The sequence below is a fragment of the Lagenorhynchus albirostris genome, chromosome 5, assembly GCF_949774975.1.
Source record: "Lagenorhynchus albirostris chromosome 5, mLagAlb1.1, whole genome shotgun sequence".
In the NCBI taxonomy this organism is placed as follows: domain Eukaryota; kingdom Metazoa; phylum Chordata; class Mammalia; order Artiodactyla; family Delphinidae; genus Lagenorhynchus; species Lagenorhynchus albirostris.
Genome location: NC_083099.1, coordinates 9,054,032 through 9,198,210, shown reverse-complemented (window position 1 = coordinate 9,198,210; position 144,179 = coordinate 9,054,032). Strand labels below are relative to the sequence as shown.

Here is a 144,179-nt window from a genome sequence, read left to right as displayed (position 1 = left end):
TAGATATCAATTACAGGAAAAAAATCTGTAAAAAATACAAACACGTGGAGGTTAAACTATACACTGCTAAATAACTAAAAGATCACTGAAGAAATAAAAGAAGAAATCAGAAAAATTCCTAGAAACAAATGACAATGAAACCATGACGACCCAAAACCTATGGGACACAGCAAACGTAGTTCTAAGAAGGAAGTTTATAGCAATACAATCCTACCTCAAGAAACAAGGAACATCCCAAATGAACAACCTAACCTTACACCTAAAGTAATTAGAGAAAGAAGAACAAAAATAACCCCAAAGTTAGCAGAAGGAAAGAAATTATAAGGATCAGAGCAGAAATAAAAGAAAAAGAAATGAAGGAAACAACAGCAAAGATCAATAAAACTAAAAGCTGGTTCTTTGAGAAGATAAACAAAATTGATAAATCATTAGCGAGACTCATCAAGACTCATCAAGAAAAATGGAAGACTCATATCAATAGAATTAGAAATGAAAAAGGAGAAGTAAAAACTGACAGTGCAGAAATACAAAGGATCCTGAGAGATTGCTACAGCAACTATATGCCAATAAAATGGACAACCTGCAAGAAATGGACAAATTCTTAGAAAAATACAACATTCTGAGACTGAACCAGGAAGAAATAGAAAATATAAACAGACCAATCACAAGCACTGAAATTGAAACTGTGACTAAAATCCTTCCAACAGGGCTTCCCTGGTGGCACAGTGGTTGAGAGTCCGCCTGCTGATGCAGGGGACATGGGTTCGTGCCCCGGTCCAGGAAGATCCCACATGCTGCGGAGCGGCTGGGCCTGTGAGCCATGGCTGCTGAGCCTGCGCGTCCGGAGCCTGTGCTCCACAGCAGAAGAGGCCACAACAGTGAGAGGTCTGCGTACCATAAGAAACAAAAACAAAAACAACAACAAAAAAATCCTTCCAACAAACAAAAGTCCAGGACCAGATGGCTTCACAGGTGAATTGTATCAAACATTTAGAGAAGAGCTAACTCCTATCCTTCTCAATCTCTTCCAAAATATAGCAGAGGGAGGAACACTCCCAAACTCATTCTACGAGGCCACCATCACCCTGATACCAAAAGCAGACAAAGATGTCACAAAAGGAAAACTACAGGCCAATATCACTGATGAACATAATACAAAAATCCTCAACAAAATAATAGCAAACAGAATCCAACAGCACATTAAAGGGATCATACACCATGATCAAGTGGGGTTTATCCCAGGAATGAAAGGATTCTTCAGTATATGCAAATCAATCAATGTGATAAGCCATATTAACAAATTGAAGGAGAAAACTCATATGATTATCTCAATAGATGCAGAAAAAGCTTTCAACAAAATTCAATACCCATTTATGATAATAACCCTCCAGAAAGTAGGCATAGAGGGAATTTACCTCAACATAATAAAGGCCATATATGACAAACCCACAGCCAGTATCATTCTCAATGGTGAAAAACTGAAACCATTTCCATTAAGATCAGGAACATGACAAGATTGCCCACTCTCTCACCACTATTAGTCAACATAGTTTTGGAAGTTTTAGCCACAGCAATCAGAGAAGAAAAAGAAATAAAAGGAATCCAAATCGGAAAAGAAGAAATTAAACTGTCACTGTTTGCAAATGACATGATACTATACATAGAGAATCCTAAAGATGCTACCAGAAAACTACTAGAGCTAATCAATGAATTTGGTACAGTAGCAGGATACAAAATTAATGCACAGAAATCTCTTGCCTTCCTATACACTAATGATGAAAAATCTGAAAGAGAAGTTAAGGAAACACTACCATTTACCATTGCAACAAAAAGAATAAAATACCTAGGAATAAACCTACCTAAAGAGAAACTGAATTCTTAAACTCAATCAATGTAAATTTACATGTCAATAGCCACATGTGGCTGGTGGTTACCTACCATAATGAACAGAATAGCTTTCAAATGTATGTTCCATGAAGGCAGGGATCTTTGTTTGACTTGTTCATTGCTGTATCCCCAAAGCTTACGTAAATCCCATAAAGACAGATATTGCTCAGTAATATTCTGTTGATTATAAACGAATGAATAAGTGATTCCTGGTTGGGATGAAATTCTGGAAGAAAAAAGGATTATTCCTAATTGTGACAATGCTTTGTAAGTAATACAACTCTCCTTCCAGAAATATGTTTGGACTATATATGGCTTTCCTGAGATCTTTAATTAGGATTCTAAGAAAGGAACCTAATATTGTAAATTAAATTTTGGACCATGTTGAAAACATGCTTGATTCTTTTGCTGTGTTTTGTTAACCAGTGATACAATTATGCTATCTATGGAGTTATCATGTGTAATTAATGAATTAATCAATTTACTTAATTCACAGGCAGAAAGATACTCTGTTTTCTAGTGTTGTCTACTAATTATACAGTAAATCAAGGCTTTGAAGAGGTTCAACAACCATTCATTTTTTATGAATTAATCTTTCTTTGGCTTTTTACTCCAGGGGTGAACAAATAATGCAAACATAGACCAAGGATACATGAAGTCTGAATGCTAAGAGCATGCTGAAGATGTAGCTGAATATAAAAAATATATGCAATTAATTTTCAAGTGGTATACTAATGTCACCAGGCACAGACAGGGTCAGTCTGTGTCAAGAGCAGGCAAGACCCTGTGGCACAAGGACAGATAAGTATTAAGGTCCTGATTTCTTAGAAAAAGATGCTAAATTAAACATATAATCAGTTTTTTAAAAAGATGAATAAGAATATACAATCAACAAATATAATTAAAAACCAGAATGCATGGCTAAAGTACAACTTTGTAAATTTTGATGTTAATACCTATCTAGGAATGACTACCACTCTTACTGCTACTACTACCACTGCTGCTATGCTACCATTTTTTGAGAGCCTACTATGTGCCAGGAACTATACTAAAGACTTCACATAGATGATTCTACTTAATAATCAGATCAACTCAATATGATGTATATTAATTTTTCTAATTTATAGATGATAAAACCAGTTCAGTTTAGACTCATTTTTGGCAAGGGGTGGAGATGCCAACTGGCCCCAAATGCATCTGACTCCAAAGCTTGAGCTCTTAGAGAGAAAAAAAGTTCAAAATCTGATATTTTCTATAGCATTCAAGTATAGACACATGGTGTTTCTAGGTGTGTGGAACATGGTCCAATTTTATAAAGCTGTTTCTACTTTTCTGACCCAAATGTCAGTTAATAGTCATGGTCTAGAGCAAAGGGAAAGCAGGTCATGTGAATTAATAAAGCAAGTCAGGTATGAGATGAGGAGTGGTAGCACCTGTAGCAAAATCAAAAGCACATGCCTATCCACAGGCATTACAGTTCATTTGAAGATACTCTTATGGGTTGAATTGTATCTCCCCGCAAAATGTATTTTGAAGCTCTAACTCCTAGTACCTCAAACTGTGACTTTACTTGGAAACAGGGTCATTGTACATAGCATTAGTAAAGTTAAGATGAGGTCATAAGGGAAGAGTGGTTGTGAGGGGAGGGGAGTATGGGGGGGCCCTAATAGAATATGGCGGGTGTACTTATAAGAGAAGAGACACAGGGATACAAGGAGGAGGCCACGTGAAGACGGAGGATTGGAGTGATGCACCTACACACCAAGAAACTTCAAATATTGCTTGCAAACCACCAGAAGCTAGGAAGAGGAAAGAAAAGATTCCCTACAAGTTGCAGAGGGAGTATGGCCCGACTGACACCTTGATTTTGGACTTCTAGCCTCCAGAAATATGGGAAAATAAACTTCTGTCATTTCATGCCATCCAGTCGGTGGTGCTTTGTTAAAGCAGCCCTAAGAAACTAATGCAGATGCGCTGAAAGGACCATCCGTTGTCTAGATGAGCATATCAAATATAGTTGATTTGAACCAACTTAAACCCTTGACACAATAATCTACAGGACAAATGTAGCCATCGGTCGTGAATAAATAAAAACAAACTGGGACATAGTTCCCAATTTCTCTGATTTTATATAACAACTTACAGAGCATTTAGTATGTGCTACATACTGTACTAAGTGCTTTGCAAATATTAACTCATTCATTCCTCATAATAATCCTATACATCAGGAATTATTACTACCATCTCCATTTTATACAGGGGGAAATTTAGACACATGGAAGTTAAGGGATACCCACGGTCACACAGCTCATATGTGGCAGAGCTGGGATCAAACCCAGGCAGTCTGGTTAGTGCTGGAGTCCATGCTCCTGACCACTGTGCCATGTCAGGCTCCCTGGAGATGGACATACTTCACCATCAATGCTCTAAGCCCACCCTTAGTTTTAGTGACCGGTACATGAATGTTACACTTCCCCTATATCCATCAAGTCTGTTACATCAAAGTATGGCTCTGATTGCCAGGCTCCCTTCAGGGATGCTCAATGCCTTTTGATTTGTTCTTTGACATGGCAGGGGAGCAGCATCAGTTCAATGGGTACCTTTCTGTAATAGCCCTGACCTACTCAAAGATCTAAAGAAGGAATTCTGATGGCTGCCAACAACATCTATTCCAACTGTGTATTAAAAATCTGGGGAATTAACTCTTGGATATATTCGAGATCCTACTGAATCTACTGTCAGGCAGAATTCAGTCAAAATTCCCCCAAATATTTCCTTTTCCCAGGGCACAGTTACCTTGATACATGTGTGCAGGACCCTTCCTTGAAAGGCTACATGGAAAATATGCAATAAGCATCAATAGTGAACAGCAGGCTTTCTCTTCCAGGGGTTCCATCTTTCTTTCATCGTTGGGACTCTGGGTTCATAACTGACTCAGGTCTGAGATCTAGCAAGGGGCTATGGGTCCCTAAGGTGATGGCTCAAGTTGGACTTCTAGTCACCAGACCTGGAGTGTTTTTAATTGTGTATTAAATAAATCAAGAAAGACTAAAGGATGGTTCCTTATTAATTTGAAGGCTTGCAAGCCATGTTTAATTAAGAACATGCAGAGGGATCTGTGGATATTTTTGATGATGTCATCAGCCTTGATGCCTCTATAAGTTGACATCTTGTCTCTCTGCTGCCATGAGATGGTGCCCAGTGAAGTTAAGGGGAGTCTCTAGTATACGCCTTTCCTTAAGTCTTCCCATCCTAGAGAGAGGAGCCAAGAGAGTTCTTTCCACGATTTTGTGCTCAAGGCCTTCCTGAATGAGAGAATCTTGTGGTCCCTCTAGAAGGGCATAGGTGGGGAGTGCATGGGCAGAAAGTACATGAGAGAAACAAACCAGCATTTCAGCCTGCCTGTTTTTAAATTTATTCCCCTACATTTGAACATGCATCAGAATCTCCTGGAGGGCTTGTTGGAGCACAGTTTGTTGTGTCCTGTCCCTCGAGTTTCTGATTCTGCAGATCTGGGCTGGGGCCCGAGAGTCTGCCTTTCTAACAATTTCCCAAATGATAATGATACTGCTGGTCTGGGATCACACACTGAGAACCATCGTTCTCCATTACGTCATAGGATTTCTGGCCTTTTCTTCTCTTCCTGGGGAAAGTGTTAGATCTATGTTTGCGTTAACCAAACTTGAGAGCTTTTAGAGCCACAGCCGGGTGTCTGAGCACACACACTGAGGACAAACCTTCTACAAGCACCTTCACATTGTAGACTTCAGACCCCTCTGTGCTTTTGGATCGAGTACTTTTGAAATCCACCCCCACAAATAAACCACAGATTTTGCTGATATATGTTAGCAAGCCATGCAACCCTTTTTTGTCTCGGATTCCATATTTTCCCCACCCTGTCCATGCTGAAATCAGATGGGGGGTGGGGGCAGAGAGGAGGTAGCTAGGGTCAGGCTCCTCTCAGCTTCCTCAGGCAGTAGAGGAAGTAGGGGGTATTTCATGGGAGTTTTTCAGAGGGTGTTTGTGAAGTCAGTGTTTTGCAGGCAGTCTGAATTCTCTCTGGATATCACCATTCCTATTGTTGGGAGTCAGGCCACTACCTAAGCTTCACGTAACAGGCTTTGTGTGGCTGTGAATTCAACTGTCATTATTGTCCAGCAACTTTGTGAACATTACTCTGGGCTTTGTATTTTGGTGGTCTTAGCCTTTATTTATATGAGGCAAGAGATCCTTTCAGCACAGTCAGGACAGTCTCTAAAATTCATTTAGGGCCTTGAGGCCAAAGAATTTATATCTTTCAATTTGCCATTCCCTTACCTTAAAGATATTCAATGCTAACTCCACTCCAGTGCCAGAATTTCTCATGCCTTTTAAGTTGTTATGTGGAGTTGAAACATATACCCTAGATTTTTGTTTTCAGTGGGCATATGATGCCACATACCCAGAGGCAGCAACTTAGTGCCTCAGTGTATTTCGCTTAATTTCTAATTCCATATATTATACATTTTCCTGACAGTGAGAGCTATCTCCCACTCCATGCTGCAGTTTTTGTATCAGGGTTCTTTGGTTGCTGATGAAAGATCCTAAGAAAAAAGAATGCATGGTCTTACTAAATGGATATCACTTAGCCCCTAGGATTGGAGGAAAAGCTCAAACTCAAGCTTTGGAAAGTATTAGAACCTGCATAGGTTAACTTAACAAGAAGCCTTTTTAGGGGTGCATGGTCAAAATGAATGACCTGCAACTATCTTTGGTCTTTGAGGAATTGTGCTCACTAGTCACATTTTAGGAGGAAGGAGACCAACATCTCCTTAACCGTGTGCCCATCCATTTGCCAAGAGATGTCATGTAACCTTGATTAACAGACTCACCAATATTGTATTTAGTTAGGGAGGAGCCGTTTCTCAAAATAAAATTAGGAAGTTATTCCCAGAAGAAAGAGAAAAGATGCTGGACAAGTAAAAGCATGCAATGTCCACCCAATCACTGGTTACATTAAATACCTCTCTGGTATATGTGAACAGGTTTTGTAAGTTGTAACAATTTTACATATATTTGGGGTCTTTATTTTACCAAAATATTTGGCTTTGGGAGAGCCTAGTTTCTGAATTGTCTTTGTTCTCATTTTGGCTACTCTGAGCACAAAATTCTATGTACCTTCTTTATAAATCACAACATCTTTTAAGGACAGAGAAATGAAGGACGCAAGTAGGTTTTAATATCCAAGAGAGTAATAGTGTAAATCTCCCTTTCAACTTAAACCATATGGGTTTACAAAGCAGTCGAAAATAATTCTGAAAGGCATTCATGGGCTTGACTAAATAGAAACAGACATCCAGCTAAGCACACAAACAGCCAGAAACCCAATGGGAAGTTAGAGCTGCACCATGAATACAATCAAAAAGACTCAATCGCGGGCAGGATGCAGCACATCAAAGGTAAAACCTTTGCCTATTATTAATTGCTACAGTAATTTCTATCTCATAACGTTTCACATAGCAACTGTAGCCAAGAACATCTGCATTTTAAACTGAAGGTGCCTCCTATGCTAAAGGGAAGCAGGATAAAATCCCATCTCCTAGGAGCTAAGGAAAAGGGTTGTGCCACATCCAGGTTTTCATGCAAACCACCACATGCGTTATCTGTTGGTGGAAGAGTAACCTCTTCTGTATTACACAGTGGTACGCAATTCTACACAGAGTTTGGAGAAGAAGGGAGGGTAATGTAAGAGTCCTAAGTTTCTTTAGTTACCGAGTCTATGTCTTGTATTGCAACAACTGTCTTTGAAAAATAATACATTCTCTCCATAAGTGCCATTCAACCAAAGTATAAACAATCACAAATATCTTTCATCTAGAAATAGGTGGACAAAAACAGTCACGAAAGGCCAAGCATTCTTTGATAAGCAGGATTTTACGTACAATCACATCTCCTGATTCCTCTCATGTCGGTTCAATCCAGGGTGTGCTTCCCAGGATTCCCTTGTGTCTATTCACATGAATCTACAGAATCCTTGCACCTGCTTTCCCCGCCCTCAGCCCAATGACTAGGCTTGTGGTCTCCATATTCACTGGTGAAGGCCTTGTTCTTGACTTTTTAAAGTGAATATTGGGGTTAGTTGTATGAGAGTTCCTAGTGGTTGAGCTTATTTTCCCTGACAAACCATTAGTTGGTGCTCAGTTGTGGTATCCGGGTTATACCCAGCTTCATATAACAACTATTAATAAAATCCAGGCTTTTGGGGTGTATTATGGGCTGAACATCTATTAAATGTTTTATGTGCATCACCTCACATTCCCTACTCCAGTTACATCTGGCAGTACTGACAGTGGACACCTGTTATGTTTTCTTTTTTAATTGAGGTATAGTTGATTTACAATGTCATGTTAGTTTCAAGTGTAAAGCGCAGTGACTCAGTTATACATACATATATATATATATTCTTTTTCAGATTCTTTTCCCTTATAGGTTATTACAAAATATTGAGTGTAGTTCCCTGTGCTATACAGTAGATCCTTGTTGGTTATCTGTTTTATATGTAGTAGTGTGTATCTGTTAATCCTGACCTCTTAAATTATCCCTCCCTCACCTTTCTCCTTTGGTAACCATAAATTTGTTTTCTACATCTGTAGTGGACACCTGTTGTTTTGATAATTCCCTGTATGAGTCCCACCTTCCCAAGATGCACACAAACATTTGCCTACCTCAGACTCCTTTGCAGCTAGGGTGGAGATGTATCGTCACCTCTACCTGATGGAATTTCCCCCACAAGACTTCATTCAGAATTGAGGGACTTGAGGTCAGAGGCTCTGCATGGCAGAGAGGGACGTTCATTTTCTTGGCACGGTGAAAGCAGAAATGGGTGACAGTGGTGAATCCAGGAGAGTTCCTGTCCACGTGGGTCCAGGAGGCAGCAGCTGCTGTGGGAGCTTCCTCATTCATCCGATTCTTCCTCATGGTTTAGGGTGTTGCCCATTGTTCTGAAACTTTACGATTGAGCCTGTGACTACATTGCTGATTTTATGAGTTGCCTAATATCTTTAAATTTTTCAATTTCACCTTAAAACAGCCAAAGTGGATTCTGTTATTTGCAGCTAAGAAACCCTAGCAATATGGTACTATTAATATTATCCTCCTTTTAAGTGTAGAATAAATGGACCTCAAGTCATTTGTCTAATAGCACACAAAGATTGATGTGTTGGAGCTAGAATGAAAATCAGTGGCTTTTTAATACTCCATACCTTTAACTATCTCCCCAAAATAGGCAGCATTCTGGATGGTTAACAATCCCATATTCCTCAGGACATATTTGTGCCTGATGTGTTTTTAATGACAAGCTTTTAGACCATGAGAACATGGCATGCCATCAGAGGAGGAAAGAAGTCACAAAAGAGAAAGCTCTTCGTGGTCTCAAGAGTTACAGTCTGCAGAAGCCAGAGAAAGAAGGGGAGAGCTGTAGTAGCTTGCAGAGGGCTAGAAGGAGCAGAATAAATGTGCAGAGCAAAGTTTTACAGGTTAAACTCTTTTTCACAGAAACTTCCATTTGAGGCAGATGCATTCTGGTCATGTCTTTTGGTCTTCTGCAAAGCAGTCTGAAAATTAGAGCATACCTGAGTAGGTGACATCAAAACTCCTCAAGCTACTGTCTCTTCACCAAAGAGAGGCAGGTCTATGTCTTATGGTATTCACTTCAGGTAAATTAAACTTTTAAAATTATGGGTTGGCTAATTTGTTTCCAATTTTCTAACAATACTGTCTCTCCTCTCCACCACTGGCGTTTGTGTCCCCTCTTGGAACGCACAGCCCTATATTTTGGTATCACAAGGGACTCGGCTTGCATTATTAGCGAAGCCTTCGAATCCCTTCTTGCTTATCTTCCCTGCATATTGTGTGGAGATACATAATTCTCTAGCAATGTTTTGTTCAGCGTCCTTTGGCTTTGAATTTAGCTTGTTCTCAAGGATCAGTAGAATGAGTTTCGAGCTGTCCACATCCTGTGAATAGGCAAACATCCTTGGTTTCTAAGAAAGCTGTTTTTGTTTGTGCTCTGGGTGAGTCGCTTTGTGTTGAGAACCTTCTATTGCCCTTCCTTGTTCTTTTATTAATTAGCTACTTAAATGGGTCTTTTAAAAACTGAAGTTCCCATTATTACATTTAAACCATGCTTTCATTATTATTATGCATGAATGTTCCATCCTTCTTAAACTTCAATTACTTTTTTCCAATGGAGATTAAGCGCGGCATAGAGTGCCTGAAAAGAATATGGTCCATGTTGATGGAGATGGTTTTTTTTCTTTCTTAAAGCCTCTCCAAAGACCACAGGTTCAGAAATTTAAACACAAAGGTCCCAAACTGATGACTCCCAGGCTATTGTAACCGTCAGGATATACTCTGAATGAGAGAACTCTCACCAAATCTTTCAAAAGACGGAAGTTTATATCAGGAAGTAATAAGAAAGATACTGTAAAGAACAAAAGGGGAGAGAAGAAATGGTGAGACAGCCCAGATAATGACAGCAGGAAGCTGCCCTTCTCTCGGGCTGGAAGGATAGAAGGAAGAAGTGGTCTAACCAGAGCCAGGTGCCAGGGCTTATCTCCAGAGGCCAGGCAACCACTGCTGGAGGGCACAGTCCAAAGCAGCGAAGCAGGAGAGAGACTCTGGGTTTTTCCCTCCTTCCAATCCAATTTCCTTCCAGAACCTTCCATTGCCGGAGTTCCAGCTGGCAAGGGAAACTGGGATGCATACATTTCAGTCCTTTGTGACACATAGCAGAGCTGGGACAGTCCCCTGACTACCACAGCCACCTAAGGAAATGTTTGGGACTACAGCAGGATTATGGCTGAAACTGTTTCCACCTGCTCTTCTGCCTATAAGGTTTTTAATGGGGCTTTCGAGAGTCGAGTGTTCTTTGGAGGGCCGTCCTCCTGCGAAAAGCTGTCCTGATAATACACGCGAAATGCTCTTGCTCTCCAATGTCATCAGATTATGGTTATTTTTAAAATATTAGTTTATTTGCTTTGCCTGATGGTGAGCTATTGCTTTTTCTTTCTTCTATATAGAACCCAAGATAAGATCGCTGCTAACAAAGTCTTTCAACAATCCTTATTAGCACACTTTTATTCCATAAACTGGCAAGATTACTTGCAAGTTTCCGGCATGCTTTCAACGGCATTCCCATTTTTCTAACCATGGAATGTCTAGCAATAGCATCACATTAAAATTTCAAAGAACTTTTCTCTGTTCCCTGACAAAATAAAATCTTTGCTTGTTTACAGATGACAATCCCTATTGTGAGTCATAAAATGGGGCGTGCATAGAAGGAATTTTCTGGTTGATTGTGTGAAGGTAGCAAAAACTAAATGATGTTTCATGGAAGTGCTCAGTGATGGTCAGTGACCAAGGTGGGCCAAAGGCAAAGGGGGAGGAAGTGGTGAGGACCTAGTGGGAAGGGGCAGCAGGTGGCAGGTGGTGAAGAGGGTGGAAAAGGGCACTGAAGTCATTCCACAAATATTTAACAAACACCGTGTGCCAGGCACTGTTCCAGATGCTGGCGATAGAGGCAAAAGCAAGAGAGACACACTCTGTGCTTCCACAGAGCTTATATTCTAGTGGGAAAGGAAAACAAAACTAGTTTAAAATCCATAAGCATTTCAGTCAGTGGGCTTATAAGGAAGAGGCAATATTTGCTGAAGGGGTAACCCGGAGGGGGGTTGCTAGGAAATTCCTTTCTGAGATGGTGACTTTGGTAATGACACCTGAATGAGGACTTCAGGAAAAAGCATTCCAGACAGGACATGCTTCCAGAAGCCACAACAGACTTGGCCTTTTTGAGGACTCGAAAGCAGCCTTATGGCTAGAACACAGTGAAGGAGGGAGAGAGAAAGAGATGAAATGGGTTGGCTGCTGTAGCAGCTGCATTTTATTAAACCCACAAATTAGGGTGGAACCATTATTCCAGGATGACTGTGAAACAAATAACGCTGGGATTGTAAAGAAGGGATTCTGTTCTGCATGGCATGGTGTTAGGTGCTTAAAGGACATAAAGATGAATAAAGCACAGTTTCTGCCTCTCAGATGCCCAGCTAGAGAGAAAGAGGCCAGCATCAGAAATGTACATGTATAAAGTGCAACAGTTGTGCAGAAGAAAAACATTCCAATCAGGCAACAAACCATTAAAGAAGACATTATTTTCATGAAGAAATTTAAGATGGATTGCGAGGCTTCCAATGTGAAACAGAAGAGTTCAACTTCAGGCCGATGTGACAAGGGATCATTTCATGTACAAGAGTATCAGCAAAACCAGAATTTAGGTCATGGGGTTTTGGAGCCAGAAGGGACATTAGTTATCACTGAGTTCAAACCCTTCATTTTTCTAAAGAGGAAATAAGAGTGGTTAAATGACTAGCTCAAGGTCACTAAACTGACACCTGCCCAGGAATCTTTCTAGAATATATCTTGCTTCCTTTTTGTATATAATAATAACATGGTCATAGGCATCAGCTTTAACCAATGCTCCACACATTCTGAAACACAACTTAAAAGTATGGTTCAACTGATTTCATTCGTTTATTCATTCGAAAAATATTGATTGAAAATATGCCTATCATATGTCATGGAACATCTATCTTATGCTATAGAACATTTTGTGCTAGTCACTGCACTCCTGCACAGTGAATCAAAAAACCAAGTTAAAAACAAACAGCTGTGGGACTTCCCTGGTGGTGCAGTGGTTAAGAATCAGCTTGCCAATGCAGGGAACACGGGTTTGAGTCCTGGTCCAGGAAGATCTCCCATGCTGCAGAGCAACTAAGCCCGTGTGCCACAACTACTGAGCCTGCATGCCACAACTACTGAAGCTCGTGAGCCTAGAGCCCGTGCTCTGCAACAAGAGAAGCCACCACGATGAGAAGCCCGTGCACCTCAGTGAAGAGTAGTCCCCGCTCGCTGCAACTAGAGAAAGCCCGCGCGCAGGAACTGAAGACCCAACACAGCCAAAAATAAATAAATAAATAATAAATTTATTTTTAAAAAAAAGAAACAGTTGTTATTTCCCTTTAGCTGAAGGTAATGGAAAGTTAGAAGTCATTATAAGTAGAACCGTAATTTTCCCAACGCATGACAGTAATTCTGGGCTTCCTGTCTATAAATAGGTTGGTCCACTCTAAGTGTACCCCACTGCACTTCTTTAAATCAAAATTACTAAGTAACCGTCCACAGACAGCTGAAGTTGGAATTGCATGATCAAGATGAGCAAACTTCATACTAGGGTATCTAAAGATATGTCTGTGGGATGACGAATAGCCTCTATGGAGCGTAAATGCTCAGCTGCTCAGAATTCTTAGCAGGTCCCTGAGTTCTGTCTAAAAATATTGGCAGTAACATCTGCCCCTATTGTCGACGCATACTGAGAAGCCTTTAATATTCACCCAGAACAGGTAGGCTCTTGGCTTTCAGGGGGTTGAATAAAGAGCCTCTCCCCAGCAATCTGTGTAGACTGCAGTTAAAATTCCTTAGAGATACTGAAAACTGCTAGAAATTTAAATTCTAGTATCAGGAAGATTGATATTTGTTAAAGAAATCATTCATTGGGAGCCAAGAGATAGGTTCTAACACATTCTGTGCTATGAACAAGTCCATGACTTTGAATGTCCTCCTCTCCACCCAGTGTGCTCTTCCCTATGCTCTAGGGGCCACGTATGGTCCATAGATGGATGGTCTTCTGATCCCTCCTGTATTTTCTAACCCCAGTGCCTTTGCTCATGCTGTTTCCTCTGTCTGGAATCTCATTCCCTTATTTCTGTGCCTAAAACAAAACTAACTGAAGAAAACCCTGCTCTTCTTTTAAGGCCTAGCTCGAAATTTACTTCCAACTTTCAACAGGAGGAAAGGATCCCATCTTCCCCAGTAGTCTTTAATTTTATTATGTACAAGGTCTTACTATGTGCTGCTTTATACTCATTTTTCCAACTTAATTCTCACAACTACTTTCCTCCATTTGTAAAGGAGGGAAATGAGAGCCATGGCAGTCAAGTCACTAGCAGGTCGCAGAGCTGAGATTCAAGCCTTGAACATTTGACTTAACTACTTTATTTTCTAGGTATCTGGCCTCTACCAGCCAAACATTTGGGAACTAGTTTTGTAGATCTCTACTTACACTATGGAATGTGAATCTCTGAATGGAAGACCAAGATCAAGAGGACCAAGGACTTGAGGAAAAAGATCAGCTCATCCATAAACCTAACTTGATGTTCTGCCATGTTGGTGGTAAGCCTGAGATCTGTTAGAATAAAATAGTGATTCATTGGGCAGGTTTGAATCTGGAAAGCACTATTTGTTATGGACCCAGAAATTTTGATACTTCTGTTCCTTAGTTTTTCTATCTCCTATCCATTTAAGACACATGTATGAGGTATCATTTTGCAACAGGTCTGTGAATGATTCTCTCCCATTTTTCTAGAATTATTCATTTATTCATTTATCCAGTTATATTTAGTGAGCATCTATTGTTTTTAAGGTACTATACAGGATCCATAGAGGTATAAGGTAAAATCCACGCTTGCAAAACCATACATAAGTGAGATGAGACACGTATGCATATAACTAAAATGGAATTTTGTATAACTATTCCATTTTAAGGGAAATACTATTGACATTTCATTAGACATTTGGTAAGTCAGTCTTCAGTGGTTACTTCTGCACCAATGGTTAAAAAGCGCTAGCTAAAAACTACACCTTTGTGTTTTTGAAGAAGGGATTTAGAGGTAAAGAATTGTCATTTCATGACAATTCACACTTTTAAGCTATCATCAGTTTGCAATATATTTTCACTCCCATGGCTAAGAGAAAACAAGTTGAAACTGGAGGGAAGGTAAGAGTACAGACAAAGCATAGAAGGGAAGCTAACATATATGAAACCAAAAGCAAACATAAAACACCAGGATAGTTCTGAATAATATCTCAAAAACTCATTTTCACTTTTGTTTTAAATGACATATTTTAAGTCAGAATAGTTATAGTCAGTATACCATCCAAAACACTGCCCCAAAGAGTCACGCTATAAGTACATAATGTTTGCTCCTACCATATCCATGCAGAATTTCAACTTACCTAGCATTGCAGTCATCAGTGTCTCGCCCATCTGGGAGATTTTTCTGTTCCTATAGCTCTCACTCTCCTTCCTCTAGGCAAATTAGCAGAGTACCATCAAAATGCATTCTTAATTCATAAGCAGTAATACTTGGAGCTGGCAAGTCGCATAGCTGTGTACAATGCTGGCATCCATTCCTTGCCCAACACACCAGCAATGCTCCAGAGCCAGATCCCCTGTTAAGTCCTTCACCACACTGTTTATGTCTCCTGTGAGGCCTCCAGAAGAAATCATATTTTACTCACTATTAAACTCCTTGCACCTCACACAAAGCTTCCAGAATGGGTGGTCGGTGCACTGGTGCTGAATCCAACTGAATAAAAAATTGTAGTTCCTTTTGTTTATGATGTGGATGGAAAACTGCTGATAACGTTATGCAAGTTTAGGGGAACATTCTTGGATTTTAAGGAACCTAGGTAATGAGACAAACTCATGGAAAGGTTGGAAACTGTGGAAAGGTTGGGAGAGTTTTGCCTTGAGTTTCCAAATCCATGGGAAATCTTTAATCAAGCTACTCTGCTTTGCATTTGTGCTGTGGATTCTACCCAACACAAACATTTACCACATCAAGTTGACACTTGGATAAAAAGAAAATCAAGAGTGACTATATATATATATACACACACATACAGTGGAAACTGGAGCATTTGACCTTTGAACACACTCCTTCCATTGTCTTATGATTTAAACGCTGCTCCAAGCTAACCTGTCTTGTCAAGCACCTGATAACTGCGGGAAGATATGGCAGTTGCATAGAGTGGAGAAGGGGTGATGCCGTGCTGTTCCTTTTTGTACTCGCTTCATCAGTGGGAGGAGCAAGCTTTCCCCTGTGGCTTCCTTCAGCTTGGTCATCATTTTTCAGCAGCGAAATCTCCATCACCTGACAGCATGCTCTCCCATGGAAGAAAGAGGACCTGCCACTTTAAATTTTCAGCAGCCCACTGGCATTTTATTATTTACGTATTTCATGTCATTATGTTGGATAATATAACAAATGATGCAATCAGATCCACGGGAAATTTAAAGTGGTGTACACCTGTTCTCACCTGGGAGAGGAGCAGTAGCTCATACACAACTTCCCCAGCTGAAAGCCAGCAGCACACAAAGCCTTTGCACAGAACCCTGCTCCCAGACTGACAAACAGACCAAGCTGGAGGACACGAAGTAAATTCCTTTAACCTTCTTGGATGAGCTTCAGACTTGGCTTTTTTAGAAAATGGCCTTTCCTCTTATTGAAAAAAAAATTTGGTAACAAAATTGGTCTCCTAAACTGCTGTTGAGACAGGAATGTGAAAATCAAGTAGGAATCACAACAGTTTTTCTGAGCTCCTGGTTGAATGCGGCTGCTGATCCTGGAGACGGACCCATTGATCAGTAATGCTGTTACTTCTGTTTGGAAATCGTACTCAGAGGAAATGAGATGGTGTTTTCTGCTGTGAGTGAACCAGGAAAATATATTTCTCAAAATAAATTAATCATGGGTCATGACAAAGGACCATGCTCCCCCCACACTGCCCCCGCCACCCCTTTTTAACATCCTTGAGAAATTGGAAATTATTCAAGGAAATAAAAGTGACTTAAATATATAGCCAGTCAGGTATATAGCCACTCTTCGTGAGTTGTATTAAGATGGTGTCAGGATGGGGTACAGGAACACTGGGGTACAGGAACGCTGACACCCAAATTCACAGCAGCTTCTTGAAGGAGGGTAACATTCAGGCAAAAGCTTTGTTTTCCTCGTAGGGCTTTTGTCCCAAATCCTAATGGAGTCTCCTATCTAGCCAAGTTTACCTAGGAGGGTTGCCAGACAAAATATAGGACACCCAGTTACATTTGAATTTTAGATACACAGATCATCTTTTACAGTAAGCATGTCCCAAATATTGCATGCTAGAGATATACAGTATAATCCATAACCCCCAAAAGGTCCACGGAGTGAGAAAAGACATGTAGACATACAATATAATGAAATATTAACTGTACTATAATAACATACTAAATATTATACATATTAAATATTTTATACCAAAATAATGCATACAATATACTATACAGTAAGTCTCAAATATTGCATAGAATATATTTATACTAAAAATTATTTGTTGTTTATCCAACATTCAAATTTAACTGGACACCGGGTGTTTTTGTTGTTTTTGTTTGGTTTTTGCTAAATCTGGCAACCCTACTAAGAAGAAAAGGACTGGTCTACCTGTCAGTCTAAGGCAAGTGCCCTGCCTGGTCCCATTCACCTGGACCCACACCCGTACCATATCCCCATCACATATGTCATTACAAGCCCACTTGCCAGCAAAGGACACCACAAGTAAGGAAGTGGAAGAAAGCTCTTTCCTAAAAGTCTACAGCAGATGTGTCAAATCCTCTCAGTCCGGCTTCCTCAGAAAGGTGACCCAGGCCCCTCCATCATGTCAACCATGTATGGAAAGAAAGACTAGGAAGGGCCAGCCTGACTCCAGGTCTCTGAGCTCTAGGACCTTCAGTCTTTACTCCCAAATTGTCACCACTATGCACTGTGGTCCAACAGATGACCTTAGACATGGCTCATCAACATCAGCACCTGACATCAGCATCCCCGGGGTGGAGAGTTGGCAAATCATTTCCACTGAACCACAGTGTAGCCTATTTCTGGACCTCTGCCAATTCTCACATAATAATGGTGCACAAGTTAAACTGATGTGTTCACGAGAAGTTTGTAGTATACATGATATTTTTATTTGTTATTTTCCACAATAAATAGATGTGGAACACCAGAGCCACAGAAGAAATAGGATCAAGTTCTCACTTTCCTATTTTTCAGTCAGACTCTTGTGATAGATCATGTCTTCTGAACAGTTATCCAGCTGAGTATCAGAGATGCTTCTGCCTCTCAGAGTGCAGGGTTCTTCATGACCATACCTATAAAAGGCTTCTGTCTGTTTGATAATGCTCACTTCAAAGGACATTAATTAACATCCATAGCTGTGACGTTCAAATGTGTATATATCAGAATCATCTGGAGGGTTTCTCAAAACACAGGTTTGAATTGCTGATTCAGTGGGTCTAGTCCTGAGGGGAAGCTTGAGGATTTGCATTTGTAATATGAACCCAAGTGATGCTGAGGCTGATGGTCCAGGGACGACACTTTGAGAACCACTGGGCCACAGATTAATCTTCCTTATTGTCCTCTCATGGATGAAAGGTACCAGTATCCTATTAAAGTGGCCATCAGATACCTTCAATCAATTTTAGAAGACACACACATGTGTCTGTATGTGTGTGTGTTATACACATGTATGTTGTAATATTTATATATCAATTACTCTGAAGGACAATAAATCCATACCTAATGAGTGCTACATTAAACATAGAACACTGTGGTTCTCACGTATCTGCTATTAAGAGAAATTTTTTTCTATACCTGAGAATACATTTCCCTTCCCACCCCAAAACCACCAAGTATATAATATTAATCCTTAAAGATAACACCTTTGTCAATAAATTAACTTGTAGTTATAAACTGCTAATTGAAAAACTGTTCTCCTTAGTTTAATAAGTAATACATATTTTAACAGAAAATTTTAAAATAAAGAAAACACCTTCAAAATAAAGTATAGAAGTTACCCAGAATTCTACTGTCTGGAGAACCTCTGTGAATGTTATATTATAAATCTTTCTTGTCTTTTGTTTTCCCTTTTTTGCTGTTATATGAAATTGGAATCACATTGTATATACTGCTTTGTAATTCCTTTTTGCTAATATAAATAGTACCAAGAGAAATTTCCAGGTTAAAATGCCATCCTGGATGGTCACCACAATAAAACTTCATCTAATTTTCAATGAAAATAATGGTAAAGACCAGAAAACAACAAAAATGCACAGCAATTCTAAAAACTTGGATTTATGAGCAATTTAATGCAAGAATCTGAAAGGACTCAATGCTAACTATAAGACAAAAAGACTGAGGAAAAACAAAACTATTTAAGTTTCATGTCATGAAATGCCTAACCGTCACCCCTGTGAAACAGAACCACTTGGGGAAAAAAAAGATACTGTATGTTCTCCCACTGTCTGTCTCCTCAGAATCCAAGATCTTCCCCAAACAGAAAATTAGAAGCTGTTTGTTGCACTAGAGATGTTGCCTCTGAAGGATGCTCAGTCTTTTTCTTCAATACCACATATTTTACACCACTACAGAGACAGCTATACCCAGAACGAAAACAGATAAAACAAACGGGGTACTGATGGTAATGCCTCTAATCCTAGGAAAGAATGTAGCCCCCAAAACAAACTCTCTAAGTCAGGAACACAGAGATAAGCAGAATGCCTGGAAACATGTATCAATGAGTATATATGTATATCTCAGGATTTCTGCCTGTTGACAGCATCATAAAGCCAGAGAGTAGCAATAGTAGATGCATCTCAATAAGGCAGAGCTGCAACAGATGGGTGCCTTCTAGAAGGTAGGTATTGAACTTGGAGTAAACTCATCAACTTACCCTCTAGTTGTCATAAGTAAAAAATGTCACCATTATGCAAGTGGACAGAACCAAGGGAAGCCACACATCTTGTTTGTTGACATATGCCAAGGTTATAACAAAAGTGAAAAGCAATGACCATTAAGCCTATGAAGAAATAACGCCAATATGGAAAGTTTAGAGGAGGAGTCTAATTATGAAAATTATCAACGGCTAGTTCAGAAGAAAATTTCATGAAACTCTTTGGCATCTTCAATTGATACAAGGAAAAATTACTTCAATGAGGAGGAGCTGAAATGTGTATGGTGAGTATAACCGAGGAAGAAAGCCAACAAGTTGTCATGAAAAGGCAACATTAAGAGCTAAAAATAGATGTGGATGGACTGAAGATAAATTAAGAAAATAATAGTGAGACAGGCTGGGACCTGGGACCTGGGACCCTTTGCTGCAGGGCTTGCACCTGGGCAAACGTCTCCTCAAGTAACAAAATACAAAGAAACTATAAGGGACTAAAATTAACTGCGTGCATATCCAGCTGGGGCAAATTATGGACAACAAGATACAAAAAGACTAAAACCCAACTGCAACTTCTGAAGAGCAGGGAGCAAAAACAGGGTGTTGGGAGCAAAAGCAGGATACTGCACATGCCCTCTGCACTCAGCACCACCAAAGGGGTGGGCAAACCACCTAAGCCACGCCTCCTGCCCGACCCCCTGGGCACACCCGTCCCCTCACCCCATATGAGGAACCAGCTCTCTCCTCCTCAGGGAGCGAGCAAGATGGGAACCTGTTCTTTGTTCTTTTTTTTTTTTTTTAACATCTTTATTGGAGTATAATTGCTTTACAATGGTGTGTTAGTTTCTGCTGTATAACGAAGTGAATCAGCTAATCAGCTATATGTATACATATATCCCCATATCCCCTCCCTCTTGGGTTTCCCTCCCACCCTCCCTATCCCACCCCTCTAGGTGGTCACACAGCAACAAGCTGATCTCCCTGTGCTATGCGGCTGCTTCCCACTAGCTATCTATTTGACATTTGGTAGTGTATACGCCACTCTTTCACTTTGTTCCAGCTTACCCTTCCCCCTCCCCACGTCCTCAAGTCCATTCTCTACGTCTGTGTCTTTATTCCTGTCCTGCCCCTAGGTTCTTCATAACCACTCTTTTTTTTTTTTTTTTTTTTTAGATTCCATATATATGTGTTAGTGTACGGTATTTGTTTTTCTCTTTCTGACTTACTTCACTTTGTATTACAGACTCTAGGTCCATCCACCTCCTTATGAATAACTCAATTTCATTTCTTTTTATGGCTGAGTAATATTCCATTGTATATATGTGCCACATCTTCTTTATCCATTCATCTGTCGATGGACGCTTAGGTTGCTTCCATGTCCTGGCTATTGTAAATAGAGCTGCAATGAACATTGTGGTACATGACTCTTTTTGAATTATGGTTTTCTCAGGGTATATGCCCAGTAGTGGGATTGCTGGGTCGCATGGTTCTAGTTTTAGTTTTTTAAGGAACCTCCATACTGTTCTCCATAGTGGCTGTATCAATTTACATTCCCACCAACAGTGCAAGAGGGTTCCCTTTTCTCCACACCTTCCTGCTTCAGCAGGGATTCCAATAAAGCCTTGCCTGAATTTCTTGTCTGGTCTCTGATAAATTTCTATTGATTAAGGAGGCCAAGAACCCTGGTTGGTAACAAGAGCATGATTTAACATGCTATTGGAGGTCAAAAGGAGCAGAATTTATGTCAAGTACAAACTTGGGATCCTTTACCAGAGTGCAAAGGAAAAAAACACAGATGTGAAAGTTACAAAAGAGGTATAACTATACAGAATAGAAAGCTGAAAGAAATACTGTAGAGTAATTAGAATTCATGAAGAAAAGCTAAAGAAATACAATGGAAGAAAATGCCAAAGATATTAGTAAAAAAGAAAATTACAAACTAAATAAAACTCAGAAATCATAGGCTAATAATTTGCAGGGGGAAAAAAATCACTGAAACCGTACCCACAAATGTCTTATTCTGTGTGGTAATTAAAAAAAAAAATGTCTCCAAGTTCTCTTATAATCCTCCCTTCAAGAGGTGGATCTTACTTCCCTTTACCTTCAGTGTAGACCAGATTTAGTGGCATGCTTCTAAAAAATAAATAAAATAAGGTGGAAATGGCAGTGTGTGACTTAAGAGACTAGGATATAAAAGGCACCAGTTTCTTGTTTTCTCTTTCTCTCCCAACCTGCCCCCACCCCCCATCACTTGTTTTGTGGGAAGTCAGATGCCCTGCATGGAGGTTCCCATGGTAAGGAACTGAGGCATCCTAATGACACCCAGAAAGGAACTACAGCTTCCAGTCAACACCCAGCAGCCATGAGTGAGCTATCTTAGAAGCAAATTCTCCTGCCTCAGGCAAGCCTTCAGCTGCCTACAACCCTAGATGACAACTAGGCTGCAACCTCACCAGTGACACTGAGTCAAAATTACCCAGCTAAGCCTCTACTGGATTCTGGCCCACAGAACTGATAACAAATGTTTGTTGTTTTAAGCTTCTAAATTTGGGGGTAATTTTTTACACAGAAATAGATAGCTAACACACACTGGTGCCATTTTTGAATTATGAATTTATTACATGCTAACACAAAAATCATCATATATCATATATATATATATATATAATACATGAAAAACAGTTATGTGCTGATAATAAACAGGTACTCTACCTAAAAATTACTTGAGAACAAAAATAAAAACAGCCTTAGACTTCTCTTCTACAACACTATATGGAAGATATTAGTAAAGGAATATCTACTGAATTTGGAGAAAACATTCTGACTTGATGATTTTATCCAGAGCCAAGACAGTCTTAGAGATCCAAGAGTTCTTAAAATATACCAACCACATGTCCTTCTTGGAAAAAAATAATGATATTTTCCAAATCACTTAGTGAAGAAACAAAAAGCTCAAGGAAAGAGGGAAATGGATACAAGATATAGTCAGCACTGCCAATGACTGTATCAATAAATATAAAGCATTATGATATTATTAAAAACTAGCTATTAAATAATTATAATTGTCAAGAATTGTTTTCAAAATTGAAGATATATAGTAACTGAAAAAAAAGTAACTATAGTAATGGGCATCTAAAACCCCAGATTATATTAAGAAAAATTGAGAAGTGAGGTCTAGGGCAGGAGGTGTACTGAACTCTTTTACTTATGAAGGGGTGGGGAGAAACTCAAAATTTGCTGTTTCACTAAGATTTTTGAAGATTAGAGAAAAATAGATTAAATATTAATTTTGAAACTATTAAATATAACCAATGATATAATTAAAATCAGAACCTATCTTTACATACCTGGGAAATGATGAAATATGAAAACATAGCTTATATAACAAAAGTAAGAAAAGAGTGGAAAAATGAGAAAGCATAAAATAGATTGTACAAAATAAGGTGATAGATTTAAAAGTCAATAAGTAGTGACAAAGATTATAAATAAATTAAATCTCCACATGAAAAGCCAAGATTTTTTACTGGGTCAAAAACAAAATCCAGCTATATACCCACAATGATGCACATCAAAAACTGACACAAAGTGTGCCATTAAGCATGAAAGTACAGGTAAAAATATATTTAATGAATGCTAGTCAAAGGAAACAATGTTGAGGGGCCAATATTAGACAAAGTAGAATTCTGTGCTAGAGATAAAGGAGTTGCTTGTCTTGAAAGGTCATTTTATATTAAAAAAAGTTATATTTGACAGAGAAAATATAAAAATCATAAACTTTCCTCTACCAAATAAAATTACAGCTACACATATGAAGTGGACATTCTTATAAATAAAATGGAATTACAGATGTATTAAGTGCAAGTTTTAAACTTTTTCCCTAAAGTTGATAAAAAAAGAAAAAGGGACAAAAAGTAAGGGAAATATAGTATAATTTGGGACACCAAAATCATAAATAATAAAAGAAAGAATTAGAAGTTTTGACTTTTTAAAGTTTAAGTTTTATATGACAAAATAACACAATAAACAAATCATCAACTTGGAGAGAAGCTTGGAACATATTTCACAAAAGGATAATACTCCTACAAATTTAAATTTAAAAAAGAACATATAAAATAATGAAAACAGAAAAAAAGGAAAAATCATATACTGGTAACGATAGGAAGCAGACGTTGAAATTATCAAGCAGATCATAAAAACATCTTTGTTGAAGAAAATAAAAAACTAAGAGTTCAGAGATTGAGTGCAGAGTGGAGAAATTTTACTGCCAAAGGTGAAATCCAGTTACAGAGTCTAGGCTCTGGGGAACAGGAGCCACGCTAGAGAAATTGGGGAAGGTCTTCTGAAGACAGGACATTGCACATACCTGTTCTCATATTAAGAAAGCAGCATCTCTGAGTGTTGTCGATTAGCTGGTGATGAACTAGACTTGGTTAAATAAGCACTGGCTGGCTGCAAGCATGGGGCCCATCTTTGGATTATGGCATCCACCTGCCTCTGCTCCATATGTGAGGTGTCCAGATGGAAATTTCTACTTCGCAGCAGGTGAGGTGACCAGGTCAGGGCTTGTCAATTTCATACTGTTAATTTTTCTTTTTTTTTTTCGGTATGCGGGCCTCTCACTGTTGTGGCCTCTCCCATTGTGGAGCACAGGCTCCGGACGCGCAGGCTCAGCGGCCATGGCTCATGGGCCCAGCCGCTCCGTGGCATGTGGGATCCTCCCGGACCGGGGCACGAACCCATGTCCCCCGCATCGGCAGGCGGACTCTCAACCACTGCACCACCAGGGAAGCCCCTGTTAATTGTTTTTTTAAATGAGCAGCTATATTTTTATAATCAGAAAAGATAATAAATATGCAGTTGAGTCTTGAACAACATGGGGGTTAGGGGTGCCGGCTCTCTGAGCAATGGAAAAAACAAGTATAACTTACAGTGGGCCCTTCATATCCTGGGTTTTGCATCTGTGAATTCAACCAACAAGATCTTGTAGTACTGTAGTGTGCATCTACTGAAAAATATCCGCGTAAACGTAGATCTCTGCAAACTCCTCTTGTTTTAATTGGTCAAATGTATTTCTATTTTGAAAACAAAAGGTATATTTTGAATCAAATTGAAACATGAAACCATGAAGCAACTCAGAACGACCTTAAAGAAAAAAATGTAATGTGAAGGAAATACCTTTTTTTCATTCTAAAACCATCACTCATATTTCCTAATTTTGAGAGATAGGTTTAGGACTAAGTTAAGGAAAATACTGCAGTGCCTCAATGGGAGCCCCTTTTTCATTGCAGGTAGACTATTCCAAGGCTGTTGAGGCAAAAGGCAAGAAGAGCATCATATCTTGATACATTTCAGTGTCCTCTGACTTGATGGACCGGTGCAGAAGTGGGGAATAAATTCCTAGGAGCTCCTGACTCAATGGAGATCTAATAACACCAAGTCAGCGTAACTATGTGGGTGTACTGGAGGGTAAGTTGATTAACCCAAAGAGCTTCTTTCTAAGGCAAGTTGTAAGCTCACTAAAAAGCCAAAAACTTAGAACCTGAAACACATGTTCTAAAGGGAATCGAAGTATGGCCCCAAGCCAGTGGAACTGGTTTTCCATGGAAGGTTTCAACACCTGTAAATCATATGTGGTACATTGTATTTTTGTACAAAATATGTTCTGCTCCCTCCACCCCAACCTCAGGAAGATTACACTCATATCGTCGTGTTTCTATAGCCAAGAAGCAGGTCAAGAGAGCTTCTCAGCCCGCAAGGAGAACCAGTTCCCCAAAGTATGTATATGTAGTCAATGGGGAAGATGGAAAGGAAAGGACCTCCCAGAGATAGAACCAAGAGCCATGGAGCATATTGGACTGGGCATCTACTGCAGGGGCAGAACCAGGACTTGCTCAAGGAATATTATCTAGTGCCATGGGTCAGGGTCCTGGCTAGAATGTCTAGTGGGCTTTCACCATTGTTATGGATGAATCAGTGGCTGCCGTGGACTTCCCACTCACTCCTTTTCCAAAAGGCTCTGCTTATTATGGTTATCCTGTCACTGATTCCTTTTTCGTTCATAATTTCCAGATCAGAAGAAGCCACATGCAGAACGGGGATAGAGACTAGCACAAGAATTCTGGGGTTTTGAGTCTGATCCTTTGATTGGAGGAGACATCCATGTTGTCTCCTTTAGGGAGTGACTGAGTGTATTTTGCATGCACAAGAGAAGGAAGAAAATATTTGTGACCAAGATAGAAGACGATGGTAAGATTGTATTATTGTTCAAAATATTTGCTGTCCTTTCCCGTGGTTGAATTACACATTCATGCTCTATTGAAGTCAGTTTCTGTCATGATACATGAGCAGAAGATCCATGCGCCACCACTGAACAGAACTTTTAAGAACCACTGCATGGCTTCGGCCATGCTCTCTTTTTCCTGTGCCATGATCCATCTCCTTAAGGTCTGCTTCACCATCTTGGAAATGGGAGTCAGGGCACAGACCTGCAGCCAACCCATGATGAGCATATACAATAATTTCAAAGTAAATTTCATTGGAAACCAATATGATTTTCTAGTCATAAAATGACAGATACAGGATACACATTATCTGATTAAAGTGAATGTTATCTGATTAAAGATATTTAGGGTCTCAGCGAACTTCCCTCGCCCTTGCATTAAACAGCTGTTTGTCTTTCTAAATTCCTTTTTATTTAAAAATGAAAATATATGAATTTTCCTCTGAGTATACCTTTGACCACAGTGTACAGTTACAAATACACAGTGTTGTCACCACTATTTTCTAAGTATTTTTGAAATTGTACTTTTTTTTTCCTCTTTAGCACAAAAGTTGTTTTTAAATTTTTTGAGTAGGTGGGGCTTTAAATTTTTAACTTCAATGAATTTCTATTTTCTCTGCATTGAATTTCAGAGCCTGTATAAGTTTGGCTTTTTAGAAGTAGTAAAGATCCTCTGATTCATATATTTTATATGTGTTCTATAGTTGCCTAAAGTAATTGTATTTTCTGAAAGGTCTAAAGATTAATGCATATATAACATTAACTCTATTCAATTATAGAAATTATATTGCATGGATCCCATACATCATTATTTACTTTTTACTTGCACTGTCCGTTTAAGGCTGAATGGGTTAAGTTGTTTGGTAAAATAATGTTTTGTATATTATTCCTTGAATTTCCAAAAACTTATCTCTATTTATGTTGCACAGTTTTTCAATAATAATACTTCACACTAGTGATACCTAATATTTATTGGACACTGACAAAGTACTAAGGATCTTACATTTTTGTTTCCTGTTATTTATAATTTCTTTTTTATTCCTTTGTTTTCTGCATTTTTCTATATGAATTGGATTCTCTCTCTGTCGCTCCTCTTTTAAGAAGATATTCAACCTGATTTTAATTCAAGTAGAAATTCCCTTTACATTTTTAATTGAGATGTTTCTAATTTGAAATGCAATATTCATATTGAAAAACATGAAATCACCAGGGTCAAGAAAATCCAAGAAGAGGAAACATGGGAGAGGGGACTCACAGCAATTAAGCTTTATTATAATGAAATTATCATTTAGAAATAGCGATAATAATAACAAAAAGCACAATTCACGGAGCACTTTTAACATGCTCAGCATTTTACGTAATTATATTCCCTAATCATCATATCAACCCTCTAGTACCAATATGATTACCTGCAATTTCAGGTGAGGAAACTGAGGCTCAGAAAATTTAGGTAACTTTTTTCAAATCATACACTAGCAAGTGGTTGAGTCAGGATTTGTACCTAAGTCTGATTCATAGACGTGTGATTTTAATGTACTGAGCATCTATATTGAATACACTGTTACTGGGGGAAAAATTAAGCAGCTTTGTTTTCCAAGTAGTACATGATTGATTTATCTATCTAAGATGCCTCTAGAAGAAAATGTACAGCATTATAATTCATCTTTATATAAAATGCATGTTTCATAAGAATTATAGACTTTTGTGAATTAGAATGAATACGTTTATAGTGCTCTCCATCATTTGCTAAATATAAACCTTAAACATTCTTTCCTGAATTCTTTATCCAGCATTTTACCACCTGGTGGAACCGTCAGCTCCTGAGTGAATATTCCAAGTTTTCACACGTGTAAGAATACGTTAAAATATTTGTGCAGTATTCTTGTTGCTCATCCCCCGCCCCACCTGCACACACTTATTTTCCAGAAATACATCTGAATAAAAAAGATGGTTATTTTTTTTCCTTAATTTATTTGGTAAGCTGTGTTTGTACAAAGGTCCCACTTAAAACACATTGCCCCAAATCAATGTCCTCCAAACTTCCCCCTAACCACTGAACTGCAGCCTTATATGCATGTGTGTCTCCATCAACTTGACCTTGTTAACAGGATAAACTAAGAGTCATTCTTCTTGGATTTTGGGTCCAAGGATAATAAATGTGAATCTCTGCCTACTCAACATTTCAGTAGGAAAGAAGGCAAATCCCTCGTATTTTTTCATGTCGTGTTTGAGAAGAGGAAGGCAAATACAAGTCAGTCTGGCTGTATAAAGTACAATTGGTTCAGCTTCTCTAAGAGAAACACCTCCTGCCCCCAAAAATGTAGCTTAAATACTCTTGGAATTTTTTTTTATGTATAATAATTGGAGCTCTTGTAGCAGCTCTGCTTCATGAAGTTGGCCATGGTGTTCTTCATATTTGTTCAACCTTCATCCCTAGGTATTGGCTTCATGAGAATGGCTTACGGTCCACATTAATTTCAAGTGGAAAAGAGGGGGAAAAAAAGACATGTTCTTTCCTCTCAAGACTACAACCGGTGTTCTTCATGTTTGTTCAACCTTCATCCCTAGGTATTGGCTTCGTGAGAATGGCTTATGGTCCACATTAATTTCAAGTGGAAAAGAGGGGGAAAAAAAGGACACGTTCTTTCCTCTCAAGACTGAAACTTTGAGGCTGCACAAGCCGCACCTTCTCACATCCCATTGGCCAGACCTAGCTGCAAGGGAGGCTGGGAAGGTAGATTGATTTGGGGTGGTCATGTACCACCAGTGGTATGTTGGAAAGCAACTTAGCCTAAGATGAAAAGGGTCCTGGTGATTGGTTCACAAAAATGTGAATGTACTTAGCACTACTGAACTGTGCACTTAAAATTGGTTAAGATGGTGAATTTTATGTGATGTGTATTTTACCACAATAAAACAAAATAAAACAAAACAAAAAACAGTGTCTTAGCCTGGAAGTTAAGAGACATGAATTCCATTTATGCCATAATTAACTCTGTGAACTTGGGTGATTTTAATATTACTGAATCTGAATCTATACAATGAAACTATTTTAGATTTTTTAGGTATAACCCATTTTAACTCTACATTAGCTATTTATCTTAAGTAAAAGTGAATTTATTGGGAAAATGAACAGGAAATTGCACAGTCAGGAGGGACAAGAGAACTGGGTAAAAGAATGACCACTATGTTCACACACCAGGTACAGTCTTGTCCACACCACCATCATGATGTTAACTCTGACTGCTCCCTGTGTTCTTGTTGTTCACATTAAAAGTCGTAAGTCATGTATTTCTCCAAAGAAGACATGTGAAAAGATTCCCAACATTGCTAATTATTAGAGAAATGCAAATCAAAACTACAATGAGGTAACACCTCAGTCAGAGGCAGTCAGAATGGCCATCATCAAAGTCTTCAAATAATAAATCCTGGAGAGGATGTGGAGAAAAGGGAACCCTCCTACGCTGTTGGTGGGAATGTAAATTGGTATAGGACTGTAGAAAACAGTATAGAGTTTCCTCAAAAAACTTAAAATAAAGTTGCCATATGATCCAGCAATCCCACTCCTGTGCATATATCCAGAAAAAACTTTAATTCGAAAAGATACATGCACCCCTATGTTCATAGCAGAACTACTTACAATAGCCAAGGTATGGAAGCAGCCTAAATGTCCATTGACAGATGAACAGATAAACAAAATGTGGTACATATATACAATGGAATACTACTCAGCCATAAAGAAGAACAAAATAATGCCATTTGCAGTGACATGGATGGACCTAGAGATTGTCATATTAAGTGAAGTAAGTCAGAAAGAGAAAGACAAATATCGTATGATATCATTTATATGTGGAAGGTAAAATATGGCACAAATGAACATATCTATGAAACAGAAACAAACTCACAGACATAGAGAACAGACTTGTGGTTGCCAAGGGGGAGGGTGGATGGGGGAGAGATGAACCGTGAGTTTGGGACTAGCAGATGTAAACTATTATATATAGAATGAATGAATAACAAGGTCTTACTGTATAGCACAGGGAACTATATTCAATATCCTGTGATAAACCATAATGGAAAAGAATATGAAAACCTGAATCACCTTGCTGTACACCAGAAACCAAGCAACACAATGTTATAAATCAACTATACTTCAATAAAATAAATTTTAAAAAAATTGTAAGTCATGGAAGAGATTGTCCCCACTGGCCCAGCTAGATCTGTCTGCCCAGGACAAGAAGAGGATGCACCTGGCCCCTTTGGGCTCCTCATAGAAAACAGGCAATTCCTTTGACCCATACCACTCACCACGAAGGGAAAGGCACAGGGGGACCAGATGCTTAAGGGTCAAAACACCAATACCCACTCTTTCTTTGTTCTTGAAATTCTCTCTGTGAGCTTCTATCACACCAGATTCTCCTAGTTTTTCTCCTGCTTCTGAAACATTCTTCCTTCTCTCAGGCTTTGCTTTCTCTCCCTGATTCTGAAAGCTCTGACTTCTTCAAGGCTCTTCTGTTAACCTCTTCTTTTCTTTATCAATATACCCTCATATCCTTGCTCAATATTTCAACTCCTAATTCTGCCGATGGACCCCACAAATCTCTGTCAACTGTCTGACTTCTCTTGTAGTCCAGATGCACATATATCACTGCCAACTGGACCTACGACATCAACTTCATGATGTCCAGAACCACTTCCTCAGCTTCCTCCCTCATGATCTTCCTCTTTTGGGTTGTGTTTTGTTTTGGGGAAAATTATGCTTAGAGACTAAGACTGCCTTTGCCAATATTTTAGTTAACACAGGTTGACTGTGAGAATTGTTAAGAATTCCACAAGCCAGTAGCATACAGGATAATGTCTCTTACTTAATAAACCAATAAAGAAATAACACAATCCAAACCAATGAACCAATTATAGATTAATTACATGATTGCTCCAGGCAGAGGGGAGAGGACAGGAATAAAGCCCAAATTTAACTGAGGTGAAACTTTCCTTGAGTTGGTTCTCCGGAGAGTCAGTTTAGCCAATCAGGAGCTGACGTCCAGCTGCGGGTGAAATTTAAAGTCCCTGTTGCTAAAGCACGTTGCTAGGGAAGAAGGCTCCAGTGGTGGCTGGCGAGATGAGCTTTTCTTCCAGCCACTGCATGGTTCGCACCACTTGTCCACGCAGGAGCTAATGCCCCAAGGTCTTTGGAGAGCTATTTAGATGAGCCAAGAGTCACTTTGTCCAGATCGAACACCCTAGAGAGTGCTCACAATCTCTGGGTGTTTACAGGTTAACGGTCCCCTCCCACACTTGCTTCTTCATATGTTCTTATCCCCAAGCCCCCAGCAGCGGCCCCCAGCAGCTGAGCTCCTGAGTGTTGCTGGGCAATCACAGGTGCCATGAAAGTTGTTTTATATCAAAACAACTTTACAATCAGGGAACCGCTCAGAAAAGGAAGTTTGAGCCACAGCACCTGTGTTACAGACAATCTGGGGATAAAAGGCACTGTGGAAGCCACTAGAAAAAGAAGGATGGAAGAAATCAGACTTTCAGGTGAATCTAAACAATGCTTCTGGAAGCCAGAGCAGTCACTGATATGATGATAACACTCTCCCTCTCATTGACCGGAATCAGAAATCAGATAAGAAACCGGGTCGGAAAGAAATTCAGATGAGCAGTATGGGATCAAACATAAAATCATTAGATAACAACTATTCCACACTGAATGAGAGTGGGGACCACAATAGAACACTGGATTGATCTGGGATCTAGGCGAAATGGAGCCATTGAAGGGAACACCCCCGATACAGAAGATTTAGCATCACTCTCTCTGCTACATCTGGGCTTATAATATATGTACTTTTGGTTTTTGGTGGTGAAAAAAAAAACTTTACAAGTTCATTTTTTGCTATAAACAAATGGATTTGAAGTCATTTCACACTCACTACACCCCAGGTTGCCTACCTTGGTAAATGGCAGTAAAACCCACCTTGCTTCCAAGACATGGAAATTATGTTAACCTAGCTCTCTTCGTGGTTACCCACGTCCAACCAACCACCATGTCTTGTGGATTGAACCTCTGAGATATTTCCTGCACCCTCACTTGCTCTTAACCCACACTGTCAAGCCCTTGTCCTCTTCATAAAGGTGACTGGAGTTGGTGTCCAAATCAAACCAGAGAAACTGACCATTATTGTTACTTATAAAACAGTATGTTTTAGAGCTGCAATCACAACATATGCTTATACTGAAGAAAATTCCCAATAAAATTAAAATTATTTACTGTATTACATGGTTGTGTTTTAACTTTTTGTGTATTTCTTTTAGCATGGTAACTTCAAAAAATCAGAGCAAAAGTCACATTAGATGTCATAGTTATGTGGATACATTGATTTAATATGTGAAATCAGTTTTAGATTATTACCATTTTTTAATCTTGGAGATATTCCAGCTCCACTGATTAAAACTTCATAACTTATTTGATAGGCTGAATCATATCTGATTGTTTAAAGGAGATTTTTGGAATAGAATTTGACCAACATCATTCAAGTTTTCCCCTGACCATGGCTGTCAGCACTCAGTGTTTTCATTCTTTTATAGAATCCATTGTTTTAAAACTGGAAATATCAAAGGTCAGATTTTTCGTGGCAGCCCTAAGTCTGAAGGAATTATTCTGTGACTTAAATTACTGCCATTTAAAACAAAATTAAAAGATACCGATGCATTTTGTTTTCTATGTGGAGTTAAGAAGGAAGTCATTTCTCAGTACAGATAGAACAGTCTATGTTGTCAACAGGCAATGCTTTCATTAAATATCCAAGAAACAGCTATTTCAATGTAAATGCTCCAGATGGCTTCATCACAGCCTTCCCACCCCTCCACACTCTCCCATGTTACTTATGCAAGTCTTTTTATATAGACACCAATGTGCCCGTTTATCCCCCCAAGGGCTGATGCTTTTTAATAAGTGTAAAGGGGTATTTTTCTGATTTGACTTGGGATCCAGGTGGCAACTGGTGAGAACAACACTCACGCCCAAGGCACCATGAGTCTCAGGTGGCAGCCACTGAAATTCACGGGCATCTTCACTTTGTGACTAGTTGAGAAGGGAAGAATTTAGATGATGATAGAGTCCAGAAAATGCAGAGAGGAGACGGTGCTCTGGAAGAGGTGATGACACATTTAAGACTTACCCTGCTCTCGGGTCTGGGAGTGGGTTGGTCAGGTGAAGTGTCTGAGAGCTACAATCAGATCTTCATGTACTTTCATGAGGTACTTGAAGCTCTGGGAAGAAGCAAGTCTGCTTCAGGTGTAGGTGACAGCGTGGCATGGAGTTCTCCATGGCAATGGCAAGAGCCGTTCTCCCTTCCTTTGCAGTCTGCTGTGACACATCAAAGACCAGTAGCTCTGGGAGCACAGAAGACAGACTTTTTCAAGGTGTGAAAAAGTCACACCTTGGCAGGAGTGACATTTGGGAGTGGATATTTGAGACACAGTTGTCCAGAGCACACTGCCTAGTTTGTCAGCACATACATGGGTATAAATACTTAACTTGACAGTAGCCAATTAGACCAGAAGCTTGCTGTAAATCACTGATGTACCAGTACCTGCCAGGTAAAGATCAGCCCTTTGGGGACTCCCGGAGATACTCAGAGGACAGTTTGAAAGAGGAAGAATGTTCCAGTCTGGGCAGACAGGGCAAGAACAAGAACTTTGGGTTCCTGAAATTTCATTGGCCTCTACAAACCGAGGAGGTCTTGTTTATATTAGCATTACAAGGGGATCCAGTTTTAGTGAAAAGAAATACAAATTTACCTTCAGAATGTCAGTTGCCACCCTGAGAATGGGGGCGGGGATGCTTTTTTTTTTTTTAACAAGCAGAAGTAACCTTAACCATATGATTTAGGGAGCAGTGCTTTGAACTAAGCTATTACTAATAGAGTAGCCTTCAAATAACTTTAGTATGTGAGCGAATAGAATGTTTAATAAAGAACTCTATGTGATGCCAAGAATACATTCTTTCATAATATAGTGGGACTTCATCAATCAATTCTGGCAAGCAGACCGAGTATTGTGTAGAATTTCAGAATCAAAATTAAAGCATTACAGGGCTAAGAAAAACCTGTTCTTTCAATAAGACAGTTCCTTTCCTTGTGAACTATGGTCTAGTGCAGAAGTTTTTAATAGTTTTATTTTAGGACATTTAGAAATAACAGCAAAAAAAGAGAAATTTTTTGCTCAAAAATTTCCTGGTGTAATTTCTCAACGACATTCTTTTGTTTCCCAACGTGCGGGACTTATGAACAATTTGCTCGGTTCTGTATGTATTTAGGCATAGATTTGCTTAATCCATCACTAGGTTCTAGGGCCCTGGGACACTCCTTCAATATCTACCCCCCAGGCTTCAACACCTTGTTTTGTTCTAAGGTGAAAAGGAGGGCTTCCGTTTATACCAATGACCCAACAGGAGGACATTATGATAGAAAATATATTTGTGGAATTGTCAATAACTGAGAATCTTTGATGGCAGTGTGGGAATATTTCAGTCAAAATAGTCAAGGAGATTTTGGTTGAAGTTTTATTTCTGGAAACTTATCTATAAGTTCTGGTCTGGATTCTATCACAAATTAACTGCATAATGTAATTAATGTCTCTGGGCCTCAGTTTCCTGATAAATTGATAAATTTCTCAGTTTCCTGAGAAATTGATTTAAATAATGTTTTGTAAAGAACAAATTATGGGAAACACAAATCCTATGAGTTGCTGCTTTTCAAAAGGGGCCTATAATCCAAACAGGTTTAAAAATATGTCATATCAACAGCCATTTCTCAAGTCTATGTGGCCATTATCAGAAGTCAGCCAACTTACTTAATCATGGAATCCTTTTTCAGGTTACCACCTATTAAAATCCAGATAAAGCAAATTAGGAAAGCCTAGATTAAATGATCCATATGCCTGTTTCCAGTTAAGAAAATCCTTTAAAAATAATATTTCTAGACTTCATGAAAATTATTGCTAAATGACAGAATCATAAAACAAAATTATAAGTACGTTAGACTTTAATAAAAGGAAGACATCTTCATTCTTATGGACCAATAGTAAGGAAATGCACAAAATTGATAACAATCCTATTAAGGTGATAACATTAGGCTTTTATCTTTCCAAATCACTTTTTTTGTCAATATGTTTTTGTAATTAAAAAATAATTTTTGCACAGAAATGAAAATGTTCTCTCTTTTTCTAGGAAATAGTATCATTCTGCTAATGTCATCTGCTAGTGTCATTCTGTTCTTTTTAGGTCATTCTTTGATTATCAAACTTTTGGCTCTTCTTAGTGGGGTGTAGCTACCATAAATAAATGGACATTTCCAGTCACATTTCACTGACTGTTGCTTCAAGAAGTAGTCATTAGCCTGTGAGAGCAGGAAACAATCACACACACACTTGTATGTATCCCTTGTGCCTACTCCCTTGGGACGTTTAGCCAAACCATTCAACCACTATGTGGCTTTGTCCACTGAACTAGAAAAGAACGCTCCTGACCTTATCATCATGACTCACATTCATAACCAGTCCTGTCTGTCAAGGCCAAATTGATTTGTGCATTCACCTGGATGTGCTGATACAATCTTACTGGTTCCTCTCTGCTACTGAACTTTAGATGGAGAAATGGGGTTTAGAATGTTCCTTCAAATAAAACTTGTTGAAAAATGGAAAAAGTTTACATTAAATTGCTGTTTTCAGTGATGTCAAAAAATTTCTTTGATTGCAGTTTTAGCTGTTCCATGTATTGTCCTTTGGAAGTGTCCTGATATCTATGGTTAAAAAAAAATAAAGGAGGACTATTATCCTAATGAACCAAGCAGAGGTTTTCTTCTCTCAAGGAACAATTCCTCATTGATCTAAATAAAATTCATGTTAAGATAGAAATTAGATTTCAAACATTGGAACCATATAAAGCAAAAGCTAAAAAGTCATACTTATGGCCTTATTGTCCCAGAAAAGAAATTCTCCCTCTCGTTTCCTTTCATCCTGGTGGTGAGGCCAAATCTGATATTAAGAGGAAGTGCTATCTTTCTTAGTTTTTTCTATTAGGATGGTTCAATCAGTATCATTGCCATAGGCAATAACTACCTTTGCTTCCAAAACATTCCTCTTCCCCTGCAGTCTTTGGATATTAAGAGCTTTGCCTTCTGCCAGCAGTATCACTGCTGGGAATCTCTCCACCATTTTTTAACTGAACTTGAGCTTGTTTTAGAAATACATGAACAGATCTGATTCATGCTTTCAACCAGTTGACTGCATATGTTTTCATCATACCTGACTCCAAATAGTTGCAGCCAGCTGTCAGATCCTTTTCATATTCCAGGTGGGGCTTGTTGACCAGAGGGTATTGGTTTCTTTATTATTGCAAGATGAGTGGAACCACCTGCAGTTTGAGGGAGTTTTGAGTTGAAAAAAAGAGAAAAGAAAAAAGAGATAGAGAAGAGGAAGAAAGGAAGGAAGGAAGGAAGGAAGGAAGGAAGGAAGGAAGGAAGGAAGGAAGGAAGAAAGAAAGAAAGAAAGAAAGAAAGAAAGAAAGAAAGAAAGAAAGAAAGAAAGAAAGAAAGAAAGAAAGAAAGAAGGAAGGAAAGAAAGGAAGAAAACCCTAAGGCTGGTAGAAAACAGTAAAGAAAAGTGGTTGTCCATTTGCTTTTTAGTCAACAGTAATAAGATATAATTTACCTATGTTAAAAATCACCCATTTGAAGTAGATCAATTTCAGTAAGTTTTGACAAATTTATTTACCTAGGAAGCACAGTTGATAGAACACGTCCCTCACCCCTCATGCCCCATTATACTCAATCCCCCAAACCCGCTGCCTCAGGTAACCACTAATCTGTTTTCTGTCACTGTATATTGATTTTTCCTGTTGTAGAATTACATATAAATGGAATCAAATGATATATACTCTTTTGTGTCTGGCTTCTTTCATTCAGTATGTTTTTGCAATTCATTCGACCTGTAGTATATATCAGTAATTCAGTCCTTCTTATTTCTGAGTAGTATTCCATAGTACGGATGTGCCACGATTTTTTTTGTCCGTTCACCAATTGACAGCCATTTAGGTTGTTTAAAGCTTAGGACAATTATGAATAAAACAGTTGTGAACATTTGTTCACAAGTCTTTATGTGAATAATGCTTTCATTTCTCTTGGGTGAATATCTAGGAGTGAGATAGCTGGACCATTTCGTACCAGCTTTTTTTTTTTTCTTTTTTTTGCGGTACACGGGCCTCTCACTGCTGTGGCCTCGTCCCATTGCAGAGCGCAGGCTCTGGACACACAGGCTCAGCGGCCATGGCTCACGGGCCCAGCTGCTCCGTGGCATGTGGGATCTTCCTGGACCGGGGCACGAACCTGTGTCCCTGGTATCGGCAGGCGGACTCTCAACCACTGCACCACCAGGGAAGCCCTAGTACCAGCTTTTAAAAAGCCAGCGAAGGCTCTCTAAATCTTTGTTTCTTCTGTTTTACATTATTCACTGAGCTTTCTCAAATCCCCCAAAAGTGTCTGCCTTCAAAGAACAGGTATAGAACTGTCTGAAAAAAAGGAAAAAGGAAGCAAAGCAGAAGTTTATCCCATCGATGTCTTCTGTTCAGATTGTGTCTGACTGTACTGGCCAAGAGAAAGTCCCAGATCACCTCATCTATTTAACACTGCTGTAAATGATCTTGCTTTCTAAAATTTCTTTTTCCAATATTGGATTGCCTGTTTACAGAAATTGGATTTTTATTTGTTCACCTTAGTTCCTGTGGCCTTGCTAAACTCATTTATTATTTCTAGAAGGTTTTTGGTAGATTCCTTGGAATTTTCTACATTCAAATATTATGTTATTTGCAAGCAGGGACAGTTTAATCTCTCTTTTTCTAAATTCTATGGCTTTTATTTCTTTTTCTTGCCTTACTGCAAAAAATAAGGGTGATGAGAAAGGACATCCTTGCCTTTTCCTGATAGTAGGGGAAAAGCATTCATCCTTTCAATATTAAGAATGATAATAGTTTTAGATTTTTTGGTAGAGGCCCCTTATCAAATTGTGGAAGTTACTTTCTATTAGTAGTTTGCTAAGAGTAGGATTTTTTCAAAATTTTTCTGCATATTGATAAGACCATGTGGGTTCCCTCTTTACTTTGTTAATGTAGTGGATTGCATTGATTGATTTCCACATTTTGAAGCAGTTTTGCAATCTCTGGATAAGCTCTGCTTCTTCATGATACATTATTCTTTCTACATAATGCTGGGCTAAATTTGCTATTTTTTGAGGATTTTTTTGTCTATGTTCTTGGGAGATATTTGTGTGTAGTTTTCTTTTAGTGTCTTTGTTTTGTATGAGATAATGCTAGCTTCATAAATTGAGTTGAGAAGTATCTCCCCTCTACTATTTTGTGGAAGTGATTGTGTAAATTTAGTATTATTTAATGCTTGGTTGAATTTATCAGTGAAATCACCTGGGCCTGCAGATTTCTTTTTATAATTTTTTTTAAACTCTGAATTCATTTTCTTTAATAATTATAGGACTGTTTATGTTATCTATTTCATCATGGGTGAGCTTTAGCAGTTTGTCAATTTTGAGGAGTTGGTCCATTTCACCTTGGTTGTAGGATTTATGTGCACAGAGTTTGTTCATCGTATTTCTTTATTATCCTTTTACATGCTGTGTCTGTAGTGATATCATCTCCTTTATTCCTGATATGGGTAATTTGTGTATTTTTTTCTTTGTCATTCTTGCTAGACTTAAAAATATTTTATTGATATTTTTAAAGATTCAGGTTTTGGTTTTATTTATTTCCTCTATTGCTTTTCTGTTTTGCTTTCTGCTTCTTATTGTTTTCTTCCTTCTACTCAGTTGGGTTCATTTTTCTCTTCTTTTTTTAGTTTCTAAATGTGGTAACTCAAGCTATTTCTTTCAGACTTTCTTTCTTTTAAAATATAAGCATTTCATGCTATAAATTTCCTTCTAAGCATTGCTTTAGCTGCTTCTACAAGTTTTGACATGTTATATTTGAATTTTTGTTCACTTCATAATATTTTCTAATATCCTTTGCTACTTCCTCATTGACCCATGGATTATTTAGAAGTATATTGTTTAATTTGTTAGTGTTTGGAGATTTTCCCATTATATTTCTGTTAGCTATTTCTAGTTTAATTCCATTACATCTGAAGATATACTTTGTATAATTTTGATTTTCTCAAATTTAGCTCTCCTTAGTTTCTTGCATTGTCATCTAATCAGCAATTTCTATTTGAGTGAAACAAATGTTCTAAACATGGAAATGTTCACTGGAATAGATTAAAATCAGATCAATATGATGCCTCAGTAACATTGGTAAAGATACTTTTCCAGCATATGTTTGTAATGAAAGTGAACTTGTTTTGTATATTTATCATCAGTTGAACAATTTGAAAGAAATATTTCATACATTAGAAGTTTATTGTTTGGGGAGTCATGCGGATAGTGTACTTTGGTTTGTGAATAGAATTTCCATTCCACCCTGCCTGTACCTTATCTATTCCAGCCAGTAGGAAAGGGAACTTCATATTTGGGTAAGATTTTACAAACAGTTAAGCAACCATGAAACATTCTCAGAAATAAAGTTTTGAGATGGGTTTCCTAGAGAGAACTATTTCTCTATGTTATGGTAGTATTTTCCTCATTTCAGGCTTTTCTATTCATGATTTTTTTTTTCACATGTAATAAGATGTCCTGGAAGATATAATGGTATGCAGGGTTGGGGCTTTGATATGCATATTAGTAGCCTCTAATATGGAGTTTTCAAGAACGAAAAAGAAAAAAACTTTCTCGAATGTGCCATACTTTCCCTGTTAACAGAATCTCATGTCAGGAGCTGGGGTATCCCAATTCATTGCTCTTAAATTTCACTGTGAATGACTCTCCTGAAAGCACCCAGAGCGGCATTCCTCTCTGGACCACGTTATGAAAGCCATGGCTGTAATCAATATGTGGTTTATTTATGTTCCCAGGTAAGTAGCACTCTGGAATATGTTCAAGTTAGCCTGTTCCCCCCCAAACACATTACTAGTAGTCCTGGAATTTCCTGCTGTGTTTGAAGACACTTTGCCAATAAAATTATGTTAAGAATAGCTACCATAGTGATGGAGATTAAACAGATCCAAATGCAACTTAGCACCAGTGAGAGGTGGAAATCAGTGGATAACTACCTCAGCCTTCCCATCACTCAGGGGACAATCCTGAGCTTCATTCTACATGGTCCCTCTGAGTCTCTAATGGGACTCATTCCTAGTTGTTCTCCTTGTAATCCACTGGTTAACACACACTCCACTGGGTTTTCCCCCTTCCGTGTCTCACTTTGACAGCTCCTTCTCCCAAAATACACTGCTGGAAACCAAGTCTAAGTCCTAGCATCTGCTTTCGTGGGAATCCAAAATAAAACAGTAGTTATTCAATACATATTTGTTGGATAGATTTTAAAATGTAGTTTCATAAAAAGAAAACATGACAAATAGAACATTAAATAGAGAGAATGCACTAAGACTGCTTCCCTACTTGGCTTTTATTGACATCTGGATGTGTTCTCGTCATCGAGGATGGGGAGTTCCAGCTCCCTAGTAGGACTCCAGGAATTTCTCCCTGGCTGGGAGAAGTAGGAGTACCTTGTTATTGTTCCTTAAGTGGCCTCCATGATGCCATTTTGGGGTGTGGAATGGTCTTGTCACCATTGGGCAGTGATGAAATTCTTGACTGTCCTCTTGACCAACTCTGACACTACCCCCCTGGGGAGGCTGGGGCAATTGTTACAGTCTCTTGAGAGTGGAAATCTAGACTCTCCATTCAGCTTTGCTGGCCTGGGTAGGGGTAGGGCACAGTGTTTTCTGTGTTGTATGTCTGGAGTAGGTCAGTTATTGCCTAAAAGTTTTCTGTCTTGCTAGACTGCCCCTTTTCTTTTTCTTTGTCTGGAGAAGGCAGGCTTTTAGGGATTTCTTTGGTTTGTGTCCATTGGCATTTCTGGGTTGCTGGCTTCTTCAACTCCAAGTTTGGGATGTACAAGGCAAAAAAGAAACTTGGGGAACTTGTCACTATGTTGTTCCTTGGATCGTGAGGTCTCTAGCTGATCTGCCTTCCTGCCATCTATTGGTGTCTTTCAGTGTTTGTTTTATATATAATGTCCAGGGGTTTTAGTTGTACACAGCAGGAGGAATAAGAAAAAGTGTGTCTACTCTATTTTCATGGAAGTGGAAGTCTCAATAACTTTTATAAGTAAAAGAAATCCTGAGACCAAAAGATTTGAGAACTTCTGATTAAATTCAAAGGTTCTTAGGTTTTGGATTTCATGGATATGTAAAACAAAAGAAAATGAAGGATTTTAAAACATAGTCTCAATAAGATTGCTTTCTATTCATTGCATGACACCAAGATGGTAAAAATCAAAGACAGTAAAAAAAAGATGGGTCCTCTCATAATTTATCACCATTTTTTTCACCAAAGAGATGTTTTACCACCAAGAAACAAAACATCTCAGAAGTTGCAGTTCTTTAAAATGTATAATATAGCATTATAAAAAATTTTACCTCCATTTTCTTTTTTTTTTTTCATTTTTCTCAACTCCCTCTGGTCCAATGGAAACTCAATTTTACATAAGTACCCATGGAGAGACAAGCATGTGGAAACTCCTGCTCTAGTTTTCCTCTCTGGCAATGGTGATTTTAAACTCACACTATCTGGCCCATAGTAAGGAGAGTATAAAATTTTGTTAAATGAAATTCTATTCAGATTTTTTCTGTTGGTTTGCAGAGAAAGGTGTCTTTTCACACTTGATCTGTGAAATCAAGTTGTTTGTTTCATTGTAGGACATTGAACTGCATATATGTAAGTTCTGGGATGTCTAATATAGTGTTGCAATAAGGTTCATGAGGAGCACTGTAATGGCAGGAGCTCGTTGCCGTTTTTGGATAAATGTTTAAGTTTTTCTTTCTTAAATTTCTCCCCATTTTTTTTAACCCATAGGCTGTTGTGACAGGGTTTTTTTTTTTAGCAATAAATAAATAGATAAATAAATAAATAAATAAATAAATAAATAAATAAATAAATAAAATATTGGGTCCAGTCCAGACAGATTTGGACCTGAGGCTTCTTTCCTCTAGACACACTGACAGCATTACTCAGTCTCTGCAGGTTTCATGAGCCCAAGAGTTAAGAGGGATGAGGTCAGGGTGTGTTCTCCAGTGGTGAGTAGAACATTTCTCCAAGACCTGGTACCCAACCACCAGATCTATAGAAATATGGGAGCTTTTCTGAAATAGGGGAGGTTCTCTATGTAAGCAGAAATCATTTAAACCCCTGTTTTATTGGTTTCCTTCCACAGAACTCTCTCTAGACAGAATGATTTCCCTAAGGGCCATCAAGCCAAGGGCAGTGCCAACTGAATCTCAGATTCCCAAAGGAAAAGTTTACGGTTGTCAGTGGTGTGCTTTTCTCAGGGTGGAAATAAGACAGGTCTAGCTTTCTGCAGGGCCAGGAAGCACGGACTGCAGGAGAGAGCAAATATTCTCACAGTCTAATACATCTCACAGAGCAGATGGATACGGCAATTAGCACAAAAACAATTTTGCCAAGAATATTAACACTTCTTGAGTTTATCAAGAAGGGGTGAAATTTCTAGTCAATAATTTTCTAAATTTATAGAACAGTTACTGGTGAGTAACAGGGTGTAGCATCTCTGGTCTTGTGCTCTTGTGTAGCCCAATGAGATAATTAGTAGAAGGAAAGAATTAGGTTCTTCATACACATCAAGTGAAATGTGGAATTGAGAAAAAAAGAGTTTTCTAGTTAATATAGCCTCCAACTCTTCTGAAAAACACTAAAACAATTATTTTGTTTTGACACAAGTTGTCCAGAAAGTTGCTTTAATTCCTGACCTTTGTAAACCTAGGCACAGCTTAATGTCCTAGGGCAGAGGGTGAGAAACATTGTCTACAAAGGGCCAGAGAGTAAATATTTTAGGCTTGGGAGCCATGTGGTCTCTTTCCCAACCACTCTAATTCTACTGTTGAGCACAAAAGCAGCCAGAGATAATACATAAAAGAATGGGCCTTGTTATGTTCCAATAAAACTTTATTTACAATACAGGTAGCAGGACAAACTTGACCCACGTATCATAGTTTGCCAAACACTGATCTAGGGCATTGATTCTGTTGTTTGATCCCCTCTGATATTATATATAAAAATACTTTCTTTATCCAAAACTAGAGCACTTATTAGAAGCCCCAAACTTAAAAATAGGCAGTGTTTCTAGAATGACTAAAAGAGGTCAGTTTGCCATGTGGTTCTTGATTTTCTTTCTACTCATTACATGGAAATATGCAGAAGATATACTTTCCCTTTGAGTAATCTCACTTACCAGCCAAAGTCTTCCTATTTCCTCCCCAACATCTTTACCCTCCTCTTTCTGTGTCCCTCTTCCTTCTCCTAGATCTCCTTTTCTTCCCTTTGGGTTATTTTTTGGCATAGTCCTTCTCCTGCTCTTGTTCCACATCTCAACTTTACTTTGGTCAAATAGGATTTTGTGGGGCTTCCCTGGTGGCGCAGTGGTTGAGAGTCCGTCTGCAGATGCAGGAGACACGGGTCCGTGCCCCGGTCCGGAAAGATCCCACATGCCACGGAGCGGCTGGGCCTGTGAGCTATGGCCGTTGAGCCTGCGCGTCTGAAGCCTGTGCTCTGCAACGGGAGAGGCCACAACAGTGAGAGGCCCACGTACCGCAAAAACAAAAAAAAAGGTATTTTGTGGCATAGCCTGACAACCTACTCAGGAGTTGAGTGTTGAAGCTGTCACCCTTGTGGTAAGTAAGGATAAAACAGTGAATGCCAAGGCAAAAACTACAGCTACTACTGTCTTTATTTGTAGACAATAGTATGGTCTATGTAGAAAATCTGACGGAATCTATTAAAAAGCTATTGAGTTTAGGCTAGGTTGCAGGATAAAAGATCAATATACAAAAAATCAATTGTGTTTCTCTATACCAGGAATAAATAATTGGAAGTCAAAACTTTAAAGAACATCATACGCAATGAAATAAAAAATATAAAATTATTTGGGATAAATCTGACAAATGTGCTAGAACTATACAATGAAAACTATAAACATTGCTGAGAGAAATAAAAGAAGACCTGCATAAATGAAGAGCTGTATCCTGTTTGTGGGTCTAAAGAGTCAATGTTGTTAAAATGCCAATTCTTCCCCAAATGATCTATAGAGCTAAAGTAATTCCAATCGAAATCCAGCATATGATTTTTTGTAGAAATTGACAAACTGAACCTAAAATTCACAGGAAAATGAAAAGACCTGGAATCATCAAATTGACTTTGAAGAAGAATAGAGTTAGAAGATGTAGATTACCTGTAGACTATTGTAGAGCTATAGTAATAGAGACAGTGTGGTCTTGGTGGAAAGTTTGATAGAGCAACAAAACAAAATAGAAAGTCCAGAAGTGACACACACATATATGGCCAACTGATTTTTGACAAAGATGTAAAGGCAATTCAATGGAGAAAGAATAGTCTTTTCAACAAATGGTACTGTTGCAATTGGAAATACATCTTTAAAAAAAAATAAAAAATAGTTTTGCTGCAAAAATTAATACTTTGTATCATATACAAAAATTAACTCAAAATAGATCATGGATTTAAATGTAAATCCTAAAACTACAAAACTTCTAAAAGAAAAGATAGGAGAAAAGTTTTGTGACCTTGTATTAGGCAAATATTACTTACATACAACACTGAAAAGAAGACCTACAAAAGAAAAAATTTGTTAAATTGGACTTCACCAAATTCAAGAACTTCTTTATGTTGTTTAAAGGACACTGTTAAGAGAATGAAAATATAAGCCATAGACTGACAGGAAATACTTGCAAATCATATATCTGACAAATGACTTGCAACCATAATATATAAAGGACCTTCAAAACTCAATAATAAGAAAACAAACGACCCAATAAAAATGGGTAAAAGAACAGACACTTCTTAAAGGAAGATATATGAATACCAAATCATATGAAAAGATATTCAATTAGAGAAATGCAATTCATTACAGAAATGCAATTTACAATCATGATAAGATATCACAACACACCTATGAGAATGTTTAAAATTAAAAACACTGACCATATCATGTGATGACAAGAATGTGAAGCAACAGGAACTCTCATGCACTGCTGTTGGGAATGTAAAACAGTAAAGTCCTTTGGAAAATAGTTTCTCAGTTTCTTATAAAGTTAAACTAATACCTATGATATGAGAAGTTACTTTACTCCTAGGAATTTCCCCAAGAGAAATGAAATATGTCTATACAAGGGTATGCATATAAATGCTCATAGCATCTTTATCCATAACAGTCAAAAACTGGCAACAACCCAAATATCCATCAAATGCTTAACGGATGAACAAACTGTGCTACAGCTGAAAAAGGTTATATTTCACAATAATAAATGGAATGAACATGGATGAATCTTCAAATAATCATGCTTAGTGAAAGAAGCCAGAAAAAAGTGAGTCCATTCTGAATTATCTTATTTGTGTAAAATTCTAGAATAGGCAAGCTGATCTATAGTGACAGAAAGCAAATCGGTGGTTTCATGGGGACAGTGACAGATGAGGATGGGAGGAGTGAGGGGGAGGGAATATTACAAAAGCACACAAGGAAACTACTAGAATGTTGGGTGTGTTATGTTCCCAGTTGTGTATCTGTGTCATATTTGTATTTGACATACATGTCAAAACTTATCAAATTGTACACTTTACATATGTATAGTTTATTGTATATCAATTATACCTCAATAAAGCTGTTACAATTTTAGTAGCCCACTCTAATAAATTGTATAGGCTCTCAGGATACGTATTTCAGTGTGTCAAACATACCTTTCATTTTGTGTTATTTTCTATCCAAATTTTGGATTAATTTTGTTCTCTTTTTTCTTTTTTATCTTATGTCAGTGTAGTATATATGAGAGTCTTAGCAAATTCTTTTTGTAATAAGATGGGGTATAAAAACACACACAAACAAATACAACAATGCCATATTTCAGCAGGACCATGAGATGTTAAAGGCTAACAAATCCTCTGTACAAACATCAATTTAAATAAAATGCACCACCAAGAAACAGACTCACGGACATAGGCGGCTGCAGAGCGGGAGTGGGTTGGGGAAGGGATGGAGTGGGAGGTTGGGTTTAGCAGATATAAGCTTTTATATATAGAAAGGATAAACAACAAGGTCCTACTGTATAGCACAGGGAGCTATATTCAATATCCTATGATAAACCATAAGGGAAAAGAATATATATATATAAAATAATGTGTATATATATGTATATATGTATAACTGAATCACTTTGCTGTAAAGCAGAAATTAACACATTGTAAATCAATTATACTTCAATTAAAAAATATATTAATTAATTTAAAAAACCCACCACCAAGAGGATTGTCCATGGGATACGGGTCTCATTCCATACCATACCCCAACACTTCTTCTAAATGGTCTGATCTCATTCATTCATTTATTTGCTCACAAGTGCATATTTCTTTGAGTAATATAAACAAAAAAATGTTGAATTTACTTGTTCATATATGGCTGACTGTAACTGTAGTTAAAGCATTGCACGAAAAACTGCCGATATTAGGTAGAAAGTTCTCCTGGTGCTAGATGCAGAGTTTCACCTCTATGTTATTTTTTTTCTTAGATGTTCAGTAGAATAATTTATTTTCAGAATCATCTTGACACATTCTGACATTTGAGTGGTTTGATTTTATTTGATGTATTACCCTTTTTTAAAAATAGGATACATGCCAAACGCCTCTATGAACTTCAGTGTTTCTAGCATAGAATTATTAATTAGATTCAGTTCTTCATTTGAAAAATAAGCTTACTGGACTGTATCAATTGGAGTGTGTTAATTTAATGTAGTTTGAAATATAGGAATTACCAAATGCAGTTAACTTTGTATGTTATTTCTATTTCTTGGAGCACATGCCCCTATTAAGAGATTTTTTTTTTCTCCCCAGGCTAAGAAGATTTTTCTGTCCTTTTTAATTTGCCTTCACGGGCACATTGCAAATACTCTACCTCACTCTGTTTTTCAGGTCCATTTTAGTAAAGCCAATTCTTTGTTTCTCTGCTTCTCACCTGTTTCTGTCTATTTATTTGTGTATAAGATGTCAAAGGAAAATGAAAAGTAACATCTCAAAATACCACCTTGAAAAAGAAAATGCCAACAAATTCTTTCTGCACCTGAAGCTTTTAATTCTTTAATCCACCATGGAATGTTGCTTAATTACATATTTTATTATGCATAACTGAAAATTATATACTTTAGTTTCAACAGTGATATGAAAGCACGTATTGTTTATAAATAAAGAGCGGCTGGTTTGCCTCTCTGTTTTTGTTACAAATATTTGTGGAATTCTCAAAAGTTCTCTAAAACTGGCTTTTTGAAAATTCTCAGAGAGCTCCGAGGAAAACTTCATTTTAATATTTTCTTTAGAAACCAGAAAATTCATTACTTTGCAAAAGCAAGATGATGTCACATCATTATGGGCAAAACCCATCGAATAGTTTCGATATTTTCATACGTTTCATCAAAATTTTAACAAGTTTCACAAAGTATTTATTAACGGAAAAATGTTACAATGGTTGAACTGGGTGATGAATCCTTGCGGGTGCATTATAAATACTATTCTCTCTACTTTTTTGGGTGTATTCGGAAATTCCTATAATAAAATGTATGTTTAAAAAAATCGGTGTATATGGATTTTACAGCAGAGTTTTGGGGTTAATATTTCATACACTTGATTTCAATTACTTAGTGATGGACTTTTTCTTATTAGTAAAATACATTACACTCTATTTCTGACAATATCGAATTGCATTTAATTTTTTCTATATTTTCTGCATTTGAGAAAGCTCTTATTAAGCAGTAAACAGAGATAGAAATTTGTAGATAGAAGACTTGGGTTTGAAACAAATATAGCCACTTAACAGCTGAACAAATCAGTTACCCTATTTGACTTTCCCCTCCCTTGTGACTGCCTTAAGTACTCATAGTGGAACAAAGATGGTGTGGCAGTGCCTTGTAAAACGAAGCATTCTACCAATGTTGTTGCTATTATCATTTTAAGTATATTTGAGGGACATGCTAGGGAGGGGCCTCAGAAAGTAGAAAGCCTTGGTATGAGATCTGGTAGAACAAATATTTGGAAATTAAAATTGGAAACAAAGGTGGAGTAGGTGAAAGAGGCTGTTGGACAGGTTTGTGTGCTGAACAAATGCTTATTTTGTAGCACATTGCCACAGGCTCAGTGAATTAATGCACACACTTAAATAGTTGAACTTTCTCAGCGTTCTCATTTAACAGGTACTGATGGTTCTTCTGTGAGTGGAAAATCAAAGCAGCCCATGGGACATCCTCTCTTTGGGGGGGGCATAAGAGCATGAAAAGAGACTGTCACTGTCATGAAAACTTATTTGACTACCATAAAATGCAAATATTCAATAACAGTAAAAAAATGCAACTAAGAGTAAAAAAATAATGGGCAACATTTAACTCAGTGCAAAATGTCACTTTAGAGTTTCTCTGTATTTTCTTTGCAAGGCAACAAAAATAATGTACTGCTCTGTTTTTCCTCACCCACCACCTCATCAACTAGTATCAGAGAGAACAGGGCCCTAGTCATGTGCTTTTGATCACAAGAGGGATATTAGCAGTTGAAATAGTTGACAGAAGAAGGTGACTTAATATACAACCTTAATACAGGGCAAGAAACCGAAATGGCATTTTTGTAGAATTATTTTGATAAAATTAAACTTGGAAATACGTATGATCCACATAAGGGGGGTAATGTAAGGAAGGCTTAAAATGTTGTTCATCATTTAAACATGAATTCCAAACTATTTTTACTTAACATGTGGTATTATTAAGCAGGTAATAGTATACTGGACATATACTTTCTATCACATTTCTTAAATGAGGGTACTTCATATTTCATCAAATATGTGCACGTTAACAGATGTAATTTAGCCTTTGTCGAAAGACATGCAAGTATTTAGTATTTACATTAAATGGATTGTCTCAGAAATGCTGAATCCATGATATGCTCCCTTAAAAAGTAAAAAGTATTTATTTGTAAGGTTAACTACAGTATCGGTATCTTCTGATATTTTAGATAGGATTAGTATTTTTGGACCTCTATTGGTTTTCACACTATCATGCAAATTCTGGCCTGCTTTAGCACAATAGTCCAATTTCCATTGGCTATATAATAGCGTAGGTATACACATTTTAATTGCTCTTTTTGAAAATATCACCAGGCAGTGCAGAATACCTTTTATTGATAATATCGTGACAGTCAAGGACCTTAATATCAGCCAATGATAACAATATGGAATAGGGCAGAATTGAATAATGGAATGTATGAGATTGTCGTTTTCATTCAATCTTGAACAAATGGAAAATGTTTTCTATTCAAGCTATATATTTTAGATAAGCACAGTTAGATATAGATATCACTAATGCAGAAAAAAAACACTTCTTTTAAGCTCAGAATTCCTTAGGACTAATTGTTAATCAATACACATTTTATATATAATATGTACAGGCTTTGTAACCTAGTGCCACGCAACTAGGGCACACGTATCAGTTACCTTGGTTTTCAAATGTTATATGTCAACTCTGCATATTATGTGCCAAGGAGATACTATCAACATTATTTTTTGCATAATGTGCAAGTATTATATGGCCACAGAGTGTAATACAAATTAGTGGCAAAGTGCTGAGGGAAGGAATCCATGACAGATTCAGATGCACAAGGTTGAATATTACCCGTAAACTACCTGACTCTGCTAAGGTCTTAACAGCACGAAGCGCTATGTCATGCCCATCTTTTAAAAGTCTCTGAAATACATGGACACAGTGAAGTTTGTTCAAGGAATTTTACCATAGTCTCTGGCAACACTGGGGCTGGTATGAGCAGTATATGACGTTGGGGGAGCCATGTGGAAGGTTATCCCGACAAACCTCTTGCAAAATGTGCCATCGTCCCTGGAAACAATTTTGCTCACTCCATCATGACCGTCATTGTTTATACACGTTTTTCCTTTTTTTGGTTTAAAAAGTCATATTAGCAAGATCATGTTGCTTGAGTGAAGGGGCCTAAGTGAGAATTTTATTAGTATTGTCATGTTGATTTCTTATATACACTCAGCAACTCATTGAAAATGTTATTTCCAAAGAAGTTAGGAGGTTACTGGGAATGAGAAAATCTTATTTGCAACCCAAATTCTCCTTCTAAATGTTATTAGATCTGTGACACCTTATATTAGGTGTTGTGCTGGTGTAGAAAAAAAAAAAAAAACTACCCTCTGCTCTAGGTTTTCCCTTTAAACTCAGAGAAAAAGAAGATAGGTTGTCTTTCTTTAAGCTTCCTGGCATATTATTCTATTTAATTATTATTTTTAATACACACTATCTACTCTCTATTTTATCTCAAATTTCTTTTGCTTAAATGATTTTCTGAACCCTAGTAATAAGCAAGAATATTTAAAAGTTGTTCTCTCATTTAATGAAAAGAATTGAAAACTTTTCTAATATAATTTTAAGTTTACAGCAAACCAGGTGCCTTTGAAGTAGTTCAGCTGTGCTTCAAAAGTAAATAGTAACTTTGAAAGCTGAATTGGGAGTTTTCAGCCATCCCATTTTATTTTCTTAAATTCAGCATTAAAGCAGTCCAGTTGCCCACCAATGGGCTCATCAGGGCTCAGGGAAAAAGATAGGCAGGAAGAGAGTGGGTGATTTTAGAAGCAAAGGAAAACAGACACCTGTTAACAAGTAGGAAATCTTAAAAAGAAGCAAAAGATAATGTGAATGTGAAAAAAAATAACCAAAAACTGCAACACTGGCCCCAATCCTTTTCATGACCATTAGCACACCTCACTTTATATCTTGGAGTTTACTGAGTTTCATGTTTCAAGAATTTTGAAGTGCATGTTTCAATTCCAGGCATGTTATTCTTATTTTCTTCACGGAGGTCTTATAGTTATGACATACACAACCAAATAAGCTCAGAGTTATTAAGTTATATTCCATTTACAACTTAAAAAAAATACATTGCTTACTAAGGAGTTTTTAAACAGAAGGTCCATTTTTTCCCCTACTTATGTTACTATTAATGGCCTTTAAAAATATTCATACATCAGCTTAAAAAAAGTGTCGCCATGATGGAAGTATTGTGAAGTAAATGCAGATGAATCCATTCTAAGCACCTATCTGCTAGAGACTGAATTGATGTCTTTGTTGGCGAGTCTTTTGACCATCCTCCTATCTCTGTTTAATATATTAACCAAAAACAGGTTATCGTCTTCATTGTTAAACTTAAAAAGTGAGCATGTGTTTGTGATTTAAATATACAGTGTTTCAAGTGACTTTTCAATTGCTCTTTTTCAGATCTGCAAAATATCAAGAAAGTATTAACATGCATCTAACTTAGAGGGCCGTCTTGGACTCTGTAAGTTACTTCACATAAGCAGACAAACCCTACCATTGTCATACCATACAAACAATTTTAATTGTGTAGTTACAGTCAATAACCACTCCTAATCAGAACATTTCTGCATAAAGAAAATTGTGATACACTTATAAAAACAGCCAGCTGTAACAAAATAGCTGGTGTTTTCATAGCCATAAACTCATAAAAAAGAAATAACACCTTTATACAGAAATTTTATACAGATGTAGCTTTAAAATTGATTGTAAACCAAAGGAAGACACATTGCAAACATCAATTATTTTCACATTAATTGCATAATTTTCTAAGGTGATCTATTAGTTTTATTTACCTAAGCTTATTTGCGTGATAGTAAAAATTGCATACAACAATAAGAGTGAAGCTTATAGTATGAATTGCTTGGATAACATAGAGCACTTTTTATAGGCAACTGTGTAAAGCACATTTTATCTATTTAAAACTTTTAAGACACTTTGTTTTACTGCCCATCAAAATACATTTATAAATAGAAAAGAATCAGTATGGTAACAAGAGAAGCAATTTTACATTTAACGGAAACTTCCAGAAAATTAATTACAACATGATGCTGCAGGATCTACAAATAAATAATGAGGACTAAACTGTGTTTCACATTTTCTTTTCATTTTTTAAAAAATCATGTAACAATGAGAATGAAAACAAAATTACAGTGAACTTTTATTTCCAAAATAAAAACAAATTTGAATTACGGCAGTGCCATATAATACAAGGCATTTGTTGGCATATGTCATCTTTAAACTGCATTCCACAGTCTATAGTTCTTTTGTAACATACAATAGAGTAACAAACTCTTTTTTTCTTTTTTTTTTTTAAACGAGGGGCGAGTTTCCAAAGATCAGTGTGAAGTGTTACAGAAATAATTAAAGGAAGGAAATAATAATCACAGAAGTTATAATGCTTGTTTGAGGCTCCAGAATAATAATTAAAAAAAAAAATCACTGGTATCATGCTTACGGGGTACACACCTGGGTGTGTTCCGTGAACACAAATTTTCATTTTTAATACCAAACAATCCGATGCTTCACCTGGGGCTGCCAAGCAGTTTGTAAAAGAGAGCAAAACGCTTAGTGCAGTCTGTATCATCCTTTCTCGACTTTCCTGTTTGTGCAAGTTTCTGAAGATTCATTGGCCAAACAATGGGCAACAAGGTTTGCTGAGCGAGTACAGGGTGGACCTTCCGTGTCGTTAGTCAATTTCACTGGTGCTGATGGAGGAAAAGAAGACTTTCATCTCAGTCTTTGACGTCGGCGTTAATGTCTGTGTTCCCTTCCACCGCCAGCTCGTCTTCTAGTTTCACCGAGAAAAGGGTGTTAGCATTTTTGTCTTGGACACTCTCCTCCAAATCCTTAAGCAACTCCTCTTCCTTGTACTCGGCCACGTCCACCTCCAGGCCCGAGTTGTCCTTCAGCTTGCCGTGATGTTTGAGATAGTACCGCTGGTTCTGAAAGAATTTGATGATGGTGTACTTGGGCAGGTCCAGCTGAGCGGACAGAGTCTGGATGGCCTCCTCGTCCGGGTACAGGCCCACGTCCTGAATGAAACTCTGCAGGATGCCCAGCGCCTCCACCGAGATCTTGGTCCGCGGCCTCACCTTCTGCCGGCTCTCGTCCTCCGCCTCGGCGGGCGCGGCCACGGTGGGCTGCCGCGGGGGTAGCCGGGGCCCGGCCGGAGGCTGCTGCACCTGCGCCTGCGCGGGGGGCGGCGCCGGCTGCGGCTGCGCCTGCGGCTGCTGCAGGAAAGAAACAAGCACAGGGTCAGCAGCGTTCTTGGCCACTGCGCATGCGGCCTCCCAACGAGCGAGCACATGGTCAGGGATCCCACATGCACCTGGCCTGGACCGGGACGGGGACAGGGATCCTGGGCGGAAAGGCAAGCCAGCTAAATGGCCCACAGTACTAGGAAGAAAATCAAAATGATCACCAGAAAGGGTGGAATTAAGAGGGCTTGGGGGGGCTCCTGGGCTTCCTCATCAGAGGTTAGGCTAGCTCATGGTGGCTGGAACTCGGCGCTCTGAAAATGTGAGCCATGAACTTCACCAGAAGGATACGCATCAGAGGCGAAGACAGCAAAGCAAATTATGATATCAATAATTGACAAAGATTTTAAATGAAGATTGGGAAGGATTTCAAAGGCATTTTCGAAAGGTGAGCTGTGGAGACGTGGGGAAGTAAATGAGTGTTTTGTCCCATTTCATTGGATGGGTAAAACGTTGAGCAAGCATACGCATACAAAGTCTTATTTTCGTTGCAAATAAAATGGGTAAGCCTCTGCTCTTCTGCAGCACAGCCCTTGTGAATCCATAAGGGTTTTTGAGATTCTCACGTGTGAATGTCCTACTAGACAGTTTCAATCTAACAGACACACAGATTTCTTACAAAATTGCACTGGGCTGACACTGCAAGTCTTTTTCTTACCAACAAATAAAGGTTCCATCCATCCCACAACGGCTAGCAAATTGTTTTATCTATACTAAACTCATATGTGATTAGGATTTAAATTTAGTGTATACAGACACTTTTTCATAATTAGTATCTGTATATGTGCTGTAATTTCCATACACAATCATACATAACAAACGTGTGACACATGCACATAATATATACACTCCATATCCAAGATTCTTAGCAAATCAACCCGAGGAAGCCCAAAATACTAGAACATTTGTACTGTGCCCTAGGCATTTCCTTAATCCTCCTAAGAAGCAATTTTATTAAAAACAATTTACATTTTCAAACAAGTACTATTTTTTTAACTTAACACATATCTTTTTTGTTTTTGCTAAACAGCAAATTTTTCAGGCTTTCACGATTATTTTAGTGCTTGATATCCTAAGGGATTCTCTTTTTCAATTTAACTTTTATAGTCAAAGGTTTTTTTCCCTTAGTGGATGCATAACACTATTATTGTGTACATATGTGTATGTGTGTGTATTCCTCCCCTTCCCGCGGCCCCTCCCCCCCAATAGCAATACCAAGAAATAATATACAAAGAGAGCATAGAATTTTAGGACTCTGGAAGGCAATGGCATTTTCCCTGAAAGGGGAAAGCTAAAAGCGTCCCCTTAGATTTAACACAAATAATTTGTACAGCTCAAGTTCAATTTCAACACACTTCCTAAGCAATGGAGGCCAACAACGACCTGGACCCAGAGCTTCCCAATCTGAATTCACTGGGGATGAATTTAGTGGATCCACTCAGTGGATGAGTGGAGACAGGTCGCGGGATGTGACAAGCTGAGCCCGAGGCTGACTCTGCCGGCACAGGGATCTTCAGCCAATGCCACGGTTAGCATGGCCTTTGCAAGGTTGAGCATCCTGACCAAGAGAGCAGGTCTTGGCACCACCCTCTCTGTGTGTCCCTCTCTTGCTGGCATAGGTTAACTTGTGCCTGGCTCACCTGCGGAGCAGCACCGCACCACGGTGCAGGGGTTGGCAGGCCTGGCAAGAAAACGCCTCTAGACTCTCCTTTCCCAGGGGTCTTGGGAGAGGGGCTCTAAAGGAAAGACAGACAAACGTGACTCACCCCTAACCTGTGCTCCCTAAGGCTGTGAGGATAGAGCTACAAAGTGAAGGCAGGGCCAGGGAGTCAGAAGCCAGAAGCCAATTTAGTTTCCCTCCCCTCCTCTCTTTTGGACAGAATCCAAGGTATACAGTTGTGATCCAATTAACTTCCTGTACAGAAACAGCAGTCATGCCTTTCCTCGGGGACAGTATTGGTACTCATTAAAAAAGAGGTGGCGTTCTAAAAATTCTGATTTTTCAAAAGCGACAACAAAATTCTTAAGCTCTCACACAACAAAACAACCCAATTCTAACAAAGACAGACTTGCCAAATAAGTGTAGAAGGGGGTTCCACCGCTTTGGGGGAGGGGAGATGAAAGGAGAGGAACACAATACACATGTTGGAAAACGTGTGTTCGTTTTCCTTTTCTCCCCCTGAGTGAGATGGCAGTGTATTGTTATCTCTTGCTCAGAAGCCTATGTTTAGACTGGTGGAAAGAAGAGAAATGCTCGTTTCCCTGCTAAGTTTAAACCTCTATTTACTGAGCGTTATATTGAATTGGCCAAGGTAAACGAACCTGAATCTGCTCTGCGGGCACGTGGATGATGTGGGGCGGCCGGTCGCCATGGTGATGCACCGCGTTGCTCTCCTGTTCATAAATGGCATCACGTTCAGGCTGAGGGAGACTGAGGAACCTTCGGATCATGGAGAGGTTCTCCCACAGGGTCCTGTTTTCTGGAGAAGGATCTTCTTTCCAGCGTAATAGCTCACACAGCCACCCCTTAGAGACAAGGGCATAACAGGTCAGTTCAGGCTGATGGCAGGGGGAGGTGAAGGGGGGTCGGCTGACATTTTCCATTAGGAGCTAAAAAGGAAGGACCCTGTGAAGTTAACTTTTTTCACAAGCTAAAAACACTCCAGGACTTTCCCTGGAGGCACAGTGGTTAAGAATCCGCCTGCCAATGCAGGGGACACGGGTTAGAGCCCCGGAAGATCTCACATGCCGCGGAGCAACTAAGCCCGTGCGCCACGACTACTGAAGCCCGCACGCCTAGAGCCCGTGCTCCACAAGAGAAGCCACCGTAATGAGAAGCCCGAGCACCTCAACAAAGAGTACCCCGCTCGCCGCAACTAGAGAAAGCCCACGTGCAGCAACGAAGACCCAACGCAAATAAAAATAAATAATTAATAAAAATAAAATACAAACACCCCAATCTGTTAAAAAATTTTTTTTTAACCTGTTAAGAGAGAATAGCTGTGGCTATCGCGGAAGCGGGCTCTGTTTCTAATACACGTTCAGATTTGCATCTTAAAGGAGGGTCCTATTTTTCAGACTCCAAGGGCAAGACCCATTTACCATGGAGTCTGCAGAATGTGTCAGAGGAGAAAAGCAAGGCTGAGTGTGCTTCCTGTCTGATGAGTGGCCATCTGAGGTTCTGAAGGTATTTAAGAAGGGCTAGGACAGGCTTTTAGAATAATTTTGTTTTCTAAAAGGATTCCCTAAGTTTATAATTTTTGTATTAGAAAGGCAACTCTGTGTGAACATGTGTGTGAGTGTGTAGGAAAGGGAGAGAAAGGACGTGTGCAGTTATGTGAGCAAGAATGTCATCCAAGGTAAGGCACTGTATTTAGAATGAGCATTAGAAGAATTCTCCAAGACAGAACTTTCCAGAAAGACACCTCGGAGTCCTGCCTGCTGCTATGTACACACATGGTTCATCAAGTGAGCATTTTAATAGAATTCCTGGGCTAAGAGACAAGGAAATGTCCAATGAATGCCAAAACCTGAACCTCTCTGATGCCTCCTAAGGCCCAGTTTCTGATCCTCAGATTCTCAAGAACCGAGTGGTCCAAGAGAGTATGCTGTCTCACATTCTCATGTCTCACATCCTCTAATCATCATCTCAAACCTTCTTTATCTTGGCCGCCATGATGAACACTAAGCAATGGGGTGGATTGCAATGGGGTGGACAGGAAGAGGGAAGAGGTCCCACCCACACCCCCTTCACCAGCCAAGGCAACCAGCCCCAGCTGCCGTGCTGCCTGTTGTCGGCCTACAACCATACTCTTTTCTGGACAAATGTCTTGGAGCCCTCGCACCTGGAGATGCCCGGATGCTTACTCCACCCCTCACTAGCCCCTTCACCCTGGGGTGGCCAGTGACTGGCTGACCCACCCTCTTGCCCCACAGTGACGACTCACTCTACCCTTTAGAGATGGCCAGAGATGGCCCTCCCCAACCTTCTTATTGCCTTTCCTCATCAATACGGACTTTACCTGAGACCACATTCTTTCCTGACCCCTTCCACTTTCTTGTCCTCCTGAATGCCTGCCGGGTCCCTCACCACCAAATCATGAGTCCCTGATTCCTTACCTTAGCCTCTGTTTTAGGGAACTCGACCTAAGACAAAGGGGTTTCTTGGAAATTCTAAGTAAATTAGTTGGATGGGAATGGAAAGAGTACAGTTTAGTATCTGATTTTTAGAACTGGCCAAAGGGAGTTGCTTTTTTGTTGTTGTTACTTTTGGGTGACATCAGAAAATGGTGTGACTTTCCTCTCCTTCTCAAACTGAACCACTGGAGAAATTCTCTTTTAACTGTAATATACAGTGCGAAGAAGCAAGGCCTATTCTCCCTGAAATGGCCTATTTGAAATATTTTAAAAGGAAAGATGGAGACTGATAACACTAGCTTCCCAAGGCACACCTACCACCCAGTCAAGGGTGACAGCTGCTAAACCTCATGACATCTACTAGCCTTAACCCTAACTAAGAGGCCTTTGATTCTCCATTCAACACGTTGTTTAATTAAACAAATAATTAACCTACAGACGGTCATGTAATCATGCACTCATTTGATGCTACTGAATGCATAATTACAGGCTAAGAGAACAGACAGTAAACTGAAGATTTACCTGAAAGAATATTAGCTCAATAAAAAATAAAAGTAATTGTGATGACAGTGTCACTGAACGTGCTTCTCTTCTAACCATGGCACTTCTATGCTTCTTTCTGGAATCATATGGTGACATGTCACATTTTAGCTCTATTTATGTGAATAGAACATTAATTACAAAACTGTATTTGAGTATTTGAAATATTTGAGACCCACTTGCATATGGTGCCCCAGAGATATTTATTTAGCTCTTACTGACAAATATTTGCTCTCTCGATTAAGCCATGAAAATATTTTATATTTTCCTACATCTAAGCTATTTCTTTACACTTTACCTCTATGTTTTGATGCAGGGCAGGTTTTAGATCTGTCTTCCTGAAGGCTTGAATATTAACTATGGTTAAGATCACCCCCCCCAACCCCTGTCTCCATTCTTCAGCTATGGCAATTGACAGGCCGCCATGCCTAAACACAGCAAATTGCTACAATTTTATTTACCATTCAAGAGATGTTAGAAGGTTCATCAAGAACGGAACAGTTTTTGTTTTTCCTTTACTTAGCTAGAATTATACTATTGCAATAAGTGCTTAACATTGAGCATGTCTTTTTTTTTTTTTTAGCAATAAATGCTTGTAACTAAAAATTGCTAAAAGTTAAATTAAGAACGATTCATGTAAGAAAATCTTCTCAGAGAAAGCTGAAGAACTCCAATAATTTCTCGAATCCTTTTAGAAACTTTTAAAAGTAACACAGAGATCAGTTAGCACTTGCATATATGTGAACAAAAAACAAACATGTGGATCACAGATGTTCTTTGGAAAAGAAAATCATTAGTTCTTTTAAAACGGCTAATAATGATAGTTAATTCCTAAACAATCACACTCATGCTGGTTTCACAAATATTTCAGAAAAAGAGCCCTGACTCATTCAACAAATATTTTGCTCATATTGTCCCTTCTTTGTCTCTATACTTATGAGACGGATTCTTATTTTTATTAATTGCGCATGACTAACATAACATTTCCAGTAGTTTGCTATTAACCTCTGCCCTTAAATAATACTTCTAATTCCTTATCTAAAAATAATGTGATGAATTATAAATCTGAAGCATGTCTCCGCTAGCCTTTCAAGAGACGTGATGATTTTAAGAGACTGAAATCAGATGCTTCTTAGAAAAATATTTAACGGTGCATGCAGCTGGGAACTGTTAGTTCTACAAGGGTATTCCAAAAAACAAAAATGGGGGGAGGAGCGGTGTGCTGTGCGTCGCCCTCAACAAATAACGGAAAACAGATATTCTGACAGGCTAGTTCTTTGTCAGCAGAGAAATCAACTGGCTCATTCCCAATTCACACTGGCAAAAAGAAGATCAATTTATTATAATACCATTTAAACACGTCGGAATATTCTGACGCCCTCAAATCCTATCGATCGAGACTCTATTAATGATGACAGTAATCTGATCTATGTTTTGCAGAAAGTGACGGAAAAAACCAAATGCTTTCCAATTCCCCAATACCTTTTCCTAGGTCGCTTCTCCATAAGCCATATTGTTAGGGCAAATAAAGACAACGATATGTCAAGAATACTGGTAATATGTAACAAATAAAAATAATGATTTCCCTATGTACTAGATTGGTTTTTTAAATGATACATGCATAGATTTACTGGGTGGAGGAGGTGAATAAGATGCTGCACTTTGTTGCAAAATGTGAACATAATTACCTTTTAAGCCAGGTCTCTGGGACTTAAAATATCATAAGACCCTAGGCGGGGGTAGGGAACTGCTCTGACAATTAAAATTAGATCACAACTGTTCTGAACAGTAGAAAAGACAGGAGACTAACAGCCTTAAAATAATGAGAATGATCTATTCTCAGAAAACTAAAATGGCACAAGGAACAACCTAAACTTTAAATGTAGTAAATTTGCCAAGCAACATTACGCTGAATATAAAGAGGGCAAAATATAAACAGTAGCCACATGTAAATAAATAAGTAAAACTTTCAGGATGTTCCTACTTTTCAAACTGACAAAGTTTAATTTGACACCTTCTGTTCTAAACCCTTTGTTTCTATTCAAAATCACGCCTTGAGCTGTTGCTATCAATCACAGCACTTCCCCTATTACTTAAAAAAACTGGCATGGACCCTGAACAAGCTGAAAATGCCATGCAGATGAATTCTGAGATAATATGTTCAAACCTGTTATATACAACACAAATCCTGTAAAGTTATGTATTGTAAACCTACATTTATTGAGAACTAAAAGTCTTGAATCCATCTGCCACAAAGGAAATACTGTTATGTACTTTATAGGAACCAAGAACCATCTGTAAATGTCTTGCCACTGTAAGCAAGAAAATGGTAAAGATGTTAAACCTCAGACTGTATGAAATCAATAACATTCTTTGGGCTGGTTTTGGTTAGGGAATCTATGAAAGACATGGAAGATCAGAGGGGGAGAAAAAGGAAAAGAGAAAATGCAGAACGACTGCCAAACCAGTACTGAAAAAAAGCAAAACAAACTCAATGACAACACAATGGCAATTTATCATGGTCCATGAAACACATGACTGTATGCTCATTTTAAAGGAAAAATTAGCAGTTCTAAACTCAATATTCTAATGATGTGCTTTACCGACAGAATCTTGTTGTACCACATTGAAATAAAAATCCTGGCACCTTCATCTCTCAGCTGCTTAATTTCCACCCAAACTCAATCTCTGATTTCCACTCCACTCTTTTTAGAACAGTTAATTCAAGTCAATTTGCTGCTTCTATCATTTTAACAGATAAGGGGTGCACAGTGATTTTTAACTGAGTCAGGAAAGCAACCTCGTTTCACGAATGAATTTATTGTACCTAGGAAGCCTCACACACATAAGAGGAGAACCCTTACAAGGCCTGGTCTGTGACAGAGCTGGGAGCACGTAACACAACTAGTTTTCCAGGGGAAAAGAGACTTCAGTGTTCTCTGAGAGAAAAAACAGAGTCACTTAATACAATATACAGATATGTATATATGATTGTTACGTACATATACATTTTAAACCCAAGAGCTATAAAAAGAGAAAGAAAAATGACAAATAATTCTCCCTGCAACTAAGAAGGAAAAAACATTAAAAAAAAAACCAAACCAGAATGGGTAATTTGAGTTCTAAAAAGCAAAACATTTCAGAGTCTGTATTTATTCTCCCACCCCTTACCCTCATTTTTCATGTGTTATTTGCAGAAGTATTTTGTTCCAATCTCTGGGGCATATAGTATAATAATATATGATATTAAAAGAAATCAATCTAAATAGGGAGGTATTTGATACAAACATTCTAGTGGAAAGCATGAATTACAGTTTAGCAAGTAGTAGGAATAGGATTAAGTACATAATCCATTAAATAGTACTTCTCACACAAAAAAATTTCAGTATTGTAGACTAAACTACTACACCAGGCATTTTGAATGAGTACATTTTCAACAATGACTAACTAGAGAGCTAGCAATTTATCATTCAGCAAATAATTTTCTACTTTTAAAAGAATCTGTTACTTATGCTAATGAAGACAGTTTTTAATTTGCCCACAAACATGCTAAGAGAGGGCAATTTTTTTTTTTTTAAATTTACAAAGTTATCTGTGCTCATGGGTAATTTCATATCAATGTTCTATAAGCTGGGGTGGGGGGGGGAAATGGGTTCTAACTGTCAGAACTACTGAATCTTTTACCCCAACATAAAGGTTGAAAGATATCACAAAAGATGCAAAGTGACTAATGATGTTTTAAACCACCCCTTGAATGTTCCAGAAGGGTTCCATTTCCACCCTTTTTGTGCTTTATATACACTCTGCCTCAAATATAGTATTAAAACATATTACTTCTTCCATGCCCCTAATGCAGAGACACACAAGGCCTGATGGGGGTACAATCCCACTTCTGGGTGTGAGGCCTGCATCCTTCCTTCACACACCAACTTTAAACCTTTTTTTTCAAGAACAATCCTAACACTTTGAACAGTGAGAAACAAAACAGCGGCAAAGCACTACTGAAAGCATTTTCAATTATTTACTAGGTTAAAAGGGTGAAATGATACTTTAAATACATCAGATTTCATCGTCTGGGCCATTTTTTGGTGGCAAAGTGGTATTGATCTTTCCAAATGCTGAAAATTAACTATTTTCCAGAAGGTCATTATTTGATTAAAGGCATTAAAGTTGAGGGCAAAGAAGCGATGCACTTTTTTCTCCCCATTCAAATCATCATATAATTTAATAAAAACCATCCCATCATGTCCTGTAATAAAAACGCTTATCTTAAGATATTGTTCTTTACCTAACATATTAACCTTTAAATGTTATGAAGTTCTTGAGGAGAAAAACCTTTGCTAAAGCAGATTATTCTATAACATAATGAGAGGTCCCCACCATTAACATTAATAAAGATACATGTTCTCTATGGAATTCGCAGGAAATACATGGATCTTCCTTCCCAGTTTACTAATATCTACTTTGTGTAGAGAGAATTTCAGCAGGCACTACAAGTAACTTTCTCCTGCTAACATTGGTTGGATTCAAGAAAACATGGGAAATAAATTTGAACAGAGGCGCAGCAATAAATGCATCTGCCATTCAAAAAGTAGCACATTATACTCACTTTATTCAAAGATGGGCTTTAAAAAGAAACCTACTTAAATGGAACATATGTATACGGGTGTGTATTCCCAAATATATTTTATTTTCAAGGTGTGGTTTCTGATGCTTGTATTTTTGCTGGGGGGAAAAAACCCCAATCATACTAGTTTTTTAAATTATTACTATTTTAAATGTCTAAACTGTTACTGTTTTAAACTCTCTCCAGACTCTATAGTTTATTTAAGGGACTCAATATCTTAAGCCAAAAATCCGTGGGTTTCCATACTGCGGTAGTAATAGGAAATAAAATGGCTACCCATAAATTTCCCACTTGAGTAAATTTTTGCCACTTTGTCTTTAAAAGGTTAAGCGCATCTAGCAGAGTTTCTGGAGGTTTGGCATTTGCGAAAAGAAATGTTTCTACAATCTAGGGGAAGCTCACATTAAAAGTCAGTGAATTTAGAAGGAATATTCAGAAACACTGGTAAATGATTTTTATTTTTCAATTTTGCTTAAAATTTAACCAAGCCAAAAAAAAAAAAAAGACATCATTTGTTTTCTGTGGTTTGATTGTTCACCTCTTTTTTACCTTCTCAAAGCCACTGACTTGAGGGAACACGTAAATATGGTGTTTTGTTTCTTTTCCTATAGATTGTTTGGTGCGTAACAAGATTATCAGATGGCCAGGGTAGATAAAAACATAAAGATGGTTCTCACTTAAGACTGTCAGGAAAGTTTTAAAGAATATTTTCAAGAAGAATCTGAGGAGAAAAAGGAGGACTGAAGATAAAACTATGAAATTCTAGACAACATATTAAACTAGCTGGCAAGAAGATAATCTCTTAATTCGACTGAAACAGAGAATTTCCAAAGAAAGCCTTCATTTTACTTTAAAAAAAGTATATTTGGAAGATATCTAATTTAAAGATTATTTTTTCATAGGCTTCAAAGCTGCTTTCAGGATGGTTTCTTCAAAGTTTAAATGAAACAAATAAAAATCTGGCTTACCTGTCTGATACTTGAATACAGACTTTGAAAAAGAATGTTTTTCCCTCTCAATCCAGGATGTATTTTTGACATTACATAAGTTTCAGTGATATGGTTTGGCTCTTGTTTAACATTTATACTCTCTGTCTTAAAAATCTTAAGGGAGGGGAGGGGTAAATTAGGAGTTTGAGATTAACATGGACACACTACTATATACAAAATAGATAACCAACAAGGACCTACTGTATAGCACAGGGAACTATACTTAATATCTTGTAATAACCTATAATGGAAACAAATCTGAAAAAAGAATAGATATATTGATATTAAACTGAACACTCTGCTGTACACTTGAAACACAACATTGTAAATTAACTATACTTCAGTTTAAAAAAATCCAAAAAAATAAAATACCGCATCTGTTTGTTTAAAAAAAAAATCTTAAGTTCTTATTCTCTCCTCATTCTTCATAGCAAGGTGTCATTAAAAGACAGAAAACACCATATCCCTAAGGTTCATGCTGTAATACTTGCATCAATTTTCACCTCTGTTTCTACCATAAAGAATCATCTTCTCCTTTCCATTCTGCCCACCACTGACTTGTCAGCGCTGGGGTACATTTTCCTTGAATGATGCTCTTAGGTACCAAACACTTTTTAATTATGTCCAATGGACAATTATCTTAATTTCTGAACAAAACAGCCTTTAAGTAATCACTCCTTTTCCTCTCTTAACTTAGGGGAAAGTGTATACCAATGATGACTAGAGCTTTGGGGAAGAATGAGAAAACAAGGGTTATCATAGAGAGTTGTGACCCCTACAAGAAGCAAATAAATACGATGCTTGACTTGGTCTGTGGAACTTCCTGATAGGTAAATACACAGGTTTAATTAAGCTTTCTTGAATCCCCTTAGTCCTCTTTGAGATGCCCTTGGAAAGGGAGGCTGGGATGAAAACCACTGCTCTGGTCTTTGCCTTCAAACTACCCAAGGTTATCCCACTGCTCAAAATGACCTTCAAAGCTTCCCAAGACAGAGAAAAAGGCCATCCTCCCTAGAGGTCACTGAAGGTTCCTTCAATCACACTTAGCTCCTAATTCATCGGACCATTTATTAACTGTTGCCCATTTCCCCACATTCTACTCTCATTCTCTATACTGTTCTCTCGAACAGGAAAGCGCTCTCCCCTTTTTTTCTGCCCACCCGAATACTAACGGTCCTTCCAGTTACTCTCAACCACCTCAGTATACTAGTTAAGGGTTACATCCTGTTACAGGCATTTACGTATGCAACCTTGAGCAAATTACCTCTCTGAGCCCCAGATCTTCCTCTACAAAGTGCAGATGATAATGGTACTCATCTCACAAGACTGTGGCTGGTACAAATGAAACAGGATACGTTTAGCCCAGTGCCTGGTCAGTGATAACTACAAAAAGGTGTGATGGACTTAACCAAAAGCATTTCCCTTAAATGGCTCACAGTACATTCGGGAAGAGGCGACATTCAAAAATAACTACTAGAGCAAAGCAGTATGCGGTGAAGGTCAGTGAGGGGCAGACATCCAGTGGGAACCAAGAGGATAGGAAGAAGAGATCCACTGGGGTGGTCAAGGAAGTCTTTGTTGATGTAGAGTCATGTTGGTTTGGCTTTTAAGAATGGGCAATATTTAGAGTGGGAAGAATAATGAAAAAAAAAAAGAGATGAATTAGCAATATGCTAGGAAAAATAGGTAGACTAGTTGCTTTGGAATCCATTCTTTCGTCATTGCTTTTTACCATACTTTCTTGAGGATGCAACTTAATTACTATGACTTCGTCTCGTCTTTATAATGTGCTTCTAAGATCTATATGTTAAGAAAGCCTGGATTTTCATTTTAACACCTATTCTACTACTGACTAGCCCTGTAACCTTGGTCAAGTTCCTTGAGTTCTCTACACCTCAATTTTCTCCTCTGTAAAATGGGGGTAATGTTACCACCACTCACAGTGTTGTAAGAATTAGTGAGATAATTCACGCAAGGGGCTTGGCGCACAGTAACAGTATGATGAATGTCAGCTGTTATTATTTTTATTATTTTGTCATTATCACAAAGATAATGCAAAGGAATGTGAGATATCTAGGGAGATAATGAAAATAATTCAGCTACCACATCCCAACCTGAACCCACTATCTTCCTCCCACAAACGAGGCTCTGCCTATATATACTCAATTAACAGCATCACCACTCACCCAGTCACCTGGGCTGAAAGGCTGTGATTTGAAGTATAAATTGGTATATACTTTCTGAAGCGCAAGGTGGAAATGTTTGAATGTAGAAATGACTAGCAATTTCCTTTAAAACACAAATGCCTTTTCTGATCCAATAATTCTACTTCTGAGAATTAATCATAAGGAAATAATAAAGATGTATACAAATATTTAACCATAATAATGTTCACATTAGCATTATCTGTGACAGCAAAAGTTGAATACAACTTGAATATACCTCAATAGGGAATTAACAGGTGGGTATAGCATATGAATGAACGAAAGGCATATATATACACACACATGTGCACGCACGTATATGTGTATACATATGTGATATGTATACATACATGCATACACATACACGTATGTGTGTATGCAAAGAACATAAATCAGGTTATCGCTACTTAATTAGGATTATGGTTAGTTCTTTCCTCCTTTATGCTTGCATTAAATTTTTTTTTTCTAGTTTGGCTAGTACTGTTTTTTAATAATAAAAAAAAACAGCAAATGGCTTCAATTTAAAAATATGACTTTTCTTCTTTGCTTCCTCCATAAGCGAACAATCACGAATTCCTGTCAATTCTACTCCTTCAGAAGGTGTCTTGAATTTGTTCCTTCTTTTCCATTCCTACTGCTCTGGTTCAGGCCCTCAGCATTTCTTCCACGAACTAAGGCTGATGGGTTTCTTTATTCCAATCCACCCCCATCTCTGTTACCTGAGTTACATTTATCATAAACAAATGTCAATGCAAAGAGCCCCCTGAACAGCATACTCCACACTTTCCTTCACCCAAGGGGCTTGGAGACGCTTTAAGGCTCACACTTGAATGAGTGAGTGTAAAAATATAGCAAAAGATTTCCTGCAACACTGAAGCAGCAGTAAGCTGGGGGATCAGAGGAAAATACAAAAACGGCACAGTCTGGGACATTTAGTTAGTGGCAAAAAACTGTATACACCTCTACAATTCCTGAGGGCATTGTGTATTGTAGCAAAGTCCAACAACTTACATTCATAATAACGTTGCATTTCAAAGGAATAAGATTCAAAGCGAGCTGAGCCTAGTAGGTGTAAGAGGCAGAGAAGCACTATTAAAGGCTTCTATCAAAGGCAAATACACTAGACTGTTTAAAGCAGAAGCTTCCTGGGAAACTTACCTTTTCCCAAATCCCCTGACCCAATAAATATGTGCTTATACTGTAATATTATGAAGCAAATTTCTTATCATGTTGCATTCTTAGGTCACTATGAAAAATTTACAATATTTATTCTTCTCTTCAAAGTTATGATGATCACTAAGAAAAACTGTTGCTGAATATCTGTATATGCCATGTGCAAAAAAAAAACTATAAAAATATGAACCTATAAAATGAATAATTTTTAGGTTATGATTGCCTCGATACACTGGTTTGTCTGCTGACAAAAATAATCTATTGTCAGTTTAATTTAAACAAATATTTCTGCCACTGCATTTTTAATTGATTTATATAAAACTTTTCAATATTGCAGATATCTCCTCAGATGAGCTATACTTTCCATTATGCATATTGAGGGGCTGGGAATTAAAAATTTAAATCTTCCCTCTATGATATTCTAGGAGAGATAACAAAAGAATTTTTAAAACCAGGGGAAGGCAATTCGGGATTGTAAAAGTTATGGGACTCATATCTTAGAAGAACAATCAAACGGGCAGGGTCATTACAAGCTCCCAAGTTGCTTATGATTTTGCTGATAAAGTAACACCCATTTTGTGGCCAAAAACCTCATCATTTTACCCATTATGCAAACCGACTCATCAGAAGTCGGCTTAATTGAGGGACTCAAATTTTGGGATTCACAAGTAGGCTTTAAAAAAAGAAAGCGTAAATATTTCTAGAAGCACCGTGGGGGTCCCAGTGATAATGGCCAGGTTAGACATTTACCAATGAAAGGAGACAAGGGAGGCTGGGTCACTCAGGCCAGCAGCTGCACCTCACAACCACTGGTCCTGTGTTACAGTGGGGAGAGCAAGTCCAGAGAGGGGCCCGGGGCAGAAGGACAGGGGTGGAGACTGGCCCTATCTTGTCTTTCTGAGAACAGGGTCCCCCGCTGGGACTACCTGAGGAATGTGCCCACTTTTGTGAGGGCAAAATTGTGATCAGATGAATTTGCTTCTGAATCATTCCACCCTTCTACAAAAAACTAGAAAGCACCATCTACGTGCCATCTACTGTGAGGCTAAGAGATGCGGGGACAGACGTAAGAGGGAATTATTTCTCCCAGCCACTGACTGTCCAGTGAGGTAAGAAAGATTGAACTTCATGTGTAAGCTGATAGCAAAGGTGTAGCTTAACTGGCAAAAAGTTTCTAGCCTAAGGGCAAAGGTACTCTCTCCTCGAATTCCAGCACTATATGCGGGGGCATCAGAACGCTGGAGCAAGGTTGCCTGTAAGGTTTTTGTTGTTGTTTGCAATGTCATTGCAATGGTCATCATAAACCCTGCTTACATGCTCTGGAGTGAAGGGCACTTGAAAAATAAGCATCGAAAAAGTAATAACAAATAACAATTCTTTCCCGGGCAAATTCAAGAATTCCTCAGCTAGCATGTTAAAAAAACATATAATTTTTTTCTTCCAACACGCAACTTATCTAATCATTGGTCTCATCTCTTTTGCGCCATGGACCCTCCTGGCAGTCTGGTAAAGCCCACTGTTTTCAGAACAATGTTTTTATGTGCCTGAAATAAAATGCATAAAATTACGAAGAAAACCAACTGTACTGAAATACAGTCATCCAAACTGTATCATACAGTAATGTATGTGCTTCTTTATTAACGTACCAAGTAGCAAGATCTAGGAAGAGATCTAATAACTACCGTAATTTCAGAGGGATGAGCAAAAATAGTATTTTGAGATATCTGCAATAAAAATGTGATATGAAAATATTTGTGATTTTTTTTTTTTTTTTTTTTTGGCGCTACGCGGGCCTCTCACTGCTGTGGCCTCTCCCGTTGCGGAGCACAGGCTCCGGACGCGCAGGCTCAGCGGCCATGGCTCACGGGCCCAGCCACTCCGCGCCACGCGGGATCCTCCTGGACCGGGGCACGAACCCGCATCCCCTGCATCGGCAGGCGGACCCCCAACCACTGCGCCACCAGGGAAGCCCAATATTTGTGATTTTTATTGGTGACAAATTCATAGGTATTGCTAATACTACTGTGACTTGTTGCCTATGTTGATAATTAAATAAAATGTCAAATTTCAGTAAGACATTAGTGAAAATAAAGTTTTTTTATTCTATTCCAGTTCATGCATGGACCCCCTGGGGGAAGATGGGACAGAGGTTAAGAACTCCTGAAGAGGGTGCCCCCTCCAATATATATGTGTCTGTATACATACATAGATACATACACGTATATATTTCAAATATTATTCCAGAACTATCTTGTATAAGCTCCTAGTAGATTACAAAACTTAGGTATTTATAAGTTCTTGGAACAGATCTGCTTATCATGTTTGTTTGTTTATTTGTTTTTTGCCACTAAAGGACCATGCCTCTTAGAGATGGGTTGGAGGCAAAGAGTTAATCACTAGTTAATGGTTCCTCCCAGACTGCGTCCTGAGGAGGCCCAGCTTCCCACCAGGGGTGTTTCAGCAGTGCTGTACGTAGGGTGGGGTGTTGATGAGCACACTCTGCCCCCAACCAATCCTCAAGTCAATCAGAATGGGGGAAGACTTTTATCCCATTTACATATTTCAGTTCTGGATGAGCTTTTGTTCATAAAACAGTAGTTTTACAGCTTGAAATTTCCTGATTGACAATTGCACTAGCACATATATATACCTCACTGTTTTTCCCTGGTCCTGTTACAAACTCAGTAAATGGGTTTACCACATCTGAATAAAGAAAGCATCCATACCCTGACTTAGTTAACTGACGTCCTACCACCCCAAGAACTATAAAGGTAAGCAAGATTAGTAGAGTATCCTTTGAGAAATGTCTGGATGTGCCAGGAGAGGAACACTATCAATTTTCCAAAGACACCTGGGCTTCCCAAATAGAAGAGGATAAAGTAGCAGGGCAGATACAGGATGGAGGCGGGGAAAGGAATGGAATTAAGGCAGGTCCTTGCTGTTGGGGGGTGGAGGTAGAGGGGGAAGGCTTACAAATCAAACAATGGTTGGTCTTCCCTCTCATCACCTCTTCAAAGAGCAAACGGTCACAAAGGACACGCCTTTAAGATTTGAAAACAGGGCAGAAGGAAGCTAGTCAAAGGATTAAAGAAAGAAAAGAAAGTGAGTAGGAAAGAGGGTAAAGGAAGTGGGGATAGGTAGAAAATGAGCACATAGCCATCTCATCACTTTATATTATATATAACGCGATGCTAAGTTTATCCAAAAATATAAACACAATTTTCTGCCTAGAAATTAAGCTTGATGGATAAGGCTTTAGTCCTCATGGTTACCCAGGGTCCAAGTTATTTAGTCTCTTTAATCAAAAATACTACTAAAATAAAATCATTACCCATTAGGCTATTACCCTTCCCCCAATCTCCAAACACACAAGCAAAAATTAATTGCAAGCCCGGAAGAAAGAAGGCAATTTAGACAGGAACAGCTTGGCATGGACTGAGCTGGATTTCCTAATAGCATTTGTCTGTTTGTGAATGTATATTTTATTTATAGCCTTCACTTTCTTGACCGTATTGAAAGTAATTTATTTTTACCTAATCTGCATTGCATTTAAACCACCAAATACTCCATCAATGAACCAGCCAAGTAACACCCTGACAAGTAGCCCAGTGTTGGTACCAGGAGTAAAATGGGTAAACATTTAAAGGACACACTTGGGGACGGGCACTCCTCAGCAGCTATTACACGCTTGCTACAGGTACCAAATGACAAACTGCAAATATGGGCTTCAAGATATTCCTTCACATCAGCAGCCATTCCCTGCTTCTTCCTCCTGGTTTACTCTCCATTTCACGAACCTCTGATTTCTCACGGACTGAGTCTATTTTTTCCTCTTTGATGTGCTATCCTGCCTCTGAAGAACTTGCATTAATCCCCCAAAATGAGAAGTTAAAGGTGGACTTTCAGGCATCAGTTAAAAACCCAAAAAAGACATGTTAAAGGGGGAAACTCTTTAGCGATCTCTAGGTCATATGGTGTTGGCAACCACTACCTCACCAATAGTAAGCCAAGCCCACGCCCAACTGAATGCAGCTCACCTCCTCTCTATAGTGTCCTGACTTTGCTAGGTCCCTGATGAGAGAGGGGGAGCTTCCAGTTTTCTAGCAACAAGTCGCAGATGAGATCACTATCAATCTTGAGCTCATCTCACACTGTGTAATATGGAGTTCATACCCTGGATTGCAAACAATCAGTTCTCCTCACTATATGCCACTCGTAAATAACCCTTTTGGGCTACAGACCTCAAAATAGCGCTTTGTCCCCACAAACTAAGCCCTTCCATTATTCAAAACCTTGCCTCCTTTGTGACTCATTCCCAGACTAACACACCTGTCAGCAGGACCTTCCGTCAAAATAGCATCCTTTTTCACACTTCTGCACCTGTTTCAGCAACAAACTCACAGAACCTGGAACTGCCTGGGACATTACAGAGTCCGACCCGATCTATGTCACCTTCCTGAAGGGAAAGTTAGAAGCCTGAAAGGTCAAGCAACTTGCCCAGGGAAATCCACAACATGGTAGACAGGAAATTGGGACCCCCACCCCCCACTCTTTGCCAATCCTCAATGCTTTCTCTGAAAGATGCAGTTTATGTACAAGTTGTTATATAAACCACGTGTGACTTTATGGACAATCCTATTTCTCACGTAGATAATCAGGAACCATGCCCTCCCCTTCCTTTCAGCTTGGAATAAAAATGTGAGCTACACTAACAGACGATATTGATGACTTCGACAATGCTGATGAAAAATGCAGACAGTGGGTCCAAAAGAAAAGAGCAGAAAGTATTCAAAGAAACTAATTCTCCTTCCTGTACATTTTCCTAAGGATCTGAGAGCAGTGGAGAAGAGCGACTGCAGAGTGGCTGAAAAAGGTGGACTGAGCTGAAAGGCAGGATCAAGTTTATAAATTCCTTTTCAACCGAATCTTCACCGGCACTTGCTAACAGATTACATGAAAACTGTCCTTTCGTTAGACGGGGACCCAGCAGGGTCCATAAAGAAAATTACAATATTTTCCTTGAATAATGAGATTCTTGTAGTCTCATTAAATTTAATGGAAAGACATGCTCTTCCCTCATACTCAAAATATTGAATATTCTCAAACTTCACACATACCCCAGCATCCCTAAACAGCAATTCTTTTTTTTTTTTTTTGGTTCGCTTTCATCTTTCCTTTTGTATCTACAGGTGTGCTTAGACACAAAGATAATCCTAACACATGAAAACTAAAGTTTGCAAATGTGGAAAGCTAGGGATGATTTTTCAGGTTATAAATGAAATCTTTCACTTGCAAAAATAACAAGGCAAGTTTCCTTTAAGTGGCGAGTGTTACCAATGACTGCAAAGTGTGATTCAATTTGCATGCTGACTAACCTATCTTGAAGTAGCTATGCAAAATCTTCAGGGTCATTAAAGCAAGGGCAGGAGCAATGAAGTCATAAGCTGTACTTTTTTTTAACCTCTACTTTTCTTATTTCTTGGACTCATTCCCATACAACTATATGTATCAAACCTCTTCTTGGGAATCCTAAATAAAAAGTGACAGCAAGCCATTGTGGGTGGATCTCACTGATTAGTAATGGGTGCTTTCACTTCTGTGCTAAGAAGGATTCTGAGGTTATATCTGTACGCAACAGTGATGTGACAGGTAATGTGAGGCTTGAATCAAATCTTCCACAATTACTGTACCTTGCAAAATGATTATAAAGGTAGATTAAGACTGTTCGAAGAAACTGACCTAATAATTTGGTATTAACCATGTAAACTGCTTAGCAGCTGAGATGAAAGAGGGATTCTAACTAAAATGAAAATACCTTCTTTTCCGTTAAAGTGATATTAGGCCAGAAGAAAATATGAATAGGCAGAAAAATGCTAAATTTCAAAGTTGGAAGATATTATGGAGCAAACACTAAGCAAACAGGGAAAAATTGGGAAGTTTTTTTTTTAATGTGAGGAAATAAGGAAGAGGGAAAAATGGTTAAGGAAAGGAAATAAAGGGGGAAAATCTGCTATTCTATGGGGAATGGTACCTCTTATCAGTAATAGGAATCACCATAGAACTTTAGGAAGCTTCCAAACGAGGCTCATAACTTTAGTAGTAAAACAAAAATAAAGATAAAAAGAGAGAGTGTATTTTATTTGGCATTAAAAGACACTTAATTATCTTGATCTATGTTTTAAATGTTCTCTAAAGTGGATGGTTGCAAGCTTTCTTTAGAGGTACGATTCTAAATCACCAATGATCCTGTTCCTTTCTCCTCTCTTAATTTTAGTTTTCCACCAGCTTATTTGCCTTCTTATGGCTCCAATACTTTAATTTTCTTATGGGTGAATTCTTCTGAGACTGGTGATAACTTTGGCCTTATATGGTTACCCTGCACCTGCACTTTCTGCCAGGTTAACTCCGCTATTTCTGCAGCAACAGAATTAACTGGTTTTCAACTCTACCTTTCAAACTGATTCTGCAAATTAACACAACTCTCTAGGAAATAAATTTTTTGATTGGGTCCATTTTTGTTTTGGGATTGTCTGGGATATGACCAGCACGCCTAAACTAACAACTTTTCATTAACAAAAATAAGGGAAACCGTCCATTAAAAAACTGCATATGCCCACTGTAGAAATTCTTTCAAAATTTATGTTCAAATAAAAGGCTTAACACTGACAAAATAAAAAAGGCAGAGACTCCAAGGATATTATCCCTCCCATACAAAAAAAAAAAAAAAAAGAGAGAGAGAGAGTGAGAGAAAAGAAAAATTGTACCAAAAAAAGGAAACGGAGAGTACCATCTTTTTCCCATTCGAGTTTTGGCAAAAGTGAAAACATGGAATTTGATGATGGTTTTGATAAAATCACCTGGAAAAAAACTAGGCAACTTCTCCATTTTTCTAGACACTTCATTCCATTGCATTTTATTTTTATTTAAGCACATCTCCAACACACACACATACAGACCCCAACTCTGAAAAAAAAAAAAGGGCCTGAAATTTTAGTTACACCACATGTGGTTTTCATTTGTGAAAAATGAACAAGCTGTTTGTGGTTAAACTGTCTAATCGCCTGTTATCAATCTAGCGCTGCATTCAAGATTTACAGGACCCATCAGCTTCTGTGCTACATTAGCTGTAAATTGGGGGCGGGGGGGGGGAGGAAGGAAAAGAGGAGGAGGAGAGAGTTTATCCTGAGGAATAATATTTCCAATGCAGCCACACTCGCACTACATCTGGTTGTGCTGGTAGCGGCAGTTAAATTGAAATATTTCACAGCGTGTGTCAGAAACATGCAGAATGGTAATTATGACAGATCTGATTAAGCCCGAGTGCCACAAGCTCCCTGGCCAGCGCCGGTTGTGCAGGTGTGACCTTGTGCGTGCCTGCGTGTGTAAATAAAATTAATTACAAGCGAGAGGGTGAAGGCTTCGGTGACATCACAAAGCGGAGGAACTCCCAAGGGGGAGACCTAATGGAATATTTTCCCTCAGTCTAATAATACAGTTCATATTGACTTGAGGTAATTAGTGGGATCATTAAAGCAGTTTTCCCGGCGTATTTGGCTGCCTGATCAGATTAGTGAAAATGTTCTTCAGAACAAGCCCTGTGTGGTCTGCCAGAGAAGAGGAAATAAAAAGCAACAAAGCATATTTTGGAATGATAAGCAGCGCTGGACTTGTACTCTAGCAAAAAAAAAAAAAAAAAAAAAAAAAATCTCCACTTCTCTCTGGAGCCTACAGATCTAACTTCCTGTCCATCTTCATTCTGCTATTCAACTTGTGTATTCCTAGACACACTCTCAACTATTCCTTTCGTTTCCCCTCTCTCTGCTAAATCTGACTGCTCCATCATGACGAGCCAGCCCAACTCCCTAACAAATCTCTTTTAAACAAGGCAATTTGAAAATTGGGGGAAAGGCTCTTCCAGGACTGCCTTACTGACTATATGGGGCCACTGGGAGAGGCCAAAAAAAAAAAAGCCCAAGGGAAGGAACGCCACTTAAAATTCACCTGCTAAACAAAAGAGTCCTCTCTTTTGTAACATATAACAGAGGTTTAAATATTTCTTCCCCTTTGGATCTCAAAATGGGTTTTGGCGTAGGCTGAAGTTGGGGCAAACATTCTTGACTTGAACAGAACACAGAGCCCTCGTCAAGAAAAGGGCCATTTGTTTGAAACTAGTCTATTGAGCATGCTCTACCTTGCCACCGGAATACGCCAAGCGCTGTCACAGATGGCAGGCTCTGACAGTTCCCATCCGTAGCATCAAGACTCGACAGTTCAGCACAAGATCAGTGACATTCTGTCTCATTAGAACCACGCTAATTATCACAGCTAGTTTCAGGGGAAACCATGTGTTGCAATGGTCAATTTGAAGGAGCCTGTGCATCAACAAACTGGTAATAAGGATCAGACACCTTATTATACGACAGCATGCTGCCTATGATCTGATTTACAGAATCAGAGGCACCGAGGCAGCCGAGGAGGCTGGCGGTTTATGAAACAGTGTGTTTCCACCCAATTCCTGAGGCATACGGGTTGAAAAGGGGATTGTTTTAAAAAAAAAGAAAATTACACAAAAGGCCACTGGAATGGTTGAAGCAAGAAATCAGAGGAGAACAGATTCTCTATGACCAGATAACAGAAGTAGATTAGGTCTTAGAAAAGGGACAACTTCATCAATTTAGCAATTGTACGGCAACGCCTTCAGCAGACTGGAGCTTATATTTTTTCAAGGTATTTAATGACAAATTATAAAGTGGCTATATTTCTATTAATCTCTAAAATACATATATATTATATATATATAAAATATACATATATATCTTATATTTATATGATATATAAATATATTTATTTAATTTATTTATATCTATTTGTTTTATGTATTTATATTTATATAAATATATATATTTATAAATAAAACATTTTTAATATGTATATTTTATATATATAAATGGGTGGTCTATGATTTAGTTGTGTCATTTTGTCACGCAAAAGAACTGCATGTGCAAAAGCATAACAACTACAGTTATAAAAATGAATAATCTCAAAGGTTACTTTTTAAGGTGCAGGTCTTGCAAGGCCCAAAAATTCTACATCAGATTCCTATTACCAACATAAGTTCTTCCATCCCTCTTTTAGTACCTTTCACTGATGTGAAAGTTTAACAGTGCAGTTTCTTCCAGAGCTATTTTTCTACTGTCATTTTGCATAAATGCATTTTTAGAGCTCATTCATTTCACGGGGCTTTTATTTTCATTTCTCATATGAGGGAAAAAGAAGATAAAGCTAAAATAAAACCTACCTTTACTACCCAAACCATAAAAGACAACTGTTGAGACTTCTGAGAAACACTTTGTCTTTTCACTTGGTAGTTTGTGAAAGAACGAAATCAGTGTTATAATTATGTGTGAAGTTTAACTGAATGACATTCCGTTTTGAAATTCATTCCTACTTAAGAGTTAAAACCAGAAAGAGAAAGACAAATACCGTATCCTAACTCATATATATGGAATTTAAGGGAAAAAAAATGTTATAAAGAACCTAGGAGTAAGACAGGAATAAAGACACAGACCTACCAGAGAATGGACTTGAGGATATGGGGAGGGGGAAGGGTAAGCTGGGACAAAGCAAGAGAGTGGCATGGACATATATATACACTACCAAAGGCAAGGTAGATAGCTAGTGGGAAGCAGCCGCATAGCACAGGGAGATCAGCTCGGTGCTTATGACCACCTAGAGGGGTGGGATAGGGAGGGTGGGAGGGAGGGAGACGCAAGAGGGAAGAGATATGGGAACATATGTATATGTATAACTGATTCACTTTGTTATAAAGCAGAAACTAACACACCATTGTAAACCAATTATACTCCAATAAAGATGTAAAAAAAAAACAAACCCATGGATTTGGTCTCTTCCCTACTCCCATTTTGTAGATACCGGATCCTGTCCTGAAGAACTTTAACTCTTCAATTGTCAAAGATGATTATAGAAGGGCTTCCAAAAAGAGGAACTTTCATAGGATATTATGAGTCCACACTTTTCAACTTATACTACATTTTAGGACAAAAGGTGGCCTTAGATTAAAGCAGACTCTACGAATATGTACTTGCTATACTCATGCTTTAGACTGCATTACACTGGTCTGCTTCCAAGTGGACCACTCCTGGGGTCACCTTCCCGGAACTTCCTCACATGATAATCCTCTTTAGAGAGCTGGCTCAATAGTCACAAACTGCTTCTTTTCAAATCTTGACTAACATTTTCCTATGACATTTTTTGAAAGATGGAGAAACTGGGCTTAATGAGTTATGACTATACTTGTTACAGTGAACTTATTAAATGGGAGAATGAGGAAGATGCATTTATATCACTCTAGTTACCGAATTTTAAATTTTAGAGGAAAACAAATTTTTAAATAATTTGAAGGTGGCAATAAGATAACCAAGAAGTTTCGGTTCGACTTGCTGCAACAGACAATATCAAGTGCCTGGGGGAAAAACACCCCATTACGTGATTTTTTTTTAGCCAAAAATATGATCGGCAAGTACGTGTTCTATTTAATAATTCTGAACCTCCTTGATCAAACCCTAGATTAATTCAAACATATGCTTGTTTTTATAACATAGAAATGTGGAAAGGGCTCAGATTCACAAATTTAGTTTCTTAAAACATCGTATAACACAATCATGTACCTTTAAACAGCTAGATTATGTCAATGTTTACGTATTTAAAGCCATTAATTTCAAAAGTCCTGTTGAGCAACCACTAGAGACATAAAGATAGGTCTACACTGCAGAAAACTAAACCCAACATGGATTCCCAATATTTAGACAGAAGGGATTTTTAGAGATAGCTCCCACAGAACACCTTAAATAGGAGATGGACGGGTCTCCACGTCTTTATCAAGAAGGCAGCACCGGGCCCTCCCCAAATGTAGGTAAACCTGAATACAGGCAGTCCTGAGAAGTACTACACGCTGGGCTGTCTTACTTCTCTTCTCCCTTCAAGCATTCCTTTGGCCTCTTCCTTCTTCCCGGAAGCTGATCCAGGGAAACCTAACCTGTATCTCCCCAGGATCTCCTCCCACCCAGTAAAAAATAAATAGATAAATGGATAAAGTAAAATAAAATAAGGCACTAGATGGAAAATGTATGAAGAGGCAGTTCTCGCCTTAGATGCTGGCTGAAGGCAACTCTATTAGCCCAAGAGAAGGGGCTCTGAGGACACGATGTAAAGATCTTCCCACAGGCTGCTAGAAAAGCATGTGACACCAGAAATAACCGGAACCGTGACTCGCAAATCTGCAGGGGCCTCCTGTGGATCTGAAACAGGAGGCTACACAGGTGAAATCGTGTTGCAGTGAAGTCTGTTATGTGAACATTCCAAAAAAATGAATCAGCACAGGGCTTCAAAGTGTAGTTTCCGTGAAGTGTAATTTGATGCTAACAAAATAAAAGATGGCTTCGCTGACATGCTAGAATACAGAATGCAGTCATGGTGCCGTGATTTTTTTTTCATGGATTTTATCACTGTAGATTCCTATAACCAGCAATAAAAATGACATTCTTAGCCCTATTTCTACCTCTAATGATTTGTGACATATCCTGTCTTACTCGTATTTAAGGCATTCCCATCACCATTTAAGAATTACCAAATCTGAAGATGCTTTTTTCTTTTTTTTACCTACAAGCCCAAAGAGCACTAAAGCTTTCTTCTTTCTCCTTCACTCTCCCCTCTCTCTCCCATCCTAGAGGTCTTGAATCTCAATGACAAAAGTGTCTGAAAAGTAGATGGAAGAAAGCAAAAGGCTTCGAATTATTTGGTCTCTTCTACTGGTCGTGCTATCTTCACAGAGGCAGAAATTCTTTTTCTAGTGCAAAAAACCACACCTATCAAGCAGTCGAAGTTGTTGCAGCCAAAGAGTCCAGTAACTACAGGACTGGTAGGTAGAGACTGCAAAAGATTCTATTGAAAAGCATGTTCAGTCAAATAGAATTTCCATCATCTAGCTGCTTTACCCAAAAGAAATACCCTGTTCAATAACGCACTAGAGAGAAATCATTTTCTAAACGCAAGTGGGGATGCAGCCGCTCTGGAAAAGCCCTTTATTCTGACTGCATTACTGTATCTGCGAGCTCCACCTCTGCAAACATGAAAATCAATGTAACAATTCGATGTACAAGTCAAGGCCTACGGCACTGCTAATGTCCCCTTGCTGGACATACACCTTAAGTCTCAGAGGTCTCAGGAGGTTTGCTGTGGAATAAAATTAGATTCCAACATCTGCCACCATTAAGGAAAAAATTCCATTTCCGTCTCCCATATGAAAACACTATAACCACTGAACAGTAACTGAACCTTGATACCGTAATGGCTATTACCCAAATCAACTATTTTTTTTTAAACAGTAAAATTAGCGAATTCTGCTCTCATAATTATTTGAATGTTATCAGACTAAATGTTTGATAAAATTCTAATACGATTCACTTGGAAAAAAGGCTGCTTGTTTGAATACCCACAGTATACAGTGTATTCATTTGTAGCGATTCACATTGTGTTTAAAGCATATCATCTTTTTAAAGTCTGCATTAGCCTGCTTTCCTACCTAAGCACAAAAAGTAGCCTACCTTCAGTTTGCAGTTGCATACTTTACCCAGACATTGCTATTAACGTTAAAAACAATCTCATTTCTATTACTCAGCGAAAAGAAAGTATAATACATGTGAAATGGTGGGATCTGAAAAGTTGGTTTCTTTTCCTGAAAATACTTTGTGCATTAGTCATTGCAGACCACAGCTACACATGTCTGGTTCCACCACATTCTGGGGCTGTACTATCTTTTCAAAATAATCCTGCTCTCTGCCATTCAGGGGATTTACCTAAAGCTTTACTTTGTAAAATAAAAAGTATCTGAGATACAAAAATAGATAATAAATAAGTCACTCTGTGTGCAGGTCCGAGTCTTTTGCTTAGCACATTGTAAGACATTATCTATCTGTGTTACAGTGCTGTAAATCTAAAAGCTCTTCTGCATGCATGACAGCATGGGAGCTCCTCCCATGTTAAAAGAAATCTTGGGTTCAAAAAGGTTAAATCATTTCCCAATACCAGAAGAGCAGTGACTCAGCCTGGACCATAGCATCCTTTGAGTCCTCCACCATGTACCCTTCCCTACACCCCAACCCCAAACAGACGTGAAAAAGCTTGGCTTCTAAGGGCCCTATGTTGGCAAGAATCCATATTCCATGAATATGTCAGTGAAGAAAGGAAAGCCCCTCCCATTCCACTATCAATTAGTCCAGCATCCTTAATTCCTCTTTCCTTTGGTTCTGATGCTGCCTGGAACCCTGAGGAGACACTAAAATAGTGATGCTGAGATGCAGAATTTGGGGTTGGCTCTCCTACTTTTTAGTCAAGTAACCCTCGTGTAAAATGAGGAAATCAATGTTACAGCCCACAGGGTTACTGAGAACTAAATGCAGATAATATATAATGCAGGATGGGGTCTAGCACAAAAAAGGTAGTGAATGTTAGGCCAACATAGAGAATCAGGGCGAGATACAGAAGCAGATAGGGCTGGACCAGTTGAGATAAAATGGCTCCAGCACACTGTACACGTGTTTCATTTGGGAGGACCTCTGCCCATGCTGACAAGCCTTGGCACCTATCTCCAAGGCATAAACAACTCTTGCGCAAGTTAAGAATTCTGACCATAAGAAAGGTACGTTGGATTTGAAGATTTTTTTTTTTTTTTTTGGTTTTGGTTTGTTTTCTAGTTTTTCTATTTCCTTCACAAAAAACCATGGCAGGTGAACAGAACTTAAGTCAATGGACTACCTGCCCTTGTTAAGTTAGATCTCTTCTCTTAGGGATATATACAGTTTTTGGACTTATTTTTCAGTAATCATCAACTTTTAGATTTTCATAAAGAGGGCAGTGCTAACATCTAAACTGAACAGCTAAGAGAAAGCTACAGAAATGCTTTTTAACGAAGTTCCAGCAAATTAGTAGTTAGGAATAACTATGTGAGGGAATGAAAGTTAATGGTCTGCTGGACCCCAGTAGTCTACAATTGGCCCCCTGGAATCTCTTTCAACCAGTAATGAGGAGATGAGCTGGCAGCTTTGGGGGTTCTGGGGAACACACCATCATGGCAGATACACAGATGTTGGCAACTGACATCTTTGAAAGTGACTCACGGGGAGCTTCGTAGGAGAGGAGCCCAAAGAGCAAAGATGTTAAAAAAAACCCTTAGAACATCACTCACATGACATTACCAACCCATTGCTACCACGGTCTGAATAGCTTCAAAATCAGTACTCAGCCCAGGAGGGGAGAATTGTGGATATCATTTAAAAGAAAGAAAGAATGAAGGTAGCAAAAACGCTGCTAGCCAGAAGGAGCTATGCTCTCGTCAGAAAGGAGAGGGAGGGTGGTGGTGATTATATGACAGCTGCCAACTTACCCAAAAGTTTTAATATTCTATTTTTGTTTGTTGGTTTTAAGGCTGCCCCTTATCACAATAATGCATGTTTAGTTTCTCTGTTTATCTATTCTGGAGATTGGGGGAAAGTGTTTGGCCTTGTAAGAAGACAGTCTGTTATTCTTGATAATTTAATTGGAAAGGTCAGAAGAGATGCAGAATCAGAAAGAAAAGCAGGATAAACTATGTTGAAATATGAGATCCTCATCCTAATTAGACTAAATAGCCAAAAGAAGAAGGTGCAGGGTGGGTGGGTGAGGGGCGATGTGCGAACAGGACATTTCTCCTTAATGCCTAGTCTTGGCATGTAAATGAAGACATCTGAAGAAGCACACAGGTTTGAAGCGGCTCTGACATTCTATCATAATTAGAAACATTTCAAGAGCCCTGTAATTTCCAATCAAAATTACAGTAATTTCCGATATACAAGCCATGATTCATGACAGAATTTTACATTCCATGAGAGATTACGGTGGCCTGATGTATGACACGCCGAGTATGGCACTAACATAAACAATTCAGTTTAATGTTTAAACAGCACTTGATGTTTAGAATCTCACAATAAAAGAAACATATTATTGTAGAAATTATCACTTTGACAGTGATTGAAGGGTACGCAGGCATGTGGCCTATAAAGCTATAATTTTTACAGTCCACAGCTTGAGTTTAATCATTTTTATATAACATTTCCAAGATATCCCTTACGTACTTCCAGCCAGCCTATAACTTAAACAAGAACCACCTTTTCTCAAGCAAAACTCCCATCAAGGACCACTATGAATGTTGCTAGAGTGAAATTTCAGAAAAACCTAATAAGGAAAGTACTGTATTGTAAATACCTCACATTGTAAACAGTCTCAGGACTGTATAATTTTATCAGAGGCTGACAGCAGCCAGGCTGTTTTACAAAGGAGGGTTCATTAACGATAATGAAATATATGTGTCTAAAATTTCCCTGATTGCCTCTCAATCTCACTTTGATAGTGTTATCAAATCTTTCTGCAAAGGGGACAAGACTTATACTGGACAAGACCGGTATTCTTCTGGTCCTTTAAAAAGTATTCCCGGCCTTGAACAAGGGTTTGTAGATAACTGTGAGCTTGTTCATGTAGATGACTCTACTTCTGATGAACAGAAATTATCAATATATGACAAAAAGACTGCATTATCTGTCCTTCGTTATGTCTCATAGGGGTCTGTCACTTTTCCCATTCAATTCGATTCATTTATAATTCAAAAGATATAGACAATTTTCCTAATTGTAATTAAATTTGTGTGTCATATATACATATATATATATATAACTAAAATCATTATTTTACAAAGCTCTGTGTGTGTGTGTGTGTGTCACTTGGTTGTAATAAGCACACCTAACAGTTTTAGATGCCTGAGTTGGAACAGAAAAAAAAATACAATGCTCGTAGTAATTTTAGGATAGAAATCAAGGTCACCTAAGTACTAATGAAATAATAATAATTCAAGTTATTTGTTCCATTACAATAGACCAGATGGAGAAACCTCCTATACGTTACAGTACTCTTCTGGAAACAACTATCAACTGACTCAGGGATTTCCTGAGAAATCTGTGGTCTGGACAGTAGATGTTGGAGGAAACACAACCAAGCGTCTCTGTTCCCTGAATCTGAACACTCTGTTTCATCATGAGCTCTGTCAATAATCCTGGAGACCGTGACCTCTCAGGGATGCAAGTTCAACTTGCAAATAGACACCCCTTCGAAGGAACTCTCACAGGCATCGCAGATAAACATCCTCCATGCCTAACAGAGGCTCTTACCTGGCTTTTGGTTGCTGCCACCTTTGCAAACAGAGCTTGGGAAACTTTAGCGCGCTTCATTTCCTGCTGAATCTCGTCGTAAATGGAAGCATTAATGTTCATGGTATTGTTCTCTGGTTTCCCATTCCTCTCAGTGGCAATGGTAGCTGTTTTCACCTACAAAACATTTTGAACATGCCTGTCATTTCCCACTGGCCAAACTGTTTTGAAGCTTCTCAGGCTCGGCATCCAAACTGGATACTGTTGCTCCTTTTACGATCAAGGTGATCAACAATGCGGTCATTCAACATGAGTTCTTAGCTGGATATCAGATTGCTTAAGTTAAGGAAGTCATAGTGTCACAGGTGACTGCAGCTGTAATACGACAGCAACTGCCGGCTGACAACCAGGAATTATAATGCCATAAAGTAAGTTTTCTGGAAAATGCAATAGTTTCAAAGACTTGAAAACCCTAAACTAATTGTTTCCCAATTACCTTCCACGGCAATTCTAACAAAGGAAATTCACAATTAAAATCATAATGCACAGGGCTGTATCTTCTATCTTCACTGGGTACCCGATGCCTAAGAGACAATTGCATCACTAATAGCTATTACATACTACGGCCTTTTTAATTTTAGACTTTTTTTTTAATGCCTTTTCCTCTTACGTTTCATTTAAAAAACCTTCTATAACAAAGCCATTTGCAGAGCTGCACATTTAAATCTTCTATCCATCCATGAAACAGGTAGAGTGCCTTGCTTAATTATCATAAAGGCTGGTTGCATTTTACACATGCATGTCCAAGCTGTTTTGTATAATTATTTCATCATTTCCTGGCACCGCTGTATATAACTCTTTCCTTTTGACTGGTGGAACCAGACAATAAGAAAAAGTTTCACAATATTTAATAGAACATGACTGCAAGTTACACAAAATATATAAACAGTGACTTACAAATATAATCAAAATGTATAATCTTGAGTGAGAAATTAATATAAATGCCTTTGGTAATAATGATAAGCAGATAGCTGCAGAAAAATGCCACAAAATTTAGGGGGAAAATCAACCTCAGAATTTATTGATACCATGATTAATCTTCAAAACTTAAAAACAATCTTTAAAACTTTAAATCTTTAAAATAAAAATTTGATCTTTATTGAGCATTTACAGGAACCAACCAGCCTGGGAAATTCACATATGAACCATGTAGCTGCTTTTTACTGGGAAACTGATGAAAACATAAATGAAAAGTTGTCCAGATGCAGGACCACATTTCTCCTGGCAAAGTGATTCATCAAGGACCACGTTTCTTAGGGTCCTTTACAGAATCCAGGTTTTCCTTCTCTAGAAACTTACCATCTTGGACCATTTCTCTCATCCACTAGGAACAACAGAAAATGAAGCTCACTTTAAGATAAACAAATGATTTTGGGGCACTAAATGACACACCTTCCTAGTCATACAGTAAGTCTTCTAATGTTTATTTCACCCTGCCCCCAAATATTTGGTATCAAAAGAGGGGCAGAGGTTATCCTAAGCCATTTAATTCCCTGCACTTAGAGAGTAAAGCTGAGTCTCCTTTACAACGTGCTTTCTGCCTCGTAACTTCTACCTGGTAAGCAAAATAACTCACCTCTGGAGGATGCAGCTAGACTCTCCCACCTGGACACTACCCTTGGGAGCACGGAAAGGATAATGCTGGGAAACGGTTGGACCACAGGCCCCCAGTGAGGACACAGAAGGTGAGGCAGGACAAGGGACCCACTGGCTGGCCTCACTGGCCTCTCCTAAAGCATAATCCGCAGACAGAAACAGCAAGAGCAGAGGCTGGATTTCAGCCTTCCCCTGCCAGCTCTGCACTCCAGTAAGCAAGGGCACTAACTCACGGAGGCATCTTAAGGACTGGGGGCCACTAGGCACAGACACAGGGCTTTGAAGCAGTAATCTGCTAAACACCACTTTAGGAGCCAGAAGAGTTAATGCATTACCATAAATTGCCTACAAAGTTGCTTTGCTGAGATTTGCAACTTTGCTCTGGGGTGGTCTTGCTTTGAGGCAGAAGGATAGATTTGATCACCACATGGGGTCCCTTTTAATACCTATTTTTTTCACTGCTTAAATGAAAGAGAAAAGAAAAGCCATTTCAATCGCTTTGAACATTGAATGTTATGGAAATGGAGGCATGAAGTTCAGGGCATTGGAAGAAACAGTTCCTTGGTATCATCTGCTTAGCAACAGTTAAGAGGGCAGCCTTTGGAAACTTGGTGTTTCAGTGTGTTTTGAAAATCATTTTCATTCTTTTGTAAAAATGATGTTTAAGAATTTATCTTTGAGGTGGGTTATAATCATTTGTTTCAACCCTGTGATTTTGTTTCTAAAAATTTCTTTGGTTTAATTTTTCTTTTTTTAATAAAGCAACTACAACTTGAACCAAAAAGCAAACATTTTAAATCGTAAAAAAGAAAAATCTCCTAGTAGCCAACACAATCAACAGTTGAAAAGTACTTTTTTCTTTTTTAAAGTACTTTTTAAAAGTTCTTTGTAAAAGTTCTTTCAAAAAAATAAAAAAAGTGAGAGGGCTTCCCTGGTGGCACAATGGTTGAGAGTCCGCCTGCCGATGCAGGGGACGCGGGTTCGTGCCCCGGTCCGGGAAGATCCCACACGCCGTGGAGCAGCTGGGCCCGTGAGCCATGGCCGCTGAGCCTGCGCGTCCGGAGCCTGTGCTCCGCAACGGGAGAGGCCACAACAGTGAGAGGCCCGCGTACCGCAAAAAAAAAAAAAAAAAAAAAAAAGTGAGAGCAACAGCTTTTAAAAATATTAAGAAACTGTATTACTCATTTAAAAAATATTTAGAAAAGCTCTTCCTTATCATCTTGTTGGCTCAGATATGCATCTTATTAGAGATAAGCTATTAGAATTCTGGAACCACATTTTTCTCTAAACACAAGGTATTGCTTAAGGGGAACTGACTTGGACAGCTTTTCAAAAATATGAAAGCTGAAATTTTTCCCCAGGTAAAAATGGAAACAAAAATCTTTTATACCTCACTCTACTAAGTACTATTTTAGCTTAGCTCAAAAAAAATCTTCTTTAATCCTGGTTTAGCTTTTAATATTATATCACACATTAAAATTCATAAAGTAGTTCATTCCAGGCAAAACAAACTACTCTTCAGCTCTTCTCTGCAAATAGCACAGGAGGTAAAATAAATGCAGTTGCTTTCTGAATAGCATTTATCAAGGTAGCGTGTACCACTCCATCATTACGGTGGCGCCAGGGAAGTAGTTAAGAATTGGAGCTTCTGCTATTTACCCTCCCACATGGGGAGAGGGTGTAGCACTAGGGTGTGCTTTTTATTTCACTACAATTGTTCAGTAGAACACAGATTTTCCATGAGAATTTTTTGCTCCTTTACCGCTGCTGAATTCATCAACCCATACTACAAAATGAACTATATACACTACATACGTACTATATATGTACTACATACAGGCTACACAAAATGGACTCTACTGTGGTCCTGACTGGCGTCTGTGCTCTTCCTTGATGCAAGTGGAACTGCCTGCAAGCTCATACTGCACACATGCGTGAGGGCATGCCCATATGCAATTAAAGGTTGATGTAGTTTTAATAATAATTATGATAATAAGAGAGACTCACATTTATCAGTTGTTTATTATGAGCTGGGCCTTGTGTTAACATACATTAACCTGCATAATAGCCCTGAGTAGGTAATGTCACATTACTGCCCCATTTTTAAATTGAGAAGCTAACAAAGAGGTTAAGTAATTTGTCCATGGGGCAAGGCTGAGAACTGAACTTGAGTCTAACACCAATGCTTATCTTAGGAATCACTGCAATACACTCAGGGTATGATGTTATATAGGACTTCTTTATTTGGGAAAATTCTTATTATTTTTTAAGACATGCTGCACCTGTTTTTTGGTGGCCCTTTGCTAAATCTAGCTCATGAATGTCTAATTTTTAGTAGGGGATGGTTTTATCATTAGTTTAAAAAATCTGTGCTATTTTGAGGAATTCCTATTGGTGATAGAAAACAGTCCACATTTTCATACTTTTATATATTAATACTGTTTTGAGTATCACGGTTCTATCTTTTTACACTTTTCTTCCTTTTGTAGAAACCATATTAGTTATTTTCCAGATCTAGACTTTCAAAAGTCCTCTAGCTTTTAAAAGATGACCATTAATGAGAAGTGTTTTCCAAGCACATATGTGATCTTAAAATAAAGCTGGTCAAGGGATTCATAACAAATAAAACTTTTATCAAGTGTGAAGTTCCTGCCCACAACTGAACCTATGTTTCATTATACTATAGAAGAATGTGTTGTAAAGAGACAGAAGCGTGCAACTACCAGATTAAATTAATTATATATCGCTTCTATTGATATAAACTTTGTACATTTTCTAAAACATTGTTATAAAATGTCCCATCTTCAGAAGAAACCAAAGAATGCCATAACGAGATGTTAAAAAAAGAAAAAATATTATATAATTTATGTAAAAGTTATAACTTGATAATTATAGGCTTTCAAATGGTCCTTAAGAAGACAGAAATTGCTAATTTAACTCCAAAAGTCACACATCTTAAAACACACAAATAAATCCATAGTAAGTGCATACCTAAATAGAAACCATCAACTTAAAATGGATATGTTTAGTGCAATAGACAACTTCCAGAAAATAATAATTAATTACTATTAATAAGATTCATCTTGTAAACTCATTTGGAAAATTTGCTAAGCGATAGTCAGAAAAGAAATCTTTAAGGCCATGGAGCTTTGGAGGGACTGGTTTCTCCCAGACACTCCTACCACCAAAGTTTGGAAAGGGCTCTTTTCTCTACAATCTCAGAAATGCCCAACTGTCTAAAGTCCTCCAAAGTGGACCATTTGTCAAATATTCAATGTATTCTATCAGAAGAACATTTCACATGTGTTTCTCTTTCTAACCTAACAAGAAAACTTCTCATCCTCTCTGACAAACAGAAAGAGTCCCTGAGTTTCATTTTCTCCTTTCTAAAATGTCTGTCTTCTGAGGACGTGGCTTGAGGTAGGGGAAAGAGCATCTGACTGAATAGGGGATTTGAAAACTGAGTATCTGACTTTTCTCATTTTTCTCATACCAAAAGGTTGGTATAATGATTCCATGAATTCACGCATGTGAAGGTGCTGAGAAAACTGTGAATCACTGTCAAGTGCAAGGTATTCATATTTCTTGAATCAGAGCATGGACATTGTGAAAATATGCTTTCAACCAACAGCTCTGGCCTGGAGCCTACTGCCCCAGCCAGAAGACAAAGCTCCTGGTGTGGCTACCCCTACCGAAGCCTGAGGGACAGGAGTGCACAGGAGCCATCTCGCCAAGGCAGAGCCAGCCAAGAGCTTCCTGAGGCTGGTCTAGGTTTTCCCTGGTGAGGTTCTCTTAAGAATAACACCCAGGGCCTGAAGGAAGCCCCTTCTTGAAGATGATTTATAACCTGAGTTCCTCAGTGGTTTAGGTCCTTGGTCTGGCAGGACCCAGGGACATCCAATCATCTTCCATATGACCTAAACTCTTCAGAGAAGCTGGAAGATAATCCAGTCTCTCAGGCCTAAAGGTGTCCTGGGTCTTCAGTGAGCCACAAGGGACCTCTGCCTTCAACAAGCATTAGAAAGAAATCCTGTTCCGGTCCAACCCAAGCCAAAGACTAGTCTCAAAACAGATTTCGAATATCTTCATTGTGGGGGGGCGGGGGGGGGAATGAAATGCACAGTGATTTCACACAGATTCCTCTCTGGCAAAATATAAAAAGACAAAATCCTGCAGTCCTTTTCTATACCTGTGGTCTCCTCCTTTACTAAACCCCTTCCATTTTAGTCATTTGTAAATAAGCACATGAAAACCTTATGTGTGGTATATTGGTTCCAGGTTAAGCACTGGATTGCAACTGCTGCAAAACAGTACTAACTCAACCGCTCTATAACCCGTTTTTCCAAATCCTAAGTACTCATTTTACATTGATAATACATTTAATACATTAAAAATTCCCTAAAATTTAATTCATTGAATCACTGTCCAAGGGTAAAAGGTGAACAAACTGGTTGTGAGCTGTTATGATAAAATTAAGGAATGCAAAGGGATTCTCTATGAAGCAGTGAAATAAAATTATTCACACATATCAGATAATCATTTCAGAATGTGGTTAGATGGCCAATGATACTGTGTTAATAGAAACTTTTTTTCTGTGAAAGAGCTTCACTAAGAATCTACAGTATCTAAGTACATTCATCATTGGCTAAATATCCCAGCTAAAGGCTTGGTCTCAACCCCCTCTTGAGAACAAACACATACAGCTGAGGGTGGCTCAACCAGTTTATCAGTAATTCAGGCCAAAATAAATTACAGTTTCTATCCCAACTTATCAGCAGGTACAGTCTTTAGACATACATATAGGAAAGCAACCCAGAGTATCTTAATAGTATACAAAAATAAATATCACAACTAAGAATTAATGTAATTTTGGCTAAAAAAACAAAAAACGATGAGTAAGGAAAGCAGAATCATATCTGGAAAACAAATAAAAGCATTAAAGTCCTAGAAAAATTAGAAAACAAAAGCTATATTAAGGAATTACTAAGTCAAATATTTGGATAGATTAAAACAAAAAAAAAAGAAGAAGCTCAACGCTTAAATTCACACTGGTCTTAAGTAAGCCCTTCTTTTGTTAGTATTTGGTACATATGATAACTCTAAACACCACAAACTCAGTGTTCAGTCAAGTCCAAGTATTTTTTGTTTAGTCACTCTTACAAAAGTCATATATGTATATAAAGAATTCCTCATTCTTTTTGGTAAGAAATATTGTATTGAAGGCTTAACAGATCAAATGCAGTAAGTGTGTGTGTCGGCAGATGGACATGTATGCATGTATTTGGGTGCCATTCTTTTCTGCTTAGAGAAACATATCTTTCTTAAAGTTACAGCAATGCCTTCTTTATCGTCTGCTCCTATAGACATTAAGACTTAATTGATTTTCATTGAATAAAATGGAGAAAATGGACCTTTGGGATGGTTCTAAACAATAATCATTTCAGAACATTACAATATGCAGTTTAAGACCCTCCACAAGTGGCTGTATATTATGTCTATTTCTTATTTATGGGGTATCTATGGCAGTTTCACTTTTAGTGTTGAGTGAGTTTTATCTCTATACTTGGAAATGGACGGCCATTTTTTACTATTGATGAAATTAACATTAAGAGATAATTTCATTATGACATTATGTTACATAAGCACTTTTAATTAGTACTCCATATTTACTTTCCATCGTTTTAGCTGACCTCATTGTTAAGAGTTGCACAGGCCACAAATTAAATGTGTAAGAAATCTATTTGCTTGTGGATCTTACATCTAATCCACTCTCAAATTTGTATCTAACAGTTGTACTGAAAATTAACTTCTCAATTCTCATAATAGTTTTGAGGCTACCTTTTAAACTTGATTAAAAAAATACAGATGCGCATACGCAAAATTACCTGGCAGGTGACTTCTGTCCTTTCTAAAAAGTGCAAAAATTTGGAAAATAGAAAATGTGCCCATTTCTGGGAATATGGATGGAATTCCTTATCAGCCCCATTTAAAGCTGCCTTCAAGGATTGTATTAAACTTAATTATGAAAGATTACAAACGAGATGATGCGTAATTGGTACCAGCTGCAGTTGGTATTGGAAAGCATAAATACAAATGGAATTATTTATTTTTATTTATTTACTATTCAAATGGTGGTTCTAAAACGTGCAGGGATAAAATGGACTTCATTACTTGTTTTTTCCCTATTGAGTTTAAAATACCTTTTTACTTAATAGTAGTAGGGCCAAATATCCCATTTCAAGATGACTTTTCACCCCCAAAGAACCCCCCAAATGAAGCAACACAAAGTAATTTTTTTCCCTCTATCTAATTAGTAGCTACTTGTTTTTATATCAGAATTAGTGAGCTGGGACCAAATTCTCCTCAAGCAAGTCTATGAATTACTATTAAAAAAAAAATCCCTATCCATCTACCTTTCTCAGGCTTGTTGAGATTCTTCCTTAGACTTTTTCTTTTTTTTAAACAAAAACACAAAGCAGAAAGGTGAGGAGGAAAAAGAGAGTTCACCTGGGGAGGGCGGCTGGGCGGTGTGCTTATCAGGGGGGCAGGACCCATCGCTGAGGCTGCATTCAAGCTCCTTTCCCTTTCATCCTGGTAAATTCGATCTCTCTCAGCTTCCGGTAACTGCAAGAAATTCTGCATAGCCCGAAGGTTTACCAGCAAAGACTGGGATGCAGTCTTGGGGTCCTCTTCCTTTCGTAGGATTTCTGAAAGCAAGCCCTGCAGGGAATGAAAGGCACAGGGTGAGCTTGCCCCCATGCTCTGCCCAGCCCGCGGTGAACCTTTCCTTTTCTTCTCCACTCTGTTCAGAAAATGAACAGTCAGAAGCATTAATTCCACATAGGAATATATTAGTTACAATTGAAGTGGTAGAGAAGAGAGCCTCAATTGTATTCTTAATTTTATTAAGCGTCTGCTTTACATATAACATAAACTGCAACTGCCTAATTGGTCTCCTTCTTTTGAGTAGCCTAACTTGCCATGAAATCTTTCACAGAGACAGGATTGAGGCAAGTTAAGAATAAATGAAATGCTCATAATACGACAGCACTGAACTGTATAGTTCTCAAGCTGCCAAGACAAAGGCAGTGGAATGCCAACAGCCCAATATGTATGTAAAGATACAAAGCCATTTCGAGAGAAGTAGGATTTACAAAGAAAATACTCGAAAATGAATTGTAACATACTAGGAAAAAGAATATCACTAAAGCATCATCTAAGATTTATGCTATGTTTTTGCAGGCGATATTTTACATTATTCCTTGGTTTTCAAATTATTGGAGTCAATGACAAGTGATTCTATTTACCGCTTAAGGAAACTATACTGCTTGCTATACAATATACCTCTGAGTAACAGGTTGAAAATTTGAACTTCAGAAACCATCCTTTAAATTTGAAATACATAACCCCTTTTCCACACTGCAAAAATCCATCGTAGCATGCCAAGAAAAAGAATATTATCAAATTCTGTAAAAATCAAATTTCTTGAGGAATAAACATTTTTAATAGTGCTAGAAGAAATTCACAAACCATTAGTAAACTTCTTTATGGTATTCCTCCCCAAATAACAGAGAATTGTTAACTACTTCTTTAATTTTTGGAAGAATGCATTTTAAAAATGGGTGTCTCTCCACAATTTTGTTTAAGGGCTTATATGAAATACAAGGATTAGAAACATTTTCTGCCCATTTGATAAGGACTGAGCAGGCCTTACCTCTTCAACCTTCTGCATGAAAAAATGCCTGGAATGCCAAGACGTGTTTGCTTTCTACATTTCAGTTTATCACAATATGGCTCAGAATAAAATGTTGTGGAGATCTCTATATCATTTGCAAATTTCACTTTCTAATAACCCTGCAGAAATGGCAACAGGGTACATTTGGGAAAGGCAGGTAAAGTGTCATGTCAAAACAACCAAGCCCCAACGTTATAACATTGGGGTTTTTTCATGGTTTCCTAGAAGTGCAAACCTGGCTTTGTTCCCAATTCCTCAAGGAAAATGTAGCATATTGCCCCAAGATAACAGTTGGGTACAGACAATATAAAAGCAGTGTCCACTTCAAAAACGATCTATATAGGCTGCTATTAAAAAAGATCCTCCAATAGGCTCGGGGGCTTAAGAGTACATTTTAGTTTCTCATTTGGTCTATGCAAGGGAAGCCAGTTTCACCCTAAGAAATGTGACTGAAGAATGAAGGGTACTTGTCCTTTCATTTATAATACTGACAAGTAATGTTGCAACCGTGTTTATACATGAGCAAAACATCCAGTCAATTTAACTAAAATTCAGTCAAACAGGCAGTCAATCACCCAGCTATTTAATTTGCGCAAGGCCAACTAATTAGATTGACTGTGTTTTTGATGTGTCACGTTGAAACCAAGAAATACAGGTCTCAGAAACAATGTTTGAAAATAGGTGTAAAAAAAACAGCCCTTGCTCTAAACTCTTCCCTACCAAATGGGGATAAAAAATTTTTATAAAGATATTAAAAGATGTATTTCACAAAGCAATGTATCTTAACTCTACAGAAAGAGAAACATACAGTACACATAAATACATTATAAATTCCTTGAGTACAATAGTCTAATATTCTTTTTTTGTCATCCCAGCACAATGCCTGCCACGTAAGTGTTTGATAAATATTTACTAAATGGATTATGTGTATTCAGACCATAGAAGGAAAAAATTCCAAATGGGTGACAGAAACTTAACAACAAGATATGTTCCCCATGGGAAAATTCTAATGGTAATTAATAAGGTACTCAAGGTGAGCCTTCAGTGGAAAGTTATGTGGCACTTTGTAAGACGTTTATCTGCACTAATTGTTCAGTAATTAAAAAAAATTTTTTTGCAGCAACATGGATGGACCTAGAGATTATCATACTAAGTGAAGTAAGTCTGACAGAGAAAGACAAGTATCACGTATCACTTATATTCGGAATCTAAGAAAAATGATACAAATGAACTTATTTACAAAACAGAAACAGACACACAGACCCAGAAAACAAACTTACGGTTACCAAAGAGGAAGGGAGGAAGGATAAAACAGGAGTGTGGGACTAACACATACACACTACTATCAACATACATAAAATAATCAACAAGGACCTACTGTATAGCACAGGGAACTATACTCAATATTTTGTAATAACCTGTAAGGGAAAAGAATCTGAAAAAAATATATAAGAATATATAAACTGAATTACTGTGCTGTACACCTGAAGCTAACGTAACATTGTAAATCAACTATTTACAAAACACTTTAGGTCAAAAGAGATCCTATAAACAGATGTTATTATATTTGGGAAATTTGAAATTAGACATTCAGAGATCTCAGATAACAAAATGTCATCTCTTTCCATTACAAATGTTTCCCGAGACAGCAGAGAACTACAGTGAGAAAGCCAACACATGAAAAAATACATAATGATATCAAGTCTTGCTAACATGAGACTGAGTCATTCCTGTATGGCTTAAAGTAACAGATAGAAGGTCACTTGGGAGAGAATTTAGCAATTTCTCTACTCATATTTTGACGTTAGCATGACGTCCCATTTGAGCATATGAAATGTTTTCCGGGCAAAGCATTTTATTTCCACTTAATTATTCTAACTAGAGTGAGTGCAGGTTTTCTGCCTGGGATGTGTTGAAGGTCTAGACTGATATTTCAAATCCTGGGACATTCACAGAGCTCGAAAGCAGACAGTGTAGACAGCCTCAGGTATTTTACAAACCTTCGGGTTTTTGTGTGGTTTTTTTTTTTTTTTTTTGGCCCAGGCTTTCAATGAGGGGAGTGCCCCCTGGTGGAAATGCTTGAAAATATTATTAGAAAATGTTTTGATTAGAATGTGTTAATTACTTTTTTAAAGAGAATGATGTCACTTGAGAAAATTCTGGATGCGAAATGACTGGCATTAGAATCCGGGTATGGGAATGCACGTTTTGGTCCTGTTTGGGTTGTTGTTATTTGAGTAGCTACATTTATGGATTCAAGATGTATGTGGCCCTTGTTTCCCATTTCCCATGACTGAAAATCCAGTTAAGACTTGCCAAGTTAGGTCAAGATCATTTGTAGTAATGCCCCATGGTGGATAGTAAGAGAGACCTCTTACCAAAAACTTTTCTTCATGCTAAAAAATAACATGTCAAGGTCATCATGTACCATACTTGCTATCGCTGAAATACCAGGACTAAAATATTTACCAATATTATGCCCCATAGGTGCTCAATAAATTTGCTGAATGAAATTAAACAAAATCATTAGTCATTTTTGTTTCCAAAAAGAACTTGCGATTTTGTATATTATGTAGTATGTTACCAGCACCTCATGGATATCAATTTTATGGGAAACGAGAAGCTGCTTTTCATGCACTTCACATCTTCAGATTGTTCAATATGTGCTCTATACATGAAAACGTAAGATTATTCTGCATCGCCATTCCATAGTGGTGGTGAGATTTCTAATGTTTTCAATTAAAGAGTGAACTTGCTGATGAATACCTAAACCTTTTTTACATTCCAGAAAGAGTTTACAAGTAAAATTCATTAGTATTGGAAAAGAAAGAAAAACCTTCAATAAATATTATCAGTACTTCCAAAAGCTAATTATGAATTCTTTAAAACAGCAGATAAGCGAAAGAGACTGCCAGTATGAACAAAAAGCCTGTCTGGCCTCCCGTTTGTCTCCTCTTTGAACATAATCACTGATTCAAATAGATTTTTATCAGCTTCGTGGAACTTCAAAGCCCTCAGAAGGAAAATATGATTTGATGAAACCTCCCTCTAAAAATAAAACATGTAGAAGATTCTTCAAGGCTACCTGCCTCGTTTGGTGAATTTTTAATCACATGTCCAGGTAAAGACTACTTTCAAACTCCACCTCCTACCTTGGACTCAGGCCAAGCAAGTTATAAGCAGACACATTTATCTCTGTCGGTTGGGAGGCCAAACAAGAGCTGTCACGTCGGGGTAATAGCACCTTTTTACCTTTTATTCAATAGTGATATGGAGAGTGGACTTTTCTTAAATTACACTGTGAAGAATTATAGGAACACAGTAGCAATTTCTGTTATACTTAAGCAGGCAAATTTCTCTCCACCACATAATTTACAGAACTCAAATTCAATAAAACATTACATGATGGTCCATTACTGTTATCAGTTTTGAATAATCCATCTTCATTCTTTATTTTACTGGAAAATAAAGTGTGCCAAAGACAAGAGGAGGGGGGAGAAAAAAGGGGAAAAGCCACAGAATGGGATCAGAGTTAAACTATGGGATTTATTTTAAAAAGCGGGGGGAGCACTAAAGAATATATTTTCTTCTATCACGACCTTTAAGTAGCAGTAATACAGAGAAGTGAATGGAAAAGTATAAATCTAGAAGCTTCAGCAATTAATTTTAGCCATGGGTTTCCATTAAAAAGACATCAAGTAGGCATAACTGAATGAATGACAGATGCTAAAAGCTGGTACCTTCCGTAGCAATTAAAGAACATATGCCCATCAATTCAGAAGGGGGAAACATCCTTAAAACAAGGAATTATATAAATTTCATCACAAGCTTTCAGAAAAGGTAGACTTTTTTTCATCTTTTTGTTTTCTTTTGTTTTCGACTTTAAAAAATAGCGATACAGGAATGTCTTAAAAGAGAGGGGTATGTTTTAATTCAGGAGACCCAATTAAGCTGATGAGAAAATTCTCCAATGAAGAGTTGAAAGATGAGACCCAGGATTTTAAAGTTATACAGAGCTGTCGATATTCTCAACTCACAACAGCATCATCTATTACATGAATGTTTTAACATACTGTTTATAGGATGCCAGTGTCTTTATCTGATCACATCAGAGGACTTTGCATTTGTATGTACATATTTTTCATTAATTTTTTTAAAACCTGGAGCCGGAATTGCACACTGTAATAAGTACACACAAACGTGTCTGTGCGGTTTAACTCTGCAGAGCTCCTGCTCTATACATATGCATTAGCATGTGTATTTTCATCCTCCACACTCACACCATACACTCTCACGATGCACCTGCTTTTATTGAAATGCATACAGTTTGAAATAAACATACTACATACACTCATATGAATATATAATCATTAAAATAAATGCAGCTGTGTGTGTACGTGTGAGTGTGCGTGGTGTTTTGGTATGACCACCGAAAAGACATGCATGCTTGCGTGTTCCAAAGCGAATTCCCCAAAAGCGAACTCTTAAATATACATAGACAATGACTCTCATTGAAATCTAACAGCTTCAAACATGGCCCATCATCCACTTCGACGGAGGAGTCCCAATTACCTCGATACGGGTTTAAAACCAAACCCCTCTGTCATCCGGGGCTCCAGACAATTTTTCGGTAATGACTCTTTCTCAACTGGCTATTATTAATAAAGAGATGGATATCAAGCTGCACCCGGGTTTCATTCTCCTCTCTCCCTTGAAAACATTAAGTCACTGTTTTCAATGTTAACCACAGAGATAACCATCTTTTCGAAGAGATTGATAGGGTATAAAATACAGAACTCTGTCTCTTTTCCAGTAACAAATCCTATTGATATCTGTGGAATCCGTCCACATGAAAACCCAAGGAGAACAAATGGTCACTCTCCAGGGTGATGATGCCTGGGACATTACAGCCCCACAGGAAGAAAAAACACACTGATGGGTGGTGACCTTACCCTTTTCACCTTCAGCTAGACTCTCTTTACTACATAAAACACACTTTCCTTGGTCCTTTAAGAAATAACAATTTGCTCAATTTCCAAAATGCTTTCCACTGTCTGTGAGTCATCTGTGTCCATGTCAGTGCTGTCTCTGTGGGCTTTCAATTCAGTTCAACAAGCAACTTTTAGGCAGAGACCTGCCTGGTTTTTGCCCAGTACTAAGAACTACTGGTAGTTACTGCTATTTACAAAAATAAAGGATGCTGCCAGAAACAGGAGTAGCTAGAAGGCTGACTTGATCCTTTCATCTATTCATTTTTAAAATTTTTTTTAAAATAATGACCCTCCAACTGAATAGAGGTGTCATATTAAATTTACCACCTAATAATGAACACATTTTTAAGTTGTAAAGATATATTAATAAAACTAGGTAAAACCATACAATTTTAACCTGAGAAATAACTTTGCAACCACCCTTTTAAACACAGACAGATGATGTACAAAAAACAGTTAAAGAAACTGAAAACAAACACTGAGTTAAAGGCTTTGTAAGGCCTCCTAAGTTTCAATCCAGTGAAGGCAAGCCAAACATAAGTCACAGCTGGGATTCTCCTAGGTATGGAAACTGCCAGCAAGGAATTAATACTAGATATTTTTGTACCCGGATTTTATTTTTTATTTTAATTTTTTTTGCGGTACGCGGGCCTCTCACTGTTATGGCCTCTCCCGTTGCGGAGCACAGGCTCCGGACGCGCAGGCCCAGTGGCCGTGGCTCCGCGGCATGTGGGATCCTCCCGGACCGGGACATGAACCCGTGTCCTCTGCATTGGCAGGCGTACTCTCAACCACTGCGCCACCAGGGAAGCCCCCGGATTTTATTCTTATAATCATGTAATAAACAAAATAAATACGAAAGGAAAGTATGAGTCAGGCCAAAAAAAAAAAAAATTGACGAAAGAACAGTGGCAAAACAAGAAAAGTTAAAAGGACATAATGTCCTCATTCTAATCAAAGTTACATGTTCTTCTGGGGTTTTTCTGGGGAGGGTGTGTGTGTGTGTAATAAACACCATGTATATATCATACTAGTTTCAAAAAAAAAGACATTTTAAAAAAATCCTCTCATTCAGTGTTTAATGGAATCAATTTTTTTTTTTTTTTTTTTGCGGTACGTGGGCCTCTCACTGTTGTGGCCTCTCCCGTTGCGGAGCACAGGCTCTGGACGCGCACCGGGGAACGAACCCGTGTCCCCTGCATCGGCAGGCGGACTCTCAACCACTGCACCACCAGGGAAGCCCAATGGAACCCATTTTTTTAGGGCTTTTCAGATGTCTTTATCTTAGGTCTTCTCCTGTATATCACCCTTTCTCCACATCCTGCTAACCATCTTCCTTCCTGATAATATCTTCACAGGAATTTGCCCAGGAGGACAAAGGTGAGAACACAAGGGGTATATGCAAATCTCAGTGAGAAGTCTCGAGCTAAGGCCTCCAAGGCCAAGCTTACCCCCAGGGCCTGTTTTGTAAATAGTTTTATGCATTTCTGTCTATGGCTGCTATGGCCCTCAAAGACTAAAATACTTACTATCTGGCCTATTACCGAAAAGGTCTGTGGATCCCTGGTCTAGGAAAGGTGGATAGTGGGCTAGAAGCCTGGAGCCCTACCAATGAAATGGCCTTGACCAAGTCCTCAAACCTTTCTCAATCTGCTACCAACAGTCTATAATTCCATTACATAAAAGCATAGATAATGTCAGTTTGAAATATTTTCGATATTTATTCTTTCAAGGCCCCTGAGTCAGGATCGATTTGTACACAGCTTTCTCTTGATAGAAGAGGTTTACGATAAGCAGAGAAATGATAAAATGTAGGCACCCCCAGGTACAGACAATATGACCACAGGGAGAGAAGGAAAAAAATGTTAGTACAAAGTAAGAGCATAAACATTAGTGTAGATGGGATTGAAGAAGGAAGAGAAAAAGAGAGAGAGGAACCATTTACACATAAAACAAAACTGACCTGAGTTCTGTTAAAAGCCACACGTGCAAATACTGCCTGGGAGATTCCTGCCCGTTTCAGTTCATCACGTACCCACTGGTAGATTTCGGAAGACACCTCTGTGTTGGTGGAAACCTGTTGCTCCAAAGGCTTATTCATAGATCTACTAACAGGGGGAGGGTGGTTCAAGTACTGTTGGTTTAAGGACTGCTGGGCTAGAAGTCTGTTCACTGCATACTGCTGGTTCAGCAGCTGAGCCATCACCAGCTGCTGGTTGACCAACTGAGGACTGATGGGCGTTGACACGAGCCCAGGGTGCAGGTTGGGAAGAGGGGTCCGGACAGAGGGCTGGCTGCCGTGGGAGAGCTGCGCGGGGGACGGGGGTTGCTCCGCGGTGTTCCCTGGGACCGGCTGCTGGCCAAAGTTGACGTGGTTGGCACCTTGCTGGGATAGTTCAGAGAGACTATCCATTTCAACTGAAGTGGACAAGAAGGAAAATCACGTTGAGCCAACAATGATCTGCATTGATAAGGATCTCTGGTCATTCCCTAATACAGACAGAAGGCACAGGGCACACCCAAGGTCCAAGGAAACTAGGAACATCTCAAGATGGAATGCAACTGGCCATGCTTTTACTTTTGTCCTCTGCACCATGGCACAAACTCTGAAAGGGGGATAACGCTTTCTAGTTTTATAATGTGGTTTAGATTTAAGGCCAGAAATCAATTATTTTCAAAGTCTATGTGACTAGTCTGGGGGTCAAACGATTATTCACTCTTACTTCTTATAAGACAACATTTATTTTAAAATAGCTTCTAGGGAATTCCCCGGCAGTCCAGTGGTTAGGACTTGGCGCTTTCACTGCTGAGGATCTGGGTTTGATCCCTGGTTGGGGACCTAAGATCCTGCAAGCCACATGCTGCATGCGGCCCCAAAAAAACCAAATAGCTTCTAGAAGAACACTCTTTCCTTAACGGCAACTAGAAAGAGTGAGTGGAGCTAGGAAAAGATCATATGCAACTGTAGAAAAAAGAAATATGCAAGTATTTTCTCATAATATATACATTAACTGTTACTACTCCAGACAAAAAGTTTGCATGAAAAAAAGTACACAAATGTTACTTATGTTCAATTTTAACCTAGCTGTTAATATAGAAAACTAATCAATATAATAAATAATAAAAGTGGTCATAATGATCAGTAATGATAACTGAGTGCATGCTGGACACTGGGCTGGGTATCTTACACGTCCTGTTTTGCTGAATTCTAACTATCATGTTAGATGATGGGTATAGCTGCAAATATTTCTTAGAATGAAGCAAAGGACTTAATGTATTGCAAGCCAGCATACCCAGTGTTGCTAAGACCCAAATGCTTCTTGAAGAAGCTGTGACCATCACCAGATGCTATGACAATCTTTCAAGGAAGGGGTAGGGAGTCACTCTGATGCAATGGTGATACCGTCACCATCTTGCAATTTATTACCACCCACACAGGACGAACGTTTCTCCCTTGGCTACATCCCTCACATGGACTGGCTGAGAGTGAATAGTGTGTCAACTGCTTTCCTGCTACAGGGAAGAGACTGCTTGGATGCTCTTGACCTGAAAGGCTGAGGACGGTCAGTAGGTGAGTCTTTCTAAATAGTACACCATGGGAATTCCCTGGCGGTCCAGTGGTTAAGACTCTGCACTTTCACTGCTGTGGGGTCTGGGTTTGATCCCTGGTTGGGGAACTAAGATCCCACAAGCTGTGCAGTGCGGCCAATAAATAAATAAATAGTACACCATGCTTCCCATGTGTGGACTCTGGGTTGATTTTAATCATCATTTCTCTTTTTATTAAATATTCAGGCTTTATATTTAGAGGAACTTATCATACTGCTATAGTCACTGATATATGCAAAATATAACTAAGCATTGGGGAAGAAACCTTCCATTTCTACCAGTGATATCAGCCCAAGTGGGCCATTCATAGGGAATAGTAATTCAAGCAATTATTCCAAAAAATGATGCATTGTCTTCATTACAGCTCTAAGCTATAAACGGCAAAGAATCTGTTTTGGTAGATGGATGGTTTTGCTTCAAATATTAAACGCTAAAACAGGCTCAAAATTCAGGTTCTCTTGCCTCTTAAAATCTTCAGGAGAAGTTATTATTGTGTTACTGAATGAACGTAACGGAAGTAAACAGAAATAGACTTAAAACACAACGTAATGCTATGCATATCAAACATCCCATTCCTATATTATTTTAAAACATTTTATTTAGTAGGTACAAGAAAGAAAACCTTAATAGAAATTAAAACATTAACCTTAATCACAGTGTTTGCTTTAACGAACACTAACAAACTCAACAGGGAGAAATGACATCATCTAAATGCTAGGTAGGGTACAACACACAACTTTTATCTGTCACTTCACACTGCAGATAATTTTAATGTATTTCCTGCGTAACAAATATTGATCTAAAGTTACATGTTAAGATAGGATGCCATGGCAGTGAGAGTCTAGAAATGATGCAATGGTTCTTTGGTTACGGATGGTAAAGCACTATGCTCACCAAAGTGCCTATATGGGGGGGCTGGAGACTATAGCTGTAAATATCACTTGATCTCAACTGTGGAGACTATAAATACAATTGAATATCCTCAAAAATTGGGTGTAAAAATTGGCACTTTCCCTTTCTCTCAAAGAAAACTCAAAAAAACATAAAAGCATGATTTATCTCTGAGAGAACCCACAGCCAATATTAGTTATTCAAGGCCTGGTTAGGTCTTCACTGAGATGTTAAAAAATGACAGCTCCCCCCCCCACCCCGCCTCGCCTCCATCTCCTGCATGTCTGACAACCAAGTCAGTTGGGCTGATTTAAACACAAACATTTATTGAATTTAATTATCTCATTATACTCAGACCCACTCCCCACCCTCCAAGAAACATTCTAAATTGATCTCTAATTGGGCAATCACAAGACCTGGCTTTACATGCAACTTGGATAAACCCCCAAATGACACGTAATGGTATGTAGCCACCGCTGCAACGGTTTTCTGCTTACCCATCATATCTTTTGTCTTCTTGAAATGTTTGTACCACCTTCCAAATTCTTGACATTTTGCTGCTGAGACATTTGCATAGTAAGTGCTGTTCACAATGGAAGAAATCATACTCTGCGTGAAGAGGGGGATGGAAACAGTTGTAATACACAGCGGCACAAGACAGAACACGGACATGATTTCAATTGTGGAAACTGTAACTTTTTTTCATCAACTGAGTACCAATACATTTTTGTTTCACACTGTAGCCTAAAGCCATGACGTCTTCAAAGTCAGTAAGTAGAGCATCAAATGCTTTATTTAAGTAGAAAGCAACAGTCCGCTGAGACTGGTATAAAATGATCACACCCACAGACTTTGCTCTAGTATGTATGGGGCCTCCACCAATGTCATCTGTTCCTGGGCGGACAAACTTCAAACTTCCACCGATCCCAGTAAATCCAAATACTTGGAGATGGCTTTCTGATTGTAATTCATAAATAAATGCCACTTTGTGGTTTGGTGACTAAATTCTCCATCCTTGCAACTCCCAGGATGGCCCAGGAACCATAATATCAGCATCATCTGGAAGCTTATTAGAAATGCAGAATATTGGGCCCTACTCCAGACCTGGTCAGGCAGCACCTGCATTTTCATCAGATCCCCGGGGATTTGCGTGCCCACTAAAGTTTGGGAAACACCCCTTGCACTTGCTACTCATAGTATTTGGGTTTCACCTGGAGGTAAATTAACACTGTTGCAAGGCTGACTGACCACATTTAAGAAGAGAAAAACTATTCACAAAGATCCTCTAACAGAAGAAAAACATATGCTGCAATCTTATTGCTAGCTTCATATATAGTAAAGCTTGGGTTTTGAATTTCAAACTAACCATATAATTTTTAAAAATATGCATTTCATGGTGACTCATCTCTCAAGGATACCACAAAAAAGAAAACGCCCTATTTTGTCACTTGTCTTCATCCTGCTTCTAATAACAAAAGCTTGGAAAATGGAGTCAACAGCTTAACATAGAAAAATGAAGAAAGACAATGATTTTGATGTATTACTAGTTTTGTCTTTATTTTTTTAAACTCATTTTCAACAAAGAAAAGTATTTTCTTCCCAGGAAATTTTGGTTCTGGTCATTTCAGTGACTTGGTCATGGTTATTTCCAGCCACAACACTCATATTCTCTAGTAGTGGCTAAATTAATTTCTCACTGAGTCGTAGGAATAATTAGACTTTGCAGAGCCAATCTGTCCTCCACTCCTATGTGTAGAAACATGAGAACTTACATTTCAGACTTCAGGTGGTCTGTGGTGAAAACGGTTTACAGAAGGCGGGGAACAAGCAGAAAAGCCAGTTTGGGGACAAAAGTATTTTTACATCGTTACCTTCTTTAAGCTACTTCTAACGTAGAGCTCTTTTGATTATCATTGATTCTCCTGACATCCGTCATCAGTGTTAATTCTGTAGCATGCTCACACTCCTGTAATATGTAAACCTTGGGGATCTTTGAAGAACTTCCAGTGAAGGATAAGCTGGGGTTACATTATTGATGTAAAACATGGCTATCTTTCCTAAGAGGCACTATGATATCTTTTTTTTTTTTGACACTTTCTACTGGATAGTCATTTTTACATTTCTCTAAAAAGACATTCTTAATGTGCTCATGATACTCTGCCATTAATCCAGACTAAGAGAGTCCCTCAGTCCAAGGTACAAAAAGATACTTAGCAAGGTTGCCAAAACCGGACCCAGAAGATTACCTGATCCAGTTAACAATCCGTCAGCTTCAATCACACTTACTCTATTAACGATGGATCAATAAAGTCAGACACTAACAAAACTACTGAGACGGCTGATGGATCACTGTGATTCTGCAAATGGGTGAGAGCCCATGTTCTTCTACTTTGGTCCAATTTTTAAAAAATTATTACTCTTCAACTTAGACGTGCTGGCAGATTCTTAAATGTTAACATAATAGTACATGTAAATTTTAGATGTAGCTTATGTCTTAGTTTTCAGAAAAGTCTGAAATATCAAAATTTTGCTGAGGTTTTTGACAAATGTCCAGGCTACCTGACTTTGCCAATGGTTCCATCTATGAGATTCGCTCTTTGCTGTGCACCTACTACGTCCCTGGCTGGTACTAGGGATACAAGGGCAGATAAGATACAGTCTCAGCCTACAAGAAGTTTACCGTCTATTAGGAAGAGACATGTAAACAGATCATTTCAATTTAATGTGATTCAGTAGAGCAAGAGTGGAAAATATATGGGGGTGGGGGAGGAAGAAAAATATACAATGTGTGGGAAAAAGAAAAAAAAAACATCTGAAATATTTTTATAAAACTAGAGCCCATATGTAACAGTGCTATGTAGTTCATTATTACCCATATGTGGAAAATAATATCCATATGTGCGTGTTCATCAAAGCTTCCCCCTGCCCTCGTTTAACCCTAAATTGGTAGGCTCTGTCCTTAAGTGACTTTCTGGATGCTTTCTGCTCTGTCAAGTGGTGCAGGCTTAGGGAAACTCTGAATAACATAAATATTAGCCTAAGTGAGACATAAGTCAAAAGGCTAATCCACAGGTTATGACGCATGCCAAAGCAACTTTCTAGATTCTCTATCTTTCTGTGCTTTTAGGGGGCCGGGAAATAGTCCATAATTCAGGTAACTTGGGGTCACCTCTATTTTTACTGGAACAATATGCAGTGATATGTCCAACTAAACTGCTCAGACAGCCACTGCATGAGACATTTTGTTTTCCCTGTGGTACAATCCCCACAGAAGGCTTAGGCATGGCATCTAACTAGGTCTATGAGTTTTAAAGGCAGGGAAGAGAGATTTCAGAATCTTGGGGGTCACATGGTATTTGAAAGATCACATTCAGTCCTGTGTCTTAAATTTGGAAAATCATAAAGAAACACCTCTTGTTTTGTTAATACAAAGAAGAGAAAGTCAAGATTGGTAATACTTTCCTACGGGCTGAGGATGGATGGGGGGTAGGTAAACGAAGATCCATGTTTCTGAGAAGGAGGCTTGGGATTCTTCTGTCAATCAAAAGGATGTAGTTTAAAAAGATCACTAACTAAAAAGATTACTCACTAAGCTATGAGTCCATGCAGGTCTGGGGCTCTGTATTCCTTTCCAGCCCAAATGCCTGGCATGTATTAAATACACACTAAATGTTCATTTGATGAAGCAGAATGAGCTAAACCTGCATTCAAGTCCAACATGTATCACACACTGGTAGTGTGACCTCGGTCAGATTAACTGACCACTATGACAATTCCCAGTACTAAGCGGGAATGTCAGCAGCAGTCACCTCTTGGGGCTGTTCTGAGAACCTATTCATATGGACTTTTTTTTTTTTCATTCATCCAGCAACTATCTATGGAACTCCTGCTATGTGCCTAGAACTGAACAAGTCACTAGAAAAATAATGACTTGAAGAGACATACTATCTCCACTTGGACTGACAATAAATAAAACAATGAATGTGATACAATTAGCACAGAGCCTGGAACATACGGAGTATGGACTTAAGAGAAGTTAATTACTATGACAACCCTCTGCCTCCCTCTTCATTGGCTTTTATTATGTGATCACATTTCAGATCAGTCGAAAGACTATGCTTTAAATAACATATGAGTCTTAGATACAAGTTTCAAATGATGTATTTTAAGTCAAAGAAATTTTCTTATGAAAGAACAAAGAGGATACAAATTAAATGATTCAATGACAAGTCGGGTCAAGGGATAACAAGGGAAAACATCAATGAAAAAGAGCATTTCCATTTGTTTCAATAGTCCAATTTGGTGGTATCTTCCAAAGCTGGCCAGTAGGTACCAGGTGGTAGTTGACATCAGGAAGATACACACCACTCCTCTGACTTATTTGATCCATGCCCTCTTCCATCTCTAGCTAACAGCTGCTCACCTAGGATACAATTTCAGCGCAGACTCCTGCAGGGCTCTTCCTGATGGCCCAAACATCCCGTACATAGAACCTCCATGGCACCCATCATGCTGTTTATTTCCCACTAGGTGGGTGAGCCTTGGGGCTTATCTCCATATAGCCTGGACCTATCACAGGGCTGGGCAACCTATTTGGTGATCGATAAAAGGTCACTGAAATAAGTCATTACTGCAGGCTACCAGAAAGTCCTCTTCTCTGTTTTCTTAAAGGTCAAAGGTAATGTTAGATTAATTGTCACAGGGAATCTTTTCGATCCATCAGTTTTAGCTGTCAAGCTCGAGCTCAAAGAGTTTGAAGAACCTTTGTTCTTGAATTTGCAAGAGCTCCCTTCCAGGTTTTTGAAGCTACTTCCTCACAGATGTCTTGGAAGTCACCGAGCTCGGTGCTCGTGTTCTCCCAGATCTCTGGGTGTCTATTTATACGAGCTTCTCCAAAGCACTGGGAAAAGGGCACGGCTTGCCTGACAAGTCTTCTTATTTGGTGGCCAGTCTGTGGAAAGCATCCACGTTCAGGGACTAAAATAGCCAGGCTGATAAAACTCCTTCGGTTTAAATCCCAAGTTCAAACACTACCCAGGAACACAAACCAAGGCAGAGGCCCCAGCTTCCAGCGTCAGGAAATACAGTTTGGAAGTCGGCAGAAATTGGCTGTGGGTCTCCTAACCCCAGTGTGACACAATATTCTCATCCTAGGAGCCAAGTTGTAAGCTTTTCTCAGATCCATAAAGCACATGTCTGCGCCCTATGAGGAGCTCCGGCTCTTTCTGAGAGTCTGCTCGAGTTCCGATCTGAAAGAATGCCATCTTCACAGAAACCCTGGTTCTCTAGAATGATACCATCTGCCACAGGCTGAGCTTCCTTTTCAGCCAAATACATTATTTATAACCTTTCTAATTGTGAAAAGGTAAGGGTGGAATTTTTCTACAGCCTGACTTCGATATGGTTAGAACATTCTGAACCTTTGCTCTCAAATACTGCAGGTCTCTGCATTTGAAAAACAAAAAACAACCCCCAAACCCATAAGGAATTGGTGGAAGTTACATAATTTTTTCAAAATATTCTATCCTGTCAACCCCCTGCTAGAATAGGACGTACACTGTTAAGTGTGTATTTATAACACATTTAGAAAACCGAAGGAAGAGTTTTTTATTTTTCTCCTTGGTCATCTTAGGAGCCAAGGAAGAGGTTGGGGGGAGAGGTGAGGCCTTCTGAAAAAACGGTTCATCAACTGGGGAAAGGCAGTGATCTGATTACCCTTAAAATTGCTTTGCTGTGCCTTTAACATCAACAAAAAAACCCACCCCCAAACAATGCTAATCAGGTTATTCAATCATTTAAACCAAAACTGTTCATGCTTTTCTGCCAAATCAACCAACCACAGCAAAATCTGTTATCTCTGATTGCTCAGCTTCCAGTCAAAAAACCAGTTAACCCCGACTATACCAAAAGTTTTCCAAAATACCCTCAAAGCGCTGCGTGCTCATGGAGGAGAGAGAGAAAGCCATGCCATCTTTAAAGGGTAATTGGAGCGCTGGACCCTATTTGCATATTACAGTTCACTCTAATAAACTACACAGCCTGTACCGGAAGCCAGCAGGTCCCTAGCATTCATGGGATCTCCATACAGGCTTTCCGTGCACAATTTTTTTTTTTTTTTAACAGGACTGTGATATCATGATCAAAACTTACTAAAGACTTGTGGATGGTCTGACTGAGGTGGGAAGAGGTGCCAGAGCCTCTACAAAATGGTGGTTCACCCAAGTTTAAAGCTTTCAGGCTCCATCAGCAGAGAGGGCAAAAGCTACCACATCTTATTTACACAATTATCTAAATACGATTAAACAGCTGATGGACAAATATTAAACTGGAAAATGTACAGTCATTTCAGCTTAATGTAATCCTCTTTCTGTAAACACCCAAGATGATTTTTTTTCAACCAGAACAGTCCTGACATCTCATAAGCCTAAGGGTGAATAGCAAGAGATTGTTTTTGATAGTTATAAATATTCAAAAGACATGCAGACCATCTGCTTTCATAATACAGGTAAAGCAAGACTGAAATGGGGACTGCTGTATAAAAATGATTCTTTTAGCAAAGTCTTCCTCTCCTCGAAAACTATAAAGACAGATGTCAAAAACTGTTTACACAGAGCAATCAGGAGCGTGCAAAATGTAATATTCCTTTTACACACAGTGCTTGCTAAAGAGATTTTTTTTTTCCTTTTTCTTCCCATCTGTGTGTTGCAACACATTTCTACAAGTTAAAAACATTTTTTTTTTCAAACAGAGATCTCATGAATACCCAAAAACATGCTATCTGGTTTCTGAATGCTAATTAATTTCAACTAAGGAATCTGAATATCTTGTTCTGTAGGAAGGAATGTATGTTTTGAATTGGAATACTCCAGAGACACAAGGGAAATCATCTTGCACAGGTTTAATTCTGTAAGGCGATTTTTCATGGTTCTACCTTGTCTGTAATATATATCTGGTACATCCATGTCTTAAAATGAAAGCACATAACTGCTAATGTCTTTGGCATAAAGTCTAAAATAATTGTTTTCTGAAATAAATGTCCGTGCGTGCAGAATGTATATACAGAAACCTTTAACTTCTCAGGCGACACACAGTGATGCTTTATAAAGCCCCGCAGTTAATTTTCAGGGTTGGAACACTAATCTTGACAGTAACCTTTTTATGTATTGTATTAATGGCACAGAGACATTAAGCACCTTTTTATAATTTTCAATAAAATGAGCATTTACTGAACAATCTGTCAAACTGCTGGCTCTCTATTATTTTACATTTTTATTTTTTGACAAGTGTAACTTCACACACTCGGCTGGCCCTCCCCTCTCTCTAGGTCCGGCCTGCCTATGGCCTGAATTTTCACAGCAGGTTTTTAGATGCGCGTGGGAAACTTAAAGGTCAAATTTTAACTTCAGATCAAATGGAATCAACTCCACATTCAAACACTGTTTTAATAGGGATTCTCAGTAAATGGGGTTTTCTTTTCATCCCAAAGGATATCAAATACTACAAACAAGGCATCATAGGAGATGGTGACATGGAACGAATTTGTTGAAAATTCACAGGTAGTCCCCATCTGGTATTGAGGGAGGGGAGGAAGGGAATCGGGCTTCGATTTATGGGAAGCAAATGGCAGGACTTCTAAGTGTCATATTCTCTTTGTGATGTTAGCTTATGTTCCCCAAATCTTTCCCTCTGGATCCTTTATTGCTTTCTAAGCTATTCTCTTGGGAGATACAACTGGGGCATACTTGGCATCTCAATTTGTTGAGAAGAGACTAATCACTTCTAAATTTTACTTAAACTCCAGTTGCCATCGTTAAGGCTCTTGCCATCTTGATCAATCCCGGTGCCTTGAAAATGGCAACGTCACACAGAGTCACCCTTGTATCGTGCTAAAAATAGAAACTCGGTACAAAGCTCCAAAGGAGTACAAAGGGAAGCACAAAGAGAACCTGGGCGATTCTGTTTTAATTCTCTTACTACATTTCCTAAAGATGAAAATGTGACCGTTTCGAAGCACAGGAATTTTATGTAATGGTTTAAATAGCCAATTCATCATGTTTAAAGGAAATGCTGGCTCACAGTTCGTATGGCTTTTCCGCATAATTAAAGTAATTTTACATAAGGCCCAGATAATATCTTCTGACCAGATTCTCTATTCTATCTTTTTGTATAAGTATCATCTAGATCGTTCTTAATGCTACTGAAACCTTCTTATTCAAACGAATTGAATACATTGGTAAAGAGCTTAAATTAGAAAATATTTGCTAAAAAGCGTACCGTTACTAAGGGCATGTAATATTTCAAACTAACTGCAGGCTTAGGTTTGCTCATCTGCAACATGAAGGGAAATGAACTAGATAATCTGCAAGGTCCCTTCTAACAGCTTGAAGATTCTATGAGATCTATAGGCATTCCCAGACACAGGTCCTACAGGGTCTTCTTTAATGACTAAAGAAGATGCGATTGTTATACCCATCAACCGTTCACTGTGCAGACATTACCAACTACAGTTTTATTTTTTAGGAAGGTTGGAGTCCCTCGGTATCTTGCTTATAATATGATTATTAAAAACATACTCACTATCATGAAACATTACGCTACTCCAAATAGAATTTTCATAAGTTTTTCATTAGATAAATCTAATGAGTTTTATTTGATTTTATAGAAAAAATCATTTCCTAAAATTCTAAATCCTGAGCACTGGGAATGCTTGCTCCTTCTTTCTCTGATGGCCCTTGTGTGGTTAAATCTCCCATTCTCTATGGAGATTAAAATTTCTCATATCTGTACTTAGAAATAGCAGAAAAAGATACCAAATTTGTATTAAATTCCAGAGGTCCTAAATAAAGCATTTTGAGAAACTTCAAGTCACAGAGTGAAAAAAAAACTAAAGTAGTCTGAACAATCCACTTTTCCAAAAGTAAATACTAGAATCAGACTCTCTAACTCTTCACAGATTTTATATCCCTTCCTTCCTTGTATGAACGCTATTAGATTTTTAAGCCACACTGCCTAAAAACTGGGGAGAAAAGTAAGACTGCTTTTTAGCTTTTTATGGGGCCAAAGACTTTCTTTGGGAGTCTCATGAAACCGATGGAAGCTCTCCCCACATATATAATCCCCAAAAGAGGCTTGGAACTTCTGGGTCTGCACAAACCCTTGGGAGCCCACTGCGTGGGCAGTGGATCACACCCAGATCTGATCCAAGATTTCACAGGAGACTGAGGGCTAGGTCATGTCCCTGATTTCTGTGTTTTATTAGTTGTTAGTTGTTAGCCAAGACTTCCCACGTCTACTAAATAAATAGAAACCAATGTCACCTCTGGATGAGGTCACAAAGAAAAATCAAATTAACCTAGCTCACCTCTATCAGTATTATGAAAATGCTTTACAGTTTAGGAAAATGCCATATACTGGTAATCACCTCTTTGGGAGTTATGGTGAAATGGTAAAAAAAAAAAATGTGCTGGACGGGCTGTCCGTCATGAAGTAAGGAGCTCAGTCCATCACCAGGTGCGTGAGAGCCAGGCTGAGCTGGTGCCTCCTGCAGAAGGGTGGACAGACCAAGCCCCTGAGGCCTGTTCTGCAATGGCTCAACACTTATCTCCACTTGCAGCTCTCTCTAAATTCAGGTGATTCTGGACCTTCACACCGCTGACTTTTACACACTAGATGTTTATAGCCCCAAACGGAGTCTCCAATGCCAAACGCGGCCTCTGGAACCTCAGCTGAGGGAGAGACATTGTGAGCTAACACGGGGTGGTACTTAACTGCTGGCATTTCCAGCTTGGCAGTGTCAGCAGCTTGGCAGTGTCAGCGTCTTGGTCTATAAATCATTTGATTCTGCTATTGGTATTCCCCCCCGTTTTATTTATTTTTTTTAATATGAGAAATAGACAAACATAAATAAATAGAGTAATAGTAGAAAAGCATGGATCTCAAATATAACGCAATTGAGACAAAATGAAACCTATTAGCCAAGCTGAAATACATAGTTGATTATAAAAGAAAAATTTTAAATGTGCACGGAAATATGTTGTTAAAAAGTGTGCTTAACAGTGACGTATAATTAGGTCTTTTATAGCAGTTTTTAGATCTCTGGGTCCCTTGTACCTCCCAAGACTATTGTTCTGCTTACAAACATAGAAGTTTTGTACATATACTCAAGAACAGTGACAATATAAGCAAAAATATGGGACAGCTTGGAATATCAGTAGGTTTTCTTAGAGGAAAATGTAGAAGTAATTTGCTCTTGGTAAGGTAAATTAAAAATTCAGAATTAAGTGTAATAGGAAATACATTTTGTAAAGTAGGATATTATAGATAAGACTACATATAAAATACTAGTAATAAAACTACTGACATAGTTTATAGGCTCACAAAATAAACATGATGAAAATTCTATGAGTCTGTTTAGGTTTGGCAAATATTCCTGAGATCCTACTATGTGTCAGATCTCTGAATGTGATGATGAATAAAACTTAGTCCCTTTGTGACCATCAATTACAGTGTACTCAGAGAACGGAGTTAGTCCACAGATAATTACAAAACAAAGTGGAAAGTGCTATGGGGGGGGCATAAAGGAGGGACAGAGACTTGGATGTAGGGAGTGGGGGGTGGAGGGTAGTTAAAGGAAGGAACACTGGGAAAACTCACATCCAGAGGACAGTCCACACCAGGCATCTTTGACACTGTCCAGTCTAAGATACCACATCTGCTTAACTTTCAAATGTGCTTATTTAAAGCATCATGCTTGAGTTTCCCCCCCACTTGCATTTTAAGATGCATCAGACCTTTATACTGATTCTAAGGAGGGCGCTAAAAGCATTCCTTAAAGGTGAGAGTGAGTTAGTTATAAAATGGCCCTTTAATTTTTTCACAAACGAAAAGTTCTTGGTTGTTTCCATAAAAAGTGACACTTGTACCACAATCTTCTATGTTAGCAACAAAGTTTCTTAGACCCACAAGTGCCCTTTCAAACCCTCAATCCCCAGGCTGTAGAAAAACAAGTATACTGTACTTTAGAACCGAGCGCTGTTCCAAATGCTTTACAAGTATTAACTCATGTAATTCTCCTAACAATCCTGAAAAATTGGTACTATTATCTTGCTACTTTATAGATTTAAAAAATGAGGCATGGAGAGTCACTTGCCTGAATTTACAGAGCGGTAACGACAGAGCTCACATTCTTGACTCCCATGGAACGAATGCTATTAGCTTACTAATTACGTGATGGCAAAGAGCAGTGGCTGATGAAATATATCACTTCCAAAGATAGTTCCATTAAGAAATAAAAAGAAAATGAGATCGAGCTCTGCCCTATGTTAACATAATCGAGGAGATTCAACACATTTGGGGAAATATTTATTGTGATGTTTCATCAAGATAATACTCGTTTTGGTTTGCTCCACGTTTTTCAGTTGCATAGGAATAAGCGCTGGATTGATAGTAAAATGGGACAAGCCTAGGACAGTCGGGTGGTACCCAATGAGGAAATACCCTGTCTTGTCATCTAGATAAGAATGTGATTTCAAACGGTGCTAACAATTAAAGCTTTAATCGTTCTTAACTTTCAACATCATTTGCCTCTTTAACCTCTTTGAGTAAACTAAATTAGATTAGCATTTTCGTGGGGAAATATTGCCATACAAGAGAATAGTCTTTTGAAAAGGAGAAAGAAAAAGATGACTAAAGAGGATGAAGTTTTAGAGTAAGAATGAGAGAAAAGAAAAAGTTTCTTAAGTCAGCCACCTTCTCTACAATGCGGAATTCTGCAGCCTCCTGAATTGTCCCTAATGGAACTCCAGCACCCCATAATAATACTGCATATTAGAACCCACTACAATCTTACATTTCTGTAGCGCCCTTCATGCAAGGATCCCAGGGTGCTTTACAATCATTATGAGTTAAAATTAAAACTAAAGCACATACAATTCCTAATAGAACCATTTTAAAAATGCTAAGCAGAACAAATAACTTTTAAGTCTAGATTTAAAAGTCCCAACAGCAAGAGCGTTCCTTATTTCAATTGGCAATGAACTGCGGAGCCTGGCTGACGCTCTCTCTCCTGTTACGTTAAAGGCTCTGTTATGTTTTTTAATACTCAGAGCACCTTACAATCAAGCAGTTTCCAAAGAAAGAGGAAAAAATCTGGTGCGTGTAGTATCTGTTTTGATTATTCTGAATTTAGGGTTTTCTGTTTGTTTGTTTATGAGTTTGTCGGGGACCAAAATCTGACATGAAATAAAACAGGTTTAAAAAGCAAATCCAGAGAAAGCCCAACTTGAAATTTACATAGTCATTCTGACAAAAGACACTCCAAAAGCACTTTAAAACTAGCTCTGTTTGAGCAAGAAAATCTGATTGATTAGCATGATTTGGTTAACTTTTTAAAAAAATTAGAAACTAGCATTTAATAGGCTTTCTCTCAGGCCATGTCTACTCCTAAGCCTTGGCAGTATTTATTATTCTGCAAATCAGAAAAAAAATAGGGTAAATGCACTCATGATATGGTAATTTTCCTTGCATTAGTGATTTTGAGGTCAGAGGAAACCTGTTCAGATCTAAAACAAAGCATAGGTAAAAATCTATTAAGTGAAAATGAAGTGCTTACACACTGTCAAAGCACCCTCTAAATTGGCATGGCTTAAACTCTTTTATGTTTTATTCTTGTGAAAAGATAGTGGCCATAAAATATCTGAGATCAATCCATTTGAAGTCAGATGCTTTATTAAGTTTGGCTTTTTTGAAAGGTTACAGGGAACTAATATCAAGCTACAGTAAAACCCTTATGTATATAAACCAGCTAAAACTGAGCCTGATAGATGAGACACAAAAAAGCAAATTTGCAATTTGGAGGACACGTCTATTGTAGATGCTACGTATTACATTATTAACACAGAACAGATATCTCACTAATTTGAAAGAGGTACTAGAGTGAAGTAATAACTGGTTCAAAAAAGGAGACAGAAAAAGTAATCTGATGTAAGTTTAGCAATTCACACAACTGCCCATTTAAGACTGGTTTACCATTTCCTTTATGGATCTCGCCATTAATTGCTGAAAGTAGTAATAAAATCCAATTAGTATCAAGTACTTCCATGCCTGGCAAAGCAGATATTCATAACCTCGGACTCCCTTGGGCAGTAAGGTAAAAACTGGGAAAAGTTTTGCCATTTAAAAGAGGAAAGAAAAGCTCCTACGTGGAGCTTTTCCTCAAAATATGAGATATTTAATGACAAGATTTACAATAGATTTGCAATATTATGCTAGGAAGGGGCAGGTACAAAATCCTACAAGCACATCTCAAACAGGAAACTTTAAATAGAGCTGCCAGTTATACCCTTGGTCATCACACTGAGCCAGTGAATGACTAAGGTCTATATTTTCACATAGACTCGAGAAATTGCCCACTATTTCCCATGCAAATATCTAACGTTGTCTTGGGGGTCAAAACAAAGGGCTATTAGCGCAATTATACCTACTGATCCGGACAGGATGTAAGGACGGGGAGAAGTGACTGCCAACAGAGTTCTTACAGTCAAACTTTTTGGAACCTCCCAAATACCAGACTATCCCAGGAATCAGTCCCCGTGGTCTAAATCACCCTCGAATACTCTAAATTAGGGGCATGACGGTATTTTTAAAATGAGTCAATGTAAGAATGACAAAATCAAAGATACAAAAACAAAACATACGTTAAAGAAAAATTTCAGCAGTAAGAATAAATACAGTTGGAAAACTGTAAGTAGTTATCAGTACTACAGAGAAATGTATTTTATAAAACATCAAATTAGTTGGAGAAAGGTTTTTTAAAAAGGCCTCTGTCTCTATCTATCTATCTATCTATCTATCTATCTTTCCTTCCATCCATCCATCCATCCATCCATCCATCCATCCATCCATCCATCCGAGAATACTTGATTAAGCTCACAGGGTCTGGGTATGAATTCTCGCCCCTCTGCTTCACCTGCTCCGTAATCATGGGACTTGCTTAAACATTCCATGGCTCAGGTTCCTTAACTGAAAATGGGGATATAAAACCATATACCACTTAGGGTGACAGATACACTCTTGATACTGTAAAAGTACTAAATGAAAGTTACTATTATTTCAACTACTAAGATGTGTCACCCTTATTACTCCATAGGAAATAGAATGCCTGTCACACAGCGGACTGTCAATACATATTTTTGAATGAATAAATATATGAATATGTGAATACATTTCATAGGTTAGACTCTCATGTGAAATACAATATTTGAATACTGATGTTGGATATTCTCTGGAGAAAATGTGATTATTAATGTTTACTGGAATTTTTTTAGAGATGTCATTTTGGCCCCAAAATTATGAAAAAAATAATATAAAGTGCAGTTAAAAAAAAATATATATATCTACAGCCTAACAGATAGGGATTTTTTAAATTGGTGCTTTGTATAATACAGACTGAAAACCAGCTGAACACAGGGGTTTATTAATGTCTATGGAAATGACTGTCAAGTTTCAGAGAATGGGCATGGTTAAACGCCAAGCTTCAGCAGGGCAAGGTGGCTTCTTTTTTCGCCTGTTTTGCCAGTACCTAATGAAAAGTCTGACACATTCTACACCCCTAGATGCTGTCAGAAAAAGGAAAACCAAAATATCATTTTTCTCCACGTTACTTCTAAATGGAAAGTTCGAATTTAAATTCATTTTATAAATCTTTTGCTACTTGAAAATAAAAATGACAGTTCTCACTGTATGGAGGACTCGGGCTTGGAGCTACTTTTCCCAGGTGAGAAATGAAACAGAAAGAACCGGCACCTTAAAAATATGAAAGTGGTGATGTGTGAGCGTGTGTGTGTTTGTGTACACAAATGTGAATGTGTGTGTGGTGGGCAAGGGTGGTAAAAATGCACATATATCAGATTAAAATCCCTTAGGAATATGTGACCTGAACATTTTTAGAAGGAAGACGCTAGTCTGGCAGAAGTAATAACTGACCTTTTACTTACGATACTTTTAACAAAACGAATCTATCCTTGTACTGAATGTATACATATTTATCTAATGTTCAATTTCTAAAACTTCAGGGGAAACTTAAAATGAAATCTATTTTTATTGTACATCAAAATATTACTTTTTCAAATCCCAATTTACCTTCCAAATCCATACCCTCCAAGTTCCCATGACCATAAGCTTTCTTATCCCCACGTCAGACTTTATTCTCCCTTCCTTACTTGCAGGTCAGAATACAACACCCACCTTACCTAACCACATCCACTGAAAAAAGCAAGAGTAACAACACAGCGCCCAACCTCAGATCCATAATGAGCTAAGGGTTTCTTATGCCTTAGAACAGTTTACAAAAATAAACAAACACGTGGTAGAAAAAACAATAAATGGATGTCAATCTATTTGGGCAGATTTATGATAGGAAATCAGTCACAGAAATAAAGGTCTGAGTTATAAGCCAAACCCCACGCACACTTAATGGAATTTCTGCGGCTAGAGAAAACCTTGCAAAGATTATCCAAGAAAACATTACTGCAGGAAAACCTAAGTCTTCATTTTAAAATCAACACGCTAAAACGCATCCTTGGGAAAGGACTTTGGGGGTCAGTCACTAACCAGCATTTTGACTTTAATCTCTGGGAAAGATAACATCTTCTAGTTCTAAGATTGGAAGTGCAAACTGGACTTGCTCTTTGCAAGTAGGGGACAATCCTCCTGGGAACACTGGAGGCATGGCCTGCCTGACACCGCAGGCAAATTCCTGGGGCTGCCCCTCCCCTTCCCTCCTGGCCACTCCTCAGTAAAGGGAATCTCCTTGCCCACAGGGTGGACATTCTGCTTAGCATATCATTAGGGACCCAATGGCCATATTCAAGACTGGGCTATTTTACCATATTAAACAAAACCAAATCCTTAATGTACAGCAAAATGGGCATGCTGAATTGTATGCTAACAGTTCTCACGGGAATGAATCAAAACTCCACAGGAGGGGAAAAAGTCTTAAGCTGTAGCATTTCTTGGTGTTAGGTCCCATTTTGTACAAGACTGAGGCCGTATTTATTATTTGCTAGGCATTTTCACCACAGCATCTTCATCACCAAATCTCACCAGGGAGGAAAAAAAGAGCAGTTTTACCAAGCTCAGCATATATTTGGGGCTGAGGCCTTAGAGTGCCTGCATTTCCTCTAACTAATAACTTCTGACAGAAGAGAAAATAAAGAAGCAAATGGAAAATAGTCCATAATTAAAACATTCTGAATTGAGTATCAGATTCACGAATTCATTCTAGACAAATAGAAGATGAGGCAGCAGAATATAAAATAACCCCCTCATTTACAGAACAAGTTGCACTTTTTCATAATATTAGATATTAAATTAATTTCAAATATTTGCTGCCACTGCTGAACGATGTATACTTTTACAAATTTTTTTTTTTTTTTAAAGAAAGGAAGATTGTAATTACAACTGATGTTGAAGTTACAGCCTAGTTTCACCACTTAAGGATGACAGCAGGGTCCCCAGCTACCCAGGCCCACATGTTCCTCTCGAGGCCTCTCTATAGAAATTCACCCATGTCTGACTCCAAAACCAAGTCCTGAATTTCATTTTGTCAATTCTGTTTAACATTATAATAGTTTGTATTTAATTCATTTCCCATGATAACATTAAGTAAACTCACAATTGTATTTATAAGCTATAGTGAGGTAGAGTTTATTGGCTGAATGTTGATGTCATTTAACAATTAGTTCTCACTGCCTGTTTCAATAAATACTTATACTAGCATCCTCTTCTCCGGCTCACAGTAAATGCCTTAAATCTCTGCCTTCCCAAATCAATGGGACACTTAGTAACATGAAGATACATGAGATTCCTATAGTGGGTATTTATATGTATTTTAACGCTGAGTTAACAAACAAACAAATAAACCAGCCTTTAATTCTAGGACATTTCAAATTTTCAAATGCTGAAACTAAGTGACAAACTATCTGGAGTTGTCTGCAAAATCCAAAGCCCCAGAGGTAAGTCACCTGCTTCATTATATCATCCTATTGATTTAACTGTGTTTAATTAATTTAAATTACTTTTATTCGACGGTTATAAATTCACATCCTGCCTACTCCAAGGGTGAGAGAGAGAGAAAGAGAAGATCAGCTAAAATGACAAAAAGACTTTGCTCTGATTTTCAAGAAACGGACACTTAACACCAGAGAATATTTTACCTGTGGCCATAGCTTACCTTAGAAGAATATAAAAAGCCATCATTAACTGTAAACTTAATTCATTTGCTTCATTCCTAGAATTGCTAACAAATAACAAAGTAAAGCTGATGGACTGTAACGCAGCAAACCTGCAATACATGGAGGTTCCATGAAACGGCAGCACAAAAGGCCACAACCTTCCTTCCAAAGGTACCCATGTATCTTCACGGCCATCACATTAGAAACACATTTTGAGAATATCTCAGTTGCAGAAATGTTTACAGCACTCATTCAGTTCAAGTCCAAATGACTGACAGACTAACATTCACACTTACATTTTAAACTTGCATTGAAAGAAAAACTTTAAAAATTTAGTAAAAATCTAGTTAGACCAGCACTTCAACTATACTCTATGGTGGCATGACCTTTACTGGTGTGGGCACTGAGAGATGACATTACGACACAGTTACGTCGTGACCACACGAGCAGCCCATGAAGAGCGGGTTCACAGCATCCTTTCTTTTTTATTTGAAATCAGCTCTGCATCATCAAAAGTGATGTTTGGCTTTACATTTAGAAACAGAGGCAATCTCTCAGTAGAGTTTTAATTGCCCCTCTACCAAAATTCACTCTAAAAACTCGAATACAATAATAATAAATCTTTGTCTGATTTCAAAAATCCCTGATGGTATGACAGGCGTCTCAGAGGAAAACATATGATCTCACTAAAAAATAAAAAGCTGGGGTGTGTAAACCAATGCCATAAAACTGGTGACAAAATCCTGATAAATAATAACTATTTAATCTTTAGTTACAGGGAAGAGATTTCTGTTTTCTGTTCTTACTTAAAAAATTTTTTTTTTACTAAATGCTATTTCTTCTTTTTTTTTTTTTGGTAATGAACAAAGTATCCAAAAACTAAACTATACTCTTGTTTTATTGAGGTAGCATGGTGCAGTTCTGAACATTAACACTTCCAATGCCCTTGCACTCACCTAGGGGTGCTTGGAAGTTATACCACCTTTATTCCCTTAAACAAAGGCTCTCAGGACAATGTAGCTTCCAAGCTCAGAGCACTCAAGAGGAGGAATCTACAATCGAGCTAGTGTAGAGTTCTGCTGAGCTGTTTTTCCTCCGCTCTTTTCCCCAAGGGAGAAAAAGTGTAAAGGCTCTGGTTCAGGACGAATAGGGCATATTTTTGAAAGTCACCAGCGGTCAAGTCACTTTGCCTTTTGGGGAGATTCTTGCTTCCGATGCCAGTTGCTTTAGACTAGGGAACCCTATTACACCTCCAACTAGGGCTGCCCACAATGTCCTATCATTTAGGACAGGCAATGCCAAGTACCTGTGAGAGGGGGCACTCCTTGGCCAAGGAACTCTGATTCATATCCTTCAGTAAGTCCTTCAGCGCATTCCTGACGGTGGTGTGGGACCACTGTTCTGGAGGCAGGTCTTCTAGTTTGGGGCAACTATTGGAGACACAGATTAGAAAGGGGATTATGACCAGATCGCATCCTGCTGCAGAACGTTCCTTTAAGACAGACAGATTTCATTTTGCGCATCAAACAGATGCATCTGGAGATTGCTCTCGGTCTCCTGATTGTTCCGATTAGTTAATTACTTTATACAACACATCTGCTGTATCGATGCATGAATTATACATCAGCTGCCTGTGGTGGCTATTTTTTCACGTTACTTCTACCTTCCTGCTCTGATGTGCTTGGGAAGACAATTTAAGGTGTGCTGCTTTCTCACGAGCCATGGTGAAAAACGGCAACGTGGGAACACTTTCCTTTCAGGACTCTGTTCATACGAGTTAAAATGGTAAAAAATATATATATACATAAATGAAGAAGAGCTCGGCAATAGCGAATAAGGCATTCTTTCACAAAATGTACACAGATGGCACTGTTCATGATATGCAAAAATATTTTTCTCTTAAGTAAACTTTATGTAAAATGCCTTCTTGTAATGCATCATTTAATCCACTGCACATACAAAGTCTCGTCGTCTGATAACCTGCACAGATCGATGCATTTGGGGGGAAGGTTGCTTTTTAATGACAGATTGAAGTTAGGAAAATAAAGCAGAAGGGGTAAAGTAACAAAATCAATTTGGGTTAACCTTTCTGAAACACAGAGTAAATCACAGCTGAAGGGTGACCAGAGATGCTTTATTTCAGATGATCAGGTAAGTAGAATGTTCTGCCCTAGAGTTGCTGTCCTGACTCACCTGTGTAACTGAATTTTCAATGTGACCACATGATACACGTCTTGAAGCATATCTGCTACCGTAGCATCAGGGGCATCAGTCACATAAGACAGTGGGACTGGATTCCACTTTCCAACCTGGATTAGTCCTATTCCAGATAAAGAGAATATGTCACTAACTATTTTACCCTTCAGATAACATATCTAGTAGAAGGTTTGTTCTTTTTCTTTTTTAATTGCCCCCCACCACAAGCAATATTGTTATTTTTTTGAATGATTCCCTTCCCTCTAAAAGGCAGGTCAATGAAAATATTCACAGCTTAGCTTTCTAAATTGTGAAATTATGTAAATGACGGTGGGGTTGTTTATTATTTTGGAAGTAAAACCCCATCAATAAAACCTAGGCAGAGGCCACATTTTCCTAACTTGCAGGAAGTTCTAATAAGACATAGCTGAACCAGTTCTAAATGGCTTTACGATTTAGATAAGATTCTCTACTGCAATGGGAATCAGCATTGAAAAATACTTTACAGCCCATAAAACCATCAGAAACAGAATAAAGGAAACAGAACTAGATATTCAGTCATAAATGCAAATTGACTCTCAACAGTCCATCTGCTCAAATACGTTCCTCACTTCCTTGTGGGTCCTCAGTGGAGCAGATTATTAAGGTCAATAAGCATACTAATGATTCAGCTGAAGTAATTTAAAAAAAAAAACCTACCTCGACATTCCACATGAGCAAAATGTGTGTTAACTAAACCAAACTGAATTAAGCCAATTTTTTAAAGCCACAGTCTAGAAGGAACCCATGTAACACACAGGCTACAGTTTTTTGAATGGAAATATTCAGTTGCTTTCTCTGCAAGGTAAACAAAGGATGCCAAGCAATTTTTCCAACCCCACGTCTGCATTATTTACCTTTGGCCTGGGCAGCAGAGCTATGCGAATAACCCAGAGACAGCAAGGCCATTTCAATCAGCTGGTTGAAAAGCATATCCTTCCTCACCAACACAAATTCTGCATGTTCCTCCTTGCAATCGTACTCAATGGCATTTTCATAATGTTCCACCACGCAGAAAACCGGTAGCATGGTTCCTATCAAGGACACAGAGGAAAAAGAGACGCAAACCAACGATCTTCAGAAATACAGTCTGGGGGGAGGAAAAACGAAGCCGTGAAAATAAATCTTCAACACAGTGAGAGAAGGGGCGGCTGTGTTTCCAAGGCAGACAGGGCACAGAGATCCAGGCGCACACACACACACATACACCTGCCTTTATTTTTATTTTTTTAAGTTGTAAGAGAAATACTGAAACAGAATGTGAACTTGGCCCTGAGGTAACTTGGGCTCTGCTTTAATTTTAACAGTGCGTTTCCCCACATCAATTAATGCAGAACTACCTTTTTGATCAAATCATAAGGCTGATGAGAGAGGAGCCAGGGTCTCGTCTGATCTGCTGTGAGTGGTACCCGGTGTGCAAACGCAATTCGCTACACTTGTCCTCGAAAGAACCCACCTTTGGGCTTCCTACACACTTTTGTTAACATTAAACGTTCATTGTCTGTATCCAAACAAATTATATTTGATGATAAAATCATTAGCATTTTCCTCCTTTTTTAAGACCTTGACTTTAACGAGTCCATAGAAGAAACACAAAACTTAACCAAACTGATGTTCAAAATACACGATTTCAATATGTGCATACTGTAGATGAATAAGGTTTTACTCTGATGGCTACTCATTTAATCTATCTGACTAAAAAGATATCACAGTAACCACATGTCTTTAAAATGAACAATCTTTGCTACAGCAAATGGGATAAAAATGAGAGGAAAGGAAACTGGCCTCATCAGGGCATCTTAGGATACAGGAATCTGCATAGACTTGAGGTGTTCTCTCTTTATTTACTGTAATCCCACGTACTAACTCAGTAGCCAGATGATTAACAAACACAGGCCACACCACTGTTAGCAAAGAGGTTTCTAGAAACAGAAATCACGGAACGTGGTAGCACTCGAGGTGTTTACGCAGTGCACTGTCAGACTTCCAGAGATAAACGGAAAAGGGTTAAAAGCAGATGCATCTGAACTATACTGTGGCAAGCTGCCAGGAGGGTATCATCTTTAGCATAAATGATGACTAGGGTTACTTTAACAGGGCACCCAGGATCCCCAATTAGTCCTATCACATTAATGCCTCTATAAGCTCTGCCCTCTGGACTCACAGAATCCAACCAACTTCTGAAGGTGTCGAGCACCTGCCAAGCACAGATAAAAATCAGGATTTCCTCCTGACACTAGGGATGCCCTTTAAAAACGCCCTCTTTGCTTGTTGCTGCTGAACAAAGCCGGCAGTAAAAGCAGCTACATTTTTATACGTGTGCATCTACCCCACAGCTTCAGTGAACTGTTCACAAGAGATTCTAGCGCTGACAAATAAACCCCTTTAGGTTTACTTAGAAAGGCTCGCAAACTCATTTGGAGGGACCCAACAGGCTAGGGATGAAAAACAAGCTGCGGAGCTTGCCAATATTCATGTCACTCATTCGGCTGTTTTATACCAGAGAGAGAACCCATCAGGGATCAGAAAGAGACTGGGGGAGACCACAGCAAAAACAGCACTATGCAAACGGGTGATTTCTTCCTTGGCTGGAAGGTACTTTGGCAAAACCTTCTAAACAAATAAACAAAAACCTCCAACCCCTTTTCTTAAGGTGTGCTTTCTCATCCCGGCCCCACTTTTTATCTAGCGCCTGTCAAACAGAAACCCTGCACTGGAAAAAGAAGGTTAAAAAAAATACTACCACCACCACCAAAAGGCTGTAGGAATTTTGTTGCTTGAAGTAAGCAGAGAAACTTCTACAATTAAACTGCATTTTTAAAATGTCACTATGAATGCAATGCTTAAAAAAAAAAGCACTTGAGCAGGAAGTGAAATTACTGTACTTTGGTTTCTCCTCCCCCTGTCCTGAGGTCTTCAAAGAATTGGGTTACTAATACAACAAAAACATACACATTGATTTCTCCTCTTATAGAATGATACAGACCTGTTCTGCTCTTTGCTTCTCCTGAGACCTATGAAATAACTGCAGGTTTTTCAAACTGTTGAAATATATGAGAGTTGTTTTGGACTTTATTTAGAGGGACCCTGTAAGATCATTAAGGTGGCTACTGATAAAGCGACAACAGTAGCCTTTAATTCCCAATCTAGCTACTAAACCTTCCAGCAAACTGTCACATTGTCCTCCGGATGCTGGGAGTCAAGCTGAACAGGGGACTTCTCTGAACTGTCTGATTATTTGTGTAAGCGCTGGACGAGGCTTCCAACTCCACCAACTTCATAACCTTCCAGCATGGAAAGGGGAGTGCGCTGGTCACTGCTGACTGCTAAAAATACCCCATGATTTAAACCTGAAGGCAGTCTTAGGAGCTTTTGCTGAAGGTTTATTAGCCTGTGTAAACAGCACGTCTGCCATAAGGAGCAGTGAAGTCTGTAGAATCCTTGTCTAAAACTGTCCTGGCATTAAAGTTTGCTGTGCAAATATCACATAATACCAGAGACAGCTGAAATCTCCTATTTAGGAATTTATGGAACTTACATGTTTGCAGGCGTCAGAAAGTCTTTTTTATAGAGCCCCAGTGCTTCGCAGTACAATATTAATGCACTCTGTTTGAAAAAGCCGTAATAAATTATATTTTTAATGCTCTTACCCTGGCTTTCTTAAGATGCATACATTCTTGGCAAACAATCAATAAATAGGGTAATCATGAGGAGAGGCCAAAGAATTTGCTGAAGTGCTGTTTTTCCATTTTTAATAGATAAAGATCTAACAATACGGACTGCTGTGTCTGTTCATTTCAGGATCAATATATTCTTTGTTTTCGCCAAACCAAGGAAAAAATAAATGATTGTATGATAAATGTTATGCATCAAACACAATGAAATTCCTCTGCTTGCTAACTTTATCTACTTAATATTCTTGGTTGCTACAAGATGGCATTTTTATCCTCTGCTTTAGCAAATGTAAGGAAAATCTGAATCCTATACACAGTTATTCGGAGACAAATAAAGACCTTCTAAGGCCCACACATTATGCCCAGGATAGGCAATGATTTATAGAAACAACAGTGCTGAACGCAAAGTTATTCAACTGCATCAATGGAATATAAAATTGGTAGAAAGGAATCACACAGTTACATATCCTCTCCTTATAAACTTGCCTAGATCTGCCCTTCTTTTATCAAAAATACCCAATTACAGCAAAAGGGAGACACTAGAATCCTCAGGTTTTTCGCTACTAAATAATGAGTTTGCTCTGAAGAAAACAAACCACCAAAAAAAAACCAACATCACAAAACTTTTATATCATATTGCAGAAGACTTCCATTATCTGTGAAACTGCCTTACAACCAGTAATCCTATGAAAAAGCTAGGTTGGTTCTCAAACAATGGAAATGTCTTATTTTTTTTTTTAGTATTTATTTATTTATTTAGCTGTGTCGGGTGTTAGTTGCAGCATGTGGGATCTAGCTCCCTGACCAGGGATCGAACCTGGGCCCCCTGCACTGGGAGCGTGAGTCTTAGCCACTGGACCACTAGGGAAGTCCCACATGTCGTCTTCTTACTCAGGGTTAGTTTCAGCAATAGCCACCTCTGTATGCTCTACTACAATAACATCTTATCGATGGAAGCCTCGTGTAACTGAGACAATGACATTTAATTCAGTTCTTATTGTCCACAACATCCAAAGACTCCAGTCTATAGGGGAGTAAGATGCTCTGCTCAGGCACGGAGCCTACACTTTCAAACGTGGCTGCACCTACAGCCAGAAATGTAACTAACTTCAGATCAGAAAGAGAATCAAGGAAAAGAATGTAACAAAGAAGCCTTCTGACTCTCCACACGGACACCAAGTGGCCTTGGGTGAACACAGGGCTTGCAGCCTTCCAGGATTTGTATCGAAAGTATTTACCTTTCCTAAGGTTGCTTTTCATCAGATGGCCCGAGTGTTTTAAAGGTACTCCCTGCATTTTTGCACCTGTGCTCCCAAGCCTTCCTCTTCCTAGTGGGCTCCCGTTCTGCTCCAGGCGGGCAATCTTGGCTGGTGGACCCTTCGGATCGCTCACATTGTTAGACATTTCTGAATGTTCTTTCCCCTGAGTTGCTTCGTTCAAATGATCCATACTCAGTTACTCTCTAAAGATCACCTGCCAGAATTTAAAAAGAAAACATGTTATAATTGGGTGGGGGTCTCCACATCTCTCTCTCTCTCTGTATATGTAACACCATGTATATGTTTTATCCTGGATGCTTCTCTCTTATTTGTAAAATTGCTTAACTGGACATATAACATAATGCAGACGTTACTCTATTTCTAGATCACAGCATTATATTTCCATTCAAGGTAACAGAACAATTTGCGGAAATGGTACCAACACACATGAACGAAAAGGTAATTTGTCACCTACCAGCAAAACTAACTGGGGAGGTGGGTGCGGGGGGAATGGGCTTACTTTTAGAACAAGAATTTACAAGTATAGCTAAAGAGAAAATAAATTGTATTTATGTAGTCCCAATTTTAAAAAATTAGAAACTTAATACAAAGCACAATAACAACACTTTAATCAAAGATGGAAAGATCACAGTCCAAAATATTAGTTAGATCTGATGTCTTTGCTTATATTTTTATATGCAGTTTAATTCTCATTAAGAAAATATATCTACATACGTATACACCACCTCAAAAGGTAGCAAACTTCTGCTTTTGAAACTCTCTATTGGCTTTACAGTTAATTTGTAGAAAAACTTTTCTACTGTCAAAGTATCAAGAGTTACATGACCTGTTTTAAAGATTTAGTCAAGTCTTGTCTCAAACATGTGACTGAATCATTCCACCTTTAGCAAATGGATAGAAGTGGAGGATTTCTTCAAATAGCCCCGGTACTGAAGTGTTACAACTCACATGTCTTAGGGTTAATATTTCGGGGTCCTTTAGTAATAGAATGCTGTTAACAATTTAAATAGCAAAAATTTTGAAAATATTTCATAATACACACATTAGATTGAAGCGCTAAACTCGCTTTGAAAAAAATCTTGATAATTTCGGTAAAACACAATTGCCAGTGTTCAAAAATAATCTCAGCATGCAAAGAAGTCAACATCTCAATTAACTTCAGAAAAAATTAACAGATAATTATTTTCAGTTGTATTACACATGGGACATCAATTTTCATACTGTTTATAATAAAGTAAGTAGTACATTATCAAACTCCCTTCTAAAATACAGTTTTAACTAGCATTAATACGAACAGATGAGTAAAATTCTTTTATGAACTTTCATGGTACTTGAAGTACTGAGTTCACTGACACTAAGGGAGAGGGGAGCACATATAGAAAAACCAGAGACAATATGAGAATTATCACTTTTCTCCAGCTGTCTGGTAATTCGACATATCTTTCCCTTAAAAAAAATATACATATACATACACACACACACACACTATACCGAAGAAGCTACTCAGATCCAGATTTGAAAGCGAGCTTGTGTTATTAGCATGGTCTTTCTGTAAGCATTTATTTTTCCCCCTCTGTTTAACTGTAGATTACTTTGTCCATTATAATCAAGGAAAGAGGTGATGGGGAGGGGAGAGCAATGATAATCTGTAGGCTTAAAAGCAACCTTAAGAATGTCAATTGAAGAACTATAAAGTTAGAGAAATAATGGCTATTTATCCTTGTACTCCAGGGTGGCACACTGAGACCAAAGGTCTACCGTTGATCGAGGTCCCATCTGTTTTTGGTTATGAGGTTCATTAACAATAAATGTGCCTCTTTTAACCACTTTTTATCAAGATTACTCTTTTCCACTAATATTAAACTGTAGTCTAAAGCCAAAATTAGTGGTGATTATTAACTTATTCAAAACACGCTTTATAATGCTTCATATGGGTTACAGTACAGAGCTGCTTCTCCTGAAATTGGCTGCCTTACCCTAGAGCGGAAGATGAATTTTAAAACATATGACTTGAAAAGAAAATACTTAACCCATGGGGCAATTTAAGAGCAAAAAAAAAAAAGAGGGGGGAGTAGATAAAAGCATCAAAGTTAATGCTACAAAACATATTAAGTAGTCATGAGGCTTAACAGCGTTATAAACTGTACAGTAAAGTGTTAGATGATAATTTAATGTATTGACAATCAAAACGTCATATAGGTCATGCAAAATTGTCCTTCGAATGAATACCCACCTATAAGCAGCTATCAAACTCAGTCATCTTGTAAAAAGCTCTACATTATAAAGCAAAATTACATGCACATAAAACGCCCAATTTACTCATTTAAACTCTACGCCCAAGGCTAAAGTTCACCAAACCTGAGTTTGGAATTGCAAAGAGCAACCTCCACGGGGCCCGCTGGACTGACAGCACCGGAACTAACTACAGTCTCAACAGATGCCAGGCTGAAGAGTTTCTTTTAAGTTACACATTTAAACAACCCATTTTACTGCAACGTCTGGCTGGCGCATTGAAAGCAGGCTACTTTCTCAAAACCCCATTTCCCTGTCCATAAACGAAGTCCATATACGATAATCAACGAAATAAACAGTGAACTCAGACACAGCAATTATTTCCTTTGAAAAGAGAAAGCCAAGCCCGAAATTCCGGTTTCAAGAACCTATTTTTTGCAGCGTGGGAGCCTTTTCAATGAGTTCCGTGCTGGATCGCCTCCCTCGGCCCACAGAACCTCATAATCACATTTTAAGAGATTGTGCCCTTATCCATTCCATATGGCCGGCACGATCCAGGCCAAGCTTTCACTGTGACCTTTTAAAGAGACAAAGAAGCAAAGTACTATCTAGAAACAGAAACACTGCAGTTTTACTGAGTGAAATTAGCAAAACCGACCTGAAACTCACCACTTCAAAACTTGACAGCATATAAATAACAAAAACAAAGGAGGTTTCCTTTGCAGCCTGGGTTCTTGAAGAGAAGTTCAAGAATGATGTTTTCTACGTCCTTTTTTTTTTTAATTAAAAAAAAAAAAGCAGCAGACCTGAAGGCGACTTCCCCTGAAATTGTATTATTTTCTCTTCCCTTACCCCCGCCCCCCTAAGCGGGGGAAGGGCCGATAAACATCTGGAAGAGTAGCCATGGGAGAGAGGGGTTAAAAAAAAAATCACAATTCGAAAAACAACATATATGGTTTGTAAAATGTCTAACCTCAGAGAACAGGGTTTTCGATGGGGGAGGAGGGGAGAGTGGGAGGAGAGAGAAGATAAAATTGATCTGACAAGTGATTCGTTCGGTGGGGGGGGGGAATCGTAAAAACAAAGCAAAACCCCTTAAGAGCAGTACACTGTGGCGGTGCTGGGGAGACAAGGTGGTGACTGGGGATTCTCTTATTAAAAAAAAAAAAATCACTGCGGACAAGGTCTCCAGAAAGGCAAGAAAGGTTCCCCTCGCTTCCCTCCCTACCGCTCGCTGGGGTTCTTCGGTGTGAGGACAGAAAGTCTACTTCTGGCTGTCACTTGTAATCTTATTCTCCAGGCACCCCGGAGAACGCAGGGAGGGGAAGGCCGGCTCGCCTCCCCTCCGATCGCCCCCCGCCCCTCCCCCTCCCCAACAATTGCGCCTGATAGTAACAAACCTTCAACTTTCTTCCCACAGCCTCGCGCCCCCGACCAGGGCATCTACCGGGGGGCCGCGAGGGTGGGGGGCAGGAGGTCGCGGAAAAAGCCCCGGCAAGGCATTAAAATGCCACTTTTGATTCGGCCCTCGCTGACGACAGCCTCGCGGACCCCCTCCCTGCCCATGGACGCGGGGCTGCGAGCGTCTGGGAGCCGAGAGAGTGAGGCCGAGGAAGAGGGCTGGGGGGAGGGGAGGGGGGGATCGGAAGGCACCCCAGCCGCCTCCGCCGCCACCGACTCCCCACCCCCTTCCCCCAAAAAGTCGCCGAGCTCTCACTCAGCCGGAGTCCGAGGTAAATAAACAACGAGCTCCACAATGGCTCTAGGACTTGGGGTAAAAGGAAGCCAGAAACCCCGACACAACTGAGCAGGAGTTTCCCGAAAGCGGAGGGGTGGTTGGGGGTGGGTGGGAGGCGCCCCCCCGGAGTCGCCTGGGCGCCCGGGCGGGCTAGAGGGCGGCCACGGCTAATGCGGTGGCGACGAGGCCGGCGGTCGCCTGGTGGCCCCGGGAGCGGCGCGCGCGCGGCGGTGTGTGTGCGTGCGGGCGGGCGCGGGTCCCCGGACGGGGCCGCTCCGCTCTCCCCCTCGCCGCCGGCGCTGCCCCCATCAAATTCGGAACGGACTCCTCCCGGGCGCGGTGGCCGCCGCCGCGCCCCGCTCGGCTCCGCGCGTCCGGCCGCGCTGCAGCCCTCCGCGCCGCTGCTGCCGCCGCCGCTGCTGCTGCTGCCGCCGCCGCCGCCGCTGTGGCTGCCTCTTCTTCCTCCTCCTCATTTTAATACACAGTCACCCCGCTCGCAGCCCCAGCCCCGAGCACGCAGCCTCCTCCGGGCCGCCCGCCGCCGCCGCCCAGAGCCCTTCCCCAGCGGGGCCGGCTCCGCCGCCGCCGCGTCCGGGGAGCGGGAGCGAGCGAGCGAGCGAGTGGCGGCGGCGGCGGCGGCGGCGGCGGCGGCGGCGGCGGCGGCGGCGGGGGAGGGGGCGGGAGAGGAGGAGGAAGGCGGCGCGGGGGGGGGGGCAGGGTGCACGGAGCAGGCGGAAAAGGGATGGGGATTAAAACCCGGGCTGGAGGGCCGGGATTGGGGGAGGGGGCGGGGGCGGCGAGTTAAAAAAGCAGCGAGACAAGTAACTAGTGAATGAGTGCGGGGAGGGGGGAGCGCACGATTTCCGGCCCCGGGCGCGCAAGAATTTGTAATGAGCTTGATTAGAGTGAGGCGGCCCGACGTTTATTACACACAATACCCAGAATAACAGGGCGCCGCGCGCGGGCCGGCGCCGGCCGCCGGGCGCGCGGGGAGGGCGCGCGGGGAGGAGGAGCGGGGGGCGGGGAGCGCTGCCCGGGCTGCGGCCGCCGGGCGCGCAGGCGGCGGGGGCAGGTGTGCGCGGGTGCGGGGCGGGAGGAGGGACAGGGCCGGCGGGGGGTGTCGGGGGAGGAAAGTGATGGGGAGAAGAGGGCTAGGGCCGGGGGAAACTAACCACCCCACCCGCGCGCCACAAAAGCCACCGAAAGGAATACGTCGGGAGCGTAGCGGGCGGGCACCCGGGGGACTGGCGAGGCGGGGAGGGCGCACCGGCCCGCGGGAGAGCGGCCCGGGCGGGCAGGTGACGGGCGCCGAGCGCCGAGGCAGGGGGACTTCAAGGAAGTGGCCGAAGGGGACCGTCGGGAGGTGCAGCTCTCCGGAGAAGCGCGGAGGGTGCATAAGGCGTTTGCAGAGAAATAAAGGCCAGGGTCCCTGAAACGCTCTGGCGACTATTTATCCTCAAAGGCGGGGGAACCCTGAACTATTAAGAGACAGTGATCAAAAAAGATGAGTAAGAGCCTTTCTATACTGGTCAGAGGTAGATTCAAAACTCCGTCCCTTCTGAGCCAGGGAACACGTCGGAGGAAGAAGTACGTGGCCCACGGTGGCCGAGTGAAACAAAATTTGGGTCACTTGAAAGAGACCTGACCAGTTAGTTATTACAAAAGAAAACATGCCACCATTCTTAATTTACCTCGGGTGAAAGACAAGAAAGTTGGGGTGGGCAGGAACCTCTGTTGTAGCAATAAATACTTCTGTAATCTACGGTGAATTACCCAGGTAGGTAAATGGTCATTAGCACATAAGTATGATCCTCTTATTTAGATAATCTATTAAATCTAGTTCCTAAAAAAATGAAGAACATTACAGTCATGCCCAAAATAGAGAGGTTTTAGTACTAACATCTTAGAACCCTGAAGGCAGTTAATCATTAAAAACAAAAATGTTATAAGAATCATTTTTCAGAATAGACTAGGAGGGAAAAGAGAAAAATAAGAGAAACATTTTGTTACACATAAAAAAAGCAACAAGTTAGCACAAGTACCGAGATAAGAGGAAAATATGCAAATGAAGCTCTTTAAAACTACCAATACACTCTTAGTGTGTACATGAGAAATCTAAGAAAAGCAGAAGGTAAAGCAGAAGATAAAGTATAGGAAATAATGGCCTCCCAGGGAGGATAAGTTAAGGAGAAACACAATGAAAATATATCACTCTAATGGCACCCACGTTTCACCCACAAAACCAGAAAGGTTAGTGAAAATTGAGGAAGGCAACAGTGAAATCTTGGCGCATAGAAACCCAAGCCTAGGGCAAAAGAATGTGATAATAAAACACAAAACCCAGCATCCTAAACAAGAAAATAAACATAAGGCAATCGTTACTAAAAAGCTCAAATGATAACATATTTTCAAAAGTTGAAATGTGGGGAAGTATGGAGGCGGGTATTTTAATTAAAGTATAAGAAATACAGTCAGTAAGGAAATATATAAACATGGCAAAACACAGCACTGCTGTCAGAGTTGGTATTGTGGATGGATAGATGTAAACTTATTTTTTTTTAATGTTTGATATTCAAAAAGAAAAACATGGATAACACTCAATTATCCTTAGAATGACAATGATTTTTGCAATATGGTAGGTCAAATTAGGAATTTCCAAGATGTATATTTTAATAGTTGCTTCAAACTGGTGATGCCTAACATGTTTCCCTGAAACCTGCCTGATTTTCTTTCAGTAGGGACAGTGCATTCTAGCATCACAAGTGTACAAATTTACAAACAATAGCAAAATTTAAAAATAGAGAAAAAGTATAGTAGACTGCAAAAAATCATTTATCCATGCAAATGCAACTCAAGTTGAACGTTTAAAAAAAGAAAGAAAGAAAAGGAAGACAGCTGTTGGGCAAAACAAAATTTGAGCAAAGAGAAAAGGAGACTAAAAAAGGGTGACTGAAAATATCAATATTAAGACACATTGGCATAAAATATTGTAAATGATGGTTATCCCATTATTTACACAAATAAACAAGACAAAAAGTTTCCTGATTGTCTTAGCCTCCTAATGATGTGGGGATTCAAATATTAATCTTTAAATTTGAATAGCACCTTCTATCCAGGAATTATAAGCTAATTCTCAAACACAAAACATAAAAATGTGTAGTAAGGACGGACGTGGCCTTGGAAAATGATAAACAGAATAAATGAGGATAAAGACATCTAATAATGACTTTACTATTTTTAAAAAAACAATATAGTACAATTACAAATCTGTTAATCACATATACATAACTAATTTCCCCCAAGCAATAATTTCTTTATTTAGGAACTATATAAGAAATGACACAAGTAAAATGGCACCGAGGTTTATGTCCTCCAAGTGATACAGTACACTGATGAACTTCCTATATATTATCTACCCCTTTGGAATACTCATTCTAAAATAAAGAAGAAGGAAAGAAAGGTAATTAGGAAAATACCACCTTTCCAGGCATATGTGAAAATAAACTATCATAATAGGGGGGCATCAATTTTATTCTACACAGGCATCTTAAATTTGGCAACAAAGATGCAAGAGAGTATTGAATAAAGTTAAACTTAATAAATCTAGCTATGAAAATAGAAAACCTCAGGAACATGAAATATTGCAAGTCAAATACATGAACTATTTAACATGTGGGTGTACAGTTAAAACAGTGCATCAGTTTTTTATCACAGAAGAAGGCACTCAGACTGGCTACACAAAGGTAGCAAAGATAAAATATTTTAACAGATGACAAGATTTTTTTTTAAGTTGAATAATAAAAGGACTACAGCATGTTTCAGATGGCAACATATTAAGATAAATATACAGGCAGATATCCGAAAGCATTAAAACACATTCGGAGTTCTGAATAGCACATACATTTGTAATAAACAGAGAAAGTATTTAGAATTTGAACGTTTTTAAGATATGACAGCTCCGCCAGTGACTGTGTTAGCAAAGCAGTGCTTACCACCATTAGCACTTTCTAAGGACATGGTGGGTTTTTTTTTTTTCAAATTTTTAAATTCAAATACTGTTGGCTATCTCTCCACACTCTTAAAACAGCACATTTTACGTGGCATATTGCTCTTTTTGTCGTGTCAACTCTTTGTTTTTTGGCTTTAGCTGCAGGTGGTGTTTTCCATATATGAATTTCTGGGAATACGGTCTGTGTTGGCCATATAAGGATGTCTCTTTGAGCCATATGTTCTGCTGTCATGTGTCTCATTTTGTCTGTCTGGGATGTCAGGACTGATTTCCACATCGTTTCTTGAATGGACCAAATATAAATTTGTAAGAGCAGAGAGGAAAAAAGAACTGGGGCTGGAGCCCAAACAACTTTGTCAAAACATATATAGGAGAGGAAATGCAATATCCTGTAAACATCTGCACCCTTCTTCTCACATCTTATCTGTGACTGACATCATCACAACTGCATAGCTTGGGGAGAGGATCTATTTGATCAAGTTCATAAGTTTGCAGTGTGTGTGTGTGTGTGTGTGTGTGTGTGTGTGTGTGTGTGTGTGTGTGTGTGTGTGTGTGTGTGTGTGTATGCAGCTGAATCAGATAGACCCCGCATCTCTGGAGGTCATGGCATGGCACATGGTAGCTGCCCTACTCTGAGAGCTCTGGGTCCTGCAGTCAGCCTGACCTAGCCTTGAACTTGGGGAAGGGAAGCCGGCTCACGCGTTTAGTGAATAAACAGAACCCTTGATTAAACTTTCTAATTTTACAAGAAGGTCTGGTCCCCATTTTACACTCTCATAGCCTCTGGCAATTCTCCTTTGTCACAGTTATCATCAATGAACAATGTGGATAATTACTGGCTTAATAAATATCTCCCACACTAGACTGTAAACCCTATGAGAGCAGTGGCTGCGTCTTGCTCACTGCCCTATCACCAGGGATTTGTACAGCGTCCTTGCAATATTTACATTCTGAATAAATAAATGAGAGCCAAACGCTCACAGTGTCACTTGCAACCAAATTCCACTGCTAATTGCAAGGACAATTCCTTTTAGAGATTGCGGAAGTGAGATGGAGTTAGCAGAGGGAAAAGTGGCTATATCATTGAAATGTGAATTAACTGAAATTACGTAACATTTACAATTTAGTTCCTCAGTCACATATCAAGTGTCCAATAGCCCCATGTGACTAGTGGCTATCCTATGGGACAGTGTAGATTATAGAACACTTCCACCATCGCACAAAGTTCTATCGGACAGCATTTATCTGGAGAACTTCTATCAAAGATGACTAAGTAAATCCAGGACCTAGCCAGGAGGAGTCTTAGAGGTGCTGAATGGCTTTCAGACATTCTAATCATGTCCAAATTGAAGCCATTTTCCATTTTATTTTTGTTTTTGTTTTTATTTTGCGGTACGCAGGCCTCTCACTGTTGTGGCCTCTCCCGTTGTGTAGCACAGGCTCCGGACGCACAGGCTCAGCGGCCATGGCTCACGGGCCCAGCCGCTCCGCGGCATGTGGGATCTTCCCGGACCGGGGCACGAACCCGTGTTCCCTGCATCGGCAGGCGGACTCTCAACCACTGCGCCACCAGGGAAGCCCCATTTTCCACTTTAGAATGAGCCCATAGATCTGTAAGGTTGCATGGAATAAGAATAGGGTACCGCTGCACACAGATTTAAGACAACTTTCTAGACCTGTATGTATGTGAAAGGGTCCTAGAGTACATTTGGAATAATATGCAGTTACCCCAAATGCTGCTTTCCATGAACATTTAAATAGCTCATAGCTGAAGCTAAAAACCACAGAATCACTTGCCATCCTCTCTCCCACCCCCACGTTAAATAAGCATAGTTGCCATTAGAAATGGCTTTTTTGGAAGCTTTAATGTAGATACCTACGCAAACCGGGTGGGCATCCAAACACCAAACAAATAATGGTGTACTGCAGAAAATCATAGCAAAAGGCTTGAATATATTTCCGGAGAGATAAAGGAGAAATAATAAAGAACTCTAAATAGGGGGCCTAAGGTTTTTTGTTTTTGTTTTTTCCCTAATACATGGGGTTTCAGTTATAGTCAGACTGAGAGTGATCAAAAGTTGTTTTCCTAATTACTTTAAGGTGGATGTAAACACCCACTCGTCATTTGGATTATGGTTTTAATAGACAAAGGTCAGCATTAAAGCTAAGCAAAGAAAGGCCAATGTTTAAGCTAGTTTGGAGAGAGTGGGCTAAGGGAAGTGAGCAGCCATTATAGTTGGATTCTAGAACCTGATGGGCTATCGGGTCCTTTCACCCAGAAATATTACCTTTTTTAAAGCAAGAATTGATTGGACACATTTTTTTAAAAAGCTACCTTTCCTTCCATAGATGTCAGTGTGGAGCACAACCTTGACAAGGAACAGTGGTAATCATTCCATGAAAACTGGCACCTCTATCTAGAACTAGCTCCAAAATTGAGTAGGGAGGGGGCCAGGTTCCAAAAGCAATGCTCTTGAGACCTTCCCATAGTCATGTAGCTATCGCCAAATTACCAAATTACTTAAGAGTTTCAGGTTGCCTTGTCTTCTCCCCATTGCTTCTGAGTGCCCGCCCTCCCGCTTCTCCCTCTGCCACATCCTTTAACATGCAGCTGGATTGCACCTCTTCTGTCCAAAGCCTCCTCCAGCTATTAGCTACTTCCTTCTCGATGCCCCATCCCAGCCCCTGTCCTCCAGTGTGGCATTTCAGATTTACATGTCTGCCCCTCCCAAGTGTAAGTCTGTCAACATCTTGAGGGTGGACTCCTGTCTGTATTCCAGGAGTGTCTCACGGTGCCTGCCCTCTCAGGGAAAGGAATCCAGGAGCTGCTCTTACAAGTGAATGCTGGTGAGAATCTTAGAAAGATTCTTGCAATCTTGGGTGGTAAAGCCAGGTGCAAGATCAGAAGTTAGTCCGGTGGCTCCTCAAATCTGCTGCATGTTATCACCTGCGAGCTACTTCAACAACCCAGATGTCCAGGCTGCACCCCACTGCCACGGGTAGGAGCCAGGTATGCGGTGGTTGCGAGTTACCAAGGCGATTCCAGTGTACAGCCAAGTTTGGCATCTATTGGATTAGGTAATGTTTTGAAGACAGGAAATCCAATATACCTGCTAGGACATCCTCAAGTGAGATGAAGGTCCTGGGGTCACTTGGAAAAGTTAAGGCTTTTCTAGGAACCAGCACTCACCCCCAAATTCAAGAAATATATGTGCAGGCAAGCTACTTGCTTCAAACAAAAAAAAAAAAGGTAGGGGGCAAGCTATTAGATCATTGATTTGGTGAATAAAAGTCTGCTGTTTGAGGAACCATGACAAATTAGCATTTGCGCACTTGCGTGAGACTTAACGGGGGTGCCAGAAATTCTGTGCAAGTATATGATTTATCATCACAGACACAAGCGACTAAACACAAAATTACGCGTGGAAGTAAAGTTCCAAAATCAGTCTATTATTTACTGCAGCCAGAACCATCCCAGTTTTCTCTAATTCTTTTTTTTTTTTTCTTCAACATAGTCCCGCAGGCTTTTTCTCCCAGAAAATTTCAACCTGGAGTGGGACTCCCTTTGCAACAGTTGAAAACTGTTCAACTCATTTCTAGACTTAGTCATTGCACTTAAGCAGAAGTGAAGTGTTCACGTTGTCCGTGCCCAAGAGCTAGTGGCAGGGCACCTAGCTGCTGTGTGGTACTCTCAGGAAGCTCAGGGGATTTGAATTCCAATGAAGTCAAACAGGAACTGTTCCCAATCAACATTTAGCCAAGACATATCAACCAAATCTTAGTGATGTGAAAGCTATTTTAATCTTTCTCGGCTTACTTAAAGGGAAAAAGAGTTTGAGGTTAAAATAGACCTGAATCCGGGTTCAGATTGTTTTGGGGGAGAGTACCAGCCACGGGCAACATCTGATTTTGTACCGCTGTGCCCATCGCCACAAAGCAGTGGACAGGGGTTGTTCATTGGGAAGAAAAGCCACCACCAGAAACAAGTGCAACACACCTGGACAGTGATTAAATACCCCTATAATGCTTGAAATTTGTTGAGGCGAAGGAGGAGTGTAATTCAAAACTAAAGCACATTCTCTTTGGGATGATGGCAAAGATTTGGAAGAGACTGTGGCACTGGGTGCACAACAGTGTGAATGTAATTAAGGCCACTGAATTGTCCACTTACAAACTGCCCAAGTGGCATATGTGATCGTATATATCTTTTACCTCAATTAAAAAAATGTAAAAACAACAAAACTAAGCAAAACAATTTTTCATCTATTCCTAAGATTGGCAGACGTATATTATCATGCCACACAGAAAAACAATAAGCTACAACACACTGACAACTGCCTCCTTGATGCCAACCCGCCACTGCTTTGTCCTTACCCGCCGACAGCACAGTCCAGTCTATGCTGGATAATTAATTCATATGATGATTACCTGACCCAAGGATAAGTAACATAGATTGATAATGAGAGACCAAGATCTCACCCAAAGTAGGTAATCTGATGGTCCTCTGAGGCAAGAAAATGGTTCTCTTTTCAGATGTTCTTCTATATTCTTGTATCTTAGCAAAAGAGGAAGGATAGACAAAAACCAAACACTCCAATATCCAAACATTCAAATATCCAAACATTCTTTCTGGATATTTTTCAAATGAGTAAAAATTAACTATACTCATGAAACAGTAGACCGTCCCAGGGGAACATCTGCAGGACGCTTTTATGCAGTCCAGCCACAGAGGTAAAACAACTGTATAAATGTAGTCAATGTAATAATTTATAAACTATCTCTACATAAAGATTCTAGATCCTATTTATTAATAAAAGAGTATATTTTTTGTTATAAAAAGTCCAAAAGGCTTTCAGATTTATTTTTATCACTTTTTTGTGATAGTAATTACGATTGAAGTATTTATTTCTGCATGCAATAATTTGTAATATCATCTTTTTTTTTTCCAGTATATTGTCTGATATTCTGTTTCCTATCATCTATTCTTACTGATTTTATATTAGGGACTTTTATATTAATGATGGAGTTTTATTTTTAATGTACTGGAAATTCATATATAAATTGTATCTCATTGAAGTTCATTCCTATATATACGTATTTTTCTGATGCATGACTAAGGAATATGATTACATAGTAAAGCCAAAGTAAAATTACATACTTATTGGGTATAAAAGCCTAAATAAAATACTAAAAAATAGTTTCACAGCATAACTGTAGCTAGAGCATATCCAGTTACCTATTTTGCAGGTGTGGCCTTCTTTATTAGTGTGTTTATTGTGGAATTTAATTCATTAGATAACTAACGTGGACTATAAATACACGTGCAACTTTCCAGCTGATAAGAAGCAAAAAGTTGATAAATAATGCTGCAGTATAATTTTAAAAACAGAACTAGTGAGCCTTCAGGCTATTTTTTAATCATTTATTTTTGTTTATTCTGTAAAGACTATTTTCATTTGTATTTTTTTATCTATGTATAAATACACTTGGAAGAGAAACAAACAGCATATTTATGAAAATTTTTGATGGGGACCAGCTTGTAACTGTTTTGAGACTGTAATTGCTCTAAAGATGGACAATACCCACTGTTTCATTACTTCTGCAACTGAAAAAACTACTACACATTCATATCATATTTAATGAAAATTAAACTTATCTCTCTGTGGAGGTAACAAGACTCTCAAAACTAACTTTTAGGTTCACTTTGCACAAAGGGGTTTTGTCACTAAGAATTTACAACACCGCAAGCTAGGGTAAAGGCATCTTTGTGGCTGGCATATGCTGTAGTTTCAGATATAAGCCAAGTCTTGGGGCATTCTCAATAGATTTGAAAAATCCAACTGTTTGGCCAACAACCTAGTATGAATACATGTACGTATGATATACATATAGCATAACATGATATACATGTTCACAGATACTATCTGCATGTCATACAAGAGAATGTCACACAACTTAAAACTAGACAACCACAATTTTCATCAGAAATTCTTTAAAACCCAGAGTTAGTGTAATAGTGTTCTATCATTAGGCAACTCCTACAAAAAAGGATAAATGACACAGTGGGAAAAGAAGTGGAGAAAAGGTAGGAACCCTAGATTCAGGTCTTGCTTCTTCCTCTACCAAGTAGAAGAGTTACCCTTCATAAGCCAAGCAGAACCCGGTTCTGTACCTACAAAGTGTTGGAAAAGAATCTGATCATCTTTAAGACCACAAAAAAAAAAAAAAAAGAAATTCTCTGCCCTTAAATTCAATTTTAAAAATCAAGTTCACTTTAAAGAGAATATACAGATATATAAGGCAATTTCTCACATGCTACATTAGATGTTTATCTATATAGGAGACAGGTGTCAAACAAACAAATTAAAAAAAAAAAACCACTAAAGCAAAGGGAAACTTTAACTCACCAGATTCCATCTGTTACATCTGAATTCATGCATAATTGATTATCCATGACTGGTAAGTTCTTTTCTCACTAGCTGACCACAGTTTTCTAAACATTATGTATTAAATCACCAGTAAAGTAGACTACATTTCAGAAACAGCAAGGGCAGAATAAGAATATTTTAAATGAAAAATTACATGCCAGTTAATAATAATACAGCTGACCTATGTTTAAGGGAGAGAAATTTTAATCATGTGCATATTAAATATTAATAACCTATTCTGTTATTGTTATAATAAGGTTAAGTAGGCTTCTCCATGCTTAAGGAAAGAGGGACAACTAGGAATGCACAATAGTGCAAAAAGATACAGAGACGGGAGACAGACATAAGGAAAATGTGTCAACAATAAACAAGAGGAAATGAAAAAGAAGGAAAAGATGAAGGTGGAAACTAATCTCTATGTGTCATTATGACTGCCAGAGTACTGGCAAAGAAGCAGCATCCTTTTATTTCAATTTTAATCATTTCTGAATTTTAATACCCGGCTCCTTTTGTAATTCTCCTGGCATTCCCCATATGCCTCCATCCCAGCCAAAACACCAGTGTAAATGAAATGGCAGGCAACCACACCACTGATGTAGCCTCCCCAAAGAACCTACCAGGTGACCAAAAGCAGAAAAAGGTATGTCTACCTTACATCCCTGAGGACGTCCAGCCAATTAACTGGCTGAATGTTCTCTATGTTCTTTAATTTTGCAAAGAAGGACAGTAGTTAGGTAATCTACAGATAGAGAATCATTAAAAAAAATAAAACAAGCTGGTAGTAATACAATAATCAGTGACCATCAGGGCCTGGAAAAATGAGTTTGCTCTCACTGGCACTAAAGGAGCATCACATGATTATCTAATTACAGCTCTAATTTTTGTCTCGTGGATGGCAACATATCAACAATTAATAGGGCAAATAGAGGAGACTGTTTTTAAAGAGACAGAATGTGCATGATAATGGAATAGGTCACACAGCAGTGTACTGCTTCAGGAATACTTTTCTTTGTGTAACTAACACTGTCTTGTAAAGCGCCACACACATGAAAATCAATTTAAAGAGGAAGCGTCTTTTTTAAAGATAACTTGCATAGAATGGCCAGAACTTTTCAGAATGTTTTAGATGCACCTAACACAACCCTTAAGGAATGGAGTGAAATCTTCATTAATATAAATACCCTAACTCTCAAAACATTTTAAAATAATGGATACAGCTACAATTAAAAAAATATCTATTTATGCAATTAATCATGGCTGATATTTATCCAGTGGGGTCCTGAAAAAAATCAGTATTGTAGAAAAGAACAGATAGAGGTCAATCAGACTTGGGCCACATGGTATTTTTGGCCCCAGAATATCAGAAAAACCATTACATGGTAGCCTAACTGCCAGGACCTCCAGGGAGTGCTCTGTGCTTATACCAGAATAGGTTGTTACCACAACTGAACACCAAAGGACCATGAACCTAATCAGACAGACTTTGCCTCATCCTCAAGGTCAGTGAGGATAAAACAAACCCCAGTGCTACTGTCCAAAATGACAGAGCACAGAGAGAAAAAAACACTCAATTATCCAGAACACGGGCATGTGTAGATTAAGTGTGCAGATAACCCGAGTAAAAACAGAAAATTAGAAAGTCTTTTCCCATTAAACCATATCAGCACAAGCTAAATTCACTATTTTATTATTAATTTAGCAAATCTTTAACGAGTGCTCTCCACGCAAGACAGAACGCTAACTGCGAAGCTTCTACTGTTTTCTATAACACAGACATGTACCTTACGTTGAATTTTTTTCTTGTAGTTGAATACCTTGTAGAAATAAATAAGGGCAGCACCTAAAATTTTGTAAAGTGGGAATCCTAGTGCATTTTTAAGTGCTGTATTACAAGGTCAACATATCCAGATTCACCAAGGGAGTTCAAAGAGTTAACCAATTTGATAGAACTGTCTAAGGCAGGCTCAGTCCAGCTTTAAACCTCACTAGTTTCAGTCACGCGTTGTTCTGCCATACGAGAAGCCAAAGCAAAAACCTAGGCTTTAGATTTGGAAAATAAAATATTCTTAGAACTACTGCTATGATCAATTGCTCAAACGTATCTTAAATATCAGGTTACAGAGAATTGTAAGAAAACATAGCTTGGCTCAAGAAACAGTGACTAAAACGATTCCACAAAGAGTAGTACTAAGAGGTGCTAAATCAACTCAATAAGCTTTTAATGGCTTATGTTGGCCAAAGTCATCACAAAACAAAAATGTAGGCATCTCAAAATACAACGTGGGAAGGCTGAAACTACTGAGGGACTCTGATTTCTAAAGCCACTGGCAAAAGTGATCAAGCCAATGCTAATTACAAAGAAAGAAAGGAAGAGGAAAAAAAAAAAAGAAGAAAATTGAAAAGCTTACATCCCAGTGAAAAGTTTTAAAATAAAGTTGCTTTAGTAGAAAACATTCTGATAATTCTGGACCCAAAATCTGACTCCATACATTCTAAAAGACTCTTTTGAAAAGAGTCTAGCAAGCAGCAGCTTGTATGTAAGAGTATACATCATTCTTTTTTAACATGACTGTTAATATACAGTTAACATGTCTCAGAAAAGGCTGTAATTAACTGTCTACTGCTCCAATAACACTAATATGTGTACAGTATTATTAAAATACAATGACTCCTTACAAAATAAGACTGTCATTTTTAAACTTTTAAGATAATGTTCTAAATTGTTTTTTGAGTCCTCTTAAACCACCCCAAAGAGAGCCCACCTCTAAGAAAAAATTTTTAAAGCACAGTTATTAAAATATTGTGCCAACCTCTCAGAGCCTGGAGAAATCTGTCTACTATTAGAACATCTAGGTATCATTTATTTCAGTTGGTGAAAATATAGTGAGAAACACTTGGATTATTTTATTAATTCTAGATATTCTTTTAAAATTTAAAACTGTAAGCATTTGAACTGAGTGCTTTCTTTACTGATAAAATATTTTTATCAGTGAACAGGAAAAAAAGGTCTGCTATATCAAGAATGATCACATAGCCCTGTTGTTAATCCCCAGTGATTTCCATTGTCTGGTTCACTGGAACAGGAAAACTCAATTGCATTCAACATCAAACAGCTAATTATGGACACACTATATTCAAGACTATCTCAAGTTTAAAAGATATCTGCATATACTAGGTTCTATTTTATTTATAGTATTTATTACAATAAAATATTTACAACAGAAAACCTCTTTTACCTTAAAGTCCTTAACATTATAAACATTAAAAGGCCAAATTGTCTTTTGCATGCTCTTAACAGCATATCAGAAACCACGGAGTAAGACTAGAAAAGAACCTCTAGCAATCAACTCCACTATATGCCCAGCTTCCTGGAAAACTGCATCTAAAGAGTTCC

The 144,179-nt window shown here is 38.7% G+C and overlaps 1 protein-coding gene across 6 annotated transcripts; it reads right to left on the bottom strand.

The window, feature by feature from the left end:
• Window positions 1-50,979: 50,979 nt before the first annotated feature.
• On the bottom strand, window positions 50,980-130,590 carry SATB1 (SATB homeobox 1). 6 transcript variants are annotated; one of them, XM_060149550.1, is made up of 12 exons: window positions 126,337-126,547; window positions 122,282-122,458; window positions 121,383-121,509; window positions 120,496-120,619; window positions 102,456-102,567; window positions 99,422-99,876; window positions 91,240-91,452; window positions 83,098-83,253; window positions 55,476-55,679; window positions 54,794-54,889; window positions 54,158-54,175; window positions 50,981-53,126 (listed from the first exon to the last, which is right to left on the bottom strand). In XM_060149550.1, the coding sequence occupies exons 1-12, from the start codon at window positions 126,545-126,547 to the stop codon at window positions 52,629-52,631; spliced, it is 2,391 nt and encodes a 796-aa protein (XP_060005533.1). In that variant the 3' UTR covers window positions 50,981-52,628. The 6 variants fall into 6 exon arrangements, with proteins under 6 accessions (XP_060005532.1, XP_060005533.1, XP_060005529.1 ...); XM_060149546.1 differs by lacking the exons at window positions 54,158-54,175; window positions 54,794-54,889 and adding exons at window positions 129,039-129,187; window positions 129,280-129,921 and having other exon boundaries at window positions 50,982-53,126; window positions 126,337-126,571; XM_060149547.1 differs by lacking the exons at window positions 54,158-54,175; window positions 54,794-54,889 and adding an exon at window positions 130,011-130,590 and having other exon boundaries at window positions 50,982-53,126; window positions 126,337-126,571.
• Between the last annotated feature and the right edge of the window lie 13,589 nt (window positions 130,591-144,179).

Excerpts from the sequence above, each read along its gene's own strand:
- SATB1 (XM_060149550.1), bottom strand. The coding sequence starts at position 126,547 with ATGGATCATTTGAACGAAGCAACTCAGGGGAAAGAACATTCAGAAATG. Across the intron at positions 122,459-126,336 it reads GAAAAGCAACCTTAGGAAAG|GAACCATGCTACCGGTTTTC; the intron begins GTAAATACTTTC and ends TGTCCTTGATAG. Across the intron at positions 121,510-122,281 it reads CTCTGCTGCCCAGGCCAAAG|GACTAATCCAGGTTGGAAAG; the intron begins GTAAATAATGCA and ends TATCTGGAATAG.